We start from the raw sequence: 144,179 nt of genomic DNA, 5'->3' as shown, positions 1-144,179 counted from the left end.
TTGATTAGTTATAGGCAATTTAGGCTTACATTTAAATTTACACAACACATTGACTGATAGGTTAGAGTCAGACAGAGAGTATACATATAGTGACACATTAATAGATACATAGATATAAATATATATAGACAGCTAGATTAATAGATAGATACATATAGATAGATTACAGATAGCCTACATTTATAAATACATATAAAGATAGATACATATAGGCTATAGATAGATTATAGATACATATATAAATACATATATTATAGATAGATACATATCTAGATACATAGATTATAGATACATATCTAGATACATAGATAGATTTGGATAGATAGATAAAATGGAGGCTCCCCAGAAGAGATGCCACATCAACACCAGTAGAAACACAGGACAGTTTATGGGAACTTTTTGATACTTGCATCCATCAAACCAAGATGATACACAATGCTACAGCTGATGCCACAGTGGAAGTGAAAAAATACATCAACGATGCGTATTTCCCCAGAACTCATGATCCACTAACTTACTGAAAAGAGAGAGCAGTAGGCTAATCTTTCCTCATTTGTATGTCCTTGCTAAAAAATATCTTTGTATGCCAGCAACAAGTGTCCCTTGTGAGAGGATTTTTTCAAAGGCTGGAGAAATTATCTGTATAAAAAGAAGTAGGCTAAGTCCTTCCACAGCAGAGAAATTAATATTTTTGAATAAAAATCTCTAAAAAAAGTGAGACACTGTGGCTTGATTTCTTTTATTAATATTAATTTTCATGACCAAAATAACATTATGCACAGTGAGGAGCCTATAGGTTAGAAGCTTCACATATTAGAAAATTATAATAATAAAAAAACAACACATTTCTTTAATGGCTCATCAAGGTTGTTTCAGATCAACACCTGGTGACCACTAGGTGTCACCGTTGAGACGGGTGTCGGATTGATTCGAAGCCTCGAAACAATATGGCACATTTGGTTCAACTGTTTCATTGCTTCACGAGGCCTCGATTTTGCCATCACTATCTCATCACTCCTGCGAACAGGAAGGGGGCCAGAGCAAATTACAGGGTTACAACCCAACCCCCAACTGAAAGGTGAAAGACAGATACTTAAATACACAAAAGATAATGACTAATAACAGGTGATGGAAATCAAGATGAAAGACTAATTAACAACACACAGGTGATAGAACTGAACTAATAACGATGATGCCTGAATGATGGGTCAAAGGACATGCAAACAGAGGCAACAGGATCTGCAGTTGTTGTTCCTAGTTAAGTGGAAATTAGTAAAAGAACATCTGATTGTCTGAGTGTGTTTGCAGTTGAACTGTTTGCCATATTGATGGCTTTGGAATGGACAGAACATATTAATGAGAAGGAGATATTAATATGTAGTGACTCTGTAGCAGCTCTTATAAGTATAAAGACGGGAACAACTAGAAGTCATCAAGATCTACTGTATGAAGTGTTATTTGCAAACTCAAGAATGGTTAGGCAGGGGAAAAATGTAGTATATCTGTGGGTACCTGCACATATGTGAATTCAGGGAAATGAGAAGGCGGATAAGGTGGCAAAAGAAGCAGTTAAAAAAGGAGATGTTGAAGTCAACATTAAATTATCAAAATCAGAGGGGAAAGGCATAGTGTGGAGAAGTATAAATCAACAATGGCAACAGAGCTGGGATAATGAAACAAAAGGGAGACATTTACACGAAATTCAAAGCAAAGTAGGTATATCAAGAAGTAGGGGAACAAAGAGGAAAGAGCAGGTAATAATGAGCAGGCTGAGAATTGGGCATAGTAATCTTAAAGGTGTATTATTTTATGTCTGTTAATGTATGACGTGTTTGAATAGCATTCAGTGATTGGTGCTATCTTTCTGTATCATTTCAGTTTTACAAAGATTCCTTCTTGAGAATTACGACAACAGTAAAGAGCCTTGAACTTTACTCCAGCCTCTGACTTTCTCTTGAAGCCTTTTAGCTATCTGTCGATTTGTGTACAGTCACACACACTGAGGACAGAATAGATATCCTCGCGATTTTTTTCATCTTGATCATCTAAATACAGTATAATGTATTTTTCGACTGTAGGAGATTGTTGATATATATAGTAAAGCTACATTTTTATAACCCTAAAACTAACCCTACTCTGGAAACTGGAAGAACTTCAAGTATGGACACTGATTTGTACGCTTAGTAACAAGTTCAATGACGCGTCTCTCCAGGGAATGATCTCATCTACACTGATGAGATCCATTCAAACCAATACTACAAAAACTAATACGGTAATACGCAAGCAATGTTGGTTGTGGTTCTCTCCTTCAAAAACCTTTTCACATGATGAACATCTTTTGGATCATGAGGTCACCAAAGTCATCATGTGCTTACAAGATTTCATGACAATCTGCCCAATTAGACAATATCAAATTTAACATTCTGGTCTAATGGTTGTGCTACAGGGAATGTCATGAGATCAAGAAAAATGACATGATTCATTGCTCAGCAAAATACAGAAATCGGTTCATAACATTTGTTGTATGCAAGTCAAAAGTTTGGCCTGATGTTGGTGCAAGAGGAAAGTGAACCAAGTGAACACAACAAAAGGACACACAAAACAATTAATAGGAGACTTACCTTCACATGTCTTGTGGAAAGTGCCTGATGTAAAGAGAGATTTTTTTTCTCGTTCCACCCCATTGCATGCGATGTAAGCATGTCCACCCGTGCTGTTGAAAGCAAATAATGAGATTATGATGATTAATCTAAAAAAAGTATACAAGAATACTGCAAACACTCTGATCACCTGCTTTGGACATATATTTGGTCGTCAGGGCACAACGTGAGAGGTAGCTATTCACTTGCTCCACCTCCTCACCAGCGGTTGTCCTTCCAGGTCAATGTCACTCCATTTAATCTGTTAGGAAATTCAATTCAATTTTATTTTTATAGCCCAATATCACAAACCACAATTTGCATCAAAGGGCATTACAATCTGTGCAAGAAATGGTTATGCAAAAAGACAAGATAATATAGTGTAGCTTAACTTCAATTTCATATTATTAATGTGCTTGTAAATATTACAAATGTACATATGATGGCAAAATATTATACACACCTCACACTTAGTAGCATGGGCTCGAGCAGGAAGAACACTAGCAGCTTTCGTCCAATGCGAATGACGAAGAATTGAGCCTTGGCTGGCATGAGCTCCTTCTGAAGATACAGAGGGTAGGCAAATATCTCCCCCCTGTACATGTTAAGGGCTTTCAGAAGGAATCCATGGCGACACACAACAACCTCCATCCCCTCTTCATCCAATTTTGAAGCCCTCCTTGAAGTCTCCCTCGCTGCTGTCCACTGGGAGTCCCCACATGTGCCTCTTCCCTGTGTCTATGACACACAAAACAACCACAACAAATCAAATAAAAGCAATGGTGTCATTCAATATATGGCATTTATTCTCTCAATTTGATTTTGTAGTTGGTAGGCAGAAGTAGTTGAATTGGGGGTTATGGTCAATATTGTAACAACTATTTTGTCAACTTGCATTTATCACTGCTTTCTGTATGGTGTCGACAAATCCAGACACCGCACTGTCTTCAGCCACAAAGAGCCTCTCAAAAAAGCCAGGATCATCAGAGCTGAGGAAGAAAGAAAAATAGAAAATCCATCCATGAAATATATAAAGTAAGAAAATAAATCAATAAAAAGACTGGAAGAAAGATCACCTTCCGTTTCGGCAAAAGCGATATAGCTTTCTGTTTCCATCTGCTGACACAGCCAACATTTCCGGCGTGCAGGCTGGGCAGGTGAAAGGAGCACTACAGCAGAGCTGGGCTTCCTCAAATGATGCATATGAAAGCTCTAAGAAGCTGCGCTGCAGTGCATAGCCATTGATATGTCCGGACTGGAATATATATAGAATGAAATAGTATTTGTGATATTGTCTGCTTATGGAAAAAAAATGCATAATATGGTAATAACATTTACACTTACTCTTCCTCCACTCTTAGTGCGATGCTCTAGCAGCTTTGCGAAGGCTTGTCTGGAGAATCCCGGAGAGAAGATCTTGAGTTCCTGAAAGGAGCTCAGGAGGTCCAGTGTATAAAGTGTGGAATACCTCACACCTCACAGCAAGAAGGTCCTAGATTTACTTTTCTCATTAATGTGTTTTTCATCTGAGTATTGTTGTGAGATCTGATATTATCTTATCTCCTGATTAGCTTCATTGTAACCTAAGTTATCTAGAATAGCCTTGTGCTGTCAGGTCAGATTTCTAGGATTCGTTTCCCTCGGCTTGTCTAACATATATCAGCATATCTAGGAATATTTTACCCCCATTGTGTAACAATACATGTATACAAGTTCAAACCTTTGGAACTAAGGTTATGCTTACCTTCCAGCGGAATCTGGTCCAAAGGTGTTCTTTGAAGAATAAAAGTATTATGCCCTTTTCATATAATGCTCGGTTATAAGGTTTATAGAACTGCCTGGTGATGAGCTGAGCTATAAATAAACAGTACTTGTCTTTATAAAGTAAAATTTATTTATACAAAAGATTAAAACACTGGTTATACAATAAAAAGATTTGTAGCAAATCAACAAAATGTTACAGGTTATAATACTTTCAGCTCTATCCTATTCCAGGGCAGTCCTGGGAACGGATTCACAAAGGCTAATTACATTATATGCAGTTCAGTAAATATGATTAACTTGTTCTCCTCCGAGTTTATCAAGTTATGCAATTCAACAGAGCAATATCAATCAAAAAGAAAAAATACAACTGAAGATGGGCTATATTCTCTTCAGGGCTGCAACGATATCAAAATCAAAAAGCCTCGACTCTTACAAAAACACTCATATATATAGGCACGTTTGGTTACATCAGTTCCTGTGCCTACGCTGGGGTTTTTCCCAGAAGAAGTAAAACCATGTGACAAATAAATCAATGACAATGTAAAAACATGTGACATACATAAATCATGAAACAATGTGACTTTTAGTATTTCTTTGTATTAGCTCCAGGGCCCGGTTTTTCAAAAGGTTTAATCCGGATAAAATTCATCCGGATTTAGTAATCCTTTTTTTTTTGCGATCCGTGATCACGTAATCAGCTTACTTTTGAGCCAGTTTTTCAAAGCAACATCGGATTGGATCAATCTGATCCGGATAGGAACTTTTCAGGATCACCAAATCTGGATAACCAGTGCTCAAACAGGATAGGAAATCACAATGTAGAACTATAGATATGTAAAGAGCAACAAGTAGAATAGCCAGTGTGGGGTCAATATAAGTTTATTTTTATTTGAAATGAAAACACACACATTTTAAAAAAAACAAAAACTAAAAACAAGAAAAACTCCACCCCATCCTCTTCCAGCAGTCCGCTCATCTGAGACCTACAACACAAACACTGTACATTGAGGATATTTATAACAAGTTTCAAATATAGATGTATTGAATTAAAAAAAAGACAATGTCAAATACTCCACAATAATTTCAGACTTCCTCATCTGATGTGGAGAGACCAGCTTGTCTGAGCGTAGCCTTTAGGAGGTGGATCTCAAGTCTGGCCTTGGTTTGCTGCAGTTTGGTCAGAGTCAGTTGTTCCTCTGCCAGACGAAGCTGTGCTTCTGCCCTTTCAGTCTCTTTTTGCAGAAGTGCCTTGTAATCATCATCTTTGTTTGATGAAGGGCGCTTCAAGCCTTTCCTCTGAGATCCTGTGGCAACTACCACTGGCTCAACCAATGAGGATCCAGCTTCTTCCTCAGGAACAGAGCTGAGATTCAATATAAATACGCTCTCTGGATCAGCCTCAGGAGGAACTGGCAGATTCTCCTCCTCCTCCTCAATCCAAGGCTCGCCATCCCCTACAACACCTTGAATACAATGGAGAGCTTGCGACTTCTCACCTCCAATGATGTCGAGGACCACATCTGTGTAATCTCCCCTCTTAAATGGCTTGTTGCCTGTTTGTGGGTTTTTGGCTTCAGCATGGTCCTTTGTTGCCCTGGCCTTAAGATTCTTCCACCGCAATTTGATTTGGTCTGTGGTCCTCCTCTGGCCAGACCCTATGGCATTCACATTTTCTGTGATTAAAATCCAAACATCATTTTTCTTTTTGTTGGTATCCTTAGCAGAATTAAAACTTCCCACTATTGTTCCATAATGGCACCGAACACCCTCTAGTAGAGCATTGGTTTCTGCAGCAGTGAAGTTACAGCTTCTTGAGTCCATGGTTCCGTTGCTTTACTATAGTGAACATTGTTCATCAATTATAGGCCTTGGGTCCAATTGCCTCAATTGAACACAAGCCAAAACTAATCAGTTGTAATAGGTGTATTTGAAAAGACCAACTACACAGCCATATAAATCAGCCTTTCTCAGAGGATTCACAGAGAGACAGTGAAATGGCAGGTGTTGTCCACCGCCACCACCACTTTGCCAGGAGAGGATACCGTCAAAGGGTGTATGTTGAACGTACCAAGCCACTGGAGCAATACACCACTGAGGAGCTGTATGTCTGGTTTCGCTTTGGGAAGGCTGATATAGAGTACCTTGTGAACCTTCTCAGGCCAAAACTTCAACACAGAACCCAAAGGAGTCACGGTCTGTCTCTGGAAGACCAGATCCTCATTGCTCTCCGATTTTATGCATGTGGGACTTTCTATCAAGTTGTTGGTGACTATATGGGAGTGGTGAAATCAGCTGTGTGTGATGTGGTGAGAGATGTGTCAATCGCACTGGCCAGCCTGGTCAATGAATTTGTTTCTTTTCCAAAGGACAACCAGATTGCCCAGGCCAAGCGCAGCTTTTTTCTTTTGGGGAATATGCCCAATACTATTGGAGCAATCGACTGCACACATGTGCATATACAAGCACCTCGTGAGAATGAATGGGAGTTTATAAACAGAAAGGGGAGGCACAGCATCAATGTCCAACTTGTGTGTGATGCTGACCTCATCATCACCAACTGCGTTGTCAAGTGGCCTGGGTCTGTCCATGATGCACGCATCCTGAGGGAGAGCGCTCTATATAGAGACCTCCAAACCAACTGACCGGATGGCATAATATTAGGAGACAGTGCCTACCCACTCCTACCATGGCTGATGACTCCTTTTCTTAAGAGGCGCTTTGCATGCCTTAACTACCTGAGAGTGGAACCACAGAAAGCATGCAACATAACCCTTGCCTGTATTGTCCTGCACAACATCGCTACTAAGCGCAATGTCCCACTCTGTGCTGACAATGATGCACCTGAGCCCCTTGGAGACCCTAACCAACCTCCTGCATTCTGCCAGAACGAGCAAACAGGACGTGTAACAAGGGACGCAATAGTTAGACACCATTTCTGATTTGGATTTGTTTTGGATTTAAAAAATCAGTGATTGCCATTCTTTGCATTTTTTTGGTTATTATGTAATCATTGCATGCATCACTAATAAATATTCTAAAAACAAAAATATTTTCGATTGTGATGAATATATATATCAATTAGTGACGGAATAAAATGTATTGTTTTTGGTCAATTTTGACAGCTGTTTGGGGGATTATTTTATGAGGCCAAACTCTTTCTACTTTGCTGTAGGCCTATACTGATAGGCTGAATACGTTAAAGCCTACCTAATCACTGTAGCCTGACTGATGAACAAATAAAATGAAAACCTTATGAATAAATAGGATATCTTGTAAGATACTGCATGATCCAAATATAGTATTATTTGATACATTTTTAAAGTTTTCATTACATTTTGGGCATGAAATCCACACTGAATCCACCCTTCTGATGGGATCAGTTTAATCCAGATTTTTTGGATCAAAGTAATCCAAATCCTACAAAAAAGTTCTGAAAAACCCAAACTAAAGGTTTTATCCGGATCAAAACCAAGATTGGATTGCGTGATCTAATCCGATTATGTAATCCGTTTTTTCTTTTGAAAAACCCATTTTCAAAATTTGATCCAATCCGTTATCCAAAATCCTAGTGGATTACTTTTGAAAAACTGGGCCCTGGGAATGTGTTCAATTTATGTTTCCCCAAATGTGCATTCATTTCAGTAAAAAAAAAAAAAAAAGAGTCATTTTAGGTGGTATGGTCTTGCTTCTTTCCAGCGCTCTGAGGCTTTCTGCTGCCGAAAGACCATGATGATGCAGAGCTTCTTTGAGGCTCAGCAGAAGGACATGACGCCAAAATATCAGCCTCTCCATATTTTTTTCTGTAAAGAAAATACGAAATAAAGCGGTAAGGGATAATTTAGATTTAGAAGTCACCTGATCAGTATTAGAATGAACACATTTAAAAAAAAAATGTATTATACATGCATAAATTCATCATCTGTGAATTACCAAATTCCTCTTGAGGATTTAGTTTAGTTGAGGTTGCAGTAAGTGGAACCTCCACACTGGATGACAGACTCAACCGAGGGGTATGTGGCTGTAAAACAGCACAGAGAAGAATAAGAACAAGTTAGGCTATCACACTGCATTCATGTTCTTCTTTTCAACCTATATACTGAACAATTTATGAAATCAGACATATTTCTGTTAAGTACTTGGAAACGTCTTCTACAATAGTGTCACTAAAAGGTTTATCTACTTTTTAATGTCTTTTTAGATATTTGAATATTTTAAAATATCAATAAACAATTACAGTGTTCTAATTTGAGTTGGTCCAACATTGACATAGTAAATTCCTACAAATGTCAAATAATTCAGATATAACGTGTGGCGGAGGCTTGGTGTCGCCCTCCTCGCCTCCCCCTCGGCTTACCACGTCCCACAGAGTCCCTTTTAGAGGTGTGTGGAGGGTCTCGTACATGTTTACTCTCATCCGCTGCTCTCTGTGTATTGGAGTGAATATTTCTTGTAAGACTGATATTGTTAAAAGTACTGTAACCAAAAGGCAGGTAACTAGTGAAAGGAAAACACATCATAGTGTGTTAGTGGGGTGTTGAACAGCTTAAATGAGCCTGGAATAGATTCTCCAAGTCTCTGTAACTCGGAGGGATGGAACTCCATTCTTCCAAAATATAATGGAGATGGTGGGGATTGGGTGATTGTCCCTGTAAATGCACTGTAAGTCGCTTTGGATAAAAGCGTCTGCCAAATGCATATATTATTATTATTATATTATATTCCCTCATTAACACATGCCACAGAGCATGGTAGGATGCATCATGCAATATACCTGTATAAAATCTTCAGCACTCATCCTTCTTACACATTCCTCATCACGTTTTACTTTAATTTGTTATGTTCAAGTATAAAATGATTGAGGTGTATAAAAACTCTAACCCTGGCTTCAGCTAGAATGTGTTCATGTTTCAGCTCCAGAGTCAAGTCAAGTCAAGTCATCCTCATTTATATAGCGCTTTTAACAATGTAGATTGTTTCAAAGCAGCTTTACATAGATAAACGTATAATTTAAGGTAACAGATTGTTTGGGTTTTATAGCGGTTCTTTAATAAAGTTAAATTCCAGCTAAAGTTAGTTTTGATTGATTCGCTTCTGTCGCAACGATCATTTGTTATTAAATTAGGGGCCGCTAAGACAACACCATTCTCTCTACACAGACTTTAAACGCGAACCTGTGAGAAACGCTGATGCCGTTCACATGCGCATTTAGAACTGGTTCTATAGTTATGTGCGTTTGAATATATGTGTGCAGGTTTGTAATTCCCTACAAACCAATCCTAAACAAAGTACTGGTGTTTCCTTATAATTTTTGATACAGAATTTAATTTAATTTTATCAATTCGGGGTAGATACGCGAATTGAGTTTCCCGACAACGCTTTATCTGTAGAGTAGTAAAGGGATCCTCCATAGGGAGAGGCTAGTTGGCACTTCAGCACTGCGTTGTCATCGGGTCCAGGCGAAGGTCCTTCATCAGATCTGGATACGGCCTGGATCCGGCAGGCTGCGGGAAAACCTCGCGATAAACAAAGACACTAAAATTAGCGTAGATGCCATTCTTCTTATGATGTAACGAGTACATCAGGATTTATGGGAAGTGTTCCCGGTTCCGGCTGACCTAATCTATGCAGCCTTACATTGAATTATAGAAGTCTATAATGTATTATGTGAATGCTAGGTCAAAGAGATGTGTCTTTAATCTGGCTTTGAACTGACAGAGTGTGTCTGCTTCCCGGACAATGTTAGGAAGTTTTGGTGCTAAATAGGAGAAGGATCTCCCGCCAGCAGTCGACTTTGATATTCTAGGTATTATCAACTGGCCGGAATTTTGAGATCGCAATAGACGTGAAGGACTATAATGCGTTAAGAGCTCGCTCAAGTACTGCGGAGCTAAACCATTTAGTGCTTTGTAAGTGATCAGCAATATTTTAAAATTGATGCGATGTTTAATAGGGAGCCAGTGCAGTGTATCTATTGTTCGTTATCAGAGCCATGCGTCTCCCTTCTTGGTAGTGGGGATCCTGTGAATCAAGTTTATGCTTGGTGGCCATTGCAATGCAGTCAGATACAGGCAGACAGACTGACAAAGATGGATAAGACAGACAAGTAGACAAAGACAGACAGAGAGAAAAGAACGAGCAATAGATAAAGACTGTGAGATAGATAAAGATATAGATTGGAGATTTGAGAACAGAGAGGATGTGAGATACAGAAAATAAAGAAGAGATAGAGGTTGGCTCTTAAAAGTGCCTTTGGGTTTTGAAATCAGGTGTGGTTATAGGTTCGGACAGGTGATGTGTTTGACAGGATCTGCAGGAAGAACAACAGCAAATGTTAATTATGTAGTGTTATGTTGATATAAGACTTAAAAAGTGTACCCTAATAGTGAGTGATTCCCATTTTCTTTATAAATACTTAGGATAAATAAATACAGATTCACGTTGTTCCTATTTCCTGTGCGACCGTTAAAAAGCGTGTAACAATTTTTTTTTTTAAAGGCACGTAACGTGTGTCTGGGGTTCGTCATCCCAGATTTAAAGGCAGCGTTATGTGCAGTATAACGTTAGACCAAGTGATAATATTGTTATTACTGACACATTACAGTGACGTTGTGGGTGACCCACGATGATCGAGAGAAAATGACATCATCTAGATAACTAGAGTTAGCTTATGTTGAAGTTGGCTAACTTAGCCATTTAGCAAACCTAATTTCACAGATTTTTTTCTGATAATGAGGAAACCTTGGACGGGCTTTAATTTGTTGCCCTAACGTGTAAATCATGTGAATTTAAAGGCAAAGAAAGTCATCAATTGTTTAAAGCATTTAAGCAAAACGTGATCGTTTCGTACGACTCTATGAGCCTCGCAACTTACCTGGAAAGTGGTTTGAGCGCAATGAGAAATCACTGAAGATATCACCCAATTGCAAAGCGGGCTGGCTCCGTCTCCATAGCAACGGAAGCTGATGATCATGGGTAATACTGGAAACAAATAAAACTGATGGCCATAACATAGTATTGTTGAATTATCAAGCACACTTTCGCGTTTGTGTTGAAAAAAGATGAGGATATCATTAAAAGAGAATCGGCAGCGGGTCCTCAGTTTTATCTATCATCACCATAGTAACAGTCGATAAGGCTCGTGGGAAATGTAGTTACTGTTAGATTTGACACACCAAACCGATGGAAAACCGGTATTTCTCAGAAAAGAAACAGGAACATTTAGAAGCGATAGCCGTAACTCAACTCTGCAGTCGCGTTCAGGAATAATATATTTACTATATATTTTGACTGTTAGGAAGCACTGACGATGGTTTACAATGTTGAGTAGCCTACCGATTATAAAGCAATAAAACAAGGATTAAAATCTCCTGATTAAATGTTGAGTAATGTAGCCCTTAAAGTTTGCAAAATGAATAACAAATGAGAAAAAAAACAATAGTGTGCTCTGGAATGAAAGACGTGGTGCATGCACGAAAAATACGTCCCATTGAAATACAGTAGATTGAAAGTCGTGCTGAGTGACACGAAAAAAAAAACTGGGTTGTGACACGGTGCGCAATGGCAGTTGGGTGATTTTCCTCTACGTTTACCTCTCTATCGATGTTCCATTATTCCCTATGCCGTCCGCAGTGCCCTTCGAACTGAACATGCTCACTCCCCTCGGATTCAAATCTCACTTAAGAAGGCGGAATGCCCTCTGTTACGTCCACTACCGTCGACTGGAGCGCACCTCGAATCACTCTGGCGACTCATTACCCCAGTAAAAGATTCGTTCAAAATGAAAGACCCATCACTAGAGTAGATTGTATGTTTTTACATTTAGATATATCATCATTTGTTATATATAGCTGAATTTATGTAATTATTGTATTAATACCACGACAGTTGCAAAGTGCGGAGAACCGTCAATAATGCGATCACTTCCTTACTGTATCACCAGAAAATGAGGTTCTTACAATACACAAAACAAAACACCTCAGAATTACAGACAATTGTAAAATCTCACAAACTTAAAGCTAATGGTAAAACAAATGATTTCAATGTCAACGGAAAGTTTTTTTCTCCATAGAATACAGCTTCGCCTAACAAAGTGTACACAAAGAGGGGGAAAAATACTTATTTTAACTGTGAGAAACTGGGTAAGAAATTGCATCGTTATTGTTAGAAATGTCTTAAATAACGCTACTCAACCAACTTTAGCAGGATCCGTCTAAAGTTCTCGCATGGCGGCAAAAGAAGTTCCTCGAACACAGTCACAGCTCTCAGTGACATGCGCAGTAGACATGCGGGGTCAGGCCACAAACTTACATTTCAGTCATTAATCCAAGTTAATTCACTCTCATTATATGTACAACCTAGGGAATTTACATTTCTTCAAAAACAAAACAAAAATACATCTGCTTATAAATGTATAATATTTGAATTGATCTAAAATGAGTGATTTTTTGAGCACTTTTTTGAGTGTAGCAGTAGTGAAAAGGAAGCACTGAAATGTCCCTTCACACCAAAAACATTTCCTGCTGCAGACGAGCAAAAACGAATTGAGGGAAACAGAAATGAGGGAAATATCAAGTGAGAACAATCTTGACAATAGAATGGACAAAATTCAGAGAGAAACAGACTTGAACCAAAATTTTTGTCCTCTACAGCATCAGTACATACAGTTTGTGGCAATTCCCCTTTTATTACTCACATGTACTCAACTGATCGACTCCAACTACTAAGAGACTTGCAGAAGAAAAATACACTTCTCCTGTACCTTGATGCAACGGGTACTGTTGTGGCCAAACCTAATGCCTGCAAACGTGTACTATATTATGCTCTTTATCTGTCCTGTTACAGCAACAACAGGAACAACAGTTGTTGCAGTGTCAGAGATACTCTCATCTGATCAGAGCACACCTTCCATCCAGCACGGGCTAACCTGTTTTACGCGTGATTTCTTCAAAATGTTTAAACAGCACCTCCAGCCACAAGAAGTTGACAGATTTCAGCTGGGCAATTATTCATGCGTGTGTTCTTGCTGTCTGCCAGAATGATGTGCACATGCACTTGCACATTTGTGCTGCACACATGATTCAAATACTGTTCTGCAATACATCAAAAGTGAAGTGTGTGAAGGCAACAAAAGACTTATTTCTCTATTCAATGGCCCTGCTGCAGAATGCCACAACACTGGATGAGATTCAAGCTCTGCTAACAGACATGTGTGCAGTTTTTACAGAGGAAACAATTCCAGACTGCCAGGAGAAACCAGTCAGGTCTTGCAGACGTGGAAACTGCAAGAACACCAATGGAAGAAGCAGAATTATTCATCGACACATAACCAAAGACGGTCAGACATGACTCTCCATTTGTGAAACTCTCTGAAGGTATATTCACAGATAACAAGAGAAAGATTCTGAAAAAGAAGGGGTTGAGCGCTCCCTCAAATCTTTACTACTGCCCGTGTTTGATTGACATAGTCAGTACCTACATGCCAACTCTGCCACTCTGGACTGGGATTATGTGAAAGCACCTAAGCCAAACAAGAGACACAAACTCCAAAGCAGAGAATTGGTTCCACACCACCAAAACAATAGTCCTTAAAAACAAACTCCACAGACGGCCTGGAGATTTCATTCAAACAATGCACAAATTCATATCTGGTCGAATGCGTGGTGTCAGGATTACAGAAATTCGGCAAAAAGTCATGAAGGAGAAGGAATTGGAAGACATTGACCAACCATTAAGTCAGGAGGAGCAATGGAGGAAAAAAAAAACAGAAGAGAAAAAAAAATCAAAAACTACAATCCCTCAAAGGCTAAGAAAGCCAAGGAAGTCTCTTTCACATCTCCTCCATGCTCTGGTTATGGAAAGCTGGGACAGCAGTCTATAACAATGACTAACACATGCACAACTGACAATCTACTGTACATTATGTACTTAGCCATGAAAAAATGAAGGATAATTGGATGAACGTATTATTGATGGAGGTCTATCAGCACCTCTCGGTTGGACAGTGGCCTCAGGGAAAGATTTCCTGGTTGAAAAACATGGATCGTTTTAAAGGAAAAGATCAGTGGGATGCATTTGGGACTGAAGATGATTTTGTGGTTTGCCATCTAGACTACATCCATTACACTGAAAGAATGTCTGTATGTGATGCTCACAAATGTCCTTTATTATCACAGATTCCCAAAAGAATTAAGCAGGATACTAAGGATACTCCACTTTAAAATGAAAATTCTGTCATCATTTACTCACCCTCATGTTGTTTCAAACCTGTATGAATTTCTGTCTTCTGCTGAACAGAAAGTAAGATATTTAGAAGAATGTCAGTAACTAGACAGTTTTTGGTACCATTGACTTTCATAGTAGGAAAAAATATATACTATGGAAGTCAATGGTACCAAAAAGAGACTGGTTACTGACATTCTTCTAAATATCTTCCTTTCTGTTCAGCAGAAGACAGAAATTCATACAGGTTTGAAACAACATGAGGGTGAGTATATGATGACAGAATTTTCATTTTAGAGTGGAGTATCCCTTTAAGTCATTTATTTTTTGAAGGTAAGACTTTTATTAAAAAGGTGTAAACATAACCTAACAATCCTGAAAATATTTTGTTATGTATTACATTAACTGGGACACAAGTACAACATTTAATTTTTTATAACAACCAAAAGTTGTTGTTTTTTAGAGCTAGCTTTTGCTATTTCTAGTCACTTGTCATGAGCATGTATTTGCCGTCTATCACAGTGATTCATTATTAGCACGTCACTACAACTTACCATCGCCAGTGTACACGTGGCGAGCAGGACAAGGCCGAGGGCCATGAGAGAGCGGCGCGAGGCCGGTGGCGTGATTACTGATGAGCGACTCCTGCGCGACGCACCGGTCTCGAATCTCTCACGGAGGAGCGGAAGCAGAAAGGAGGAGCGATGACAGTGAAGAGCGAGAGAGGAACAAGCCTGAACTTGTGTTGTGTTTTATTGTGACAGCAGTCGTCCATGAGGGGGTCTTTACTTTTCGTTTTGTATTGGTATTAAAGTTCTTGAATGTTCGCCGCTTCCCGCCTCCTTCTTCCCATAACATCTGAACTGCGTTACAGTACAGTACATCTGAGTATAAAAAATGTGGATAACAAATATATTACATCAGCATAAAAAACACTAATTATATTCATGTCTTCAGTAGGTGAAGAATAAAGATATACAGGAGAGACTGGAATTGTCTTCTGTTCCTACAACACAGGAATTACAAACACAAAGGAATATACAGCAATCATCATGAGTAGATAATATACTGTTCATGTACCTTTTAAATGTTTTTACTACATAGTGAATGTTGAATATCCACTGATAATATGGTTTTAAACAGTTTACAGAAACTGGTCTCAAATGAGACATACTAAGTGTTAGACAGAGAAAAAGTCCAATTAATATTATAACTCAATCAATCAGTCAATTAATCAATAAATGTTTTTTTTTCATTGTGATATTGTGAGGTGCTTCCAGTGTTTCATTATGTGTGCATGTGTTGTAGTGTTGCATGATGATCTGAGCTGATTATTACATTTACTTAAAAATATGACTGGCCATATGTTTGTATATTTATATAAAACCTATATTTTTGACATCTCCTGTTTCAGAGTGATAACATCTAATAACAAAATTTCGTAACGTTTTCATATAGGATAAGATAACCACAAAAAGTTTAGTAAATGATGAAAATAAATGAATTACTGTTTAATGTTGGATTTTCAGTTCTTCAAATCCAATTGTTATAGTTTTTTAGCACCGTGGACAGCGACAGAAACACATTTATACTTCAAGTTCATGGGTGCATAAATTCAAAATGCTGTAGTAAAAATGTCTGAAATTGTGCATGGCTACAGTCAAGCACACTGGGTATAAGGCCACAGTGCAACATTTAACGCACCCTAAAAGGCAGCTGAGATATATCGCCCTCAAATGGGCCAACAATGCAAATTCTCCTTTAACGGTAGTCTCACATTTGTTAAATTCATGGGTCCTTAATGTAAAAATGCTACAGTACAAATGTCTGAATTTGAGCATGGTGACAGTCAAGCAGATTGGGTATAAAGGTCCAGTGCATTCATTAACACACCCTCGAAGGCAGCTGAGATATAGCGCCTCCAAATGGGCCAACAATGCAATGGCTATTCTAACTGTATTGTCGTGTCTGACAAATTCATGGGTCCATAATTTCAAAATGCTAAAGTAAAACTGTCTGAAATTGCGCATGATGACAGTCAAGCACACTGGGTATAAGAAATCAGTGCGACTTTTAAAAAAAAACGAAACGGCAAAGAAAGAAAAGGCACTGCGGAATGGGCAGAAAATGAAATTGCAACTAAATGCGGAGCGCGAGATGCAGTTCATGCACGCCCAATTCATTTGCTCGTTTTAACAATACTCATAGATGACAGGCTCCATAAGCGTGATCCCAATCATAATCCGTCAACACGTCGACTACGGTGAACGTGAGCGACTGAAAGGGAACTCCCATCTGCTTTTGGCAGGACCTTTAAACGGATGCCTGGTGGGATTCTCCTTTGTGACCGCTCGGGTCCCTATCACATGGTGGTTTTCATTTTTTTTTGTTTTGTAATTGTAATGCTGAAAAAATAGAAGCTAAATTATCTAAATTTCATAAGCAGGTCCTTCTCGTCTGGTCTCTGCTATATAAGCACAACTTTTCTCCTCATAAATATTTTATATGGAATAACCGAGATATTCTGTATAAAAACTAACCTCTTTTCTTCCAGTGCTGGTTTGAGGCTGCTATTTTCTCATAAGTCAGTTGTTTAATGCAAATAGCCATTTAATAAACTATGAAGAATTTCTTAATCGTTTTAGCATTCCCATTACCCCTAAAGAATTTGCTATTGTTTTTGATGCCATACCATCTAGAGTTATTAGACTGTTTCAACATATACTACCCCTCTACTCTACCTCCTTTCCAGCGGGTGAAACATTTGGCCATGAGGGTTCGAGCATTTGTTTCAAAATTATCTAAAATATCCAGGGTTGGATATAGTTTGCAATTTGGATTATTTTTATAAGATCCCATGAGTCCTGATAAATGCAATTTCAACTATTTCTGAAGTGCTTCATTGATAAAGAACACAGCTTTCTCTCATAACGCAGTGAAGCGTTGAATAATTCTCGAGCCATCGATATCAACAGATTCAGCAGCACCGCCACAGTGTCACAGTGTCTGGTTTGTGTATTCCTGGTCTCCACTAGAGGTCCTCTTCCCCACGGTGTCATCCACATATTGAACTGCATTCCCCACAATTCCTTGTCTGCACTCATCACTATTAATTGTGCCCAGCTGTTCCCCATCATGATTGTTAGTTCTGTGTGTATTTATACCCTGTCTGTCTCAGTATTTGTTACGGAGTCCTTGTTGAATGTCACTGCACTTTTGAAGTCTGTTTTCCTTGGCCTGTTCTTGTATTATTTCTCGTGTTTGGATTGGATTAGATTACATGGATTTTGACCCCCTGCTTGGATGACTACGAGATTGGATTACATTTAATAAACTACTGCTATTGGATCTACCTTTTTCCGTGTGTGTTTCGTGACAGAAGGACTCCGTCACACCTAGATCCAGCGGTATGTGTTCCAACTTCTCCTCCCCAGCCCCCGAGCGGGAGAGGAGAGATATGTTTGAAGGAACCCGCCTAGTCATCTTTCGTGGGACCCGGGGAGGTCGCAGAGGAGGTGGGCGAGTGGAAGTCCAACACCACTCTTCACCATGGCCCCCCTTCGATCCTGAGCAGGTGAGAGGCAGATCTGAGCCACCATCTCGCCGTCACGGACGGAGAAGGGGGAAGAAACACACGTCTGCCGATCCAGAGACTATTCACGGCACGTCTGCCGATCCAGAGACTGTTCACGTCACGTCTGCCGAGCCTGTGTCTCCGGACAAGATGGCCGCAGCCGAACCTGTTCAGATCACGTCGGCCCAGCCAGAGACTGTTCACATCACGTCTGCCCAGCCAGAGACAGCTCACGTCACGTCTGCCCAGCCAGAGACTGTTCACGAGCCTATGTCTTCGGACAAGATGGCCGCCGCCGAGCCTGTTCACGTCACGCCTGCCGAGCCTGTGTCTTCGGACAAGATGGCCGCCGCCGAGCCTGTTCACGTCACGCCTGCCGAGCCTGTGTCTTCGGACAAGATGGCCGTCGCCGAGCCTGTTCACGTCACACCTGCCGAGCCTGTGTCTTCGGACAAGATGGCCACCACCGAGCCTGTTCACGTCACGCCTGCTGAGCCTGTGTCTTCGGACAAGAGGGCCGCCGCCGAGAGTGTTCAGGTCACGTTTGCCGAGCCTGTGTCCCCTGACAAGATGGCCGCTGTCGAGCCGGTGTCTGTTCCTGAGCCGGTGGTGTCTGTTCCTGAGCCGGTGGTGTCTGTTCCTGAGCCGGTGGTGTCTGTTCCTGTTCCTGAGCCGGAGCCAGTGGTGTCTGTTCCTGAGCCGGAGCCAGTGTTGTCTGTTCCTGAGCCGGAGCCAGTGTCTGTTCCTGAGCCGGAGCCAGTGTCTGTTCCTGAGCCGGAGCCAGTGTCTGTTCCTGAGCCGGAGCCAGTGTCTGTTCCTGAGCCGGAGCCAGTGTCTGTTCCTGAGCCGGAGCCAGTGTCTGTTCCTGAGCCGGAGCCAGTGTCTGTTCCTGAGCCGGAGCCAGTGTCTGTTCCTGAGCCGGAGCCAGTGTCTGTTCCTGAGCCGGAGCCAGTGTCTGTTCCTGAGCCGGAGCCAGTGTCTGTTCCTGAGCCGGAGCCAGTGTCTGTTCCTGAGCCGGAGCCAGTGTCTGTTCCTGAGCCGGAGCCAGTGTCTGTTCCTGAGCCGGAGCCAGTGTCTGTTCCTGAGCCGGAGCCAGTGTCTGTTCCTGAGCCGGAGCCAGTGTCTGTTCCTGAGCCGGAGCCAGTGTCTGTTCCTGAGCCGGAGCCAGTGTCTGTTCCTGAGCCGGAGCCAGTGTCTGTTCCTGAGCTGGTGTCTGTTCCTGAGCTGGTGTCTGTTCCTGAGCTGGTGTCTGTTCCTGAGCTGGTGTCTGTTCCTGAGCTGGTGTCTGTTCCTGAGCTGGTGTCTGTTCCTGAGCTGGTGTCTGTTCCTGAGCCGGAGCCTGTTCCTGAGCTGGAGCCAGTGATTGTTCCTGTGTCTGTTCCTGAGCCTGTGTCTGTTCCTGTGTCTGTTCCTGAGCCTGTGTCTGTTCCTGAGCCTGTGTCCGTTCCTGAGCCTGAGCCTGTGTCTGTGTCTGTGTCTGTGTCTGTGTCTGTGTCTTGGTCTGTGTCTGTGTCTTGGTCTGTGTCTTGGTCTGTGTCTGTGCCTGAGCCTGTTCCTGAGCCTGTTCCTGAGCCTGTGTCTGTGTCTGTGTCTGTGTTTGTGTCTGTGTCTGAACCTGAGCCGGTGGTGCCAGTTCCAGTGCCTGAGCCGGTGGTGCCAGTTCCAGTGCCTGAGCCGGTGGTGCCAGTTCCAGTGCCTGAGCCGGTGGTGCCAGTTCCAGTAGTTCCAGTGCCTGAGCCGGTGGTGCCAGTTCCAGTAGTTCCAGTGCCTGAGCCGGTGGTGCCAGTTCCAGTAGTTCCAGTGCCTGAGCCGGTGGTGCCAGTTCCAGTAGTTCCAGTGCCTGAGCCGGTGGTGCCAGTTCCAGTAGTTCCAGTGCCTGAGCCGGTGGTGCCAGTTCCAGTGCCAGTTCCAGTGCCTGAGCCGTTGGTGCCAGTTCCAGTGCCAGTTCCAGTGCCTGAGCCGTTGGTGCCAGTTCCAGTTCCTGAGCCATTGGTGTCTGTTCCAGTTCCTGCGCCGTGGCCGACCGAGGGGTCTTCACCAACCTGGCCGCCCGAGGGGTCTTCACCGCCGTGGCCGCCCGAGGGAGAGTCTCCGCCCTGGCCGCCCGAGGGAGAGTCTCCGCCCTGGCCGCCCGAGGGAGAGTCTCCGCCCTGGCCGCCCGAGGGACAGTCTCCGCCCTGGCCGCCCGAGGGACAGTCTCCGCCCTGGCCGCCCGAGGGACAGTCTCCGCCCTGGCCGCCCGAGGGAGAGTCTCCGCCCTGGCCGCCCGAGGGGTCTTCACCGCCGTGGCCGCCCGAGGGACAGTCTCCGCCCTGGCCGCCCGAGGGACAGTCTCCGCCCTGGCCGCCCGAGGGAGAGTCTCCGCCCTGGCCGCCCGAGGCAAAGTCTTCGCCCTGGCCGCCAGATGAACTGTCGTCTTCGCCCTGGCCGCCAGATGAACTGTCGTCTTCGCCCTGGCCGCCAGATGAACTGTCACTCCCTGTTCCCGTTTCCCTCCATGGACCTGGCCCCCCATCCCTCCCCCTGATCCTCCACCGGTCCACCTCCCGCCTGGACTCTTGTTTTATTTTATTTTTTTTGTCTTGGAGCGTCTGGTAGCCGCTCCGTAGAGTGGGGGTTATGTCACAGTGTCTGGTTTGTGTATTCCTGGTCTCCACTAGAGGTCCTCTTCCCCACGGTGTCATCCACATATTGAACTGCATTCCCCACAATTCCTTGTCTGCACTCATCACTATTAATTGTGCCCAGCTGTTCCCCATCATGATTGTTAGTTCTGTGTGTATTTATACCCTGTCTGTCTCAGTATTTGTTACGGAGTCCTTGTTGAATGTCACTGCACTTTTGAAGTCTGTTTTCCTTGGCCTGTTCTTGTATTATTTCTCGTGTTTGGATTGGATTAGATTACATGGATTTTGACCCCCTGCTTGGATGACTACGAGATTGGATTACATTTAATAAACTACTGCTATTGGATCTACCTTTTTCCGTGTGTGTTTCGTGACACACAGACAGCCCCTGGTAACGGCACACGCAAGAAGGCATATCTCAAAGGGCCCCTATTACGGATGTTTGAAAATGACCTTTCATGTAGTGTGTAACAGCTCTAAGTGAATGAAAACATCCTGCAAAGAAATGGTACATGACTTTAATTTTTACTCTCCTAATATGTAAAAAACACGCATTCTTGCTGTGAAAATAGATTTGTTTTAGTAAAATTAATGGGAAAATACCATAACTTAAAAAGCAAGAAATAACCCTAATATCAAAGGTTTTATTCAGTGTAAATTACACATTTTGTTGATGTATGCAATAAAATTTACAATAGAACCTTTCAAAATTCAACGAACACATACCCTAAAGTAATTAGAAGTTAAACAAATGCTATGTGTTTGTTAAATAAGTCAATTTTAAGGTAAAACATGATTAAATAGACTATAATTTACTTTACTTTGTGTAATATTCTTTTAATGTTCTTTTGAGAAAGATGTGCAACAACCAGGGGCGCCTGGCAACAAAAGGCAAAAAAAAAAAAAAAAAGGCCTATCATGTCTCTTGCACGTTAATTGTGAAAATTTGTGTGGTTAATTATTAATAATAGTGTGCTAGTAAGCAGCATTGAGACCATGGCTGCGTTCGAAACCGCATACTCAACGAGTAGGTACTTCTTTTCAATAAGTACTTAACGAGAGCTAAAAGAGTAGGTTCTTAATAGCCAAATCTCGTTGAGTATGAATGCGGTTCGGATGTCATCTGCCATGTTGACGTTATCATGTGACCTATGACGTTATCACAAGCGCAACAATTTAAAAGTTATGAGCGACAGGTGTGCACCACCGACATCTGATTGCATCAGTACCACCTAACTGGTCCAGAACGGTTCAGCGTCTGAAATGGTTGGCATGTCATCAATAGTTAGAAGAATAATTTGTGCACAAAGGAGACATCGGGAAGCTGCTCGAAGATCTCGCCTTTGGAGAAGGTTGATGATTTTATATATTTAAACAAGGCAAGTATTACAAATTAAAAAATTAAGACTAGCCCACCCCAACACTTATGCACAATACTAAAACGAAATAATTTCCAAAACTATGCCATTCGTTTGTGCTGATTTGTGCCGCAAAAACGAACGTTTGTGCTGGTTTGGTGTTTGAGATATTGAACATTGTTAGAGCCAAAATGCTGCTTTGTATTTGGGTTGTAATTGCGTTGTTTAACACTGGGTGGCGTATGTCTGTAATTTAGCCTTAGGTATAAAGGCAGCAGATACAATGTTGTTTACAGGTGTTTGACCCGGAAGGGCAAAGGGTTTTTGACCGCTTGCGCGCGGCGCTTTGTATTGTTATACTGATGGAAACTATGGACAATGCTGTATTAAAATAAATGGACCACTTTGGATTTCAACTTTCGTCTTTATACATTTGGTTTAGCACAGGGCAATCAAGTGAGCGTAGTAATAGCGTGTCAACCACGCCTTCCCCGGGTTCAAACAACTAAGTAGTTCGGCATTAAAACGAACTCCTTAACATTAGTCAAAAACCCCGCATCAGCTCGGACCTTGTTTACAAACGTCGGAGTCTTCGGCATGCATGCATGGAATTGAGAGCAGCCGAAGAGCCGTCGGTTTCTTTGTGGATTATCGTTTGGATATAACGTGAGCTTTCTGGTGATAAGGAGTTGGTTGGATACCGAAATCAGACCACGGAGTACAAGGGACCATCTGATGACTGCACGGCGCCCAACGAAAGAGGTATTTGTAGCGCTACAATCTTTAATGGCCATTTAAATTGTGTGCACACATACCCGGGTATAAAAAACAAAAACAAACACACGTGTTAAACACCGGCAGATTGACTGGAGACTTTTTATGACTTTGCGAACTTTGTGTTAGACCTACGGACTTAAAAGCGAATCGTTTGATCTTGTTTATCATGGATAAACAATCTCCCGCGATTGAACAGACTGCAATGCAAGCTGGTAGTAAACCCAGCAGTGTTAATGTTGGTGATCACAAGGTTTCTAAACGTGCAGAATTGCTTGTTGATAAACTAACTACGTTGCAAGCAGATAGAAAGTCTAAACTGGACAACGCCAGCATAATTAGAAAATCAATGCAAGGATTAAAAAATCAAAAATCACAGTTACAAAATGCTCTGAAGGAACTAATAGAAACATGTAACGATGCAAAACGTATTCATGAGTCTTTGTTGAGTTTATTGCCTATTGATGAAAAGGAAAAACATGAAACTTGGTTTAAAGCAAAGATGATAGCTAACAATGATGTTATTTCTGAAACTAAGGGCTTTGTTGCAAAGTGTTCGGAAAATGGTAATTTTGCTTTGTCAACTGTGTCACCTGAAATGTTTGACGCTGGTTTAAATGTAAATGCTCATGTAAGGCCTAAAGAAAATGTGGGTTTTAAAGCTGTACATGAAAAAGGCAACGGTGGGGATGGTGTCAATCAAAATGACAGTGTGTCTAATATCAGTAGCAAACGATCACATAAAAGTGTTAGCAGTGGAAGATCCAGTACTTCCTCAGCTAGGATAAAGGCTGAGGCTGAAAGAGCTGCACTTGTGGCTAGAGCTGCAGCTTTGAAAGAAAGACACGCACTTGAGGAACAGGAACAGCAACTGAGGAGGAGAAGGGAGCAGCTTGATGTAGATGCAGAGTTGGCTGCATCTGCTGCTAGGTTGTCTGTGCTACAGGCTGCCGATCAGAAATGTTGTTCAGTAGCATCTTCAAATGGCATGAATTCCTATGTGGAAAAAAGGAAAATGCAATCAAGAAGTGTCTTAAACCCTACAACAAAGGAATTTCAACCTCGATTATCAAAGCTAACACGACATGTCTCTGTCAAAGGACCGCTACCACCTAACAACCCGTTGTCACCAGACGTGCTTAAAAGGCAAACTGAGCTGTGGTGTAGGGATGCCTCTAAACATCAGTACGATCCACGTGAGTTACAGCAAGGAACATTGGAACCAGCCGAGTATCAGCAGCAGATGACAACCGTGAAACAACATGAACCGCAAAGGCTTTACACAGACCAGTCAGCCAATGGAACTCATTCCCCAGATCTACTGGCCATTATGCAAAGACAAAATGACATCACCGCTACCCTGGTTCGTCAACATCATGCATCATCTCTGCCATTAAGAGAGATTCCTGTGTTTGATGGGGACCCTCTCCAGTTCAGATCGTTCACAAGAGCCTTTGAACAAGGTGTGGAAAGCAAAGCTGGAAGTGCAGACTGTCTTTATTATCTAGAGCAGTTCACCAGAGGTCAGCCACAAGAGTTGGTGCGTAGCTGTCAGCATATGGCGCCTGATCATGGCTACAAAGTGGCAAAAGGTCTGCTGCAGGAACACTTTGGCAATCCATACAAGGTCGCCACAGCTTATATGAAAAAGGCATTGGCCTGGCAAGTGGTTAAGGCGGAGGATTTAAGAGCACTACAAGACTATTCATTGTTTTTACGTGGCTGTTGCAATATAATGGGGGAGCTTCATTATGTGCAGGAATTGGACATGCCTGTCAATATGAGGACCATTATCTCCAAGCTGCCATATAGGATGAGAGAGCAATGGAGAACTACAGCTCATGACATCATGGAAAGGTCTCATGACCGAGCCCACATTAATGACTTGGTCCAGTTTATTGAACGCCGTGTCAAAATCCTTTCCGACCCTCTGTTTGGCGACATACAGGATCCACATACTTCCTCGGCACCAAGGCTTCCTTCAAGGTTTAATTCACAGCCCAGGAGCTATGTAAGGGGTAACATTGTTGCTGCTGCTGTGACTGAAGAGTTGTTTGAGGATGTAAAGGAGCAACCGTTGGGTACAGAGCACATGGAGGAAGCTAAGTGCCTTTGGTGTGATCGTCGCCACCTTGTGGAGGAGTGCAAGCAGTTTAAAGGTAAAATGCACAAGGAGAAGATTCTCTTCCTGAGACAAAAGGGAGTTTGTTTTGCATGCCTACGCGCCGGCCACATGAGCAGGGACTGTGAGGGTCGCTTGGCATGTAAAATCTGTGGACAATCTCACCCTACTGTGTTACACATTAAAAGACAAGTGACTCAGGAACAGTTAACAGCTTCACCTGGCCAGCAACAGTCTTCTCCTCAAACATGTGGACATACAGGGGCCGGTAAGGACCAGAGTGTGTTATCCATCCTTCCTGTCAAGGTGAAGTCGGCAAAGGGAAGCCAGGTAATTACAACATATGCTTTTCTAGATCCGGGAAGTTCCGCCACATTCTGCTCTGAACACCTGATGCGGAAGTTGAACATCACAGGTAAAGCAATAAGCTTCATGTTGCACACAATGGGGCAAGAAAGGGTCGTTTCATCATTTTCTTTGTCAGGTTTGGAGGTGTCTAATTTGGACGGAAATGATTATTATACCCTCCCTGAGGTATTTACACAGAAAGAAATGCCAGTCACTGTGGATAATATGATACGGTCGGAGGATCTGGCTAAGTGGCCTCATCTATCAAGTGTGCGCATCCCAAGTGTGAAGGCAGATGTTGACCTCTTAATCGGAACTAACGCACCCAAGGTATTAGAACCCTGGGAGGTCATTAATAGCAGCCAGGATGGCCCGTTCGCTATTAGGACAGTGTTGGGATGGGTGGTTAATGGCCCACTGAGTGGAAACAGTGATGCATCATTATCCTCAGCCACAGTGAACCATATCTCTCTGCAAAGGCTTGAAGATATGCTTGTCAGTCAATACAACCATGACTTCAGTGAGAAGGCTGCAGAGGAAAGGGAAATGTCTCGAGACGACATCAGATTTATGGAGATCATGGAGGATTCAGCAGTGCTGCAAGATGGAAGGTACTGTTTAAAGTTACCCTTCAAGAAAAAGGATGTTTCTCTGCCTAATAACTTGGTTGTGGTGAAGCAAAGGATGCAGGGCTTAAGAAGAAGGTTCTTGAGTAATGACAGCTTGCACCAGGAGTATGCACAGTATGTGAACGGTCTTATCGCTAACACCTATGCAGAGCCTGTGCCCCAGCAGAAGCTTCAGGGTGAGCCTGGAAGAGTGTGGTACATTCCCCACCATGCGGTCCACCACCCAAGGAAAGGAACACTTCGGGTTGTGTTTGATTGTGGAGCCACTTTTCAAGGAGCATCCTTGAATAAGGAGCTGCTTCAGGGCCCTAACCTCACTAGCTCGCTGCTTGGGGTCTTGTTTCGTTTCAGAGAGGAACCTGTAGCATTCATGGGCGATATACGAGCCATGTTCCACCAGGTAAAGGTTGCAGAAGAAGATCGGGACTTCCTCCGTTTTCTCTGGTGGCCAAATGGAGATGTTACCCAGGACTTGGTGGAGCATAGGATGACCGTTCACTTGTTTGGTGCTGTGTCCTCTCCTAGCTGTGCAAGCTATGCACTGAGGAAAAGCGCTGATGATCATCAGTCTGAGTTTGCGGTCAATGTATGTCAAGCCGTCAAGAAAAACTTTTACGTGGACGACACTTTGAAGAGCTCCTCCACCGAAGGGGAGGCTATCCAGATGATCCAAGACTTAACTTTACTGTGCCAGAAAGGAGGTTTTGTCTTGGAGAAGTGGATTAGCAACAGCCGCACCGTCTTGCATGCCATCGCTACAGAGCGAAGGGCTAAGGATTTAAAGGAGTTGGATCTGGATCGGGATAAGCTGCCAGTGGAGAGAGCTCTGGGTCTATTGTGGTCTGTAGAAACCGACTCCTTCAAATTTAAGATTGAAGTGAGGCAACAGGCACTTACCAGACGTGGTATGCTGTCAACCATCTGCTCAGTGTATGACCCCCTAGGCTTCCTGGCACCAGTGACACTGCCTGCAAAGGTGATGCAGCAGGAACTATGCCGAAGAGGATGTGCATGGGATGATGCCTTGCCATCTGACATCTTAAACCAATGGAAAGTATGGTTGGAAGACCTGGACCAGCTCAATACTTTTGAGGCACCAAGATGTGTCAAGCCAGTGGACTTCGGTGAGGTAGCCGAAGCCCAGCTGCATCACTTCGCTGACGCCAGTGAAGCTGGTTATGGGACTGTTACATACTTGAGGATGCTGAGCCAGCAACGTCACATCCGAGTCTCCTTTCTGCTCGGCAAGGCTAGGGTGACACCATTGAAGACCATCACTATTCCACGACTGGAGTTAACAGCAGCAGTTCTTGCTGTACGTGTAGACTCAATGCTAAAGTTGGAATTAAACTTCAGGTTGGAAGATTCGGTATTTTGGACAGACAGTACTTCCGTTATAAAGTACATCAAGAATGAGGATAGACGGTTTCACACATTTGTGGCTAATAGAATTTCAACCATCCGAGAGGTATCAGAACCCTGGCAATGGAGGCATGTCTGCTCCAAGGACAATCCGGCTGACGACGCATCGAGGGGTTTGACGGCTGCAGACTTTCTACAGACCACCAGGTGGTGGGAAGGTCCTACATTTCTGTGGGAGCAGGAGGAGGACTGGCCTAACACTGCCCTGGATGCTTCATTGAATCCTGATGACCAAGAGGTGAGAAGAGAGGCCACCACAAATGTGATAAATGTGTGTGACTTAGTCAAGCCCACTGACCAGCTTGTTAGCTACTTTTCTGAATGGAGGAAGCTCAAGAGGACAGTCGCTTGGTTTCTCCGTTTAAAGGCAGTGTTGTTGGAAAAGGCTCGCTGGAGAAAACGGCTAAAGGAGCCTTTGGTAATTCAGTCAGAGGAAACTAGTCAATCCAGTTCAAGGCAGACTGATGGGAAAGGGTTCATTGTGATTCCTAGGAGTAAAACCTTGACTGTAGAGGACTTGTCAGAAGCCGAGGCTGCAGTGATTAAATATTGCCAGCAGAAACGATTTGAGGAGGAGATTGCTTCATTGTCCTCTAAGAAGGCAGCGGTGAGTCGTCAGAGTCCAATATATAGGCTGGACCCTGTCCTAGTTGATGGTTTATTGAGGGTTGGAGGGAGGCTGAGTAGGGGAGCGATGCCTGAGGAAGTTAAACATCCCATTATCCTCTCCAAAGAGCAGCATGTAGCAACGCTCATCCTCAAATATGTTCATCAGAGTCTGGGCCATGCTGGACGTGCTCACACGTTGTCATCAGTAAGGAAAAAATTCTGGATTACTAAGGCGAATGCGGCCATCCGAAAGGTTATTACTGAATGCAGCTTCTGTAGGCGCTACAATGGACGTCTTCTGGAACAAAAGATGGCTGATTTACCAGAAATGAGAATTCAGCCAGACCTACCCCCTTTTACCAACACGGGAGTGGACTTTTTTGGTCCCTTGGAAGTGAGGAAAGGAAGAGGAATTTGTAAGCGGTATGGAGTTATACTTACCTGTTTAGCCAGCAGAGCTGTCCATCTAGAAGTTGCGGTGTCTTTGGAAACTGACGCCTGTATCAATGCTCTGCGGCGCTTTATAAGCAGAAGAGGGCAAGTAACTCACCTGGTGTCTGACAACGGTACAAACTTTGTTGGGGCGAACCGAGAACTGAAGGAAGCTCTTGTTGCACTTAACCATCAGCAGATTGAAGGAGTCCTTTCCCAAGTTGGAATTCGCTGGAGTTTTAACCCACCAGCCGGGTCCCATCATGGCGGTGTGTGGGAGAGGATGATCCGCATCGTAAGAAAAGTCCTTAGCTCTGTCCTACGTCAGCAGACGCTAGATGATGATGGTTTGCATACAGTGTTCTGTGAAGCAGAAGCCATCTTGAACGACCGGCCACTTACCAAACTGTCAGATGATCCAAATGATTTGGAATCACTTACACCTAACCATCTACTTTTGCTTAAGGGGAAGCCAGCCTTACCACCTGGATTGTTCAAGCCTCATGACCTCTACGTAAGAAGAAGGTGGAGACAGGTGCAATATCTCTCAGACTTGTTTTGGAAGAGATGGGTGAGGGAGTACCTACCTCTACTTCAAGAGAGGCAAAGGTGGAACGACAAGAAGAGGAGTTTGAAGATTGGAGATATTGTGGTCGTCATGGATGCTTCGGCCCCTCGTGGTTCTTGGCCACTCGCCAGAGTACTTGAAGTTTTTCCTGATAAGCAGGGCTTGGTACGCTCTGTGAAGTTGCAGACAAAATCTAATATCATTGAGAGACCCGTGACCAAACTTTGTTTGGTGTATGGGGTTTAAATGTGAAGATATCATTTTGATTTTCATGGTATTTACTTGGTTCCTTTAGTTTCATTTGTTTTAATTGTTGTGTCTGCCGGTCATCAACAATTAGGGGCCGGTGTGTTAGAGCCAAAATGCTGCTTTGTATTTGGGTTGTAATTGCGTTGTTTAACACTGGGTGGCGTATGTCTGTAATTTAGCCTTAGGTATAAAGGCAGCAGATACAATGTTGTTCACAGGTGTTTGACCCGGAAGGGCAAAGGGTTTTTGACCGCTTGCGCGCGGCGCTTTGTATTGTTATACTGATGGAAACTATGGACAATGCTGTATTAAAATAAATGGACCACTTTGGATTTCAACTTTCGTCTTTATACATTTGGTTTAGCACAGGGCAATCAAGTGAGCGTAGTAATAGCGTGTCAACCACGCCTTCCCCGGGTTCAAACAACTAAGTAGTTCGGCATTAAAACGAACTCCTTAACAAACATTATTTTTTGGGTTGTGTTACGTCACTCTCCACCCCATGTCCTTCAAATCGCTCCAAACCGGTGTCGTTCGTTTGTGCTCCAGGGTGTCCGCGGATCCTTAAAAAGTCTTAAAAAGTCTTAAATTAGATTTTTAAAATTTAAGGCCTTTAAAAGTCTTAAAAAGTCTTATTTTTACTTATGAAAGGTCTTAAATTTTAGATGGCAATTTGACTTAAACATATCTAAATGTTTTCTAAATTAGAACCATCTAATTAGCGTACTTTTTTTTATTTATTATTCATTCTTTGTGGATTTGCTTGTTCACGTGACATTTCGCGTCATTCGCGGCAGCGTTACGTCCGTCTCCTGCACGCGCGAAACAGGAGGAGAGAAGGAGAAGTGAGTTGGTAAATGTCAGTTCAGTTCTAAGTTCAGTCTTTATGTGCGTAGTGGTGTGCGATGTGTATTGTCTATTATGATATTGTAATCATTGTTTTAACGATGTACGAGGCACTGCGAGCTGACATCGCTTTTGTCTCTCGTGCTTTCACTGCGTGATGTGTGCAGTTATAACGTTAGGTAGGCTATGTTCCCAATGTCCCATATTTATATCATATTATGTTGTTATCATAGACCTACAATATCACATCAGCAAGACTTCCGTTTTCCCGTGCACAATTGCAAATGTGATTATTTATTTATATAACAGTAATTAACAATAAATTAACATTGTGAGTTAAATTTTATAAACAGTATTGTCAATATTGTTTGTTTCCCCTTTATTTCGCTGACGAGAATTTCAAATTGAAGCCATAGCAGAGCCTCAATGCAACAGACAGCGATGAGTTTTTGACTGGAATCCGCGTTTTGAACGAATCAATTTAATGATTCAATGAACAATCACTTGCTTCCCGAATGAATCAGCCGTTTGAACGAATTGGTTGAATGAATGACTCCCTCAACTCATTTATTAAAACAGTGACTTGTGTTATGGAAATTTTACATTTAGATGTATTCTTTTTACTTAGATGTGTTTTTTTACTTCTAGTATCACTTGTATTAACATTAAATTCTTATTTTTACTCATAAGCATTTAAAGGAATATAACCATATAAGCTAAAGTGCATTATTAAATATATGTAACCAAGTTTTAGAAATGCATAAGTTAAGATAAGCATGCAGGAACAAAATGTTCTGGGTTATAGGAGACTTAGTAGACTATGTGTACTCAAAGTGACCTATTGTGTACTTCAAGTGTGAAAAGTATGTGCGCAGCTTTGATAGAAATAGATATAAGCAAAATGTGTGAATAAGAGCAGCAGCTAAAAACAGGAAACTTTTGCAGACGTGATATTGTTCTGTCTAGATAGAATTTATGTTAGACAGAGATCTCGAACAAAGACGTGTTGCCTTTTAAGGTAAACCAAGGCGATCTTTTGAGACAGACCAGGATGTGTTAAGGGTATAAAAGCTGGGCAAAAAGGAGAAGTCAGCGCCCTTCTCATATCAGACTCTGACTGATGTGTGAACTGCCAATTTCTTGCAAGAAATAAAGATCTTTATAACTTTTGAAATCTCCAGCTGTCTTCCAATTATTATTTAAAGTTGTGAAAGTAATTTCCACGACAAATGGCGACGAGGAATGGGAATCGCAAAGCTGATGACCTCCGTGGACGAAGCAATTGATTGAACATCCCAAAGACAAGAAGTCTCTGGCTCCGATACCCCAACGCTAAAAATGCAAGGGACGGGAGAATTGTGGACACCACGGCAGGCCTAGGTGGACGCGATCCCGAATAAAAGAACCAAGCTGCAAAAGCACGGTGAGGGAAAATTATTTACGTGAGTAAATAAGAAAATTATTTGCGTATTGAATATTTTTCCTAAAAGGGTCAGGAGTTTGGAATAAGCCTGAAAGTAATTTCCAAACAGGGTTTGAGAATAAGCCTGATAGTAATTTCTCAAATGCCATGTGTTAATTGTTTTCCCAGAAGGGCCAGAGTTTGAGAATAAGCCTGATAGTAATTTCTCAAACGTCCAGACAAGGTGCTGTTTGAAATAAGCCTGATAGTAATTTTCGAACATTTAAGAAGGCACTTGTTTGGGAAAAAGACCTAGCATCGACGGATGTGGGCATTTTTGAAAGTCCTAAATTGACGGATTTAGGCAGGCGTGGTGGCCACGCTGGGGGAAAGAATTAACACAGTAAATATAGTGCGTGGTGACCACGCAGTGGAAAAATTTAAATACGCAAATACAAATACTGTTGAGTAAAATTAGTGCAAAAATGGGTAATGTTAATGATAAAGAGTTGGAGACAGTGGATTTCTCAAAAGGGAATTATTGTTCCATGACCAAGAAAAATGGAACAGGGTGGCATCATAGGATACCACAGTTCATTAAATTGTACGGATTTAATGTGTGTTTAATGTCTGAGTGTAAGCCATCTGCAAAAGACAAAGGAAAATTGGACAAAAACAAGTCCAAAACATATACAGAAAAAGATAATTATGACTTTGATGGTCGAATTATAGATGTATGGTTAAATGAGGCAATTACCAGACAAAGAAGACATATAAACGCAGCATTAGCACCATTAGAGAGTGCAAATAGTAGAGAGACAAAGGCAGAGGAAGCCAGAAAAACTTTACTAAACTCTGTTTCTAATTCTTCCGAGGAAATGAGATGCATGAAAACCCGCCTGGCTGAGGACGACCGCTGTCCGGCTCCCTACTCCCCCTACCAACCACCACCAGCAGTGGCCCTCCATGAACCACAAAGACAACCAGGAGCAATGGGAGGTCAAGATCCTGAGGAAGGCAAAGAAGAAGAGGGAACGAGTCTGCAAGCAAGACCACCAAAACACCCATATCGAAGCCTGCTAGGTTCGATCACCCTGCCCTCTGCTCCTCCAGACTACACTCCTCCATCTGCAAAAAATTCGTAAATGTTCAACCCAAAGAGAAGCACAGGCCAGACAATCAAAGATAAGTACGTATGAAGAAGACACTAAAACTGTTTTTCTGGATGGTCTGGACCCTGAAATAGGGTAAAAGGTCAAAACGTCTTGTGTGGGGTACCACCAAGCGCGGCTGGAAGAAATCCGACGACACGCAACACATCAACAAAGGCTGCTGAGAGACCAAGCCAAGAACAAACAGAAAAAGACTGACAAAGACACTCAACTGGCTCTGCTGAAGATGGGGTGGAAGAGGACGTGGAATGGGTGACCAACCCGCAATGGACCCTGAAGTTTGTTAAATTGTGGGCGAAAAGGACACTGGAGAAATGACTGTCCGGATCCTCCAAAGAAGAGAGGATTCCAACAGCCACCAAAGCCACAAGGAGATTGAAAGAAGGAGGGGGAGGGGAGCGACGGTGAAGGGTCTGACTCCCAGGTGGTAAATATGTCTAATCTTATCTCTTTTTCTGCTCCTTGCAATGAAGAAAATGTGCTTGCTGTTTCTTGCAATGAAGAAAATTCGCTTGCTGACACTGAACGAATGTATAAAGCATTTGCAAAATTACCAATGATTGACATTAGTGTCGAGGGAAAGAAAATTAAGTTCTAAATTGACAGTGGAGTGACGAACTCAGTAATTAAAAATGAACAATTGCCTGATTTAACTGTATTATCTGGAAAATGGGCAACCTCCAGAAGTGCCACAGGGCATCTGGTAAAGGAACCATATACAGCAGATTTGTCTTGTCAGATTGGTGATCGCTCATTTTATGATGCTTTTCTTGTGACTAATACCTGTCCTTGTAATCTTCTGGGAAGAGATTTGATGCGTAAACTAAAGCTGAACTTGTATTGTGGTGACAGTGGCCTCACTGCTGATATGAGTATGGTGCGAATGCCAACTGAAACATTATATGTTTTTGAATGGAGCACTCCTCAGTGTGGTCTGCAAAACAAAGCCACAAATAGGATGCCTCCTGACCATGATTTCATGGAAGAAAGTGATTTGCATTGCACATGTCATGTTAGCAGTGAGCCAGATGAAATTTTTGCTGAAAAATGGTCTGAACTAGAGATTGAGGAACTAAAAACCTCAGAGTTAATTTGGTCAGATAAATGGTGTGCTGTGAAGGTTGAATTGACTGATAGCCAAGCATCACTGTATGATGTGGAGGGGGCCGTCCCTCACATCTTTTTAGCTAAACCACAGACTGCAGAGTGGAGAGAATGGGGCTTTTTGTGAAACAGTGTGACTAAAAGATTGGTGGCTGACAAAATGTGTGGCCATCTGAGAGCACAGGGTTTACAAACAGTCACTATAAGAGAAAATATTAAGGGAATCAGAACTGTTAAAGTGATGAATAAATAGTACTAAATGAATTGAACGTGTTTAAATATTATACTTTTTATATGAAGGCGTCTAGAATTTGTATCCCGTTATCCCTGGGAGACAGTGTGGAAAAATGGTTTTGATCTATGAGATTCTAAGAGTCAATGGTTTACTGTATGTTTAACTAAGATACTTTTTTGTGCATTGTGCATATGAGAATGAGATTGGGTGACCAACTTTAAATATAAATTGTGGGTTGACAAAAATATTGGTCACTCCATTTCATTTAAAAGGTCATTTTCTTGATTCAATAGAAACAATGTTTTCTAATTATAAACATTTGAAATCACATGCTGTCATCATCAGCGAGATAGAAATGTTTTTTATTTTTGTCCATGGATCAAAGATTGTGTGAAGATTTCTAAATCTTCTTTTAAATAGCTTATGAACAACAACAAAAAGTTTGAAAAATTTAAATTGTGCAAAGAATGACAAATTGCATTTGAGAAATTGAAACGGATTCTCTCAACTGCAATTGTAGGTCTATACAATTATTTTAAAGTGTTTCATCTATTTGATTTTGAAAAGTTAGGTTTACGTTCACTGTGTAAACTTAAACATATGATGACTGCATCGGACAATAGAAAATTGATATCCTAACGTTCAGACACTGTCGCAAGGGGAATGCCACAGTGTGTCTACGTTCAGTAGTTTCTGTCGTCGTCGAACTTTGTTACCGTTCATATTTGGTGGTATTCCACTCCTAATATATGTTCCCCATTCAGTTCATAAACTGCTAAGGCAGACATGAATGAATGAATGAATGAATGAATCTCTGGCCAGAGAAGGGTGTGTGGAGTGTGTGAAAGTGAGTGTGTGAATTATGGTGTTCAGAGACATAAATGATGTCAATCAAAACAGCTGTATCTAAACAGGTTAAAATATGACCCAACAGGGAAGAAAATAATTCCCAATAAAATAACAACCATGGATGAATTTGGCTAACTATCCTGAGCTGGGTTATTGTTGTGGCAGAAATAAACAATGCCACCTGCGCAGCGTATAACTTTGGGAAGGCAGAGAGCAAGCAAGCTTGCCCTGTCCACCCCATACTTAACTTTTTCCTTTTACAGGATGTCATGATGGATCTCATCGAACAGAACTGATTCTGTTCCAAATGTATAAAGTATTGTCCTGTTACTGTTTAACATGAAATTTTACAGGTCTCATCAAGAAAGGACGACCGGCCAGACAAGTAGATGAGTCTGGCGACATGATACATGTTGTCACTAACAAAAATACTTAAGGTCTCCATTCACAGGTGAAAGCAGCCAGGAAATGGTTCACTCCACAAACAAGGTCCAGTGGACTGTGGTTGTGTTCTGAGGAAAAATCTTGCAACTATCAGCAAGGTTGCAGTGTGTGACACCTCCGTCCAAGCATATCGACTTAAACTACACCAACCAGCCTCAACAACCCCAAACGCCAACGCCTGACAACGCAAAGCATCAAGTGGGGGATACAGGAAGTGCTAGTAACTTTCCTCCCTTGCCAACGTGGGAAAGCCCATTGCGACGATTCGCAAAGAATCACCCTGGTGAAGATGGAACGTCCATGGGGCAACGAGATGATCAACACATCTGGAGGAAGATGTGGACCAACTAATGGTTTAAGCTTAGTGTAATAATTAATTGTGTGTGATGATAATTGATGTTTTATTCAGTTCAATCAAATTGTGCGACTGAGAATTGATATAGATCTCATGATTTGAACAATTACTAATTAATAGGTACATTCAGGTACTCGTAAATTAAGAAGAGGAAAATTTCTTAATTCTGTAGAGTATAGGGACTCTAAATAGGTACATTACTGTAAAGATAAAAATAATCTAGGGACTATTTTTGAGGAGAAACTTGAGGGGTTTAGAACCCTAATTCAGATATCATAGATGCTAAAAAAAAAAAAAAAAAAAAAAATTAATAGTGCTAATAATTGTTCTCTAATAAGAGAGGATAAGTAACTTTGCTGGACTAGGTCCAAATAGATAATTGGGTAGACTTCTATAGCGATGAATGAATGACTAAATTAAATATTTTTTAGGTGTTTCCATTTGTTAAAATAGCAAAAGAAAAACTTTCAAAAGGAGATTGATTTTGGGAAACATATTTTATTTCTGGATTATTATTAGTTAAAGAAGTTACCAGTGTGATTATTGAAATGTTCCTTTCATGTATTGTCTAATTTCTGTATTTGATATCTGAGAGGTGACTGCAGGTCTAGTCTATCTAGGAATACAGTAACAGTGCTTGCTTAGTTAGCCCGGCTTCCAGAAATGAAATATGGACTTGTTTTGTTGAGAAAAAATTATGTAGGGGGCACAAAGTTAAAACCTAGACCAAGAACAATGTAACACTTTTGTATTTGAATTTATCACAGTGGAAATGTTCGATTTAAAAACTAAAATGAATTTAAACAGTTAAGACATTTCAGTGAAATAGAATATTTGCTCAAAGCAAAATTCTAAAAAGCTTTTTTAATTCAGAATGAAGTTACAGATTTAATGATCTGGATCAATGGATCCATTATGAATTATACCGCATTGCCAACAAATAGAGGCAGGACATGTTATGTCCATCAGTTAATTCTGGGAAAATAGGACTGTAGGAAGATAGGTAATTAAAGATTCTCATGGCAACAGCTGGGTGAGAGAATTAAAAAAAAAAAAAAATAATGACATTGTTTGAAACAAGATAATACAACTATTGATATTTGTGTTAAGGATAAAAATGAAAATTATGGAACTTTGTTGGTTAGATTTTATTACACATATCCTTAAATAGATCTGACTAAGTAAAACAATCACCTACTTGAAATAAAAGCTAGCAAAATAAGGTTAAGAACAATGGTTAATCAGCAGTATCAGCCTGTTAAAGGCCTAATAGATCAATGTGATTCAAAATTTAGCTTGATTCAAAGTTAAAAGGCAATGTACTATGGTATGATTAGTTTTTTTTGAAAATAGAATTAGATTGCTAGAATTAGAATGTTGGGAAGAAGATGAAGTTGAGGTTACAGTGCCTGAAGATGAGGTATACGAGAACGAGAGCGAACATGAGTTTGACTAAGAAATTAAATGACCATGGGAAAATTTACCTGTTGTAAATTACTATGATTATAGGAGAAGTAAATGTCAAAATTTGTGTGTATGTTCTTTGAATGAACATGGGGTGGAGTGTTATGGAAATTTTACATTTAGATGTATTCTTTTTACTTAGATGTGTTTTTTTACTTCTAGTATCACTTGTATTAACATTAAATTCTTATTTTTACTCATAAGCATTTAAAGGAATATAACCATATAAGCTAAAGTGCATTATTAAATATATGTAACCAAGTTTTAGAAATGCATAAGTTAAGATAAGCATGCAGGAACAAAATGTTCTGGGTTATAGGAGACTTAGTAGACTATGTGTACTCAAAGTGACCTATTGTGTACTTCAAGTGTGAAAAGTATGTGCGCAGCTTTGATAGAAATAGATATAAGCAAAATGTGTGAATAAGAGCAGCAGCTAAAAACAGGAAACTTTTGCAGACGTGATATTGTTCTGTCTAGATAGAATTTATGTTAGACAGAGATCTCGAACAAAGACGTGTTGCCTTTTAAGGTAAACCAAGGCGATCTTTTGAGACAGACCAGGATGTGTTAAGGGTATAAAAGCTGGGCAAAAAGGAGAAGTCAGCGCCCTTCTCATATCAGACTCTGACTGATGTGTGAACTGCCAATTTCTTGCAAGAAATAAAGATCTTTATAACTTTTGAAATCTCCAGCTGTCTTCCAATTATTATTTAAAGTTGTGAAAGTAATTTCCACGACACTTGCCGCCACCTACTGGCAGCTTTAGATTCACATTTAGAGTACTTTTTAATTAGAGTGTTAAAATTAGAAATCAGTTCATATTTAACAATCTCATAGCTTTATTTATGCAATTGTAAATGCAGTGTAAATATATTAATGCCAGATCTGATGCCACCACTGTGTCACCTCTGCACTGCAAAGATGGATTTTGATTTAATGATTTAATTTGACTGGTAACAGTGGTATTGTGTAATTATTCTAATAGAATTTAATTTGAATGTTAGAATTTGACATAAAAGGTGATGCATACATCTACAAATGTCAATATATAGGTGAAAATGCCACTGGAAATCAATTTAAGATGGCAAATATTACCCCTTAATAAAAAAAAATAATTTCTGTCACTGCTGTGAACTGACCACTGCATAGAATATGAAAAATATGAATATCTTCGTCAGTCAGCTGTCAACAACAGGCCTAAACATGCCATGGCACCAAGCACAAAAACACAATCAGTAAAATATTATCTAATTATTACCCACAAAACTTTGAAAATATCGATCGGGACATATTTTGTCAATATTGCACACCCCCTAATGCATGGTATTAATTTTGATTTCTTCGGGTCTTAAAAAGGTCTTAAAAAGTCTTAAATTTGACTTTAAAAAATGTGCAGAAACCCTGTGCTCGGTTTGTGCCGTTAAGACAAACACTGTATCTGTTTTCCTTTCGCAGATATAACAAATTTAATTCGGGAGCTGTGACGTCACTCTCCACCCCACCTCATCTAAATCGCACCAAACCGGTGTCATTCGTTTGTGCTCGGTTTGTGCTGGTTTGTGCCGTTGAAAGAAACATTGCAACTACGATCCTCTCTTAAACATAAAAAATAAACTTTTTAAGAACAGTTACATAACTGTGCCGCTCGTTTGTGCTCGATTTGTGCTGTTTTGTGCCGTATAAATAACCATCATAAATGATTTCATTCTTTAGACATCACAAAATCTTTGGAGGAGTAGTGACGTCACGCAAGCAAGGCGCGCTCTCCATCCATCTCGTCTACAAACCTGTCCGGTTTGTTTGTGCTTGCGCAGGGCCGCAGCTGTCAGTGTTCTTTTCTTTAGATAAGGGATTTTTTTATTGCCAGTGAATATTTTAGAGCAATTTTTTTATTGCATCAAGCTCCAGATAAAAAAAAAAAATGTATGTGATTGATTGACACGTAGCCTTGTTTAAAAATTCACGTTGTGTGTCACAGCTTTTTGAAAACTTTGTAGCATGTCGGCGATGCACGCGCGTCACTTGTTTGTGTTCTTGTCGATCTCCTTTGTTATTATGTTTTTTATTCAAATTGAGCTTAATTTATCAAATGAAAGTTTAGTTTGTTTTAAATGTGTAGGCTATTGCATTATCTAGGCCTATATTGCAGATGATAATCTGAGCATTTTATCTTTCTCTGAAGAAGAAAGTGAACCAAGAACAGGTGAGCAGTGTTTCTGTTTGTTTAAAACATTTTTAAAGCAACTAATTGAGGACTGTAACTTGTTAGTTTGCTGTTCTTAGCTTGGTCTTCCCACTTTTGACCAGTTTAGGATTCTGTCATTTCGTACTTGTCCAAACAAATAAAGTTATAAAGATTTTATTAATTGTTGGGTGAAGTATTCCTTTCTTTCTCTCGGTCTCTCTCAGCTGAACAGACAACATGTCCCAAACTTGTTTCCTTTTAATTGCAAAGATAAATATAACAATAACAAAGCAATTTATGTGGAGAATTTAAAAAAAAAATTTAAAGAACCACAAAAAAATGTTGACTTCATGTAATAGAAGTGTTAAAATGAATAGATCTGGGTACAAAGACAGAACAATTACAAAAGAAACAGAACCTGCTCAAAAAATCATGGAACTGTTAAAACAGAAATAAAGTGAATAATGTATTTTAACTACAATAGAACAACAATATACTGTTCTCTTATTGATTATGAAAATTAACTAATTTCTGCAGAGACCAGTCCAAGAAATTCATTAATCAAAGGTTTTAGTCCTCCTTTGTGAACAACATGACATGGTGTTGTATTTTGTTTAGCCATTGCAGAGGAATTTCATTGATGGATCATCCTTAATTTTCCAGTTATCTGGTCACTCTTGGGGTGATTTCAGTGGCTTCAGACACTTGGACCTGTTGAGGTGTAGCCCATCTTCCAGTGCTGCTTGGAGGCTTTTCAGTCCACCAGTTGGTAGAATATCTACGTTGACTGGTAGGAGATAGATGGTCCTTGAAGATTTAGTATTTCGGCTGCAGTATGGAGAAGAGCACTCAACTGTAAGTGTTGCACTTGGCATTTGTTTCATTGTTGATGTGATAATGTTAGCAACATTGTAATCCGCATTGACCTGCCTCACACCTGATTTTAGGTGAACACACACTGAAATGTATCCAACAGCATTTTTGCCCTCTTTGCATAAGCATCTTTTACAACTCCTTTTGTGACTATGGTCTTCAAACATTTCAGTTTTTGTGTGCTCTTTGTTGAGATAATGACAGAATGATCCACTGTCACAGAATGCAGAGCAAAGGCACTGGCAAAAGGAATCAAAGGCACAGGTATTACTTACACTTACAAGCATTTTGTCAACCGCAATGGGCTTTTTAGCCTGGTAGTTGCCATTTTTCAAGACATTAATTTTTGTCTTTTTTCTTTTCAGGTTTATGTCTGCATGCAACCACTCAGAGCAAGGGGTAAGGTAGGACAGTCGTTTTTTTGGAGGAACACCGAGGCCTTTCCAGTTTTCAACAGGGTCTTCCTCCTCTGATTGTTGCTTAACCTCTGTGTCCTGCTCACTATGGGCAGTTTGTGTCTTCTGATTCTTTGTCTCAATTTGCTCTGTTATCTTCACCGGTGCAAAGGAAAGCCTCATGTTTCCCTCAAGAAACTCAAGGTGGCGTGTGACAAAACGGTCAATTCGGATGGGAAGGCTTTCATGTTTGAAAAGACTGTGTTTTATGTTTTTAAATTCAGCCTCAACATTTGCAGAGCTTGCTGTGTTGTGTGCGCTTTTAAAGTGTGGAACCATCACAGCTGTCCAAAGAGGTAGGTAGCATGCCATTCTTATTATATTTGGGACAAGCTCTGGAAGGAAATGAAGATTGTCTCTGTCACCATGATGTGCTGCAATCATCTTACTTTCTTCACAGATTTCTGTAACCCATGTTTTAAGATCTGAGTGGAGTGTCTCCTCGACTCCGGTCACCTCTGTTAATTGGTCATCTTCAGTGACACATGGCAAAACCCCCTCTGCAAATCGTCTCTTCAATTGTGCTTTGCATGTTTCCGAGACAACAGGTAAACCTTTGTCATCGTTTCCTTCTGATTCACTGAAGGCAACAACTGCAATTGAATGAATGAGCTCCTTTGCATCTTCCAGTGGATCAGACTGTAAAAGTTTTGCCATGGCTCGTAGATAGAATTCTCTTACTCTGTTTCCTTTTTGTCTAAGGCATTCCCACCGGCTAATGAGCTTGATGCAGTGTGCAACATCTACTCTGATGAAGCAAGGTGGGAGCTTTGAGTCTTCGGGCTTCCTTGTCAGCACTCCAAAGCACTGATTGAAGTACGTTTTCAAGTCTGGGAAAGGAGTGAAGGCCTTAACCAGTGCTCCAAGCAAAGCCAAGGAGAAATCACAGACCGCCTCTTTGGGCACAGCAGCACCTGCTCGTTGCCATTCATTGAGCCAGTTGGCAATAGAATTGATGGTGTGGCTCTCTGATAGCATTTGCACTACTGGAATATGATCTCCCTGTGAACACAAAACACCTTGATACAGGAAGACATGTCCAGAATTGCCACAGGGTCTTCTTAGTCTTTTCACATTTGTACCTGTTGCATCAAAGCTCACAAATGAGCCAGAGTACTTGGATTTCATTTGATACACTTGCAGCTGAGATGGGGTCCAGTAATAGAATAGAATAGAATAGAATGAGGCATTTATATAGCGCTTTCATATGTACTACTGTACACCCAAAGCGCTTTACAATCATATCAGGGGTCTCTCCTCAACCACCACCAGTGTGTAGCATCCACTTGGATGATGCGACGGCAGCCACAGAACAACGGCGCCAGTGCGCTCACCACACACCAGCTATAGGTGGAGAGAGGAGAGAGAGTGATAGAGCCAATTCAATGTAAGGGGATTATTAGGAGGCCATGATTGGCCTCACTAACACTGAGACACTTGCAGAGTAATGGCAAAAAAACTTATCAAGGCCTATGTCGTGAATACTTCCATTGTGGGGTACACTGTATTTTAGTAGATGCAATGACATGATTGGGTCTTTGTCTCCAAGCTCTTTGTCACCCATCTCTTGTTTGGCTTTTCTTAATGTTGCCAGATTTGGCGGGTGGCTAGGCTCTGGGTCACCAACATCCATCATTTTGTAAGCCTCAGCTGCTCGCCATACATGTGCTGGTTTTCGGCCTTCCCAGAGTTCTTTAGACACACGTGTTCTCAGATCCCCTGATAACTTCCGTTTTGCTTTGGCCTTTATCCACCTGCAGGCAAGTGCATCCTCGGAGATGGAGGCTATCCTTGCCTGAGTGCACCCATCTGCCTCATCACCCCGTACAGAGAGCCGGTGCAGAACCCTGTGCAGGCTCGCTTCAACAGCAAGCACTCCCGTGCCCGCAACATCGTGGAGAGAGCTTTTGGGATGCTGAAGACACGCTGGCGCTGTATCTTCTTCAAGGCCTTGGAGGTGACCCCTGCCTTCGTGCCTGAGGTTGTTGCGTGCTGCGCTGTTCTTCACAATCTCGCTCTAGTCAATGGAGATATTGTTGAGCCAGAGGATGAGGATGACCTTGATGACGGCCCCCCTGATCCCCGCAACCTTGCAGCAAGAGTGGGAGAACATGTGCGGGACAATCTGGCTGCTGTGGTGTCTGCTCCAAACATCCCTGTGCCTGCTCTCCATAAGCATGACTACCTTTAATATATTTAGGAAGATTCATTTTTTATTTTTTTTAATTCATGTTGTCAGCATTCCGTTTCTTGTCAAATGTCATTTTATATGTTAACAATTACATGCAAATATTTGTTAGAGCTTTACTACCTTTGTGGTGTAGTGGGCTAAACCACTGAAATGGTTAGCAGAAGATTGCTGGTCGATCAGCAAGGCTCTTTACTCCAGGTTTGTCCAGGGTCATTGTCCCTGTAATAAATGCATTTAGTCACTTTGGATAAAAACATCTGCCAAATGCATAAATGTGATGGATCTTTGTAAAGAAACAGTCTCGGGCATAAACGCTCAAAGCTGCTTATTTCTTCAAGGTATTACTACAAAATACATACATTTACTACAATTTCTACTTAGTGGGAAAAAGGGTTAGTTCACCTCAACATATAAATACAGCCATTATTTGCTTGCTTTCATGCCGTTACATTACTCTGGTTTTTTTTTTTTTTTTTTTTTTTTTTTTTAAATACAAAAGGGGATTTTTGTCAAGTTTGTTCTGCTGGTTTAACACAATATCAGTCAATGGAGGCCAACTATCAGAAGCTTCTTGACATTATTTGATAATGTTTTTGAATCTTCTGAAAGTCCATTGACTGATGTTGTATTAAACCAACAGAACAAACCTGACCAAAATCACCTTTTGTGTTCAGGAAAACAAAACAAAAAACAAAGGGATCAAACAACATGAAGGTGAGTAAATAATGACTCAATTATTTGCTTGGGTTCACAAACCCTTTAGTCACTATTTTAACAGTGTGTAGTTAATGCAAAACTTAAGGTAGTTTGTGTAAACCGTCTCAAGTTCAGAGTTTTCAACCCTAATTATACACACCTGAATCAATTTAAACCAATTAATAACAAACACAGGTGTGTTGGAACTGAACCCTCCATGACCTGCCTTGAAAATCTCTGCATGAGCTCTGAATGCATTTAGAAGTCATTTAATAAATTCCAATAAAACTGTTGTTTTAAAGTGTGGTTTTTTTTACATTACGCCACACATTCACATTCAATGATTCATCACTTCATAAATATTTAATTTATGAATTTTATCAAACTAAAAGTATGACTAAATTTATAGAAGTCCTATAATGCACTGTGACTGCCTAGAAATAGTTTGTTTTACATAACATTGTACAAAAGTCTTAGGCCACCATTTGTTGTTGTCGTTGCACAGTACTGTGTATATATATATATAAATTGTATTCACATTAACCCAAATGTGTAAATGACCATAAGATGTTTTTTTTTCCACATAATTTATTTCTTAGCAAGGATTTCAAGGACAGATAAAAATCGTTCATCCCTTTCTGTAACTTCTCGTTCTCTCCTTTCCTCCTTCTCAATTGCCTCCCGGTGCCATCTCTCCTCTCTTTCTCTTACTTCTCTTTCTTGTCTTTCTTCTCTCTCTCTTATCTCTTGTTCTCGTCGTTCCTCCTTCTCCTCCATTTCCCTCCAAATCCTCTCCTCCCTCTCAGCAGCTTTCTGCTCTCTCTCCTCTTCTCTCTCCTCCATCTCCCGAAATAATGCCATCACGTCATTAGGCCTTTTCCGGGCTCTTGCTGGCTCTGGGCTCACTGAGGACGAAGATGCCACTGCAACATCCTGCCCACATGAGGCAACGAGGGCAGGAGGAGTGATGGAGGGTCTGCCCCCAATTGCCTCATCCATGGCAGTGTACCACTTCCCAGATGCTGCTGTGGTCTCTCCATCCTCAGTGCCCCTTCCTGTCTGCGGACATTTCAGATCCTGCAAAAATGCACAAGCATGATACAAAAGCATTCATTTTAACATCACAATATTTAAATTCTGTATTAGAAGTGACAAAATGATCTTACTTTGTATTTCTGTTTAAGGTTTTCCCATTTTTTTTTTACAAATGCCGCTGTCACCTTTCCATGTAGGCCCTGCTCCACCACAAAGGATCTGCAGATAATGCAGAAAAATCAAGGTTTAAAATAGTGCTGCAATATCTCTGTTTGAAAATTCAATAACTGAAATATACTACAAATGAACAATTAAATAGATTTTTAATAATTTCTGTATACTCACTCAAAGCCTTTGATGGCAGCATTACGCTTTCCAGTGAAGAGTGCTTCATGAGCCACTCTCCACCGGATAAGTTTGCGTTTGTGTTCATCTGTCCCTGTAACATCCAGACAAGATTCACGTTACCTCTGTGATTTATGAGCTCAATACTACATTTACATGTTGAGGTTGTTGCTGATAAGTAACCTAGCTTTTTATCCATCATAAACGTTCCACAATTGTTCAACAGTAGGCTACTAATGGACAAATGAAATAGATTACTTATGTTTAGTTACTTAATCTAAATGTATTAAACATTCGTCTAATGAAAAAAAAAATTCTCCTAAACAATAGTACACATACATCACTCAGATGTCTATTTCATATCTATTAGATGTAGTAGTAATCTGCAATTCTTATAGAATATTTTCTTGCCAGATATTTAATAGACATTTAGTAATTTAGATGTATACAGTTTAAAATGTATGCAAATCCACTTTGGAGACGTATGTGTCCTTACTAGAGCTTCTCTGTTAGCTAATATAACTATAGACAATAAAATGTAATTTACAACAAAATCACAAATGAACCATATTATATAGCGTCTTTACACCTTCAACAATTCAACAGTTTACTGTACAGTATTCAACACATGCGATTTGGTTTGAAGGCTAATACTCACATTTGAAAGACCTCTCCATTTGTTCAGCCATATTTGAGTATGACGTATCTTTTTCTTCTTCTTCTTCTTTTATGACGTATCCTCTCGCATGGCCTCCTGGGATAGAAAAGTATCCTTGGTTGAGCACTCAAAAATCCGGGCGGAAGTAGTAAGCCATCCGGGAACTTCTTGCCTACTCTTTTATGAATACTGATATGTTTCGAATGTACTACTTCCTTCACGTACTGTTTTTGCCTACTATATAGTAGGAAAGTAGGCATATTCTAACGCACTATAAGTATACGTACGTCCGAATCTCGCGATAATTAGTACATCACCCAAGTAATTCTCGCCTACTCTTTTATGAACACAGAGGACTCGTACATACTTTTTCGCTCGCCTACTCTTTTTACCATACTATATAGTAGGGAAGTATGCGGTTTCGAACGCAGCCCATCTACTGGCGAAGCGCCAAACACACATGAAGAGGAGCACCTCCCGCTTCTGAGGTCACGTGAACTGCGTAGCCTCAGCTTGATCTGCATGCAAGAGTAGCACTACAAATGTACTCTTCTTTAAAAGAATGAGAATACAGGGTAACTTTCAAATTGTGAATGTGAGGAGAAAGATAATCATTCACTTCTAACACAGAGTACTTCTGATGCCTTGTGATCTTTATCCCTTTTATGCTCATTCTCAAGAGTGCATGGTAATTTATGTTACTAATTTAGGAGGAGGGAGGATTTGCTCCCACTGCTAACACAAAGTGTAATTTTGATGCCATTTTAACTTGCATCTAGCCCGTTTTTATGATTATTTTAAAATGTCTTAAGAGTACATGATAACTCATATCATGTATGTAGAATGTGGAATGTGCTGGAAAATATAAGTGATAACACTGTATATAAGTGTGTATGTTATAAGTTATAACGCAAGGTGTATTTCAATCTGCTTTGAACCCATTTCTAGGCTGAATAACGTACAAAGCAACTCACTTATTTAGAAAGAGGGAGCAATAAGACTCGTGTACTGCTCAAGGAACGTTAACTGTCGATGTCGTTTTATGTTTCAGTGCCATTTTAGCAGGCATATAATCCGTGGGAATACATGGTGGCACAACATGACTTCTGGGGACTCAACGTTAGAGTCCTGCACGGGTGAAAAATATCCAACTTTGTCGGATACGGGTGCGGGTCGGACAAGGGGGAAACATTGTTAAAACAATCACATGCAAACGTAAAAATATATGCATATTTTTAGGAACACAAAAATATTCCTGTATTTCAAGTTGATAAAATAATTTAAAATCCACATCAGTTTATTTGTGTGGTAACAAAGCAGTTCTATCGAACGGTATTTTTCATATTTAACTGTACAGTAACTTATGTGTGGTGTGCAGGGCGTGTTTGAACCATAGATTGTAAAAAATAGGTTTGAACCCAAAATTGTCAGATGTAGGCTAGACGAAATTGCGTGGCAGATATAGTGTTGTAGCCGCGTCTGTTAGCCTACTCAGTTTTGTGGTAACGTTAGCCATGTTCTTCATGTACCGGCCTTTTTACAGCTTCGGCTGAAGTTGTTGTCCTTGTGTTAATTGTTGTTATAACTTCTCTATGACCTGGCAATAAACATTTTTGTAATTGTGTCTATAATATGATTGGCTAAACTGATTTTATTTCGGGTGCGGGTCGGGTGTCGCTTCTATTTTAAGCGGGTCAGGTCGGGTGCGGATTTTAATTAGTGCTGCTGACGGATAACGGGTCGGATGCGGTTTGAAGCACTGCGGGTACGGGCGGGTGCGGATTTACAAAATCGGACCCGTGCAGGACTCTGCTCAACGTTTCTTTTTGAGGTAAGCCTGACAACATTAATCCAGACTAAAAATTGTATTTTAGGCCTACTCACGTTGTAGTTATGTTACCAAGATTGGCGGTTTAGTTGCAGTTTCTGTGGCAAGTCAGTTAAATCATTAAGGGGTTGTCTACTTCATTGCAAACTTCATCAAAATGAACCACATTGTTTATTTAAGTGCATTGCAGCCGACTGCAAACAAACTTTCTGTATATGCATCCTTCAAGGCTCATTTTTTCACTAAACATAATGTAAATGAGCCTGTTAATGTTACTGCGTTGTTAAAAGTGCTGTGGCCATGTTTGAACGTCAGTGTCAATATGCTAAAGCTCTAATATCACATTTGAAAGACCACATTGTGGAAGGACGTGGCGAGAGTAGTCCAGTGAGAGGATGCACAGATGTTTTTAAGGTCAAATCTTAATTTACCTCCCACATGTCACGGAAACACAGAGATTTTACAGAAAGCAGAATCAGTGACTTGTATAGAGACTCATCTCATGGATCATCTGCTCCAACTGAAATACATGACTCTGGCCCTGAATGTGTTGCAGCAGGTAAAGATGAAGGTGGTATGGACACATAAGATGATGATCTTTTTCTTCGAAATGTTTGTTTATTTTACTTAAAACTGCAGGGGCAATTCTTACTACACACAGAACATTGTTGAGAAGATTCAAAATATCTATTCAAAAAATATATTCAAAATATAAGATATTCAAAATGAGTTGGGTCAGACATATACTTTAAGTAAGCTTACTTCACTGCTAAAAAATGAAACATCTTTATCAGATGATGACATCTCCAAAGTTTGTCAGTCTGTCAGGGAATCTGATCTGTTCACTGATCTGAGCTCAGTGTTTCAAAAAGATTTTCAACTATTTGGACTGTGGAGCCTAAGAAAGTGTTTTTAGGAAGAGATGAGAACATAATAGATAGGTTTGCCTATTATGTGCCTGTCAAAGAGACTTTAAAATGCTTATTACAATCTGATATGTGGCAGAAATGTGTGTCAGAGGAGCACTCTGTAGAGCCTCCATCAGATGTTTTAACTGCTCTTACTGATGGTCAGATTTTCAAATCCAATGACTTTTTTGTCAGGTTTGAAGCTAGTACTATACCAGGATGCCTTTGAAGTCATTAACCCTTTAGGCTCTGCAAAGACGAGACATAAAGTGTTAGCCGTTTATTTATCTGTTGCTAATTTGCCACTTCATGTACGGTCTGACACAAACCACGTCACTTGTTTTATTGTGCCGAGAGAAAGATTTCAAAGCATTTGGGCATGCTAAGTTGTTCTCGGATTTACTAGCAGACTTAAAGGAATTGGAGGAGAATGGGATTGCGGTATCAGATGAAACAGTAGTCAAAGGAACCTTGCATTGCATTGCTGGAGATAATCTAGGTTCGCATTGCATTGGTGTCTTCTAGGGCTGTAGCTATCGAATATTTTAGTAATCGAGTATTCTACCGAAAATTCCATCGATTAATCGAGTAATCGGATAAAATGTAATTTTGCTTAATTAATGAGCAATAGTAAATATACAAAAGAAAATAAGACAGGTCTCTTAAAATGAACAACTAATAGGTTTCGTTTTATAGAAAAATCAAGTTTTATTTTTTAAATGCATAGTATGTATGCATACAACAATATTTGAGTTATTACCCATTGTTTCTCTGTCTGTACTTGTATTGTGAACAGTGACAAAGTTGAGTTTAATTGAATGCATTTAGGTGCCATACATTCTGGGTTTTAAAGAAAGCATTTTCTGAGATGCAAAAACAAATAAAAAGAAATTACTTTCAAATTACTTTTTTTTTTTTATCAAAACTAAAGCATACATTACAATAAATAATAATAATACAAAAACACTGCCTTTAAGTCGTGCAACTTAACTTTCAGAAAAAAAAAGTTTCAAAATGTACAGCTCAGGCATAACATAAGCCTTTACGGTCTTCTTCTTGGGATGCTTTGTGGCATTCAGAAGGCAAAAACGCGTGGAAAGGAACAAGAGTCCATGCATGCATAGTTTCACAAATTTTTTTTGAGTGCTTTAAGCTAATACATTCATGAGAATAGGCTAAACCTCTTTAAATCTCTCTCTATGATTGTTTGTGAAAGTCTTTAAAGGAGCACGTGATTGCAATGAAGAAAGGTAAGCATGTCAACATGCTCAGAACTGAGGCTTGCCCTGCGCTTTGAAGCAATGTTTCCTGCTGCTGAAAACAGACGCTCTGATGGCGTGGATGTGGCCGGAATACACAGCAAGGTCTTTGCCAGCTTTGCCAGTGTTGGATAGCGTGCTGCATTCATTTTCCACCATGACAGTGGATTCTCCTTCTTAGACAGGGGATGTTCTCCGAAATACATCAAGATCTGTGGAATAGTTGTGACAATGAAATAATTAAAAATGCTTTTTTTGTTGTTGTTTTTTTTTCTTTTGCCAAACAGTCATTTTCTGTTTCTGTATTACATTTTTTCTATTATGTTTAAAGTGTTATTGTGGAAATTTTTAAAGAGGACAAAAAAAAAAAAAAAAACATTGCCTACCTCCCTCTGCACAGCTTGGTTTAGCTGCTGCTCCTCATCTTCTTCTTCTTCACTGGTGCTGGAGTCTGATCCCAGTATGTCAAGGAACGATGTGACCCTCTTGACATGCGCTTCTGGGGAGTTGTGTGCTGTGCTGGATGCTCTATCTTCACTTGCAGTGGGCTGCCTCGCTTCCTTTTTGGCAGCAACAGCAAGTGCCATGGTTTGTACTGTGCTTTGGACCTTGAATACTTGGTCAGCAGGCAAGAACTTTAGTTTTCGAAATCTGGGATCCAGAGCAGCAGCAAGCAGGGTGATGTTTGTAGATTCAGGTGTAAACTCCGTCAGTCCTTGCCATCTTGCTGTGATCTGTTCTGTCGCATGAGCCTGGAATGACCTCCCTGGTGCAGTCTCAAGATCTGGACTCTGTATGTTGTTCTTAAGTTTGTGCACTAGCTGTGGAAGTGCAGAGAGTGTAACATATTGCTGTCCACTCAGAAACACTGTAGCTGCTTCAAAGGGCTCAAGGACCTGGCTCAGCTCCTCAATCAGGATCCACTGTTCAGGCTTGAGATCAAGGTAGTGTTTCCCTCTCTGTGTCACTGCTGGGTCAGAGAGTGTAGCAGTCACCGGCCATCTTTGTTCTAGCAGCCTGGACAACATCTGATAGGTGCTGTTCCAGCGTGTACATACATCTTGCACCAACATGTTTGTCTCGGTGCCCATTTGCTTCTGCTTCTCCTTCAACTTGGTGCATGCCAGTTCACTCTTCTTGAAATGTTCAACAAGGCATCTCACAGCAGCCACACACTTGGAGATAGCTTGGTGGATCTTAAGAGAACTTTGTACAACCAAGTTGAGGGTGTGCCCTGCACAACGAACTGATGCCCATCCATGCCTTTCTCGCAAAATCTTTGCTGCTGCTACGACATTAGCACCGTTGTCATGAACAACAGCATTTATTTTCTCTGGTGGAATGTCAAATTTGGCAATTACATCCTCAATCCACTCTGCAATATTTGCCGCGGTGTGTCTCTCTTCAAGGGGCATCGTTGTCAGGCAGTGGGACAACATTTCCCAATCCTCCCCAAGATAGTGACACGTCACCCCTAGATAAGCCTCTGTTGCAACACTCGTCCAAATATCAGTTGTGAGTGCAATGCTGTCAGTCTCCTGCAGGGCTTTCTTCAACTTGCCTTTGATGCCTTCATACTTTTTCTCCATCTTTTTCATGAAGAAGGGTCTTGAAGGAAGCTCGTACTTGGGATTGAAAGTGGAAATCATCGCTTTAAAGCCTTCATCCTCCACCATGGACAGTGGGCGCATGTCTGTGACAATCATGTTTAAAATGCTGTCTGAAAACTCAGCTGCTTGCTCAGTGGAACATGATGTAGCTGTCCGCACATATCTGTCCATACGAAGTTGTGATGATTTACTAAGAGGTAAAAAAAAATTATTGATGATATTATTACTAAGGCAAAATATCATTAACATGTATATATTAGCCTAAGTTCATGGCTGTGCATTTATAAATCCTATTCATTGCAATCAAACTACAATTAACACACCTGCTTTGTTGGAGCACATAAGGCTCCAACATAGGAATATGATTACAATAATGTAAGTTATTCAACATTCAGTATTCAAACGAAAGCATCAACCGTATTCATCCAAGCCGCCATGGTATAAAGTATCTAGTTTCATCGTAAAAGCCATTCACAACTTTTTTTGACAGTAAATTAATTACTTTAGTAAGTAGACGTTTTATAAGCTGTAAAATAATGTACATTAAAGGAGAAGTTCACTTTTAAAATGAAAATTCTGTCATCATATACTCACCCTCATGTTGTTTCAAACCTGTATGAATTTCTTTCTTCTGCTGAACAGAAAGGAAGATATTTAGAAGAATGTCAGTAACCAGACAGTTTTTGGGTCCCATTGACTTCCATAGTAGGAAAAAAATATACTATGGAAGTCATTGGGACCCAAAAACTGTCTGGTTACTGATAATCTTCTAAATATCTTCCTTTCTGTTCAGCAGAAGAAAGAAATTCATACAGGTTTGAAACAACATGAGGCGGGTGAGTATATGATGACAGAATTTTCATTTTAAAAGTGAACTTCTCCTTTAATTATGTAAGGGATAAACCACGACAGGCCAGTGCAATTCTATGAAAAATGTACCGCACCTCCGCTGCGCATCAGGACCGCGTCACACGTCGTGCTGTAACGTTAACGTTATATTTTCATTGAAATGCACTGGCCGTCGTGGTTTATCACTTTCAAAATGAACGTACATTATTTAACAGCCTTCCTCTCGACTAGCAATCACATTGATTTAACGCAACATTGAATTTACCTCGTTTCGGGTGACGGTCCTCCGGTCTCTGAGTAGAGTGGATGTTTTCTGTTGAGATGCTGCAGCATGGACGACGTGCTGTTGTGGTATGCTAGCTCGATCTTGCAATGGACACACACCACGGCGTTCTCTTTACTTTTCAATTTGAAATGATCCCAAACCTTGGACATTTTCTGTCGTTTTCTCTTGTTTGTTTCTTCTCTTTGCTCATTGCCATCGTTACCGCTCCCTTCTTCCATTTTGCAGCTCGCATGCGCCCGCGCCTTCAAATCAAAACACAGCTAACTTTTTTTTTTTTTTTCACAGCTAACTCCTTGCGTCTCCTTCCGATTAGTGGGTGACGTAAGCGCGTTGTCACACTAAAAATAATAGAGAAATAACGTGACGTGAACTTTAAAATTATTTAAAAGAGGCTTCGAGGCAGAGGAATTTGCCTCGAAAAATTTTCGTAATCGAGTTACTCGAGTTATTCGAGGAATCGTTTCAGCCCTAGTGTCTTCACTGAAAATTTGACGAGAGCGTTGCTCTCCTTGGCTGTGAATCGCCCCTTGTGCGCGCCTGGCAAATCCGCCGTTAGAATACGAATCCGCTTTAGAACAAGGGCGCCTGCTCTTATATGGAGCTATTCTTGTGCCAATAAAAATGAACGTAGCTTTTCAAGAAACTAATAAAAATATAAATTGAAACTAAATAAATTATCTCTAAAACTGAAAAAGAATAAATCGCAGGCAAATTTTTTGACTTCGTTTTTAATACACTGCATGTTTTGCTAACTATTTCTCATATTTCAATCGCTGATCTGAACTTACAAATGCGCTTCCAGAGTTTTCATTTACGCTTCTAAAGTTTTCGTTTACACTCCCAGAGTTTTCGTTCGCCGTTCTGACACATTTCTCTCGTGGGGGCGGGGCTAGTAGCAGTGTGTTCTCATTGGTTACTGAGCTTTTGATTGATAGCTTCGTGACCTGGAAGTGAAGACGTCAGTGGTGTGTTTATGTGTGGATGTGAGCGTCTGTAATCGCAGCTTTCTATTTCATTTTAGTTATAAGTTATGTTTGTTTTTTAATTTTATCTGTATTTACCTGCTGCTACTACTTAGTTACTACTACTCACAAGAGATCTATTCAGTCTATTCAGGTGTAATTGCACATTAAAGTACTGTCTGTATATAATACTTAAAATATTGTAGTGTCCAATGTTTTCGGAGAATATTTGTTTATTCCTGATGATTATTTTGCATGTTAGGCTCTGATTAGGTTCAGCTGTTACAATTTAAAGAGAATATTAGCAAACGTGTGTGATATATTCAGCCGTCAAGAAAGTCAAACTTCAACCAGATAATCAAGGTTGGCAGCCATGGCCATCACACTACTCATTGTTAGCATGATATACTTTTACACCATCAAAATTAATGATCACTTAAATTAGAGGAATTTAAACTATATGAAAATTACAATCGTGGCCTGCTGTCAGATACAGACCTCAAAGGGCATTTCATTACATAGGCTATGTCACACAAAGAATGTTTTTATTGCCATTTTTTTTAATTGATAATTATATTTAGTTATTTCATTTAATTAACATTTTCATTTAATTTAAATATATTTTAACAATCATCAACCGTTTCAATCGTGACTTATACAACCAGTTAAATGAATGTATTTGAAAATATGAATTCAAATAAATGTACATTCTTTATTGTCACTAAAGCATATAAGTATCAGAGTGAAGGTCTTGGATGCAATTATGTTGTGACAGGAAAGACCAGAATCCACAAAACATTAACTGCATAATATACATGTAATGCACAGTATTCTCATCATATACATTACTATACAAAATGCACAATTACAAATACAGAATACATTTTAAAAATTCATATACATTTTAAATGTTGCAATGATTCTTTAAACAGTTCCTGTTTCAGTACAAGTAACAAAGCAGTGACCGGATACAAGCAGTGCAAGTACAGTCCAGCCAAACAATGAAAATTTACTCTCATTCATGCCATCCCAGATGTATATGACTTTCTTCTTCACATAAACATAGACAAAGATATTTAAGGAAATAATCCATCTCTGTGAGTCCATAATACAAGTGGATTGTAACCCATGTACGTAAGATTTTTAATAGTTAAAACAGTTTACATTATTATTATTTTATCTAGAGTATTGTTGGACTTCAGAAGGCATTGATTCATCCACTGAGGTCGCATGGATTACCGTCACGCTCACTGTGTGTGGTTTTTAAAGCATCTTTAGGACTCGCAGAGATGGATTACTTTCCTTACAATCTTAATTCGTGTTTATCTGTAGAAAGAAAGTAAAATGCATCTGGGACAGCATGAGGGTGAGTAAAATAAGAGAGAATTGTATTTCTGGGTGAACTATCCCCTTAACATTCATATGCTGTTGGTATGCTAATCCAAGACTAATAATTTAATTATATAGTTTAATAAGAATAAAGTGAAACCTCTTGTGTACTTGTGAACTAGGTTTGTTTTAATCTAGAGGAAATTGAAATATTTGCTATATTAAAATAAATCAGGTGTCTGAAGATCAAGATCCCAGTCATTCAAAGGTGATGTGTCTGAACAAAGTAAGATTATTGTCTGATAGGGACAGTGGATCAGAGAGAAGAAATGTATTATAATCTAACAATACAAACTACTTTGAACTCCCCATACAGTAACAATTTGCAGACTTAAAATATTTATTATATACAGTATATTTAAGGGATTTTACAGTACTAAATATTTACCTCGGAGTAAAGCAGCATTTATCATCTGTAATACTGTTGTGTAACCAGTAGATGGCTGTATAGCCCTATATATAAACATATATCCATGGCTGTGTATTCCCTAGTTGCTGGATGTTTTCAGTCATAATTACTTGCATGTATTAAGTTTTTAATGTGGACATATATATTATTAAAGACTATTAAAGATTTAACATTTGTCAAAGAAATGTTCATTTGAAGTGCACTTTTTTTCATTATTATTAGTCAAATATGGACACAGAAAAAGCAATTTGTTACTCATACTAGATACATATAATAGCTTTGTCAGTCATCTTTATCACACAAAAGTAATCAGAATAAATACTGCAACCAGGGCGATACTTCAAAATAATTGAGTGTTTACATATTACGAACAGAGACGTGTCCTGTGGTCAAGTCGTGTCTCTCCTCTTTCAAAAACTCTGCATCGCAAATTAATCAGAAATTGAGGAATTTAGGTTTAAATAGCTTTATTGGCATGGTAAAAAAGGCTTTACATTGCCAAAGTTGAATCAGGCAGTGATTGACAGCACTCTGGTCCAATGGCGTCAGTCATTGACTGATACAGTACAGATACTGTACAGTACTCTAGCTCAATGTTGTTTGGGGTGGCTGGGGGGAAATATAATCTAATCAAAGCAAATATGATCTAATTGAAGACTGTAACCGAATGTAGATAAACAAGTCATGTAATGTTTAATGATTGGGCTAACAGTTAAATCAAGACAACACAGCTCATCTGTATAATGTTATGGACTCTCACTGAGCTCTAAAATGCCTCTCCACCTGAAAAAAGCTAGTACTGTATTATAAATAGTATTAGTATAGTATAAAACAAAAACAAAAATCAGACTTACCACGAGTAGGCTTATCCAGTAACGTTATCCTCCTGATATAGCGACGATGACTAATGATAAATATAATTCGTCTGTACTATTCCTTCTATAAGAGATCATCTCAACAATACAGTGTAGCAGCAAATAAATACAGATATAAACTTAATATCACTAAAATGAAATAGAAAGCTGCGATTACAGATGCTCACATCCACACATAAACACACCACTGACGTCTTCACTTCCAGGTCACGAAGCTATCAATCAAAAGCTCAGTAACCAATGAGAACACACTGCTACTAGCCCCGCCCCCACGAGAGAAATGTGTCAGAACGGCGAACGAAAACTCTGGGAGTGTAAACGAAAACTTTAGAAGCGTAAATGAAAACTCTGGAAGCGCATTTGTAAGTTCAGATCAGCGATTGAAATATGAGAAATAGTTAGCAAAACATGCAGTGTATTAAAAACGAAGTCAAAAAATTTGCCTGCGATTTATTCTTTTTCAGTTTTAGAGATAATTTATTTAGTTTCAATCTATATTTTTATTAGTTTCTTGAAAAGCTACGTTCATTTTTATTGGCACAAGAATAGCTCCATACTCTTAAAGGGAATGTGAGATGACGCTCTGATTGGTTTATTTCACGTTACGCCCAAACCACACCTATGAATAATGAAGCTACTTCAGACCAACCCATTTTAGATTTGCGCCGGGCGCAAGTGTCATTTATCCCGCCGGGAAAATAGCAACAGCGCCAAGACCCGCCCACAAAGTTACTTGCGCTTTGCGCTTTGACAATTGCGTTTCAGATCGTTAAAATAGGGCCCCAGATGTTGCAGGCTTATCTTTCAGCAGGCTCAGTGGATCAGGCTGTCTTGCAAGTTAACCCTCTGGGGCCTGAGCTGTTTTCTGGCCCTGGAGGTGTTCTGGCATGCGCTGACATTTCTGCTTATTTCGGTTACCTGTGAGATTTTCATGGCTAAAGTCTGATTACACTGTATTCAACACAAACTCTGCTACAATAATATGTCAGCAGCATGTATGTAAAGGTTTGTAGTTTTGAGATAATGACATTAATGCGACAAACAATTGTCACTGAAATAAGGTCATGAAACCCATAGCCTACTGATTATTTCTTCACAAGACTTTTGAAAATTGTATCACGTAGCCTAGAATATTTTCTTCAAAACTATTTGAAAATCATCCTGACAACTCATTCAGATAAGACAATTACATTTTACAATAACACAATTACATATTATCGATTTTAAATTTGTAAGACATGTTTTGTGTGAGAAAGCTGTATGCAAGGAGGCGTGAACACATCATTAATATTTATGGATTTTACACCAGAGAAAGACAAAGACACTCCCTAATGGCCCTATTAGGAGCTATCAGGCCCTATCATTCTGAGCAACCTTGCACAAAGAATGAGGAGATTTAAAAAAGAATGGCTTTTTGATTGTTTGGATTTATTTACAACACAACATAATTGTCACGGTTACCGTTGGTTTCTGCACTACATTACCCAAGATTCCCTCTAGCACACCTGCACTCACTCTCAGGATCATTAATCACCCGCACCTATTCCCAATCATTAACCTCATCAGTCAACGCATAAAACATTCCCTGTGACTTCAGTCTTGAGCCGCTTTCCGACCAAGTAGCTCTAGGAACTTAGTTCTAGGAACTGTCCACTTCTAAACAGTTCTAAGAACTACTTTCCCCCAAACTCGGTTTTGCTGTTTGCGTTCGCACTGGCCAAGTGGCCATAGGAACTGGTAGGAGGGGTAAGGGAATGACGCAAGCACGGTGACTTTTATTTTGACGGCGCAACGGACCTTTATTTTGGCGGCGCTGAGAACGCCAGAGCAAACAATGCTCGCATTCTCTGTGTTTATTAGTTAGCGATCTGTCTAACAGTTCTGTTTAATATCATATTAGATAGAACTGTTATAGAAAGTATACAATATATGAAAAAAGGTTATAGCCTATGCCGTGTGGTTGATGTCCAGTGTTGCTAGCTGAGCAGAAATACATAATCATGTTTGCCTTGGTCCCCTCAAAGTTGCGTTGGATTTTCTCTTCAGCATAAAGGTTTAGAGACCCATCTATCACTGTTTTCCATGTTTGTATAGTTAGCTTATGGAGTAAATATAGGCTATAATCTGTGTGTTTACATTCTAGCTGTTTTAAAAATGGCGGGTGCTGGTGTTCCGCGTGCGTTCGGTCAATCAGCGTATACTAACGTCACGGGTAGTTCCTATAGTGCTGGTTTAGACCCTACTCTGAAGTAGGACCTAAATTAGTTCCTACAAATGGAGTTCCTAGAACTAAAAGCGTTCCTAGTTCCTGCGGTGCGAACACGCCGTCATCCGGGTACTTTAGCCAATAGTTCTAGGAACTGTGAAAAGGTTCCTCCGGTCGGAAAGCGGCTTTGGTCAAGCCTCCAACAGGAACAGACCATAATCCATTGTCTCCGTTTCCTCTGATACATCAAGACTTCAAGCTGTAATGTATACTTACCTGAAACACTCACCTTTATGTCATTGTTGTGCTGTCTTCAGAAATCCTGTCTGAGCCCATGCTGCCTGAGATCCTGTGTTCCTTTGAGTTTCCAGTGTTTCAACTGAGATTGTTTGATTGCCGATCCGCATCTGAAAGAGAAGAGACAAAGATTACTAAACTGAGATTGCTTGATGTCAACTTATCCAAAGTGAAAGTGCTTACCTGCTTTTCACCCCACATCGAGTTTCCTTCACGACTTCTGCACTTAAATTGAGTGAATACTCACCTCGCACTCTGATCATCTGTAAATAAAGCTGTGTTTGATTCACTTACCTCTGTCTCCTGGTCTGTATCCTGACAGAAGGCTTGACCTCACACCGTTATGGATCCTACACAGCCCGCAGACCGTGTTTCTGTGAACCCCGAGGAATTCACTATTTTCAACCAGAACAGTAGGACTCTGGAGGAATTTGCTAAAGTTTTCCTTTGCCTTTATCAGGATGGGAGCTGGGATGAGGACGCCGAGTCCAGTTCCGAGTCCAGTTCCGAGTCCAGTCCTCGAGCAAGAGCCAGAGCCAGTCCTCGGGCAAGAGCCAGAGCCAGTCCTCGGGCAAGAGCCAGAGCCAGTCCTCGGGCAAGAGCCAGAGCCAGTCCTCGGCCCAGATGAGCCGAGTCCAGTTCCGGAGCAAGAGCCAGTCTTCAAGCAAGAGCCAGAGCCAGTGCTAGTCTTCCCAAAAGCTCTTCCTTCGCCGCTGGTCTCACCCAGCTTAAAGCCCTCTTCGCCACTGATCCTGCACACCCCAGAGCTGCCTTCGTCGCTGGTCCTATCCAGCTGCTTTCTCCCCCTGCCTCATCTAGCCATGTATCAAAACCTGACAAGTTCTCCATTAAAATTTTGGGGGGCCGCAGTATACCTGATAGGGGGACCGCGGAGATCTTTACGACAAGGTTCCCAGTGTCACCATGGCAACCTGAAAAAATATCTCCACCATGGCCACCTGAAGAAATATCTCCACCATGGCCACCTGAAGAAATATCTCCACCATGGCCGCCCGAAGGGTCTTCACCACCATGGCCACCCGAAGGGTCCTCACCACCATGGCCACCCGAAGGGTCCTCACCACCATGGCCACCCGAAGGGTCATCACCACCATGGCCGCCCGAGGGTCCGACAGATCCGCCCTGGCCAAGGACACAGCCTGTTCCGCCCTGGTCCCCTGACCAGCCAGCTCCGCCTGGACCGTCCTGGAATCTAGGATGCCCACCCGCCCACCCTCCCACCCCTTTGGATGTTATACGGCGCGAGGACGCGCCTTTGGAGAGGGGGGGTACTGTCACGGTTAATAATCCAAAGATACACAACAAATGACAAAAAAAGCACATTATTTAACACACTGAACTAAAGACAGAGACTTAACCAGTCACGCACCCTTGTGCCATTCCTGAAACATAGTACATTAGGGTGAACAAACGTCCTGTTTTCCCAGGACATGTCCTGTTTTCACGTCCTGTCCTGGCCGTCCTGCCTGTTTTTTTTTTGTGATGAAAATGTCCTGGTTTTAATTATTTTTCATTGGGCCATTACGCGTGTACTTTAAATTGACTGGCGCTTGCCTTTGCAGTTTGCACACAAAACATATGAAACTGGCTTCGGCTTCGCCCCGTCTTGTTATAATCAGCGCGTTCCTCAATCCGCAGCGGCAAGCAGAGAGCACGTCAGATACAGTGGCCTGTGTGTGTGTGTTCATCTCAACCTCATTGGTCTGTCAATGTCAGAATATTTGAAATGACCAATCAAATCAAAGTAGGCGGACTTTACGTTCACAGAATTTTAGCAGTGACGCTTCAGTTTACGGTCAAGTGCGAGATAAGATGTAAGTAGCTAACAGCGTAAAAAAAAAAAAAAAGCCCAGATGTAAATTCACAGATGATTTACAGAGAAAATTCCTGTGTTTTCATTTCGGTCGGGATCCGTGTAAAGCAGAATGCATGAACTGCAAAGCTGGCACGCACGTGTCAGTGTCAAATAAAGGTGCTAGCGACATTATGGCCCACATAAAGAAAGTATAGGCTACAAGAGAACATCAGGAGGATTGAAATTGTTTTTGTTTTTTTACTGAAATAGTGTAGTAGATCTTTTATTTTAGTAGTAGATTTTTAACCTATGCTATGGCCATGAAAAGAAATAGTGTCATGTAAAATGTGTTAAAAGCTAAACTTAAAAAAAACGTTGCGGGCCAAACATTGAATGGAAAGGATGTATAACTTTATGTATTAAAGTACAATAACAGAGGTTGTGAATGCATTTGTCAAGTATTTTTTTATGCATTCACCCCAACCACGCCCCCGCCCATCAACCACGCCCCCGTCCTGTTTTCTGAAAACTAAAATATGGTCACCCTATAGTACATACCTTTCATTTCCAAGGTGTTTGATTTTTCACTTTACCATGTTCATGTACAGAGACTCATGTGAATGTTGAAGTCAGCAGGACTCATCAGTGCAGCATCTGGTCCCTGTAAAAACAACAACAACAACAACAAACAGCTGTGAACATGCTGATATCAAGAGAAACTATAGGGCTGCACGATTTCTGATTTACGTTGAGTTTGGAAGACGCACCGTGAGCTTACATTGGATTTACCTCAGAAGAAGAAGAACGCGATTTGAAGACAAGAAAGATGTATGGTAAGAAATTCTTAATTATTAGTTTGTTATTGTTGCATAAACTTCACATTGCAGTTGAACTGTTGCTAGATATATGCTGAATGTTATAATTTTAGACCCGTGTTCACTGTTAACCCCCTGAGGTCGGCTATCGCGCCGGCGCGATAGGCTCGTTTTTTTCCGTATGAGTGCAAAAAAAAAAAAAAAAAAAAAAATTAATTTTTATCTTTTATGCTTGTTTTGTACATCAATCGATTCTGTTAAATGTGTATTATTTTTGTGTATACTCACAATAAAAACAAAGTGTTGTGCTTTTTGCCAAATAAAGAAAAATAAACGTGATGCGAGTTCTGCCTTCTATCTGCCAGTGTCGTCCATTCTGAAACGCGTCCGAAAATGAACAATAACTCAGCGAATACTCAGTCAAACAGGCAAACAGACATACAGGCATGAAGCTTGAATTCTCTTCTCTTAAATGAAGTAATTTATATAAAAAACAAATATTCTCATGTTGTGAAATCTGTATTAAAAGAGAGCGATTCCAGTCGACCTCATTAGAGCTAATTCAAATGTAATGTGACTCCGCCTACGGAGAGCGCGCACTATTCAAACGCAAATGAATGAGGCAATCCAAGCAAACCTGTGAACGCCCACATATCAGTTTATTCAGATCATTACTTTAACACCGTCTCGCAGCGCTGTGAGCAATAACAATAATGAAAAAAGTACCTCAAGTGCGGGTATATCGAGGAGCGAGCTGAGGAATACTGTAAGTTTTTTTTTCTTCTCACGTGAATCGGGTTTCTGTTTTTGATGAATGAACGGCAGAGATGCGCGCTGTTTACCACAGCTCGCAAAAAGACAGTTTAAATTTAAATCGCGTGTGTGAATGAATGAGGATGTTTTAGCAAACTGTATTACTATGAGTAAAAATCGACTGAAATATGTTGAAATAAAATGTAGGCTATTTGTATAAGCAATACGTATTAAACTGCAATTTTTTTTTGCCTAATATTTCATAAAAACAACGTTACAGTCAGGCGAAATATGAAAGACAACATTTTGTTGACTAGATTTGAGTACAGTTTTTACTGTAGAATATACTGCCACATCAAATAAGCTTTTGATGAAAAAAGTACCTCAGAAGTGCGGGTATATCGAGGAGCGAGCTGAGGAATACTGTACGTTTTTTTTCTTCTCACGTGAATCGGGTTTCTGTTTTTGATGAATGAACGGCAGAGATGCGCTGTTTACCACAGCTCGCAAAAAGACAGTTTAAATTTAAATCGGGTGTGTGAATGAATGATGATGTTTTAGCAAACTGTATTACTATACTGAGATGAGTAAAAATCGACTGAAATATGTTGAAATAAAATGTAGGCTATTTGTATAAGCAATACGTATTAAACTGCAAATTAACATTTATATGCCCTAATATTTCATAAAAACAACGTTACAGTCAGGCGAAATATGAAAGACAACATTTTGTTGACTAGATTTGAGTACAGTTTTTACTGTAGAATATACTGAATATATATATCTGTTATGATTTGGCAGAAATGAAGCGGAGAGAGAATCCATATGCGAGCATACTTTAATTAAACAAACAGGTAATCCAGGCAGAAAACAGAACACGAAACTCAGGACAGGAACAAGGTAACAGCTACAACGACCCACAAACCACAACTGAAACACAGAGGTATAAATACACAGACAGACAAGCTAAACAAGATAACAAGGGGGTGTGGTTAATCAGAGACACCTGGGAAGACTAATCAACATAACAGGAGACAGCTAAACATAAGACAGGGGAACACATGACAGACAAGAACAAGACAAAACCCACACCGTGACATAGCCCCCCCTCTATGGGCGGCTCCCGACGCCCATCAAAACAACAAAAATAAACAATAGTTCAGGAGGGTGGTGGAGCGGAGGCGGACCCGGGGGCGGGATGGAGGGCCAGGCCCGTGGAACGGCAGAGGGCCTGGAGACTGCGGCAGTACGGGAGGCCAGGGCAGATCAGGCTGTGCAGGCGACCAGGGCGGAGCAGGCTGTGCAGGCGACCGGGGCGGAGCAGGCTGTGCAGGCGACCAGGGCGGAGCAGGCTGTGCAGGCGACCAGGGCGGAGCAGGCTGTGCAGGCGACCAGGGCGGAGCAGGCTGTGCAGGCGACCAGGGCGGAGCAGGCAGTGCAGGCGACCAGGGCGGAGCAGGCTGTGCAGGCGACCAGGGCGGAGCAGGCTGTGCAGGCGACCAGGGCGGAGCAGGCTGTGCAGGCGACCAGGGCGGAGCAGGCAGTGCAGGCGACCAGGGCGGAGCAGGCAGTGCAGGCGACCAGGGCGGAGCAGGCTGTGCAGGCGACCGGGGCGGAGCAGGCTGTGCAGGCGACCAGGGCGGAGCAGGCTGTGCAGGCGACCAGGGCGGAGCAGGCTGTGCAGGCGACCAGGGCGGAGCAGGCTGTGCAGGCGACCAGGGCGGAGCAGGCTGTGCAGGCGACCAGGGCGGAGCAGGCAGTGCAGGCGACCAGGGCGGAGCAGGCTGTGCAGGCGACCAGGGCGGAGCAGGCAGTGCAGGCGACCAGGGCGGAGCAGGCTGTGCAGGCGACCAGGGCGGAGCAGGCTGTGCAGGCGACCAGGGCGGAGCAGGCTGTGCAGGCGGCGACCCCTCAGGCGGCCAGGGCGGAGACGAACCTTCAGGCGGCCAGGGCGGAGACGACCCCTCAGGCGGCCAGGGCGGAGACGAACCCTCAGGCGGCCAGGGCGGAGACGAACCTTCAGGCGGCCAGGGCGGAGGCGACCCCTCAGGCGGCCAGGGCGGAGACGAACCTTCGGGTGGCCACGGTGGAGACGACCCCTCAGGCGGCCAGGGCGGAGACGAACCTTCAGGCGGCCAGGGCAGAGACGAACCTTCGGGCGGCCACGGTGGAGACGACCCCTCGGGCGGCCAGGGCGGAACAGGAGACCACCCCTCTAGCGGTCCTGGCGGATCGCGCTGGTCCGGAGGTGTATTGCCCCCTCCCAAAATTTTCTTGGGGAGGCTCCCCGGTAAAGAGTCCTGGACCAGCGATGAAGAGGGCTTAGAGCTGGGCAGGACCAGCGATGAAGAGGGCTTTGAGCTGGGCAGGACCAGCGGCGAAGAGGGCTCTGAGCTGGGCAGGACCAGCGGCGAAGAGGGCTCTGAGCTGGGCAGGACCAGCGGCGAAGAGGGCTCTGAGCTGGGCAAGACCAGCGGCGAAGAGAGCTCTGAACTGGGCAGGACCAGCGGCGAAGAGGGCTTTGAGCTGGGCAGGACCAGCGGCGAAGAGGGCTCTGAGCTGGCGTGAACAGTCTCTGGATCGGCAGAAGTGACGTGAACAGTCTCTGGATCAGCAGAAGCGACGTGAACAGTCTCTGGATCAGCAGAAGCGACGTGAACAGTCTCTGGATCAGCAGAAGCGACGTGAACAGTCTCTGGATCAGCAGAAGCGACGTGAACAGTCTCTGGATCAGCAGAAGCGACGTGAACAGTCTCTGGATCAGCAGAAGCGACGTGAACAGTCTCTGGATCAGCAGAAGCGACGTGAACAGTCTCTGGATCAGCAGAAGCGACGTGAACAGTCTCTGGATCAGCAGAAGCGACGTGAACAGTCTCTGGATCAGCAGAAGCGACGTGAACAGTCTCTGGATCAGCAGAAGCGACGTAAACAGTCTCTGGATCAGCAGAAGCGACGTAAACAGTCTCTGGATCAGCAGAAGCGACGTGGAGAAGCTCAGGCTCAGCAGATGCCAAACTCACATAAAAGGGTGAAAACAGTTGCAGTGCCAAGACAATATACTGTTTCAGAGTCCAGCTAGGGTCATGCAATGGCATAAGGTTGTCAAGCGGTTCAGAAAGTCCTCCTCGAAAAAATATCATCAAGCATACCTCTTCCATGCAAGTCTGGGGGGCAAGCTCCAAAAAGTCAACCACGTACTCCTCTATGGTTCGATCTCCTTGACGGAGAAGCATAATTTGTGCTGCTGGATTCATCTTTGGTGGGTCGTTCTGTTATGATTTGGCAGAAATGAAGCGGAGAGAGAATCCATATGCGAGCATACTTTAATTAAACAAACAGGTAATCCAGGCAGAAAACAGAACACGAAACTCAGGACAGGAACAAGGTAACAGCTACAACGACCCACAAACCACAACTGAAACACAGAGGTATAAATACACAGACAGACAAGCTAAACAAGATAACAAGGGGGTGTGGTTAATCAGAGACACCTGGGAAGACTAATCAACATAACAGGAGACAGCTAAACATAAGACAGGGGAACACATGACAGACAAGAACAAGACAAAACCCACACCGTGACAATATCAAATAAGCTTTTGTTTAGCAATTTTTATATATATATAAAATAAAGTCATCAACTAAGATGTTAGCTGTTCCAATTTTGGCTATATTCAAACTAATGAATACATAGATAGGCCTAAAATGTAGGCCTATAATCTTTTTTTTTTTACAAAGAAAGAGTTGGCCTACACTTGAAATATTGTTACAATTTTAATTATTGTTGTAATTGTAACCTTTTTAATAAAATAGCAAAACATATTTACAAGATAGATGTAAGCAAAATCTTAAATGGTCAATATAAGTCTTCTTCTAATTTTTTGTCCTTGCATTGTGGCTCAGTCAGTCAGAGTCACACCTGAATGAATGGCTAATTATGCATAATGGGTGGGACATTTTGTATTCCAAGGTGTAAACCACTCCTCGTTCACGCCCACTCGCATAATGGCTTTCCAAGCAAAACCTGTTTTACATCAATTTAAATCAATGTATTGTTTTATCTGAACGATAAAGCAAGACTATTTTCACATAATTTTGAAGCCAGAACTCGAAGGAAGAACATCCATTTGTCAAAAGTCTTATTCATGCATATTTATTATGAGTTTTGAGGTCTTCTTTCAGCAACTTTCATTTTTAATTTTTTCAATAACCACGCATAAGCATTATTCTCTTAAAAATAAAAAAATATACATGCATGGTGATCACATATTTTGGTAGCCCTGTTTGTGCTATATAGAGTGAATTTACACCTTTGCCATTAACATGTTTATAAATAACTGAAAAAAGCACAAATGTCAGAGCATGGCAGAACACCTCCAGGGCCCAGAAAACACCTCAGACTCCAGAGGGTTAAATACTGTGTTTGTGGATATCTGCTCAAACGTAGATATGTATATGGTAACAATAATGTTTCATAGTTTGGAGCGGCTCGATCACTTCAGTAAATGAGTCATTCCACGAAACCGGTATGATTTGAGTCCTTCTGACCTTTTTAAGTGTATTTTACCTATTGGGTCACCAAAATCTTTTTTTAAAAGCTTTTTGTATCAATTGAAATGTCTCCTTCAATAAAGTTAAAAAATTATGACATACATATTATCTTTATATTGATCAGTTGACACCACCTATTTTGTCACGTCCCTCATGGCCTTCTATGAAAGTGTACTTGGGATATGAATAATAAAATTAGAAAAAAAGTCCATACATTTTGCCATTCCCATGAATATATATATGTGCTTTTTTGCTGGTAATGTTTTTGTTCCAAGTAAATTCATGATTATACATTAAAATCACATTATTTAGTTCCGTCCCTCAGTAATCCCTCAACCCTGTTACACAAATCATTCTACCCCATAATAATAATGAACAGATCCTTATGTGACATTAATAACAGGAAGTAACATCATAAAGGTCTTATAAATAACATTGTGTGTAGACACAGGCAAGTTACCACCTTCTTTTATAACTAGAATTGTGATATTGTGGTTGTCAAGCTCAACGACTCAACCTTGTTACATCAAATAAAGATAGAATTCTATTACTTTGTTATTTCAACAATATGCATGATTTCTTAATACCATGCATGCCATGTGCTCTCCTGTTATTTACTACATTGTAGAGCAGTGGTCATTTTCAAGCAAAAAATCACAACCCCGTCACACTCAACCCCGTTACTTTTTTGCCACGAAGCGAATTCACATGCAAAAAAACACATAAACACATGCTCGCACACACACACACACACACACACACACACACACACACACACACACACACACACACGCACACATACTGGTTTCCATGCTGAATGGGGACCAACTTTATGATCATCACTTGTGGGGACCACCCTTTCTAAAGGTTCTAGAGGTACGAAAAAAATTAGGGATACTTACCATAGCTTTGATAACTTATACACGCCTTCAGATATCTGAATTGATGAAGTAATGATTTGACCATGCGTTATGGGGACTTTTGAAAAATCGAGTTGACATGTCTTATAGGGACCAACTTTGCATAATATTTGCATAATTCACACAACCTCCCATTAGATTTGTGGGGACCTAATTTGCATAATTCACACAACCTCCTATTTGATTTGTGGGGACTTAATTTGCATAATTCACACAACTTCCCCTTTTGATTTGTGGGGACCTAGATAGAACAAGAAATATATTACTAATGACAAATAATAGGCATTTATACGAAGTAATTCCTCAGATTGCATTTGTCCATTTGCCCTTAAAAAAATGGGTTCAATCTACAACCAAGCTTCACTCTTGCATAGAACACCTATGGCCAGTTTCACAGACCAGCCTTAAGATAGTCTCAGACTAAAGTGTGTGTTTAAGCCGTTTTAACTGAAAGCACATCTTAAATTAAGTCCTTTGTGTCCAAGTGCCATTGTTTTGTCTCAAGATGCACACCAGTAATGCTTATTTCTAAGACACGTTTATAAAAGCTACTTAAATGTCCTAACTGAACTAAAGGCCTAATCCTGGTTTAATCTAAATCCTGTCTGTGAAACCAGGCCCTAGTGTTGTGCTTGTAATCATCTCCTCAACATGCAGAATATTTGTTTGGATCGATTGATTGTTCTTACAATTGATTGGAATATTAGTGTGATTGAAGTGGATTATATGTGAATGGAGAACTTTTTCACTGCAACAAAGGACTGCATGCAAGTAATGAATTATTGTCTGGATATTTTCCAACCCATTTCATACCCACAGGTCAAACATTTAAACCTTTCCACTTCAAACTATTCTTTCTATAATTGTAATTTTTTCGGCCAACCTCCCAGCATCAGCTGCTACTCATTCACCTGATACTTATAAAAAATAAAACAAAATCTACTACTAATTGAGCTTCAACACATTTATTCACTACTAATAAATGTAAAACTTTACGGTCTTCAAATCGCGGTTCTTCAGTGCTTCTGGTTCAGCTTTTAAACATTTGTCACAGTCGCTCTTTGCTTGTACAATGAACGATGTGATGAATGTGATGAATCGCTTCATGTGCCTTTCCACCGCCTGCACCTCTGTCTGCTGCCAGGGTGTCTTCTGGGTACTTTTACCTAAAAGTGGACAGAAAAAACAATTGAAATGATAAAGTGTGTGCTGGAATTCCAATCCGAAGTTCTGAATCCTATTATCAGTATTTATTAGGTCTGGTTATTACAGTTTTTCTCAGTCGCTTTGGTGCATTTCTCACATCACTATTTACATTTGCACAACAGTTAAAGCAGTTCTCAGAACAATTAGTACAAACTGCAAAACCTAGTTGATAACCTGCAAAAGCGTATCACTTGCTCAAAATGGATAGCTCATTCCTCAAAAGCAAGTATTCATGTCAATGAAAGTGTCAGTGTCATCAAGATGAAAAGTCCTGACACCATTGTTTATGAACAAGATAGTCAAATGGCTTGGTTATGTTTTCATTATGACAGTTTATTCTGTAAATGTTTTCCATTGCAAAAAAGTCAGATCTTGGTAACACTACCTGTACATGCTCAAGATAGCACTATATACTATTTGAACAGCCATTTGAAAAATACAGTAAAGTTACACATTACTGTATTTAGTGAGGTAACAGAGTACAAGACACTGAATATGTATGTTTCACATTTTTACTGCATATGCTCTTTGCAATTCTAATTTGTTCACAGCATTGTGCAAATGAAATAAATACAGCTATGCATAGAGCTATGCACAACTGTAAACAATATTGCAGTACATATTGGAACTGAACATACAACATACAGTACATAGTACTGTAATCATTCATGCACATCCAGATGTTCCTCATCAGTGAAAGCTGAGATTCACCTGAGAGAAATTATTCAATTTAGGAGGCATTTTCAGAAAAATAATAATAATAATAATAATAATAATAATTTAAAAAAAAAGTGTAAAATTTGCTTGACAGATTTTGATAACTAGTTCAACATTTTTGTATGTAATGACTCAAGCAATGAAATGAGGACTATTAGTTTTATATGGAATGACTATTCAGCATTCACAAGTATAGTTAATTTTGACTGACATGACATAAGCAAATGATAATGTTATATAACAGCAGAGAGTTGTATGAAAGCAATAGATGCATGTCCAAAAGCATTTGCAGTTTGTTGGAAGGAATGAGAAACTGCTACTATGATGTGCACAAATGACTAAATGTTGTGGAGGTTGAACTAACTGTTGTGCAAATGTAAATAGTGATGTGAGAAATGCACCAAAACGACTATTATTATTATTATTATTTATTAGGTCTTTTATTATTATTATTATTTATTAGGTCTTTTATTAGTCGGTTAGTCGCAGGACATACAGGCGCCGGCGCGATCATTTAACTTTCAATACTCTTATCTGTATGAATAAAAGGACAGAGTAATGCAAACTGTAAAGGTTCAACTCTTATTTCTGTAAACTCACAATAACTACAAAATGTTGTGCTTTGTAAAATAATGAAAACAATCAGGATGTGCTTTCTGCTGTCTCAGTGAACTTGAGCATCACAGAAATGAGCCGAAACTCAGCGTATACTCGCCTCACACCAGGGTGGGAATTATACCGCGGCCACGGCCGCCGTTGCCCTACACTTTGGCCTTCATGCCCCGTGAAAAAAAAATCATCGTACGGCCACAGTGGCCTGTGTGCCCTGGCCCTGTCCAAGTTCCATGTATAAAGCAGAGCATGTGAGCGGAGTGGAGCGGGAGCGAGCGGGGAGCGCGAGCGGGCGGATCTTGGACAGAGCGCAGAGCGGCAATTTCAAAAGGACAGAGCGTCGCCCTATTTCCCGCTCCAGTTTCGCTCCGCTCACACCACGAGTCTGAAGCATGCTTAGTCAAGCCTGACCCTGAATCCATCTGTCTTGCACAGTCATCAACAGTAGACTATTTTCAGTCAAAACTCAGCTCAATAATGGAGTTCAAAAACTCCAAACCATTATGTAGCCTACTATTAATAAGTCGCTCCGGAGTATAAATCGCAACAGTCAAAAAATGCGCCATGAAGAAGAAAAAACACATACAGTATAGGCCTAGCCTAAGTCGCACTGGACTATAAGTCGCATTTATTTAGAAATTTATTTCACAAAAAAAAAAAAAACACAATGTTACAGACAAGTATAGCCTACTTGCCTCACAGACCTGAGACATATATATAAAGCTTGAAATGTCTACTTTTAAACAGAACAATTCAAAACGAAAGAAAACAGACTTCTCTCTTATGTAATCCGTATGAAATGTGCAATTCTCTCTGGCGCGTTCACTACTGCGAAGATCGCGAGTCAGCATCTTTCCAGCCGACACAGACATAAAAAAAATAAAAAACTGGTTTATTAGTAAACAATTAAAATGTCTCCTGCTATATTTTACATATTCATAATCATTAATTTTGCCGGTTCGTTGTGACAGCTTTTAGGTGCTTTATTGGCAGCAGCGCCACCCTTACATCGCATCAGCACCGAAAACATAGAGATTCTTTTCTTTTGGGGGCATTTTGTTTGTGTTCAGACTTTCTCAGTTGTTTTTAGGCGCGATGTTAGAGGATGCTGCTAATAAAGTTGCTAGTAGGCCCACACATTGGATTCACGTTTATTATTATAGGCTAAAAAAAATACCCCAGGTTTTATGCCGTTCGTATCATTTTATTTTGTTGTATTTATCCGCCACACCTTTAAGGCCGGTCCGTGAAAATATTGTCTGATATTAAACCGATCTGTGGCGCAAAAAAGCTTGGGGACCGCTACAAGTGATATACATGTAGATTTTTTTCCTTTTTTGGAGCGAGCGGGGGGCGATTTGAGTGGAGCGCGAAGCAAACTGCGTTGAGCGCTGAGCAATAATGATTGTGAGGGTGTATACCTTCTGGATGGAATGGTTCTCTCTCTCACACTCACATGATATAGAGGACTGAATGAATATTTTGAATGCTTTTATTGGCATTTGTGTTGTTTCTGAATGCTTTTATTGGCATTTATGTTGTTTCTATTGTTGTGTGAGGGTGTATACCTTCTGGATGTAATGGCGCTCTCTCTCTCTCTCTCATTAAAAAATGTTTTTTTTTATTAAAAAAGTCATAATCCATGTCTTATTCCAAATTAGGATGTTATGGTATCAATCTGAATGGGAAAACCATCGAATTGTACTCAATGGCCTTTGTGCCCTGTCATATGGCCTTGGTGCCCCTAAAAAAAAAAGAAAAGGTGGAGGCCAAATGGCCTTGCCCCTAAAATTACATAATTCCCACCCTGCCTCACACACACACACACGTGAGAAATATATCTATAGAAAGCTTGAAATGTCTGCTTTTAAACGAATCAATTCAAGTGGAAAATAAATACTCAGATTATGTAATCCGTATGAAATGCGAGTCACTGCGGAGATGACGAGTCTGTATCATCGACTTAATCTCTGCAGCCGAGAATATCAATAAATTATTACAATGTTTGTTTAGACAGTCTCCTTCTGACACAAGACACACTCAATCATTATTTTTGCCGGTGCGCTGCGGAACTTTAAGTGTGCGCTTGATCGCTAATTAGGCTATGTATTATATAGGCAATTAAAGGCTCATTATTATGAGTTATGGCTTATTAATATAAAAATGCGATTAGTTGACTAATAGCTTAATGAACGACTACTAGTCGACTAGAAAAAAAAAAAACTTTAGTCGAGGGCAGCCCTAGTATTTATGTCAGCATCTATATTGCAAGAGAAATTAATTTGCACTCTACCTATAAATAGAATTACACTGTCAATCAAACAGTGATTTTTACATTCAGTCACTTGGCCTGAAATGATCATTGGAGAAAAGGAAAATATATTAGGATCAATGTCTTGGCTGCAAGTTATTTTTATGCATCCATCCACTCAAACTGCTCCAGGGGTTAGGCTAGTTATTACTGATTCGGTGTTTTCATTTTTAGAACAGCTACAGTTCCTACTAGTGCCACAAAACACCTAGTAGATTCTAGCATCAACCAAGTAACCCTCTAAACAACTACAGATGGGTTCCTGAGCAACATGACTGTCAATCTCCCTCGGACTGGGGCTCCATGCAAGATCTCACCTCGTGGGGTCTCAATGATCCTAAGAAAGGTGAGAAATCAGCCCAGAACTACACGGGAGGAGCTGGTCAATGACCTAAAAAGAGCTGTGACCACCGTTTCCAAGGTTACTGTTGGTAATACACTAAGACGTCATGGTTTGAAATCATGCATGGCACGGAAGGTTCCCCTGCTTAAACCAGCACATGTCAAGGCCCGTCTTAAGTTTGCCAATGACCATTTGGATGATCCAGAGGAGTCATGGGAGAAAGTCATGTGATCAGATGAGACCAAAATAGAACTTTTTGGTCATAATTCCACTAAACGTGTTTGGAGGAAGAAGAATGATGAGTACCATCCCAAGAACACCATCCCTACTGTGAAGCATGGGGGTGGTAGCATCATGCTTTGGGGGTGTTTTTCTGCACATGGGACAGGGCGACTGCACTGTATTAAGGAGAGGATGACTGGGGCCATGTATTGCGAGATTTTGGGGAACAACCTCCTTCCCTCAGTTATGTAGTCAAATGATATGTAGATGAGGATCTGCATAGTAAAACTAGGCGTCGTAAGCTCCACATATGGTTATTTCGGGTGGAGATGCATGTACGCACAATCTTCCGCTGACTGGGATTTATAAAGTGAATTCTGCGCAGGTTCTGGCGTACGCACGGTTTTATAAGTCTGAATATTTTTTTGCGTACGCCATTTTTGGCTTTCGGGCGCACGTACACTTTTAGTAAGGTTCCTACGCACAGTTTTATAAATGAGGCCCCTGGTCTGAGATCTGGGTGTTAAAGTGCTCCTAAAGGGTCTAATTTAGTCTAAGAAATGTGTAAAGAGTTCACCTTTGGAAGAAGGCCTCACAGCACTGGCTCCTGTAGGCATCTCTTCATCTGATGGTGGTCTGGGTCTCTTGGGTGGTGGCGGCATGTCATTCCTCTTGGTAGGAGGAAGTGCCACCTCTGCTGATGGTTCTATGGAAAATAATCAAAGTTCAACATTTTCAGAAAGATACAATTTAAATGTACTATAGAATGCTGACAATACACTGTTATTTGTCACACTTATGCACTAATTATTTAAAATCATTAAAGTACAATAAACCCTAAACCTGTGCAATTGTTCATTATTGCAAGTATAATTGAACTACATCTTTCCAGCAGACATTTAATCAAATATAAGTGCAAGTAAATTGAGTATAACCATTTTATTTCATGTCTTAATCATCTGACATGATTCGTTTTGTGCCATGACACAACCAACACGAGAAGAGAGCAGATCAGCTAGTGTTTTATGAAAAATGAAAAATGTACAAGTTTCTCCTATGAAATATATTTTTTATGGTAGTAAACTCACAAAAAAATATTCACTCCAGAATGAATGTTTAGTGTAATTTAGTTGAAGAATAGCTTGGAGGCATTTGATTCATTACACAATGAGCCGTTTCGTCAAAAAAAACAACATTTGTTCAGCATACTGAAGCATCTTCTTTAATGTTGGCTATGATGTTAGAACAATATTTTTGTCTGTCAGGTCTTCACAAGTTACGTGACTGAAAATTATGAATAACTGCAAAATGTAGTAGTGTATTTTGACAGTAATACAAACCGTCAACAGTAGATGAACAGTGTCCCTCTTGTATGCTCCCGTCTTCCTCATCACAGTCAATAACGTTTCTGTGGAAGTTCAAAGTACAGCTTAACAATGGTATATAATGGATCATAAACACCTGGTATACGAATAGATGGTAGGGGTGTAACGGTTCACAAAATTTACGTTTCAGTTCAATACGATACACTTGTGTCACGGTTCGGTACGTTTTTGATACAGCAAAAAGAAAAAAAATGCCAGAGTAATTTCCTTGATTTAATTTTTTTATTCTTTTTTTTATTAAAACTAACATCATAAAGTATGATTTTTTTTTACTTTGAGCAATTCTGGAGCTATAATTGACTCTTCTTAGGAGCATATAAAACAAAACGCTCCTTGGAAAAAGTGAAATGTAATATTGTAGTAGTTATAAACAAAGGTTTATTTTAGTTCAGATTAACATTTGAGGGCAGCAATTGTATTTACAATGTCAAGTCAAGTCATCTTCATTTATATAGCGCTTTTAACAATGTAGATTGTCTCAAAGCAGCTTTACAGAGATAAGCTTATAATTTAAGGTAACAGAGATTGTTTCGGCTTTACAGCAGAGTTAAGTTATTTCCATCTAAAGTTAGTTTTGATTGATTTGCTTCCGTCGCAACGATCAAGCAATGTAGCCGCTAAGACGACACCATTCCCTCTACACAGACTTTAAACGCGAACCTGTGAGAAACGCTGATGGCGTTCACATGCGCATTTAGAATGGGTTCTATAGTTATGTGCGTTTGAATATACGCAGGTTAGGAATTCCCTACAAGCCAAGCCTAAACAAAGTACTTGTCTTTCCTTATAAATTTTGATAAAGAATTTTATTTTATTTTGTTGCTTTGGGGTAGGAACGCGAAACGAACAACGCCTTTCCCGACAACGCCTTATCTGTAGAGTGGTAGTGGGATCCTCCATAGGGAGAGACTAGTTGGCACTTCAGCACTGCGTTGTCATCGGTCCAGGCGAAAGTCATTCGTCAGATCTGGATACGGCCTGGATCCGGCAGGCTGCAGGAAAACCTCGGGATAAACACAGACACTAAAATTAGCGTAGATGCCATTCTTCTCATGATGTAACGAGTACATCAGGATTTTTGGGAAGTGTTCCCGAAAGCTAGGTCAAAGAGATGTGTCTTTAGTCTAGCTTTGAACTGACAGAGTGTGTCTGCTTCCCGGACAATGGTAGGAAGACTGTTCCAGAGTTTTGGTGCTAAATAGGAAAAGGATCTACCGCCAGCAGTCGATTTTGATATTCTAGGTATTAGTAACTGGCCGGAATTTTGAGATCGCAATAGACGTGACGGACTATAATGCGTTAAGAGCTCGCTCAAGTACTGCGGAGCTAAACCATTTAGTGCTTTGTAAGTGATCAGCAATATTTTAAAATTTATGCGATGTTTAATAGGGAGCCAATGCAGTTTTGACAGAACCGGGCTAATATGGTCATACTTCCTGGTTCTAGTAAGAACTCGAGCTGCTGCGTTTTGGACCAGCTGTAGTTTGTTTATTAAGCGTGCAGGACAACCACCCAGTAGAGCATTACAATAATCTAGCCTTGAGGTCATGAACGCATGAACTAATTGTTCCGCATTTGTCAATGAGAGCATATGGTGTAATTTAGATATATTTTTAAATGGAAAAATGCAGTTTTACAGATACTAGACACGTGACTTTCAAATGAAAGATTGGTATCAAAGAGCACACCCAGGTTCCTAACCGACGACGAAGACTTAACAGAGCAGCCATCAAGTGTTAGACAGTATTCTAGGTTATTACGTGAGGAAGTTTTTTGTCCAATAATTAGAAACTCTGTTTTTTCAGAATTTAGAAGTAGGAAATTACGAGTCATCCAATTTTTTTATATCCGCTATGCATTCCGTTCATTTTGTGAATTGATAAGTTTCGTTAGGTTTTGAAGAAATATAGAGCTGAGTATCATCGGCATAACAGTGAAAGCTAATGCCATGTTTCCTAATGATTTCTCCTAATGGTAGCATGTACAGAGTGAACAGCAGCGGTCCTAGTACTGAGCCTTGTGGTACGCCATACTGAACTTGTGATCGATGAGACATCTCATCATTTACTGCTACAAACTGATAACGGTCAGATAAGTATGATTTAAACCATGCTAGTGCATTTCCACTAATGCCAACATAATGTTCTAATCTATTTAAAAGAACGTTGTGGTCAATGGTGTCAAATGCAGCACTAAGATCGAGTAACACTAATAGAGAGATACAACCACGATCGGATGATAAGAGCAAATCATTTGTGACTCTAACGAGAGCTGTCTCGGTACTATGGTACGGTCTAAATCCTGAATGGAAATCCTCGCAGAGATCATTTCTTTCAAGAAAGGAACACAGTTGTGAGGATACTGCCTTTTCTAATATCTTTGACAGAAAAGGTAGATTCGAGATCGGCCTATAATTGACTAATTCTGTAGGATCAAGTTGCGTTTTTTTAACAAGCGGTTTAATCATAGCCAGCTTAAAGGTTTTTGGTACGTATCCTAGAGACAAAGACGAATTAATGATATTAAGAAGAGGATCTATGACCTCTGGAAGTATTTCTTTCAGTAGCTTAGTTGGTATAGGGTCTAACATACATGTTGTAGATTTAGATGATTTAATGAGTTTAGTAAATTCTTCCTCTCCTATATCAACGAATTAATCCAATTTTTCCTCAGGGAGACTACAATGCACTGCCTGATGCGATACTGTAGTAGACGGTTGCATAGTTATAATTTTGTCCCTGATATTATCAATCTTATAAGTGAAGTTCATAAAATCATTACTGCTGTGTTGCTTGGAAACTTCGGTGCTTGAAGCTTTATTTTTCGTTAGTTTAGCCACCGTTTCAAATAAATACCTAGGATTATGTTTATTTTCTTCTAATAGGGTTGAAAAATAAGCAGATCTAGCAGCTTTTAAAGCCTCTCTGTAAGTAATTGAGCTCTCCTTCCATGAAATGCGAAATACCTCTAGTTTTGTTTTCTTCCAGTTGCGCTCCATTTTTCTGGCTGCTCTCTTAAGGGCCTGAGTGTGCTCGTTGTACCACGGCGTTGGACTATTTTCTTTAATCTTCTTTAAGCGCAACGGAGCAACTGTGTCTAAAGTGCTGGAAAAGAGAGAGTTAAACATTTCTGTTGTAATATCGAGTTTATTTTAATGTCAAAATAAAACCAACGTAATGTTACTTGAAGGCATTATAGCCTACTATTCCTGCCAAACTTCCATGGTTGCAGTTAGTGTTACTACAGTAAATCCATGGTAAATCCATCTGTGGACACCGGATAGTTCATTTATGGCACAATGTTTCTCCTGGTTTCCACGTCAGAGCTGTTTGAACCGTTAATAACGGAGAAATGTGAATGTTTCTCACAAGATCTCTCAGCGATGTTATTACTTCTGTGGCGAATTCAAATGATTTCTTTACTGGATCTCTTATTAGCGCTGTGTAGTAACAGTGTCGTATGATCATGATCAGCTTGCGCTGCACTGGTCCAAACTGATAAACGGTCCGTCAACCACACAATAACGAGCAGTTTCGTTCCGCTTGCATTACGTTTGCCATTTGACGTTGGACAATGTTGTGGTCGCGCCGGCGTCTCTTACATAACGAGAGCGCTTGCCACACGCGACCCGCCTACATTTGAAATAACGAAATTTTGGTCGGCAGGAAAAATGGTCCAACGAACCGTTCGGTTTGAAAATGCGTACCGAACACAGAACCGAAAGCATCGTACCAAACAGTTCAATACGAATACGTGTATCGTTACACCCCTAATAGATGGTAAACAGAAAATCAAACAGAAAATCAAACAAAAGTCAAATAAAATACCACACCATCAGGATCTATCCCAATTTCATCCAAGTTCTTGCCATGGAACTCAGCTAATCTTCCTTGCTCAAGAGCCATTAGAACTTTGCTGATCTTGGCAAGTTGCAGGGTCTTCTCAGGGAGTCGATAGAACTCATGATGGATTCTTATGTCGTGTCCAAGAAAGTTTGCCAGCTGGTCCATCTCGGTGTCAGTCATATTCAGCACTGTTGAAAGGGTTGCGGCATGCTTTCGCAGTCTTGTAGATGTCAGTGACTTGGGACACTTTGCGTCACACACCTTTGCAAAGCCACGGAGGCAGTCTGACCCTCGAAAATATGTCATGGCTTCTGGTCTTGCAAACATATAGGAATTGTCTTTCAGAACCCCACAAGCCTCTCTCTGCTTAACAAGGAGTTCTAAGGCACATAGCATTTTTGAAGTCAGAAGAATTGGAACTGGTCGACCACGCTTCCCCCTTGCGATAACCCTTGTGAAGTGTCTGCAGAGATTGTTTTCCACTTCAGAGAGTGCCCAGTCCACATCCTCATGTGGATCAGAAGTGTCTCTTGATAGAAATGCAGACAAAGGCATGCTCGAAACCACTCCTTCCCTGCGCCGGTTAAAGAGAATCATCTGGGCTAGACACACCTTTGCCAGAAAAAAAAACAATTATTCCTGTCCAGCAAACCTTGCTCACACACACATCTTGATTAAAACCAGCTTCATGAGGACCTTTCACACACAACGTTATATTTCCTTATGGGGACTAGTTTCATCATATTCAACACACAAGTTTGAACTCAAACACTGACTGAAAGTGTGTTGTGGGGACGTCGTGAGTGTCCATTTTAAAGCAACAATTAACCTAGAAAATAAATCCCTGTGAAGGATAAAACTGGCCCTAAATACTCCACTAGCACTAAACTACAGGACACATGTCGTTACATGGTTTAATGTACTAATTTACACCAGATACGCATCAAAATATGCCTAAAAATCACTAAACCATGACAAAGAGAGACAGTAGACCTAAATCTTTAGTGATGAATGTGAACGTACCTGTTGAGGAGAGTTGATCTGAGCAGATTCATCATCCATCTGAGTCTCTGACTGGAGAGAAGGATCAGAAGCACTCGCTGCGCTGGTTTTAATGGCAACGCTGGTTATCTGTAAGAGACAACATTCATAATGACAAGATATTAGAACATGGAAACACAAGAGAGAAATCTGAAGCAGATACCACATGATTTCAGAGAAATAGACAAATCAACTTCATCTAAAACATTTATTCCTGTCCAGTCAACCCCTGTCTGCGCTCACACACATCTGGATAAAACCCGGCTTCATGGGGACCTTTCACACACCTTCATGGGGACCTTTCACACACAATGTTATAGTTCCTTATGGGGACTAGTTTCATCAAATTCAACACATGAGTTTGAACTCAAACACTGACTGAAAGTGTGTTGTGGGGACGTCGTGAGTGTCCATTTTAAAGCAACAATTAACCTAGAAAATAATTCCCTGTGAAGGATAAAACTGGCCCTAAATACTCCACTAGCACTAAACTACAGGACACATGTCGTTACACGGTTTAATGTACTAATTTACACCAGATACGCATCAAAATATGCCTAAAAATCACTAAACCATGACAAAGAGAGACAGTAGACCTAAATCTTTAGTGATGAATGTGAACGTACCTGTTGAGGAGAGTTGATCTGAGCAGATTCATCATCCATCTGAGTCTCTGACTGGAGAGAAGGATCAGAAGCACTCGCTGCGCTGGTTTTAATGGCAACGCTGGTTATCTGTAAGAGACAACATTCATAATGACAAGATATTAGAACATGGAAACACAAGAGAAAAATTTGAAGCAGATACCACATGATTTTATAAAAAGAGACAAATCAACTTCATCTAAAACATTTATTCCTGTCCAGTCAACCCCTGTCTGCGCTCACACACATCTGGATAAAACCCGGCTTCATGGGGACCTTTCACACACCTTCATGGGGACCTTTCACACACAATGTCATAGTTCCTTATGGGGACTAGTTTCATCAAATTCAACACATGAGTTTGAACTCAAACACTGACTGAAAGTGTGTTGTGGGGACGTCGTGAGTGTCCATTTTAAAGCAATAATTAACCTAGAAAATAATTCCCTGTGAAGGATAAAACTGGCCCTAAATACTCCACTAGCACTAAACTACAGGACACATGTCGTTACACGGTTTAATGTACTAATTTACACCAGATACGCATCAAAATATGCCTAAAAATCACTAAACCATGACAAAGAGAGACAGTAGACCTAAATCTTTAGTGATGAATGTGAACGTACCTGTTGAGGAGAGTTGATCTGAGCAGATTCATCATCCATCTGAGTCTCTGACTGGAGAGAAGGATCAGAAGCACTCGCTGCGCTGGTTTTAATGGCAACGCTGGTTATCTGTAAGAGACAACATTCATAATGACAAGATATTAGAACATGGAAACACAAGAGAAAAATTTGAAGCAGATACCACATGATTTTATAAAAAGAGACAAATCAACTTCATCTAAAACATTTATTCCTGTCCAGTCAACCCCTGTCTGCACTCACACACATCTGGATAAAACCCGGCTTCATGGGGACCTTTCACACACCTTCATGGGGACCTTTCACACACAATGTCATAGTTCCTTATGGGGACTAGTTTCATCAAATTCAACACATGAGTTTGAACTCAAACACTGACTGAAAGTGTGTTGTGGGGACGTCGTGAGTGTCCATTTTAAAGCAACAATTAACCTAGAAAATAATTCCCTGTGAAGGATAAAACTGGCCCTAAATACTCCACTAGCACTAAACTACAGGACACATGTCGTTACACGGTTTAATGTACTAATTTACACCAGATACGCATCAAATATGCCTAAAAATCACTAAACCATGACAAAGAGAGACAGTAGACCTAAATCTTTAGTGATGAATGTGAACGTACCTGTTGAGGAGAGTTGATCTGAGCAGATTCATCATCCATCTGAGTCTCTGACTGGAGAGAAGGATCAGAAGCACTCGCTGCGCTGGTTTTAATGGCAACGCTGGTTATCTGTAAGAGACAACATTCATAATGACAAGATATTAGAACATGGAAACACAAGAGAGAAATATGAAGCAGATACCACATGATTTCAGAGAAATAGACAAATCAACTTCATCTAAAACATTTATTCCTGTCTAGTCAACCCCTGTCTGCGCTCACACACATCTGGATAAAACCCGGCTTCATGGGGACCTTTCACACACCTTCATGGGGACCTTTCACACACAATGTTATAGTTCCTTATGGGGACTAGTTTCATCAAATTCAACACATGAGTTTGAACTCAAACACTGACTGAAAGTGTGTTGTGGGGACGTCGTGAGTGTCCATTTTAAAGCAACAATTAACCTAGAAAATAAATCCTTATGAAGGATAAAACTGGCCCTAAATACTCCACTAGCACTAAACTACAGGACACATGTCGTTACACGGTTTAATGTACTAATTTACACCAGATACGCATCAAAATATGCCTAAAAATCACTAAACCATGACAAAGAGAGACAGTAGACCTAAATCTTTAGTGATGAATGTGAACGTACCTGTTGAGGAGAGTTGATCTGAGCAGATTCATCATCCATCTGAGTCTCTGACTGGAGAGAAGGATCAGAAGCACTCGCTGCGCTGGTTTTAATGGCAACGCTGGTTATCTGTAAGAGACAACATTCATAATGACAAGATATTAGAACATGGAAACACAAGAGAGAAATTTGAAGCAGATACCACATGATTTTATAGAAAGAGACAAATCAACTTCATCTAAAACATTTATTCCTGTCCAGTCAACCCCTGTCTGCGCTCACACACATCTGGATAAAACCCGGCTTCATGGGGACCTGTCACACACCTTCATGGGGACCTTTCACACACAACGTTATAGTTCCTTATGGGGACTAGTTTCACCAAATTCAACACATGAGTTTGAACTCAAACACTGACTGAAAGTGTGTTGTGGGGACTTCGTGAGTGTCCATTTTAAAGCAACAATTAACCTAGAAAATAATTCCCTGTGAAGGATAAAACTGGCCCTAAATACTCCACTAGCACTAAACTACAGGACACATGTCGTTACACGGTTTAATGTACTAATTTACACCAGATACGCATCAAAATATGCCTAAAAATCACTAAACCATGACAAAGAGAGACAGTAGACCTAAATCTTTAGTGATGAATGTGAACGTACCTGTTGAGGAGAGTTGATCTGAGCAGATTCATCATCCATCTGAGTCTCTGACTGGAGAGAAGGATCAGAAGCACTCGCTGCACTGGTTTTAATGGCAACGCTGGTTATCTGTAAGAGACAACATTCATAATGACAAGATATTAGAACATGGAAACACAAGAGAGAAATCTGAAGCAGATACCACAGGATTTCAGAGAAATAGACAAATCAACTTCATCTAAAACATTTATTCCTGTCCAGTCAACCCCTGTCTGCGCTCACACACATCTGGATAAAACCCGGCTTCATGGGGACCTTTCACACACCTTCATGGGGACCTTTCACACACCACGTTATAGTTCCTTATGGGGACTAGTTTCATCAAATTCAACACACAAGTTTTAAGTCAAACACTGACTGAAAGTGTGTTGTGGGGACGTCGTGACTGTCCATTTTAAAGCAACAATTAATCCAGAAAAAAATCCCTGTGAAGGATAAAACTGGCCCTAAATACTCCACTAGCACTAACCTACTGGACACATGTCGTTACACGGTTTAATTTACTAATTTACACCAGATACGCATCAAAATATGCTTAAAAATCACTAAACCATGACAAAGAGAGACAGTAGACCTAAATCTTTAGTGATGAATGTAGGGATGCACCGATCCGATACTCAGTATCGGAATCGGCTCCGATACTGCCATTTTTGGCGGATCGGGTATCGGTCAGACAAGGCCGATCCAAATCCGATATTGTGCGTATACTATTCAGTGTTATTGTTAAGCCCCACAAACATTATAAAGCACCATAAGTTTTCGTGCACAATATTTTAAGTGTTCTGAAGCCATTATACAGTATAATGTGAGATATAAATTAATATTTAAGTGTTAAATTCAAGATCACGTAAACGTTTCCCTCAGCTGCGGCTGTCAATCATTCTTCATTCAGCACTCAAACAGCGCGTCGCGTCCGGTTATGACAGAACACACGATGAAACTCTCTCCAAGATGATTCAATGTTACTATTATTATACTTGATCTGTAGATAAAGGTCTATGGTTTCACATAAAACAACTTTATCTTGCTGGACTTTATTGCTGTACCTTAATCATGTTACTTTCCACCGGGTGTCTGTTAGATCACAACAGTAGAGTAAAGTCAGGTACTATTTGTTCTTCACGCGCACAGTAACTGAAATTTAAAAGAAAATGCTGAATAGACTATTGCATAGATAGATACTGTATAATACACTATGCATCATATGTATTTTCTTTGTGCTTTAAACTTTTCAATGCGGACTCGACGCGCTGCGCGCTGTGACTCATGTTGCTTCAAGAGCATCATTCTGCGCTCGGGATGCGCATAAGCGCTGTGGGCCGCACTGTATTGGAGCCTTTCATATCGTAATACAGGGACGCAATGAAAGATTATTAATAGCCGTTCTTGTCCTGTCCTATCTATTATGTTGCTACCTTATTAAACAGCTGTGCTATACATTTAAAAAATGTCTCAATTTTATAGTAGGATATAAAATAATTGCTATTTTTATCTTGTTTTTCATGAATGTATTTTACAACAATACAAAGAGCAATGTGTAAAGTTTTACCAGATTTAGTGTTACACTTATTGTCTCTAATTTGTTCTCCACTAAACATTTTTTTCACAAAATGTTCAGATTTTATACAATTAATTGTGCACTCGTGATTTTTCTAGACTAAATTTTATTGCTGAATTATCCACTAATCTAGTTTATAATAGCATTTATGTCAGATTATGATCATATATTTTTTGTTGGTGTTTTTCTTTTTTTTCAGTTCTTATCAGTTTAACACAGAGTAATAGAAATTCTACTTGATTAAAAAAAAACTGCGCTGGTATCGGTACGGATCGGTATCGGCCGATACTCAGAATTTTTGGTATCGGATCGGTTCTGAAAAAATGGTATCGTTGCATCCCTAGATGAATGTGAACGTACCTGTTGAGGAGAGTTGATCTGAGCAGATTCATCATCCATCGGAGTCTCTGACTGGAGAGAAGGATCAGAAGCACTCGCTGCACTGGTTTTAATGGCAACGCTGGTTATCTGTAAGAGACAACATTCATAATGACAAGATATTAGAACATGGAAACACAAGAGATAAATCTGAAGCAGATACCACATGATTTCAGAATTAAAAAAAAAGAAAAAAAAATACAAAAACATTTACAATTAAAACATGTCTTCATTTTACATAGTTAATCTTTAGTTTATTTTTGTGATTACATTTCACCCATAAGTTGCAATAAGGCCATTGCATGCCACACATAACTTGCAGAAAGAAAAGTGGCCTAAGACTGTACCACCTCACTCTTTAAATGTATAAATTTTAGGGGTGGGGTAGAAACACTGACCTAAAACGTAACTTAACTTATCATTTATAGACATGATTAGATTCATAGATTTCTAATAGATTCAAATTATAATCTATTCAACCAACAACTTGCTTAACATGTTGCAACAATGATATATTCTGTACACAGTGTGCTTTGCAACATACTTGTGTTCTCCAAGGGTAGTCTTCTCCTCCATAATCATAGGCAATTTCTTCTCCTTCTTTAATGTCATCCAGGGCAAACAGACAAAGGTGAGGCTTTCCATTGACGTCAGTTTTCTTCATCTTACAATTTGGATATTTGTGGTCATCAATAACGATCCGCCGAAACGATCCATCTTCTCTTGAGGCATCAATACTTAAATATGAAAGCATGAGAAAAGGATGAATACAAGTATTACAATATACCACCCCAAATCAGTGTCTTTTTTTACTATAGTTTAGCACAGGGTTTCTCAAACTCAGTCCTGGAGGGCCACTGTCCTGCACAGTTTAGCTCCAAAACTGATCAAACACACCTAGCTGTGAGTTTCTAGTGATCCTGAAGACATTGATTAGTTTGCTCAGGTGTGTTTGATCAGGGTTGGAGCTAAACTGTGCAGGACAGTGGCCCTGCAGGACTGAGTTTGAGAGACCCTGGTTTAGCATAAGGAATATGGTGCAACTTGACTTCTTACCACCATGTTTTCCCTCGCCAAATGAAATCAAACATAAATGCAGCACAGGATGCGTGGTAACATGTTCTTCTTCTCTGCAGCTCTGCATCATTTATCATATCTCCCCTGTACTCAAAATCACCTTTGCAAAAGGCACCCTTTGCGAATAGACCACGTCCTGCAAAATACAGAATTTTTTTTTTTTCACCAAAAATAAAATCTTATAGATAAAGGATGCCAAATACACAAAAAGACATCAATAGTTGGCAGCAGTATGGTTAGGACATGCATATGATGGTAAATATTAAATGATAAATCACACCACCTTACCTTTCACTGGATTGATATACTTCACATCTAATTTGAATGTTTTGTCAGTCTTCGAAACAACATGATGCATGGCATCCTTAAGGGGGCTGATTCGTGGTGGCATTTCAAACTGAGAGAAAAAAAATTGTAATAAATAATAGTGTGAAAATGGGGAGACATGCAGAATTAAACTAGCATGTTCAATAAGTAGATAAGAATGTTATTGTAATGTAACACTGCATTACAATGATATCGTATGTATCAATGTAAGACAAGAAATCAGAACTCAAGGATATCACATTTATTGACTAACTTACTAGCCTTGAGGGCATAAACTCAACATTTTCACTTAGGCTCTAATCTCTCACAAAACCAACATCTATATAATCCCAGGTAGCCTTGACAATTAACTACTTATTTGGCTCTTAACATAACTACTCTTTTGAACGATCTCGCCATACAAACCCCAGTTTATTTTAAGTTACTGTCATAATTAAAACAAAGTTTATTCATTTAAAGCTACTTACCATTTCAGTGTTTTTATTTTTGCCTAACGTTACTTAATTGCTCTGTTAACGATATCAATACTAAAAGTCAAACACAAGTGTGATATTCCTCCCCCTCACCCTGTCCTGACAAGTAATAAAACATAACATTACCTTTAATTTAAAGTAGAAAATAATCTACTGTCCAGCACGCGAACTAGACAGAAACAGACTTAATAACCCAATTCCTTCATTAGCAATCAATCAGACTAAACACCTGACGACACTTTTCAGTTGAAATGAAGTACTTAACATTACATTGTATGATTTTGTGATCGCTTATTGGAAAAACACAAAAACACGTCAGGCCACACTTAGCCTCAACAATTAGCACTAACTAGCTAGCAGCTAACGTTAGCCCGCTGCCTAATCTAATTAACCTAACTGGTTTCATACATATGTGCTTAACGTACCTTGAGCTTCACTTTTATCCTCTGCAGAAGTTTAGATCCTTAGTTGGCATCTCCAGTAAATAATCTTCTTCTTTGTCTTCCGTGTACAGTATCAATTTAATACTTATATTTTCAAGTTGTTGTTGAATTCCTTCCTTATGAGGACCCGGAAGTGGGCGGTACTCAACCATAATTGGAAAATGTGTGTGTGGAGAAGTGAGTGCATTACCAGCCAAAAATGTTTGGGGGCGCAGCTGAGCACACACTTCACACACTCACACTACCTCATAATCGTGTGTTATGGGCCAATGCTGAAACTCCGCCCAGCACCTTCAGAATAGTTCCTCTATTCAATTCAATGGGTCATCCTTATGGGGACCTGATTTTTGGTCCCCACAACGCAAGAGGTCCCCATTACGTGACTGTGTAAACAGATTCTTGTCCCCACAACGTGATAAATACCAACTCACACACACACACACACACACACACACACACACACAGACATCAAAAAAGCACATAAGTAATATGTTTTATTTCGATGACGTATTTATAATGTTCTAATGTATACTAAGTTATTGTTGTTTTTCCTGCAGTCAGGTAAATAAAACTGAGTTGCAATTGCAATTTATATCTGTTGTTTTTCTTGGTTACACAATGAAATACAGTGCTCATAGAAAACCTTACAGTGAATTTCAGTAAAAAAACAACTATGTATATGTTAAGCTGTATTTGTCTCTTCAGCCCCATTACCATCTTCAACCCTGTTAACTTAGTCTCAACCCCGTCACACCTACATTTTTATTAATTATTTTTGTAAGTTTATGAATAAGTAATTTAATGTCTGTTGAACTTAGTCTGAAATGTTCAGATGTCTGGGATTGTGATGTATTCTTTGGTTTTCTCCGATCATTGTTTTGGTGGTCCAATCAGCGAACAGAGGGAGTGGCTGAGAACGATGACGTTGAGGTTGTGCGCTAGTTTGAGCTGTAGGGTTACATCACGACCAAAGGTTAGCGATTGGTTATGGCAGATCCAGAGTGGCTCTGGGCAGATCCAATAGTTTTAAACTTCAACAGAGTACCCGCCTACAAGGAAGTTAATGCTTGTCAATGGAGCGAGGGCAGACTCTCTGTAGCCTACAAATGAAATGTATGAGAGTCTGGTAGAACCAGGCTACTTTAGTATAGCATAAGTGTAAAAGAATTACTAACTGAATTAGTGTGAGGGACATCTGATTAATAGGAAAATGTTGATTTCATTTCAAATATATTTTATAATCATATTCAGAGAGCTCCCATAGTGTCCATAAGGGGGTTGAAGACTAATAGTGACCATATCTTAAAGGTGGTTGTCCATTTTACTCAGCACTATACAGTAAAGCCATTCAAGATGTAGTGAGACAATTTGGCTTCACTGAGACCAACACAAAGGTCAAGAAAGGACAGTTCCTTGTCACAGGGAAGACTGATTTGGTGGAGAAATTTTAGTTTTAGAAATTAACTAATACAATTTTATTACATACTGAATTGGTCGATGATTATTTATTAAGAAGTTTCTTTCTCTTAAGAAAGCCAGCATATATTTAAACATTATTATTATTATTTATTATTATTATTATTATAGAAATTGACTCCGCCTAGAACTTTAATGCTTCACCAAACTCAGCTCAGACCTTCAGACTGGTCTGACTCGCTTATATCTTTTCTAACTGGTCAGACTTACTTTCCCAAAAAATCCATTGACTTGCGTTCTCTGAGCAATGAAGGCCGTAATACTTAATGCTGTCCACGAGAGGGGGCGACAGGGTAATAAGTGTTTTCTACTCTCTTTTCCTGTTTCCATCAGTTTAAATGACAAATAAATGCATGAATTTCATTCAGAAATAGGCCATATCTGTGTACCCACTCTCTAGTTTATTTTAAGATATTGTTATTCACACTGGTCTTTGCATTTAATGTTTGTCCATCTGGAACTTTTATTTGTCATGAGCTCTATATTTTAAGATGTAGCCTACAAGAAAACAACACAAACTCTGTTTTTACTTGGCAAATTTGTTTTCCTTTCAAGTAGGCCATAGCCTACAAGTTATCCTGCTTTTTGCCATGGCTTGGTGCAAAGGTTCCAGTTCTGTTTAGGCTATTGTAGTTTGTAATACTTGTTATGTTCCTAAATTTATAGGCCTAACACATTTAAACTTCTATCGATCTATCTGTCTATCTATCTGTCTATCTGTCTGTAGTATTTATCGACTGAAACCAACATCAGTCGGGTTCTGACGTCAATACGACTTCCATTTCCAACCAAAATGCAACCCCTGCAACCAAAATCATCCCCTGACTGACATTACTAGTTTCTACCGAGGACCTTGACAGAATTATAGTGGAGTAAAAAGATATTTTTCTTTCAAATGTCGTGAAGTTAAAGTAAAAAGTTTCCAGAAAAAATAATACTCAATTAAGTACAGATACTCAAAAAGTATAGCCTACTTAAGTACAGTACTCAAGTAAATGTACTTTGTCACTGTCCACCTCTGTATGTTTTACACAACAAGGATATATTCCCATTGGGTTGTTGGGTTTTCATGTTTAATGGGAACTTTCGACATTGCAAAGTTGCAGCAACACGAATTACGTGACCAGCAACATATTTCTGCTTCAAATATTGTGTGATATCACGTTAACAGTGAGTGGTGGTTTCAGACATTATTTTATTAAAGTGCATTTGTCAGTGCCGCACTCTTACTGACTCTTATTCTGCCTGACAGAAAGAAAAGCTCGTACTGAAGGCGGAGCGTTTTGACCAATCAGATGAAAGGGGCGTTTCAGTGCCACCCACATGTGCAAATGAAATATCAAACCCATAAACCGATTTGTAAACCACAAAAGAAAAAGAAAAATCGAGACAAAATCTAACCCCCAATTTCCACCAGATGCGCAACGGCTGCGGAACGGCTCCGCTGCGTGACAGCTCCGTGTTCCGTCGTCCTTCAATACCCACCAGGTCCGTATTTGTTGCGGAACGGCTGCGGCCATGACTGACAGCTGAAAGCACGAGGACCCACGAGATCTCGCGAATTCACGTAAGATCGCGCGATATAAGTGCTGAATTGCTGCGGAGCTCTCCGGCATCCGGCAAAAATAGAAGCTCTGCGTATCTGCTCCGGAGGGCTGCGGATCGCCGGAGTCGGAACGCAGCTGTACCGCATTCAGTGGAAATACACTCATTGACTTTAATGGAAACCTATTGACTCCGCCGCCGTGCCGGAGCCGTAACGCAGCCGTTACGCATCTGGTGGAAATTGGGGGTAATGTTTCGTTCTTTAAACTAGACTAAAAAACGAATAAACGAGCTGGTTTTCATTTCTCGCTATTCCATTCCAAACAGGAAATGAAATTATCAAAAGTACACGGACCACCCTGGTCTCATCTGATGATCTGTAACAAATATGATGATTGTCGGATTGCTTAAGTGGAGGCAACTGTGTATTTAGGCTGCATTTGACAGATGTGAAACAAATGCTTGTGATAGGCGCTGAGATTTCTTTCAAGCTTTTGCCCTGATACTCTATTGATTATCAGAGTGGCGTTAATTGGAATTCAGTTCAACAAAACACTTGTCTCTTTGTAGCCATAATGCTCCAGAAAAATGGAGCGCAACTGGAAGAAAACAAAACTAGAGGTCTTTTGGATTTCATGGAAAGAGAGCTCTATTACGTACAGAGAGGCTTTAAAAGCTGCTAGATCTGCCTATTTTTCAACTCTATTAGAAGAAAATAAATATAGTCCTAGGTATTTATTTGAAACAGTCCAGAAATTTCCAAGCAGCACAGCAGTAATGACTTTATGAACTTCTTCACTTATAAGATTAACAGTATCAGGAACAAAATTTTAACTATGCAACCGTCTACTACAGTATCGCATCAGGCAGTGCATTGTAGTCTCCCGGAGGAAAAATTCGATTCATTCATTGCTATAGGAGAGGAAGAATTTACTAAACTCGTTAAATCATCTAAATCTACAACATGCATGTTAGACCCTATACCGACTAAGCTACTGAAAGAGATGCTTCCAGAGGTCATAGATCCTCTTCTTAATATCATTAATTCATCTTTGTCATTAGGATACGTACCAAAAACCTTTAAGCTGGCTATGATTAAACCGCTTGTTAAAAAAACGCTTGATCCTACAGAATTAGTCAATTACAGGCCGATCTCGAATCTACCTTTTCTGTCAAAGATACTAGAAAAAGCAGTATCTTCACAACTGTGTTCCTTTCTTGAAAGAAATTATATCTGTGAGGATTTCCAGTCCGGATTTAGACCGTACCATAGTACTGAGACAGCCCTCATTAGAGTCACAAATTATTTGCTCTTATCATCTGATCGTGGTTGTGTCTTTCTATTAGTGTTACTCGATCTTAGTGCTGCATTTGACACCATTGACCACAACGTTCTTTTAAATAGATTAGAACATTATGTTGGCATTAGTGGAATTGCACTAGCATGGTTTAAATCATACTTATCTGACCGTTATCAGTTTGTAGCAGTAAATGAAGAGATGTCTCATCGATCAGAAGTTCAGTATGGCGTACCACAAGGCTCAGTACTAGGACCGCTGCTGTTCACTCTGTACATGCTACCATTAGGAGATATCATTAGGAAGCATGGCATTAGCTTTCACTGTTATGCTGACGATACTCAGCTGTATATTTCTTCAAAACCTAACGAAACTTATCAATTCACAAAATTAACGGAATGCATAGCTGATATAAAAAATTGGATGACTAGTAATTTCCTACTACTCAATTCTGAAAAAACAGAGATTCTAATTATTGGACAAAAAACTTCCTCACGTAATAACCTAGAATACTGTCTTAACACTTGATGGCTGCTCTGTTAAGTCTTCGTCGTCGGTTAGGAACCTGGGTGTGCTCTTTGATACCGATCTTTCTTTTGAAAGTCACGTGTCTATTATCTGTAAAACTGCATTTTTCCATCTTAAAAATATCTCTAAATTACGCCATATGCTCTCATTGACAAATGCTGAACAATTAGTTCATGCGTTCATGACCTCAAGGCTAGATTATTGTAGTGCTCTACTGGGTGGTTGCCCTGCACGCTTAATAAACAAACTACAGCTGGTCCAAAACGCAGCAGCTCGAGTTCTTACCAGAACCAGGAAGTATGACCATATTAGCCCGGTTCTGTCAAAACTGCACTGGCTCCCTATTAAACATCGCATCAATTTTAAAATATTGCTGATCACTTACAAAGCACTAAATGGTTTAGCTCCGCAGTGCTTGAGCGAGCTCTTAACGCATTATAGTCCTTCACGTCTATTGCGATCTCAAAATTCCGGCCAGTTACTAATACCTAGAATATCAAAGTTGACTGCTGGCGGTAGATCCTTCTCCTATTTAGCACCAAAACTTTGGAACAGTCTTCCTACCATTGTCCGGGAAGCAGACACACTCTGTCAGTTCAAAGCAAGATTAACCCCCTGAGGTCGGTGGTATCGCCGGCGATACCAGCTCGCTTTTTTTTATCAGTGTAAAAGAAACTCATAAATACTCTGTTGACTTTGATTTTCCATAGGAGTTTCATACATCAATCGATTCTGTTAAATGTGGATTATTTTTGTGTATACTCACAATAAAAACAAAGTGTTGTGCTTTTTGCCAAATGAAGAAAAATAAACACGAAGCGAGTTCTGCCTTCTCTCTGTCAGTGTAGTCCATTGTGAAACGCGTCCGAAAATGAACAATAACTCAGCGAATACTCAGTCAAACAGACATACAGACACACAGGCATGAAGCTTGAATTCTCTTCTTTTAAATAAAGTAATTTATATAAAAAACAAATATTCTCATCTTGTGAAATCTGTATTAAAAGAGAGCGATTCCAGTCGAGCTCATTACAGCTGATTCAGATGTAATGTGACTCCGCCCACGGAGAGCGAGCGCTATTCAAACGCAAATTACTGAGGCAATCCACGCAAACCTGTGAACGCCCACATATCAGCTCGAGAAAACACAAGTTTATTCAGATCATTACTTGTTTACACCGTCTCGCAGCGCTGTGAGGAATAATAATAATGGAAAATACCTCAGAAGTGCGTGTATTTCGAGGAGCAAGGATCAGACTGAGCTGAGGAATACAGTAGTAAGTTTTTTTTTCCTTCTCACGTGAATCGGGTTTCTGTTTATGAATGAATGAACGGCAGAGATGCGCGCTGTTTACCACAGCTCGCAAAAAAAACAGTTTAAATTTGAATCGAATGATGATGTTTTAGCAAACTGTAGCTGTGTCCCAAAGTGAAGGCTGCGTCCTTCGAAGGACTCAGCCTACCCAGCCTTCCCAGCCGTCGAAGGACGCTCCGAGTCTAGCCTTCGTAGGATTGTAATTGCCACCAGGTGTTCCCCATTATGCTGTCGCCTAGCAACGCTGCGATAGGAGAGCTGCCATCCTACGCGGCATCAATTCAAAATAAAAATGGAGCAAGACTGCATAATTTTATTTTATTTATAATTTTAGGCTAAGTTACCTTAGATGCGATTTTTATGTTTCTTATTCTCTTGATCATGGTGATCTTATTCAGGCATGTTTCCAGCGTGCTTTGTTTTAACGCAGTCGAAGCATAAAACACAAAACAATAAATAAACACAGTGAAATATACTTCTAAATACAGTGAAATATACCTCTTTAATATATATATAGGTAAGCTACTCCCTCTCGCCTTCGGATGCAGCCTTTTATATGGCATGCATCTGTATAGCAACAATTTGTTAAAATTGTGCTCGTTTCATTTTCAAAATAACCTGTGGTTGACTGTAGGCTAAGCAAGTACATTCGTTAAGTATTCACATACAAATGTGAAGTAATGAGGTTTTTTTTCTCTTTCACAGGACAGCAACACTACAAAACCATGGTATTTTACAATATGATAACTTGTTCTATAGTAAACTATTCAACAGTAAATTAAAATATAACTACCTTCAACATATTCAGAATTAAAATGCAACATACACATAGCCAAGCAGTAATATGAATGCAACAAAATATATAAAAACCCTGACAAACAGTTTTTTATGCAGAATACTTAACTGTACATTTACTCTTCATATTGTCACGGGGTGAAGAACCACTCGACAAGGCAGGCTTAGTGAAAAGGCCCCGGAGGGTGGATTTATTTACAGTGATGAAAATAAAAGGTGAAGGTCGACGGTGATCCGGTGTGTGATGGCTGGTGCTCCAAGTGCTCTGCAGTGTTCAATCCAAAGTGAAAGTGGGTGTCCAAACGTGCTCCAAACGTGATGGGCTGTCGGTCACTCGCTGCTTTCTGAAGGGAACAGAGAGAAAGGTTAGTCCAGCAATACATTCAGCTCGAGACCAGAGTCTGTCTGTCTGCTCAGCGCGTGCTGCTTTTGTAGCAGTCTGTTGATGAGGTGCAGCTGTGACCGATCAGCCCGCTGTGAGGACGTGCAGGTGTTGTGTGTCTGTTGCCAGGGCGACGCTGATTCCTTTGAGGACGCTCGTCACAATATCTTAAGTAAATTAAATACAAGTATGCAAGATAACACTTGTACATAAGTAAGGTTTTAAATATAACTACTAAAATTTCCCCAATGTGCCATTAATACTTACTAAACGTAGTGTAAGTATCATTATATCTTCCAACAATTACTTTGTCACAACTTTAAACAATATCTCTTTGTTTGTTTCTCTAAATCAGACCAGAACCCTGTACTGCAGGAAAAACCTGACTGTCCCAGTGCTGGACAGGTTTTTTAATGAGATGGACACATGACCTGATTTTCGGCTGAGCAGGGAGGCCCTGAGAGTACTGCTGGACCTGTTGAGAAGTGACCGGCAACACGGATGGGGTTCCACAATAGAGACCCTGGTATTTCTTTTCTGGCTGGCGTGTGGTACATCCTACAGGGTCGTCTCCAGAGCATTTGATATGCCTCGTTCCACTGTCCACCGCATTGTCCACCGGGTCGCTGAGGAGGTGGTGGCCATCCGCCACCAGGTCATTCGGTTCCCCAACACCCCAGAAGACCTGGAGGCAGTTTGCCGTGGGTTTGCAGGGCTGGCCAGACACAGAGCTTTCTTGAAAGCTGCTGGAGCAATCGACGGCTGCCATGTCCGCATCAAGCCTCCAAGCGGCCCTGATGGTCAATGCTACAGGAACAGGAAACTGTTCCCTTCCATCATCCTGCAGGCTGTTTGTGACCATCAGGGCCGCTTCATTGACACCTACGTGGGCTGGCCGGGGTCAGTGCATGACGCACGGGTGCTCCGGTACAGCCCACTGTACAGGAGGTCAGTGTACCCTCCTCCAGGGCACTTCATCCTCGCAGACGGAGGGTACCCATGTCTCCAACACCCACTCCCCCTCATCACTCCCTACAAGAGGCCAGTACGAGGTGTGGGAGCCCAGCGCTTTAATCTTCATCATTCCAGGGCACGCTCCATTATAGAGCGTGCTTTTGGGATGATGAAGACCAGGTTCCGATCCATCTTCCTGAAAGCGCTGGAGGTGCACCACACCTTTGTACCTCATGTAAGTTAAATGAAAAATACATTTGCTAAAAACATAATTAACCTCTTTCTTCCAGACCATATAATTTTTCATTTTTTTTTTCATTTCAGGTCATCACAGCCTGTGCCATCCTCCACAATATCTGCCTTGGGGTTGGTGACATCATGGCCCTGGAGGATGAGCATGAGGAGGATGATGCGGAGGATGAGGGGGAGCATGTTTTGGAGACGGTCAGTGGGGCTCCCTGGCGTGACCAGCTGTCTGCAGAGGTGTCTGCCCTGGAGGAGGTTCCCATTGACCATGATTACTTGTAACAGGCAAGTCAGAGAACTTTAAAGCTATAATGGCCAAAACCATGTCCATAGAATGGGCTTACATGTTGACATTTTTTGATGCTTTGATTTGAGGATGAGAATTTATTTTATTCTTCCCTCTTTTTGAAATTATCTCAGTGAGATGGCAGCCGTCGATTGAGTCAGCCCTGCAAACCTGTTGTTAGACAATGCAGTGGACAGTGGAAATTATGCAGTCAAACACTCTGGAGACCATCCTAGATGATGTCCCACCCACCGGCAGAGAGGCCTTACCAGCGTCTCTATTGTGGAGCCCACCCGGGTCCAGCAGCTCCACCAGGGTCTCCCTGCTCAGCTGAAATCTTGTTTTATGTACTGTTCATTTACATTATGTTGTCAGATGATATTTAAGTTATGTTGTACATGGTTATTTATTATTTATAAAAAACGTTATAAAAAATCTATATAATTATTTATTTTTTCCAAATGTTATTATTGTATAAAATATTGCCTGTCAAATCTTTCATTAAAAAAAATAAGCAATGTCAAGAACTGTTCCTTTTTATTTCATATCCCAACACATCAAGTTACTTAAAAGATAAACAATGCACAGAAATGGAACAAAAGTAATGTTTATTATTCATTTTAAATAAATTGTACACAAGTTTGGAAAAAAATACATCATTTAATATAACTTAGATTACAAAAATAAACTGTACAAAACTTAAGTTTCCTCTTTCCATTTAATTGAAATAAAAAATCCTCTTTTATATATACATAAAAAAAATTAAACTATTTCTCCACCATGCGCTCAAGAAGCGCAAACAGCCTGTCCATCCTCTCCCTGCTCTCTCGAGCTCTCCTCTCCTCTGCCTCCCTTTGCAGAGCCATGTCCTCTCTCATGAGGTCCAGCATCTCCTCCTCATAGTCCCGCTTTCTCCGTGCTCGTGGTGGTGGTGGTGCGGGTGCTACTGCTGCGGGTGCTGGTGCAGGTGCTTCTGCTGCTGCTACGGGTGCTGGTGCTGGCTCCTCCTCACTGTGGCCACCCACTGCTGAACTTGGCCCTGGTGTGTCCTCACGGATTGAGGCGATGAGGACAGGGGGATTGACAGAATGCCTCTGCCCCAACACCTCATCCATGAGGACAAACCAGGGCCACGTTTCAGCAGTGGGTTTCCCACCCACTCCCTCTCCTGTCCCAGGACACTTGCAATCCTAAGGCAGGGCAAATTAACCATAGCTTGTTAACAACAACAGCACAATACATTTCAGCAAAGATGTGTGTATTAACTTTCTTACTTTGTATTTTGTTTTTAAGTTGTCCCTTTTTTTTTTTTTTGCCTGCATGGGGGTTACCTTCCCCAGCAGGCCCATTTTCTCCAGAATTGCTCTAAAAAAGCATAAAAGGGTACTTATGAAAAATTATAACACATGGGTGCAAATTAAATATTAACATTAATGCATTGTTAACCCTCTGGGGTCTAAGGTGTTTTTGGGGTCCTTGAGATGTTCTGACATGCCCTGACATTTGTGCTTTTTTCAGTTGCTTATAAACATATTAATGGCAAAGGTATAAATTCACTCTATATAGCACAAACAGGGCTACCATCATATGTGAGCACCATGCATGTACATGTTTGTATTTTTGAGAGAATAATGTTTATGCATGGTTATTGAAAAAACTAAAAACTAAAGTTTCTGAAATAAGGCCATAAAACACATTCTAAATATGTGTCAATAAGACTTTTGACTAATGGATGTAATTTTTTCTTCAAAATGATGTGAAAATTATCCTGCCTAATCATTCACATAACACAATACATTGATTTAAATTTTGCAAAACACTTTCTGTCTGGAAAGGCAATATGCGGAGTGGGCGTCAACAATCATGCACATTTAGTAATTCACACCTGGAGACAATGGGGCCCACATACTTAATGAGCCATTCATTCAGGTGTGTCACAATAAAGAATGCAAGCATCAAGCATGGGAAGCATCTCATGTTTTTTTTGTTTTTTTTTTTCACAAATTGTGCTTGCAAATTGGTAGTGATGTGCGGATCGATACTAAAATATCGATATCTCCGATACCAGCTTTGTATGTTCTAGAATCGATTATCTTATCAAAATATCGATATTTCAGTAATTTGGAGCAAATATGTAGTTTATTGGAAATAGAAATACAGCGGAAAGTAACCACAATAACCCTCGTTTATCTGAATAATGCCAACTTAGTCGGAACTACTTGTTCTTCCACCTACCAAGTCATGAGCGTAATATGGCACTATACAACTGCAGAGCAGCACGCACGCTAGCCACTCAGTCCAGACATCATTTTGACCACTTAATTAAGTTTTGTTTTGCAGAAAACGATTTTTTTTAAGTGAATTTCGTTTTGTATAAATTGTATCTTAATTTTAATTTTTTTTATCAACCAATTTATCAATAAAATACCAAATATAGCAGACAACACAATCATAGAGGCTCCCGCGCGGTCACTTGCACTGCTCGTAAACAGGAGCGCATCTCATCCTAACTTAACAAAACTCAGCATATGCCTCACAGACATGAAATATATCTTAAGAAAGCTTGAAATTGTCTTTTTAACAATTTAAAACTAAAAGAAATAGGCTACTCTCTGGTTGTGTAATGATGTGCATTTCTCTCTATGTGCGTTCACGGAGATGGCGATCGTCAACTTCATCTTTACAGCTGTTGTTGCTGTTAATAATCTAAAAATAATAGGCTTATAATTTTATTAAACAATAAATTAAATTAAATTTTAATTGTATTAAAAAAGCAACAAAAAAAATCCTGTTTATCAATATTGTGTGTATGTGTGTGTGTGTGTGTGTGTCGAAAGAATTTGTCCGCAGCTGCTCAAAACAAAACAAAAAAAAAAACAGTCAAAAACCCCACTGTCAGTGTTTTGTATAAGGAACAGGCAAATATGTTCAATATAGCAGGAGACATTTTAATTGTTAACTAATAAAACAGTTATTTTTTATGTCAGTGTCGGCTAGACAGATGAAGTTGACGACTCGCGATCTTCGCAGCGCCAGAGAGAAATGCACATTTCATTTTCATACGAATTACATAAGCAGCGCAGTCTGTTTTCTTTTGTTTTGAAGAATTGTTCTGCTTAAAAGTAGACATTTCAAGCTATCTATATGTCTCAGGTCTGTGAGGCAATAGGCTACCTTATAGGCCTACGCTGAGTTTCGGTTCATTATGAGACGAGCTCCAGGTTCGCCAGCGCCTCCGTGTCCTGATTAACTATTTTCTAATAGCCTATATTTACAACTTATTTATTAAAATCCAGATAATTTGTTGATGAAACATCGATTAAAATTAAGATACAATTAATACTTATGTTCTGACTGAACATCCAGGTACCATGCAATAATTCACCTTTTCGAAAGAAATACAAACGAGGAGTAATGCACTAATGAGTTCACCAACTAACTAGACATTTTGTGTGAATGTGAAATGAATTTCAAGCTCTGGTAGTAGCTAGCCTTGTAGACGGAAGAGGGATTTCTCTTCTAGGCAGATATGCGCTTTCTGGATTAGTGGGAGTGGCTTGCGGAGCTGTGCAATGTGGTGCATTGTGGGAGTTGTTGTCTTTCATACAAATGCGTCCTGAAGTTATTTTTTGTCTTTCCTTGGTCACAAAGGCACAAAATAAAAAATTTATTTTACATTTCGACTACATATATGACCCACTTTAAATTAAAAACAATGTCCAAATGGGTGAAATGCCCCTTTAAATTTGGAGCACAAACATGGTTTTAATCTCATAGATTGTCATGTATTGATGGTGTGCTAAGCTAACATGCTAGCTAGCTCTAGGTACTTCTATCTTGAAAAAAATTTAACTAAATACAGAGTTTTAGACTTATCATCTTCATATTTTAAATATAATATGGTCAGACATGTGGCTTTAGCTGCAGTGCATTTCTAGATTGCTACAGTGTCAACTTCAATTTTAGGTTCATGAAGATGTTTCATAAAAATAAATTTCTAATAACTTTACAAAAATCTATACCCGCATAGATATATACACTAGATGTCGCTTGGCTACGGTTTCGTTCCAATGAACTGCAGTAGCCAAGGCGACATCTAAGTATACATCTATAGCCGCCCGCGCCCTCAGATCATTTGGACGTGTGCTGTTATCAAGATATAACAACGATATAAATACTGTTCGTTTTCTCACACAAACCGCTCGTTTCGTGTCTTAGGCCAGTGGTTCCCAACAGGGGGGTCGCGACCCACAAGGGGGTCTCAGCGACCTCTGTGGGGGGTCGCGTCATATTTTGAAAAGTTTTGAGCAATGAGCATTAAATAATAGTCCTTAACTTTTTTTCTGTTCAAAATGTATATAATGAGCGAGTTCATTATAATGAATCATGAATCCATTTTCCAATCCGTGTTTTTGTCTTATCCTGAAACACTATGGTACACCTATAATAAGTGTTTACATTGGGACTATTTCACACTGGTTCGGATCGCTGCCACTGCGGAGTAGCCCAGTACCTGCGTGACTCGTCATAGACGTACACAGAGAGAAGTAGTTCCGGCTACAATGTTCTTCCGAAAGACGCATTATTCTGTTAATAAACGCAAGTTTATTATTGCTCGCTATAGCGCCAAAAGCGTCAAAAATAAAGCCTCACATTGATAAAGCCTGACAAATAACATGCAAGTATTGAGGTCCCAGACAGCAGTCATTTAGTAATAGCCTATATTCTTGTTTTTTTACCTACACACCTGAAGCGCGAAAATCAGCATTTTAAATCCCAACCACCTGTTGGGCTCATTGTCTCGTTCTGCATCGAGCAAGGATAAGTGAGTATTGCGTTTAATTTAGCCTACCTCAGCTATCAAACACAACCTACAACTTTAATTTCTAATGTGATTAATGTAGCCTCGCTTTCACTGTTTAGTTTTTCATTAGATTTTTCCGCTATTTAGTCTCATTCGTTTCTTTGCTCCTCTCGTCCGGCTTTCGGCTACTGTCTGCCATAGCCTACAGACCCGGTTTTGTTCATTAAATGTTCTGATATGCCTTTGCTTTTTATGTTTCATTTATTATACTTAAAATAAATTTGTATATTCGTTTATTTATTTTTTCTTTTTTTCACAAATGTATTACTTTTGAAAGTGCAATTTGATTACCATATGCAATTTTAATAAAGTTGAATTAACAAAACCTTATGTAATTTTTACTCTTCAAAGTGTACACTTGCAGGTGTTGATAGCCCAATTAAATAATAATATAGATAAACAAACGATAAAAGTATATAATTATCTAACAAAATGCTAAATGGGGGATATAGCAGCATATAAAAATATTGTCAGAACGTCGGCTCTCAGTTGCTGAATGTCGCGCAACAACGTTGCTACAGCCCTGTCGCGTCTTACAATTCTATGTTGTTACAATGTTGCGAGCACGTAGACAGCGACGTTGCCATAGAAGAAATGCAACGTGCCACAGACGTTGCCACAACGTAAATGTGTTTGCTGGGAAGAGCGATAATATCATTAAATTTGAAGGGGGGCCCTAAAATATTTTATTGGGAAAAAGGGGGTCTCAGACGAAAAAAGGTTGGGAACCACTGTCTTAGGCCATCAATGTGTACTTATGATGGGGAATTGTTTCATTTGGACGATGGGGAATTGTTTTAATTTGGACTTTGAGACAGTGACCGTAGACCTGCATTATATGACTGACAGACAAGAACGGTTTGACCTAAAAATATCAAAATTGAAACTACTGCGGAAACAAAGACACCTACATCTTGGATGCCCTTGAGGTAAGCTAAAACATATCAAAAATTAATTTCAAAGTGAACTATCCCTTTAACAGGTTAATACGTTGCTTATACAAATACATTTTATTTCAACATATTTCAGTGTTGTTCAGTGTTTATTTCAATAAAAGTTCAGACTTTTATAGCTATACAGTTTGCTAAAAGCGAAACATTCATTCACACACAGAAACGCCTGACTGTAACATTGTTTTATGAAATATTAGGGCATATAAATGTTAATTTGCAGTTTAAAATGTTGCATATTCAAATAGCCTACATTTTATTTCAACATATTTCAGTCGATTTTTACTCATCTCAGTATAGCAATACAGTTTGCTCAAACATCATCCTTCATTCACGCACAGAAACTCGATTCAAATTTAAACTGTCTTTTTGCGAGCTGTGGTAAACAGCGCATCTCTGTCGTTCATTCATTCATAAACAGAAACCCGATTCATGTGAGAAGGAAAAAAAACTTACTATTCCTCAGCTCGCTCCATATACCCGCACTTCTGAGGTACATTTTACATTATTATTATTCCTCACAGTGCTGCGAGACGGTGTAAACAAGTAATGATCTGAATAAACTTGTTTTCTCGAGCTGATGGGGGTAATTTATTCATGTGATCAAAGCTGAATTTTCGGCATCATTACTCCAGTCATGATGATAATTCATTTTAATATGCTGATTTGCTGCTCAGGAAACATTTCTTTCTTTCTTTATTATCAATGTTGAAAACAGTTTCATATTTTTGTGGAAACCATGATACATTTTATGCAGAATTATGAAGTTTTTGTTCCGTTTTTGTATCCTTCCCTTCACGGGGAAAGAAGGGTGCATTTGGCGTCGCTTTTAGCCTTTGTCGCGGCGCGATGACGCAACCGTCCTTCGAATACGGCCTTCGAAGGATGCATAACTGAATTGGGACAGCCTTCATCGAGCCGCGGTGACGCAATCGGCCTTCAAAAGCGACCTTCTAAGGATGCAGCCTTTGAATTGGGTCATCCTTCGTCGCGCCGCAGTGACGCAATCGGCCTTTAAATACGGCCATCCGGCCTTCAAATACGGCCTTCGAAGCACGCAGCCTTCACTTTGGGACACAGCTTGTATTGCTATACTGAGATGAGTAAAAATTGACTGAAATATGTTGAAATAAAATGTAGGCTATTTGTATAAGCAACGTATTGTAAGGAATATGACTTAGCTCAAATGATTATAGGGAATCAAAATTATGAATCGGGTTGATTCATCTATATTCTTACAATATTAATAAATTATTGAAACTGAAATTTAGACCCATTCGTATACATCAATGTTCAATTACAATGAATTATAATTTAATCATTAATATACCAAAAGGTCCCTCTTTCAGATCAATTAATCAGAATAATTTTTAAGGGAAATTAATGTATTAATTAAACAGTTGTTTGTCCCGCAAACTGGTCGTAAAATTAATTCCATCAACTTCTCAACAAAATTATCTCTTTCTTATAATTCGAAGAAAGCTGTATTTTCTGGCCATGAAAATTACTTTCTTGTTCTTATAAGGTTACTTAACAGTTGCGCATTTGTAAAACGTAGCTTGATTGTCGTTTCATTGACTTGTAAAATGAACACTTATACAGAGACAATCTAGGATATAATGGGTTTTTAATAATTGGACTAATACTACATCGAACTAAGGAATACAAGTTCTACAATTTACATGAGTATGCATATAACAATACAAACAGTAAAGACAAATACAAGACTAAACGGATGACAGATGAGAGAGGGAGAGGATGAAAGGGAGAAAGTGAAACCAAAGTTCAGGATGAGAGAGATCACCGAGATGATCTCAGCATGGCAAAATCACAGGCAATGTAACCTTGAGAGACAACAAGAAATCAGATTCATCAAATCACAAATCAAAATACTTGCGTATGGTTCTCTTTGTATTTGCTGAAGAAGAGCTCCTTTAATAGCTGGGCGTGTTTCCTCATGTCTTTGGGGCGAGCAGACTCGCGCGAAGTTTAAAGGTTCACCGAAACGTGAAGTTGCCAGAAACATGATTCAAGGTTCATTTCCCTTTGTGGAGGGAGAAACGAATATGAAAATAAAACTTAGTAAAGAAAATAAAACGGAGATGAGGACTCCCTAAGGCAGGGGTTCCCAAACTTTTCCATGCCAAGGCCCCCCAAATACCACTAGGTTCTGGCCAAGGCCCCCCTTACGGCACATGTAGAAATAAATAAATAAAACATCTAGGTGAACATCAGATTATGTGATGGTGTTTGATACCAGCTAATCAGAAAGATTATAGAGATGCACCGATTACAATTTTCAAGGCAGATTCCGATTTTTCATTTAGTTTGACCTGCCAATACAGATTTTAGCCGATTCTGATTTCATTTTTTCTAACCACTTTACAGCACACACAAATATTTATTTTATATATATATATATATAGAAAATAAATGTTTTATATATATATACACAGTACCAGTCAAAAGTTTGGAAACATTACTATTTTTAATGTTTTTGAAAGAAGTCTCTTATGCTCATCAAGCCTGCAGTTATAAAAAACAAAAAACAGTAATATTATGAAATATTATTATAATTTAAAATAATGGTTCTTTTTTCTAATATACTTTAAAATGTAATTTATTTTTGTGATGCAAAGCTGAATTTTCATCAGCAAGTACTCCAGTCTTTGGTGTCTTATGATCCTTCAGAAATCATTCTAATATGCTGATTTATGATCAATGTTGGAAACAGTTGTGCTGCTTAATATTTTTTTTATAACCTGAGATACTTTTTTCAGGATTGTTTGATGAATAAACAGTTAAAAAGAACTGTATTTATTTAGAATAGAAATCTTTTGTAACAATATACACTACCGTTCAAAAGTTTGGGAACAATAACTTCTTTTTTTTAAAGAAATTAGTGCTTTAATTCAACAAGGATGCGTTAAATTGATAAAAGGTGATGGTAACGATTTATATTGTTAGAAATGTTTTTATTTTGAATAAATGCTGTTTTTATGAATAAATGCTGTTAACGTTTTACTCATCAATGAATCCTGAAAAAAGTATTCCAAAAAAATATATTAAGCAGCACAACTGTTTCCATCATTGATAATAACTGAGTATCAAATCATCATATTAGAATGATTTCTGAAGGATCATATAAAGACTGCAGTACTTGCTGATGAAAATTCAGCTTTGCATCACAAAAATTAATTACATTTTAAAATATATTAAAAAATAGAACCATTATTTTAAATTGTAATACTATTTCATAATATTAGCTACTGTTTTTGTTTTTTGTTTTTGTTTTTAACTGCAGGCTTGATGAGCATAAGAGACTTCTTTCAAAAACATTAAAAATAGTAATGTTTCCAAACTTTTGACTTGTACTGTATATATATATATAACACCAAAAACAAGTTTAAATTGGTAAATTTTATATAAATATTTTTGTCTTCATTTTCTTTTCTGACATAGCCTACTCCAGTGCTTGTTAAAACACACTATACATGCATATTATGCGCATATTTAGGTACTTTTTGTGTGAGATCATATTTATTTTGTCCATCAAAGTGTGCTTTCACTTTAATTGAGAGTAAGCAGCGCAGCAAAAATAGACTCGGCGCCGAAACCCTCCGCTTCACTGCTGCTCCTGCTTGACGCTCACGCGCTGCTCCTGCTCGCGGTGTGAATGCACTCACTGAACATGCACGCCAGAAAAAATTCGTGCTGCTCACGCGCCGCTCGCGGTCTGAAACGACTGTAATTCACAAGGTTTCCTACATGTGCGTTCTGTGTGCATGTGTGATGCTGATGTCCCGCGATGTTATTCATGCGGCGCCAGAGCGCATTTGAATCGGCATATGTCAGACTGAAAATCACGTGAAAATCGGCCAATTCTGGTCACTAGCCGATCAATCAGTTAATCTCTAAAAGATTAGCATTAAAAGTATAATGTTCAGATAGACTATGCAACAAATTATTATAATGTTATTTCTTAACAATACTCATATTAACAAATATTTATTTTTGTAACGTTTTTTTACTTTTTGTTTTCGCTTTTTTTTCCAACTTGCTGCGGCCCCCCTGGCGCCCCCTGGCGGCCCCCACTTTGAAAACCCCTGCCCTAAGGAGCCAGGAATTCTCTCAGACGCATGCTCGTGCACATCCTTAAGGAAGAGGAGCGCGTGCCGTGGGATTTTCAAAAGAGTCTTTTCCTTTGAGTTGAAGTTGTCGGCTGAAGTTCAAAGACGAAACAAAACTAAAAGACTTAAAGAAAATAAAAGAGAAAACGGAGAATGCTCCCTAAAAGGGAGCCATATGGATCTTCTCGCTGACGAAGAGGGTTCGTAAAAGTGCACCCTGAAGATTTTCTGAGTTGGTCTTTTATGGAAAGACTTAATGTACGCCTACTTTGCGGACAACGCTCACTCGAATGAGTAATGAGGGATATCAAATTTGAGACGATTTACTCAAGACATATGCAATGTGTAAAACAATGTACATTACTGCATTCTGCTATCGAAATTCGACTGTTAGATTGCGAGGATTACAGAGATATGAAACTTGTCATAGGAAGCTTGTAGGAACCAAGTTACATAAGGTATGCATAATTACAAACATTTTAAAGTTTTGATTAATACACGATAACATTGCAGATACACAAATTTGATATGGGAAAATCAAATCCTTGTTTATACATTTCTTAAGTGGTTATACATAAATGTAGGATTTACACTTTATTCCTACTCCTCTTCTGGAATCTCAGTTTGCTTGACATTCCGGCAATAAAAACAAAGTGGGGGGAAGGCAATTGCCAGAGAATGTTAGTGAACATTCTCTAATTAAAACACTATTGATTAAAGAATACATTTCGAAACCACACCTCTATTATAAAGCAAACTAATCACACATACATATCGGAAGGTATACATTCAAGAGCCATATTTCTATATGAAGTTGGACCCAAAGGATGTTTTGTGTGTGTGTGTGTGTGTGTGTGTGTGTGTGTGTGTGTGTGTGTGTGTGTGTGTGTCACACATAGAAAGCTTCGTTATCTCTCTGTGGTCCAGAGAGGGGGAGGGGGTTTGGAATGCAGAACTTTGCAAAGTTAAGGGAATGTGTTGCCTGGTTATCCTCCAAGGTGCAATAAAATGTCGTAAAAGTCCATTTGCTCCAGTCTCTCTAGAGCCTGGCGTATGATTTGTAATTTCGAAGTTAGGAGGTTACAAGCTCTGGTAAGCTTAGCAAAGAACGTTTTGGGCAGGAATGTGCTTAGAAAACACAGAGAGTCCGAATTTGTTAATTCAGAATCAAACAAACGAATGATTCAAATAGCCCAGTCGCTACAGTATTAAACTGCAAATTAACATTTATATGCCTTAATATTTCATAAAAACAACGTTACAGTCAGACGAAATATGAAAGACAACATTTTGTTGACGATTTGGGTACAGTTTTTACTGTATAATATACTGTAAGATTACACTTGAATTGTTGTTGTAATTGTAACCTTTTTAATAAAAAAATATATTTACAAGGTAGATGTAAACAAACTATTAAAAGGTAAAAAATTTTTTTCTTTTATTAATTTGTATTGTGTTTTATTAGTAACAAATTTGGGGAGAGGATAAATATTCCAAAACTGAAAATACAGTATGAGAATTAACTGCACAATTACTAGACATGTTTACCTTGGATATTATGCAATTTGCAAGCACAATTTGTGAAAAAAAAAAAGTATATAAAAAAATATAAACTAGATGTACCGCATGGCGGTACAAAATATGACCCGGGGACCAAACAAAATTTTTCCGTAAAAGTCTAGTGGGGCTACATGCCCACCAAATTTCATGTTCCCCGGTGTTTCGGTGTCCCTGGTATCGTTGACGAAAAATTCAGTAGATGACGAAAAAAAAAAAAAAAACTTTGACAATCCCTATATGACCGCTTTTGCTAGCTACGCTAGTGGCGGTCATAATAAAATTTATATATGTGTGTGTGTATGCATATATATGTGTGTGTGTGTGTGTGTGTGTGTGTGTGTGTGTGTGTATATGAAGAGTTCAGATGCAAAAGCCTCTAAATGCCATCTGAAATTTTCTTCTAGAATGATCAGTTTTATGAAGCTTGTATATTTAAGTTAGCTATAGGTGACTCACCTGAATGAATGGCTCATTAAGTATGCAGGGGCATTGTCTCATCAGGTGTGAACCACTAAATATGCATGGTCGTTTACGCCCCATCCACATATTGCCTTTCCAAACTAAAAGTGTTTCACAAAACTTAAATCAATGTATCGTTTTATGTGAATGATTAGGCAGGATGATTTTCACATCATTTTGAAGAAAAAACTTTAGGCTTATTGACATATATTTAGTATGTGTTTTGTGGCCTTATTTCAGAAACTTTCATTTTTAGTTTTTTCAATAACCATGCATAAACATTCTCTCAAAAATGAAAACATGTACATACATGTGGCTCACATATCATGGTAGTCCTGTTTGTGCTAAATAGAGTGTATTTTTTTTTTTGCCATTGATATGTTTATAAGCAACTGAAAAAAGCACAAATGTCAGGGCATGTCAGAACATCTCAAGGACACCAAAAACACCCCAGACCTCAGAGGGTTAAAGACACATCTCTTTGACCTAGCATTCACGTAACACATTATAGACTTCTATAATTCAATGTTAGGCTGCATAGATTATGTCAGCTGGAACCGGCAACACTTCCCATAAATCCTGATGTACTCGTTACATCATGAGAAGAATGGCATCTACGCTAATTTTAGTGTCTTTGTTTATCGCGAGGTTTTCCCGCAGCCTGCCGTATCCAGGCCGTATCCAGATCTGATGAAGGACCTGCGCCTGGACCGATGACAACGCAGTGCTGAAGTGCCAACTAGTCTCTCCCTATGGAGGATCCCTTTACCACTCCAGATGAAGCATTTTCGGGAAATTCGTTTCGCGTACCTACCCCGAATTGATACAGAATTTTTTTTATTTTATCAAAAATTATAAGGAAACACCAGTACTTTGTTTAGGCTTGGTCTGTAGGGAATTCCAAACCTGCGCACATATATTCAAACGCACATAACTATAGAACCGATTCTTAATGCGCATCAGCGTTTCTTACAGGTTCACGTTTAAAGTCTGTGTAGAGAGAATGGTGTCGTCTTAGCGGCCCCTAATTTAATAACAAATGATTGTTGCGACGGAAGCGAATCAATCAAAACTAACTTTAGCTGGAAAATAACTTTATTAAAGAACCGCTATAAAGCCCAAACAATCTCTGTTACCATAAATTATACGTTTATCTCTGTAAAGCTGCTTTAAAACAATCTACATTGTTAAAAGTGCTATATAAAAGATGATGACTTGACTTGACTTGATCTGTATCTAACTAACTTCTCTTTGTGTCAGTTTCCTGCAGAGAGATTATGCCAGTCCACAGTGACTACGTGCGAGTCCTCGGTCAGGGTATATTCTGGCAAACCGTTTGCCAATCACGACTAGCAATCAGCAAAGCAAACTGTGGTACACGCCATTTACCAACAAGCGATGGGTAACTCGCAAAGCACAATGTTCCTTCCCGTTTTCCCAGCACGATACCATAGAACGGCATAAAGTAAGAGGGTTGAGAACAGGGCTTGACATTAACACCCGCCAACCCGCCAAATGTGGGTGGATTTTGCTCGTGGCGGGTAATATAGTCACTCCAACTAGCCACTTTGGCGGGTTGAATAATTGTAGTCTTTTCAAAAGGCATCTGAAATAAGTGTGACACTACGACACTACAACTCCCATGAGTATTAGGGCTGTCAACGAATATTCTAAATTCGAATATATATTTATGTTTTAAAAAACTGAATTTCGAAGGTGAAAATTAATATTCGAATGTGGAAAAACGCCCGTGGTAGCAGAGGCGCGGCTGTCTGCTTTGCGAGTGGGCGCGCTGCCTGAGGAGTCAGGGACAGGTAACAGGAAGAAGCGTTAACGATAACAGAAACATTACTAAAGTGTAGGCTACTTCACTGAATGAATAGATATTGCATGAATAAGGTAGGCATCAGTTTCATGCACTGCAGGCTTCCACTGGTTTGATTATTTACCGTTTCATGTCAAGGAAATGTTTATCATCAGCACAGCTCGCTCGGAGCGTTCAATGTCGGTTCTATATACTGTAAAACTTCAATTAATGTTAAAGGTGCCATAGAATGTGAAATTGAATTTATCTTGGCATAGTTAAATAACAAGAGTTCAGTACATGGACATGACATACAGTGAGTCTCAAACACCATAGTTGTCTCTTTCTTATTTAAATCTCGTTTTTGAAAAACACCCCTGAAAAACAGGCGAATCTCCACATAACACCGACTGTGACGCAACAGTTGGGATCATTAATATGTACGCCTCTAAAAATTTGCATATGCCAGCCCATGCTCAGTGCCAGGCGGAACTGCACAGCCGAACCATCAGAAGTTCTGCAGGTGAACAAACAAGCAGGAGGAGGATCATAGGGAAAATGGCAGATCTATCTATAATCTATCTATCTATCTATAATCGGATACCGCTACAGTTTAATTCGAAGTTGTTAGTTGCTCTGCCCATTTCACCACGGACTGTTACAACAATATCAAGCAGCCAGGCTTCTCTCGGCGTCTCAAACGGACGAAGGGGGCAATTTCAACTAACGTTATATTCCCGCAAGCAGTAAGTAACGATAATTTACACTGTGTTATCTAGATCCAGCGTGATATTGTTTTTTCCTCGAGAGACATCATGGCTTGCAAACGAGCGAATGAAGCATGGCAGTTGCTCAGTGTTTGGTTGTACAAATGAACACAAAAATATTTTTTAGCTCCTTCATCCGAGCCTCTGGAGAACCAGTGGGTTATGTGAATTTCTGATGTGTAATTGTTCAAATTCAGACAGATAATCTTTCTTTCAAAGTCGTTCAACACTGTTTATGGATCAGTAAATCGCGTTGCAGTGATAAGATCTTCATTCACGCGATCAACAGGCTGTCATCTGCTCAGTGCTCATCACTGAAACCTTTTATGTGATGGGAATTGATCTAAATACTTAAAAAAAACTTCTCATGATTCGTTAATCCCGATAGCTGTAATAGTAAAAACATATAAAAGCTGTAATAGTAAAAGTTTTCCAGATAGCTCTACATGTAATGCCATATATTTCATATGCAAGCATGTCAGCCAATCACAGCAGTGGGCGTTTACACTGAAGTCTCACAGCAGCCAATCACAGCAGTGGGCAACAGCACTGAAGTCTCACAGCAGACACGCCCCTTCAAACAGAGTGTTCAAATCAGGGTATGAAATCAGGCTAGGAAATATGCCTTTTATTTCTAAATTATAACAAATTTTGATCTAAAAAACATACTAACATTATAAGGGCACCCCAGGAAACATTATAAAATAATAAAATAATCCATTCTACGGCACCTTTAATAATATTTGTTTCAATCACTGAATGAAGCCTGCTATAAGAGTCGCGACCTTAAATTGCTTGCACAAAACTCTTAATCAGCACTCGCTTGTTGTTGTTCATTTGAACCGTATTGCGCAGAGAGCAGGACGCCTCATTCGCGCCGCAAGACCTCCAGACGCGCGTAAACGCGTCTTTACATTGACTTAACATTGAAATCACTCGTGCCAGACGTTCTATTCACGTTTGGTGTGAACGCAGCACGAGGGTGAGGGCGAGAGAGAGAAAGAGTGCCTGCGAGTGCGAGTGAGTGAGCAAGCGAGAGTGAGGTCTGTGGTCTTGGTCATTAGTCGATTTACTTGTTTTTGTGTAGGTAGGTAATACGTTGTCAAATATGTTTAAACTTAAATAAACTACCTATACAAGTAGTTATGTCTCTTTGTATTAATTTGTCCTGTTATTGACGTAACGCCCATCATTGACAAAATGCACAACCAGATGTTCGAATAGTTCGAATATAGGCTATGTGTTTTTTTTAGAGGGAATATTCGAACGTCATTTTTGAGGAATTTTTGCAGCCCTAACGAGTATTACATGCACACAGTGTTGCCTTGCGCTTGCGTGCTAGTGACCGACAACACAGAAACGAAGAGACAGAGCTGCCCTGCTGGAGTTATGTCGTATGCCGGTGGAGCTATGTGGTGACATATAATACATTAAAGGAGCTTTACACACAACCTTATCAGAGCTAATGATAATGACCTGTATTGTTATATATTTATGTAGTCTTGATTTGGGTGTACACTGGTTTTACATTTAAAAGGGTTGTAAATCTAGTTCAAGTAAATTTTAGCACGCCATGGTCAACTTTTATCAGGTAATTTCACAACAACAAAAATGTGGCTAGTAAAAATGCTGTGTGGCTAGTAACTTTGGAAAACCACTAGCCACATTGGCTAGTGAGCAAAAAAGTTAATGTCAAGCCCTGGTTGAAAAGTAAGAGGCGGGGCATCAGTTAAAACATGTCAAAGTTAACATTCACGCAAACAGGTATTAAGAGACAAGTTTTAGTCAAATATGGATTGTTTATAGCTAAATCCAGTGTTAAAGTAGAACACAAATAATCTGCTGGTTATATTTGGAACAAAAGAACACCCGGTGCTGCGTCGGGAGCTGTTTATTTTTATTTTATAAGTTTATTTGTATAGGGACAGTACAAAAAAACATGATCCCAGTCAAAACTGGAAAATATGTATTGCACATAGAGAGTATAGCAAAAGCTAATTTGCATCTCAGGTCCCTAGAAAGGCTTTTCTAAACAAAACAAACAATAAAAAAAACAAAAAATAAAAAAACTACTCATAGAATAAAACTACCACAATATGTCACTTATAGACATTCAAATACCTACCTAAATTATACATATTATAATTGATTGATCTTTACCTGGAGCTGTGAAAACGACTGACAGAAGTTGAGTTTGCAGAAGCACTTCTAATCTGGGTAGACTTGAATTTCTTGTGTTAGCCTATATATGTTTCCTAAATTGCACACAAGCATGAAAACATATTAATGTACTTTAAATATTTGTATTATCTTAATGGGCCATGATGAAGCATGTGATAAACAAATATAATGTATAATATAACCTTGATTCTTTTCCAAGCAAGATGACTTGTGCCAATAAATTTCCCTGGACACCAGAAAAAAAAAAAACACTTTGATTTTTCACTTTATTTTGAACATGACAGTGTATTTAGTTTTAATAATACAGGTTTGTTGTAAATGTCATTTTATTATAAATGTTTTATTTGAATATTTGATTGAATGTGTCAGTTGCAGAGGCTGGTATCACTGGGATGAGCAGACCAAACATTTGAGAAGTGTGTTAATGAGTGTCTAAGTGGGCCTATTCTATTTATATATATATATATATATATATATATATATATATATATATATATATATATATATATATATATATGTGTGTGTGTGTAAATGTGATATGTAATTATGTATATTTCTGTTGAAATATATTTCATGAAACACATTGCTATATTTGTAAATGTTATATATATATATTAGGGCTGTCACTTTACGTTGCACAATCGATCGAACCAACCAACGCAAGTTTCGAAAACCAAAATAAGGAATCGGTTTTTAACCGTCTTCTCTCGGAGCGCGTCCAGCTCGTCACGATACGCCCGCAGCGAACGCGCATCACACAGCAACTGCAGGCTCTGACAAACACGCATAACAGCAAATTATACTTCTGCATAATGTTTCTCTTTTTACTACAAAACTGTGAATTCTGCCGGTATGCAGACAGTCTCATGCATACAGATACAGTTTCGGGCTACGGTCTTCAATTGCCTACGTAGGCGAAATTTGTTTGACATTTCTGATCGTAAACACAGCCATGTTGAAGACTGAGGTAATGTTTTTCATTTATGTTATGGTAGTCCATTCTGCTTATTGTTTTTCGAGAATGTTGCACTCCTGTTTGTCATTGTGCACGAAACTTCGCACCAATAAATCATCAGGAATATTTGCTGAATTGTGTGTGGCATGATTTCCTTGAGTTAAGTGGTTGGGCTGGGCAGTTTTAATCTCATCAATTGTGCGGGCTATAAAAGCCATTGTCGAGTGCACCTAGGTAGAGCGTCATTTCCCGGATGTGGTGTGGTTTTCGCTGTTGCGACTGAACGTGACTCGTGCCTGGTTCGGCTTGGTAAAGGAGAGCGGCTGTGTTTATGGTCACTTCCGTGTTCGCCGTTTTGCCACAGCTGCTCTAATCAGCTGATGGCTATGAGTTTGTATCTGTCCTGCTCCAGGTATGCATTCACTTATTACATCTGCTTATCCGCCGTGGAAGTGGTGCGAGTCGCAATTTGTCTTTATTTCAGTTGATGTTTGTGTACGGGTGACGACTGTTGCAAATAGGCTGAGTAATTAAACCTGCAGCTATATCCCGGTTCCCGCAGCTGTCACTTGGTAAGTTTATAGGGTTCTTTTTTTGTATTCTTTATAGATTATTGGATGTTAATTGTATGGTTCTTGCGCTGATTGCAGGGTGAATAACATTCTTACAGTGGCAGCACCGCTGTCTCGTCCTATGGTCGACTTTTATTGAGCCCGTGTGTGTTCTGGGTCGCGGTGGCGTTCGACCCGTGCCAACGAACTGTGTATGTGTGCACACGTGCTGTTCCAACAAGAGTTTTTGAGCGTCCTTATTCTGTGTGGTACTTAGTTTTGTTAAATTTGTTGGATTCCTTGTCTATTTGAATCAAATCAGGTATTTCAAATCAGGTATTTTGTATCTAGGTTATCAGTTATTTTGCTTTTTATTTTTGTTTGATCTTGGTTTTGTAAATCTTCAGTAGGTTATTGATTTCTTCTGGTGTATTGTGATTTAGTTTCCATATGAATGTGAAATTGGGTTATTTCAATTTAAGCTGATTTAATTTTTCCTTTGTTTTAATTTAAACTGAATTTACTGTTTTTGTTAATTGATTGATTTTGGTTGATAATATTGTGAAACATTTGTTTGTTTATTTGTGGTAGTTTATTTTGGAGTTAAAGTATTGTTTAAGTTTTTCTTTACAGTTGTGTAATTAGTACAATATATTGTATTAAACTGTGTGTGTGTGTGTGTGTGTGTGTGTGTGTTTGTGTATTGAGTTCTTTTTGTCTAGGAGCTGCAGGCCTTCTTGACCAGGGCGACCATTCCTCCATAGATGGTGGTGGTGTTTCTTCATTGTGTGCTGTGGTCTGTGGCGTGCACTGGGGTTCTTTAATGGTGTGAGTGTGCTGTGCAGATTGTGAGATCCCTTATTATTGGAACATCTTCCCTGTAGGTTGGCTGCAGCTCCATGACATTGGAAGTGACTTATGCAAGCCCGTATTAAAATTGATGTGTGAAATTGCTTAATTTGTGCTTTTATGTCATTATAATAAAACTTTTGTATTTGACTGATACCTGTGTCTCCACGTTGCTTGCCACTGGGTAGGGAACCTGTGTCAGCCTTTTGAGTAAGATTCTTTGGGTGAAATTCCCAAGGTGGCGTAGTCAGGCATTATTTCTTAATTTGCTTTCAAATCCATTTGCTAAATTTACCTGGGCCACACTGGGCCTCGGTTACATGTGCACGTCTAAAGCGGCGTCTTTACGTTCGTCCTAATGCCTGTTAGTTGTCCGTGGATTTGCCCATATTTGGCGTTTAAAATGGAAACGTCTTTAGACATGGAAAATAGATTTTACTGTCGATTCAATGAACACTTATGTCTCAAAAATCGAACAGCATTTTTTCACAAAAGTGACAGCCCTAACACATATATATATATATATATATGAGGAAGAGGGAGAAGCAGTTTCACCACCAGTGATAAAATTCAGACCAGCTCGAACACCTGGACCTCAAATTATTGAAATAGAGTCCTACAGTTGTTTCAACTTTTTTTTCATCCTCGGTTTGTCAGACCATCGTCCGGAATTCGAACAGCTATGCTGCTGAGCACCTGGAGACAGCAAGAAGGCCAAGGCAGGAAATCTCTCTGAAGGACTTTTTCTCATTCCTCTCAGTAGTAATATATATGGGTTTGGTGAAGCTGCCATTAGTTTCAGACTACTGGAATGGGTCCAGACTGTATGGCATTAGGTTTCCAGCATTAGTGATGTACTGCAGGAAATTTCAGGCCAAGTCCTCAGCCCTCCACCTCAGCGATCCTAAGGTAGATTCTGAGAATGCAAAAAATAAAGGAACCCCTGCGTTTGACCGTCTGTGCAAAGTCAAGCCAGTATATGAGCAGATTCGTCAAGGATGTAGAAGTTTTTATCCAACAATCTCGATGTGGCAAGAAGTAGAGAGCCACATAGACCAACGCTATTTTGCGTCATCGAAGGGCAACGCCCCTTTTTGGGGGAAAACAAACGGATTAACGGATTCCCCTGAGAACAGAACTCGCTCAACAGACATCTGAATTCTGTTTACTCCGGTAACTGAAGAACAAAAATAACATGCCCAAAAGTTGTTGCGTGGTGAGCTGCACCTCAAATGTTTGTAAAAACCCTGGTTTAAAATTTACACCTTTACCATGCCGAATAAAACAAGCGGAAAGAAGAATGTTATGGCTTCAGGCGATAAAGAGGGAAGCACCAGATGGAGGGTTATGGGACCCAAAGTCCCCTTACACATATGTATGTGGGAAACATTTCATAACAGGTAAGCCGATTATTTAATTCATCCCCTCAAAACTAACATGAAGTAGTGTAACTTACTTGCTAGTTAACGTTACTGGCTTTAATTTCGTTACCATATCAACTAGCTGCTAAGCCAGTTAGTGCTAGATAGCATCTAGTTATGGCTAGGCAGCTAGGATACCGCCTAGTTTTCATATGCATGTATTGAAACGGTATTTTACAATGTTGAACCAATTCCAGGAAGCCATGTTAAAGAATCCCTGCACCCGGATTTTGTGCCCACAATATTTCCTCACCGTACTGTGGCAGACCCAAACCAGAAATTAAATAGGTATAAACACGCCAGGAAACGTGAGCAGACGTCACCCCTTCTCAAACGCAAGGTGGCAAAAACGACTGCTGTGAGCCCAGATCTACCTACAAGTAAGTTTAATGACATGCACTCGTTGAGATTTTATTAAGATGGTCAGGCTAAAGCTGGATTGGGGTTAGATGTGCGGGCTAAAGCAACTTCTTCTCATTAGTTCTCGATGAAGGCCATTGCCCAGCTGACAACGATGATGATGATGCTGACGATGTCCCTGATGAAATGCGTGAGTCAAGGAACTGCCTGTCATCTTATTCTGTGGAGGGAAATGATGGAAAGTGCCGACAGATGACTGGACTCAGCTGGACGATGTTTTTGAGCCTATTTACATTTCTTAATCAGTTCGTGAAGAGACGAGGCTCCATCTCCCTTCCACCACGGGACCAGCTGTTTATTACACTGATAAAACTACGTCAAAACCCATCCTTTTTTTTCTTAAGTCACGTTCTGAAAATGCCTCAAACAACTGTCAGGCAAATTTTTATCCGATGGCTTGACCTGATGTATGGGAAAATTTCCTTTTTAGTTCACTGGCCTGATAGGGAATGTTTTACAATGATACCTCCAGAAATGAAGGCCCAGTTCCCACGACTCACAGCAATCATAGATTGTTTTGAAATCAGGACAGAGTACCCCAGCAACCTTAAAGCTAGGTGAGTGTCACAAGAAATGTCTTTACACACTCTCACATCCCATATTGAAATAAAAGGCTATGTCATTGCTATTATGTATCCTTTCTTAGAGCAAAATCATACTCTAACTACAAGAAATGGACAACAGTGAAATATTTAATAGCATGCAGTCCATCTGGCAGCATTACATTTTTGTCAAATGGATGGGGAGGAAGGGCCTCTGATGTGCATATTGTTCGACAGTCAGGATTCCTGTCCTCAGTGTACCATTCTCCAGGTGATCAGGTAAACTTGGAATTACGTGTATCTCAACTAACCACATGCATGTCATTTGATTAGGGTGTCATGTCACCACCCTCTGGTGAGAAAGCAGAACAAAGTAAATACAATGCAATATTATGGTGGATTTTTTTTTATCTCTAGATATTGGCAGACAGGGGGTTTACACTCCAGGATGACTTTGCCCTACTCGGTGTCGAGCTGATAACACCATCATTCACAAAAGGGAGGAAGCAGTTACCTGGGAGAGAGGTGGAAATGTCTCGTAGGAAGTCAAACATCCGGATTCATATTGGTAAGTAAATTATTATTTTATTATTGTAATGCCGTTTTATTTGAAAAGTCAATTTACAAAAGCGCTCCTTTTTTTGTTGTTGTCGTCCTTACAGAGCGGGTGATTGGTGTGCTGAAAGGTCGCTTTCACATCCTTGACGGTCCACTCCCTCGCTTTCTGGATTAAATAAGATTATTATTTTTCTCACCTCACTTTGTAGCACTGTTGTCATCAATCGTGGGTGGATGTGTTTTGCCCAAAATCTGCTGATCACGTCCACCATTCCGTGAATGAATTCATCATCTTTTAAGATTCTAAAGATGGTGGTCTGCTGTGGGGTCCAAGTAACAAAGTCTGCATACTGTGCTGCACACACAAACATTTGCAGCTGAACCTTTTGCAAGGAGGAAGAGGGAAAGGAAGTATTATTAAAATGTGCCTACAGTATTTGTTAAAGAATGTCACAATTCTGTTGACAGCTACTGATTTCTTTGTGTATAGCTTTGCCTTTGCAGAGTAAACTGTACCTGAGTGTAGTAAGCATGGTTGGGCTTCAAAGAAAACAATGTGGAAAGGTGCCCTTTCTCATCATCTGTCCAGCTAACTGACTGCTGACCTGCCCACTTATACGGACACTTTGCCTCCACCACTCCCTTGCCGCAACAATCACATGACACATAGGCGTCACATGATACACCAAAGTATGGTCTTTCATGGCTGATTCTAAAGCCTGATCTGTCCACTCTTAATCCTTCATGCACTTTGCATACATCTTCAGTTGTCAATATGTTGGTAGATAATTGGTCAGTGGCTGGGCCAATGCCCAGTGCATATTTGTAGGTCTCTAGGGCATGTTTTTCATTGTCTCTTCCCCACTTAAGGTAAGGACTATTTATGTTTTTAGCCTCTGACATGATTGTTCTGATTACAGTGTTTGAGGGTTTCTCTTGGTTAGTGTGAAGAACAGTGTGAGCAAATGAGCTGGTGATTCTTCCTACTCGGTGCCTGCGCCAGGCCTTACAGGCTGCCTGCATTACAGTCTCTGCCTCCACTCTGTCTGCCTCTTCCTTGGTAAAGGTTAGTGTTTCAAACCACGAGGAGTGGTGTGGTGTGGAGCCTGCATATTTACTGAAAGTACTCAGCACCACAGGACATTCACCTGTCTCGTCTAGCATTTGTAAAAATTGTGCCTGTTGGCTTGCTGAGGCTTTGGGGATGGGTCTTTTGACCTTGCCTATGACTTTCCTGCCACTGCCTCCAAAATCTATTGAGCGGATTTCTGATGGCTCAACCTTTTTTGTAGAAACAGCGTTCAATTGGCAGGCTATACTGGTACTTACAGTGGTGGTGATGCCCAGGCGGACTGAAGCTTCCAATTTATACAGAACTGCACCCACATGGGAACAGCTTTCCCCTAGTCTTGGGTAAAAAAACAAAAAAGACAGTGTCAATTCCACGAAAACATGAGCACAAGTCAACCACTTTTTTTTCCTACCCTACAAAACAAAAGGGCAGTAACTGTATTTTTGGTCAAAAATGAATTATTTTCATGACATTCAAGGCATCCTTTGTTATGTGACAAAACATCTTATCTCAAATGTGTGTCGTTTTGGAGAAAATGGTAATAGTTTTAGGAGAATCTGTAGTTACTGCCTTTTTCCTTGGTATGGTGCCACGTTTTTGGTAAGTAATACAAAGCAAGAATACAGTAACTGCAAAATAGGGGTAAAATATCAAATTAAATATGAGGATTGATATATACAAAGAATAAGCTAATATAAAGTAACAAAACAGCCACATGTCCAATAATCTACCTACAACTACTTAAGCTGGATGACAGGATAACTTTAAAGTAATTTTTCTCAGTTCTGCAATCTGCATAGTTACTGCCTTTTTGCTTTGTAGGGTATGGATCTCTTACCCTGCCATGCAGTCGCAGTGAGCTGCTCTAACTTTGCCACTATTTTCCACAGCTACCCAGGTGTTGTGGGGCTTGTTAGTCACCCTCCAAGAAGGTTTAACACTGCTTTTGAAAACAAAGCACTTGTCTGTTTTTATGTGTAAAACAGCCTGGACCCAACCACTGACGAAAAACTTATGGGCCTCCAGGGACCTTTTGTTTTTCATTGTTTCCGATGTGTACAGGCCTGTCAGACACAAACAGTTACATAGCCTACATTGTTTATCATTTCTGACTATAGTGGTGTCTGCTCTATCAAGATTAGCACTAGGCCTATATGACTTTTCGACGACCACTGCTCTGGGCTATATGTAACAACACGAACGGCAGTAGATCAAGCCTTCTAGGCTAGATAGTCTAGCTAGCGTAATGTCACAAAATCCAATTTGACAGCCCCATACATACATTGGTCCCATACTAGTTTGTCATACTGTGAGTGTGTTAATGACAGAAAAATAGGCTACTTACTTGGTGATTCCACGAGATAGTGGTAGACGTCTGAGTAGTCCACATTTGGCCACTGCGTGGGGTCATTAATCCAGTTTTCGACGACCATTTCAAAGGGACACATCTTTAACCCCGTATCCAGTAGCTTCTTTAAATACCGCTCGCGGTCCTCGGTCGGCAAAGTGTGTGTGTATGTTTGTGCCATGTTTGTGTGTGTATGTTTTTTGCTATCAAGAAACTTCAAACTTTGCAGATCTAGAGCGAGTTCTGTTCACAGGGGAATCCGTTTGTTTTCCCCCAAAAAGGGGCGTTGCCCTTCGATGACGCAAAAGTAGCGTTGGTCTATTACATGCAGATCAGATGGTCTTCTTGTGGCACGCTTTGCATTTCCTTCTAGAAGCACGCTTGGACTGTGCAATGTGCTTTGGTCTGTGGTGTCCAGAGTGATGGGAAGCAGGAGCAGCAGATGGAACAGGATCAGCAGGTGGAGCAGGAGCAGCAGATGGAGCAGGAGCGGCAGGTGGAGCAGGAGCAGCAGGTGGAGCAGGAGCAGCAGATGGAGCAGGAGTGGCAGATGGAGCAGGAGCGGCAGGTGGAGCAGGAGCAGCAGGTGGAGCAGGAGCAGCAGGTGGAGCAGCAGGTGGAGCAGGAGCAGCAGATGGAGCAGGAGCAGAAGGTGGAGCAGGAGCGGCAGGTGGAGCAGGAGCAGCAGATGGAGCAGGAGCGGCAGATGGAGCAGGAGCGGCAGGTGGAGCAGGAGCAGCAGGTGGAGCAGGAGCGGCAGATGGAGCAGGAGTGGCAGATGGAGCAGGAGCGGCAGATGGAGCAGGAGCGGCAGGTGGAGCAGGAGCAGCAGGTGGAGCAGGAGCGGCAGGTGGAGCAGAAGGTGGAGCAGGAGCGGCAGGTGGAGCAGGAGCGGCAGATGGAGCAGGAGTGGCAGATGGAGCAGGAGCAGCAGGTGGAGCAGGAGCGGCAGATGGAGCAGGAGTGGCAGATGGAGCAGGAGCAGCAGGTGGAGCAGGAGCGGCAGGTGGAGCAGCAGGTGGAGCAGGAGCGGCAGATGGAGCAGGAGCAGCAGGTGGAGCGGCAGGTGGAGCAGCAGGTGGAGCAGGAGCGGCAGATGGAGCAGGAGTGGCAGATGGAGCAGGAGCGGCAGGTGGAGCAGCAGGTGGAGCAGGAGCGGCAGGTGGAGCAGGAGCGGCAGATGGAGCAGGAGTGGCAGATGGAGCAGGAGCGGCAGGTGGAGCAGCAGGTGGAGCAGGAGCGGCAGATGGAGCAGGAGTGGCAGATGGAGCAGGAGCAGCAGGTGGAGCAGGAGCGGCAGGTGGAGCAGCAGGTGGAGCAGGAGCGGCAGGTGGAGCAGGAGCGGCAGATGGAGCAGGAGTGGCAGATGGAGCAGGAGCGGCAGGTGGAGCAGCAGGTGGAGCAGGAGCGGCAGATGGAGCAGGAGTGGCAGATGGAGCAGGAGCAGCAGGTGGAGCAGGAGCGGCAGGTGGAGCAGCAGGTGGAGCAGGAGCGGCAGGTGGAGCAGGAGCGGCAGGTGGAGCAGCAGGTGGAGCAGGAGCGGCAGATGGAGCAGGAGCGGCAGGTGGAGCAGGAGCAGCAGATGGAGCAGGAGCGGCAGATGGAGCAGGAGCGGCAGGTGGAGCAGGAGCGGCAGATGGAGCAGGAGCGGCAGGTGGAGCAGGAGTGGCAGATGGAGCAGGAGCAGCAGGTGGAGCAGGAGCGGCAGGTGGAGCAGCAGGTGGAGCAGGAGCGGCAGGTGGAGCAGGAGCGGCAGATGGAGCAGGAGCGGCAGGTGGAGCAGCAGGTGGAGCAGGAGCGGCAGATGGAGCAGGAGCGGCAGGTGGAGCAGGAGCAGCAGATGGAGCAGGTGGAGCAGGTGGTGGCATCCAGTCAGCAAGCTCACAAACTAGAGCTTCTCGAAATTCTCTTTGTTTTTTTGCCCTCTTGTTCTACAGTGCAGCCAGCTGCTGGTGGATTATGAACGAATTTACCACCGCAATGTCCAAAAAGTGGTAGAAAAAAGTGTGGTACCACTTTCTAGTTTTCCGCAGCACTGTGTAATACCCAGTGAGGGCATCGGATACATCAACTCCTCCCATGTTCCTGTGTGTAAAGCAAGCATAACTATAATCAATATATAAAATAGCTTTTAACATTTTTGCATTTCCAGCAAATCAGCACTTCCAGAAAAGACTTATTGTAGTCCAACACTGCAGCAGGAACGGGAACAGGTGTCTTTTCTGTCCATTTCCCATCTGGAGTTATGACTCTCCTTTGCACAGTCTGGTCTCCATTGGCTGAATGAAAAGAAGAACACATCAGGACTTCTCTTGTGTCCTTCCATTCCACAAAGAGAAGTTGGTGATCCCTGATTCACCTCATGCTCCCACAGGGTGCAGTTTTTGGCAGCTTGTTGAGGGTGGTTTTAGGGAAGCCCACCCTGTTGCATCTAATGGTTCCACAGGCCCAAAAGGTTTTTGTAAGGAGATCCCTAAAAAGCATTGGGCTAGTGTAGAAATTGTCTACGTATAGCTTATAGCCTGACCCCAACATTTTTTTATCTACTAAAGCCATCACTGAGTCGTTGCTCAGCCCTTTATTCTGTTGACTTTGAGCTATGGGGGATTTGCCTTCATAAATTAAAAAATCCCAGGTATAGGCATGGCTTGAGTCTGCAAGTACAAAGAGCTTGTACCCCCACTTTGTTGGCTTATCTTTATGGTACTGCTTTAGACAAATCCTCCTTGCCTTAGATGCCACCATTCTCTTGTCAATGCTGTGTGGATGAAAGTAGCTCTAGCATCCATCATGAAGCTGATCATTTAATGGCTTTAGTTTGTGTGGCAACACTCGAGTGGAGGGTAAAGTTATTCACTATTAAATTAATCCGACTACGCCAGATTGTGATGGAGAGGTACAGGTTTCAGACACATGGAATTTCGACTACGCCACCCTTGGGAATTTCACCCAGGTAATATGAATGACACCTAAAAGATTGTCATTAGGTCTCACAGGTACGACTCTCTTAAGAAGGTAGGCAGAAACGTGGGTATCATATAAAAAGTACAAAATTTTATTAATACAAAGTTAAATTTAAAGAAAGAAAAGAAAATCACATTAAAATAGCATCCGTTGTACAAGGCAGCGTCTGACGGTTTCATATTAACAAAAATAACAAAAGACACATACACAACACTTTACATAACTAATATTTGCACAACTCACAAAAACACAAAACTACACAAAGTTTTGATCACCAAGCTAGTTAGCCAAAAGCACACTTTCACACACACACACACACACACACACACACACACCACCGTGCACTCAGATCACACAACCAAACACACTTCAAAAGTGTCACACGGCAAACGTTGGAGAAGCACCACCACCACAAGAGACCCTTCACCCGTGGGACCCCAGCGCCTGAAAGGAAATCAAAAATAAATAAACAAACTTCAAAACATAATTACAATAAACCACAGTTTGACGGTATCACAGTATAGTCATGGAGCAGACAATAATAATAATAAGAAGAAGAAGAAGAATGAATAAGCAGTCACAAATCAAAATCACAAATGAAATATTCAAACGATACAAATTTACTCAATTCGAACAGCAGGGGAGACAGGCTCACACGAAGCAAACACGTAGTGTTGTGCTCCTGTTCCAAAAATCAGTGAGCGTAAACCCCAAAATAAAAGCAAACTATAAATCAATGAAACCTCTATTAGTCTGGTTCCATAAGTCAACCAAATGGAACCAGACTAATAGAGGAGCAACAATCCCCTCTATTAGTTGGAAAATACGGCGTTCTCCCAGTATGGCAGCAGAGACGCGACAGGGCTGTAACTATAGCGACAGCAGAGAAAACAATCGTCACAAACGAGAGGGAGAATCCTGAGCCAAATACAAACAAAGAAAAACAAAACAATTATTAAGATTTTATGTATCAACTGCTAAAATTCTCAGCTCTTAAACAATTCAAGACAGCCTCACAGATGTCCTCCCCCCGTGTTTGGCCTTTTAGTGGTATCAACTCAATAATTTCTTCCTGTGGCCCAGCAGAGTTTACATACCAGCAGAACAGCGCTATTTGTTCAATATCACCTTTGTCTTTAGATTCATCGCAGGCAGTTGAGTAGGCCACAGCTGAATTGATGTCTTTAATTTGCTGTCTGGTGATGTCTTCTGCCATTTTTATGGTTCTGTCTTTGACAATCTTTGCAGAGAGGGGCATATCCCTGATTTTCTGCACAATTTCATTCTTGTTTTTAACCCCCTGGGGTCGGCGGTGTCGCCGGCGATACCAGCTCACTTTTTTTCTTATCAGTACAAAAGAGAGTCTAAATAGTCTGTTGATTTTGATTTTACATGCAAGTGTTATACATCAATCAAAACACTTAAATGTCTTCTATTATTTGTGTTCACTCATAATAAAAAAAAAAAATTGTTTTTCGTAAAATAAAGAAAATAAACATGATGCGCGTTCTGCCGTCTCTCTCAATGTGAAACTTATTCTGAAACGCGACAGAAAATGACCTGTAACTCAGCAAATGTTTGCCACACAGACTTGAAACACATGTCTATACAACGCTTGGAGTCTCTATTTTTAAAGTATGTAAATTATATACAAAATAGTGGTGCAACGGATCATCATTGATCCGTGATCCTTTCGGATCAGTATCTTCGGTTTGGCACACACGTGATCCGCGGATTGATTTATGGGAAAAAAAAGCACTCAACATTTGCTTATATTTGTTGTTCATTTAACCCGTTATGAACTGCAGAGAGCGTCCCAGCAGACCAACATTGAATCTACATTGAATCAATGTTAATGTATTAACCAAAAGATCATTCTTGCTTTATGTACAGCAAGATTCTATGCTAGTTTATCATGCTTGTACTGTGCTTGAATTTTTAAATGACTCATTTCAGACAGAGACCATGTAGGCAGTGACGGACTGGCCATTGGGCAATGTGGGCAAATGCCACTGCGGCCGCCTGGTCTCATCACTTGTTGTGGCCGCATCACAAACAAATAAATAGGCTAAATAAAGCGAGGAAGCGGCCGCCTATTGGCGCAATGGCTGCAACTTGCAAGCGGCAGCACCACCTTGTGGCGCACAACCATAAAAAAAGGCTAAATAAATCAATAAAGCGGAGATGCGGCCGCCTTTTGGCGGATTGGCCGCCCGCAACCGGCAGCACAGCCAGCGGCTCGCTCGGCGCTCATCACAACCCTATAAAAAGGCTAAATAAATAAATATTCGCAAATCAGCGTCTGCCAAATGCATAAATGTAAATGTAAATATGAATAAAATAATAATAAATTAAGCGGAGCTGCAGGCGGCCACAAAAAAACAAGGAAAAAAGCAAACAAACAAACACCACGGCCAATCTCTGAAAAATAATAGCCCTATGAACTAAATAATAATAATGACTTTTTATTTATATTTTTCCTGTAAAGGACAAATAGCCTAAATGTATGTAATCTCACTATTTATAAGGTATTTTGAATGTTTTTAGTCAGTGGAATTTCTCGCGATCATTGACCTGATGAGATGATAGATAATGACAAGTGATTCACACGTGATTCGCGAGAAATCGCGAGAAATGAAATGACTTGAAGTGAATGATGGTAATGAGAGCATATCAACAACATGGATGGAGTGAAAGAAAATGGATCAAGGAATGAGAAAACGACGAGTAGAAAAGGGTGGAGCAGAAAAAAAGAGAGAGAAGAAGCGTAAGGCTTTATTGGCTGAAAGTGGGAAAAGTGCCAATATTGTGGAGTTATTTGCTAAAAAGCCTGTGCCCAGCAATGAGCCCGGTGGCGGGACTCCTAGCTGCTCTGCAGCTGTTGCCGCTAGCAGCATGAGTGAAGGTGACATGGTGCCAGACGAGAGTGGGAGCCGGTCTGAAGAGGAAAAGAAAGAGGAGGAATTAGTGGAGGAAGAACAGTTACCAGCAAACACTGTAGGCCAAGAAATGGATGCTGCAGTTACACCTGCACCTGCTATTGCAAGTACAAGCAGAGCAACAGCTGCTCCAGTGACAGAGGTGATCCAGGAGGATGAATATAATTATTTTGAACGCCCAAAATTCACCACACTTGAATTTTTTTTCAAGTTTCATCCAAAACAGCCTTCTGATGCACAGGAATCTGTCAAGAAATGCTACAGCCATAAAGATGGATCCCAAAGAAAATGGGTGAGTTATGATGCTGAAAACCCCTCATTATTTTGTGCAGTTTGTATGGCATTTTCTAAAAAGACAGACACAAATGCCTTTATTCAAGGATGTAAGGATTGGAGACACATACATCAGAGGCTCAACAGTCATGAAAACACACATATTCATCTAGAATGTGTGAATGCTTACCTTTCATGGTTAAATAAGGCAGACATTCCTAACCTGCTGGATTCAAATATGATGACAGCTCACCGAGAACAGGTGCGCAAGAGGCGACAAGTCCTAGAGCGTGTCATTGATGTGGTAAAACTGATAGGAAAACGCGCACTCAGTTACCGTGGAAGTAAAAATGAGGCAGCTCACTCATTAGCAGACATGTCTGTGGATCATGGGAACTTTCTTGAAATTGTTCTGCTTCTTAGCAAATATGACAGCTGTTTGCAGCAGCATGTTCAAGACTGCATCCAAAAAAGCCAATCAAGCAAAGGAAGAGGCTCACTAGTGACATTAATGTCCAAAACTACTGTATGTTCAGTTGTGGAGGCTATCCGGCAACTCATCAAGGAAAGAATTGCGACTGAAGTAATCCAGGCTGAAATGTACACTGTACAGATAGACACAACTCAAGATATAACCTCAAAAGGTCAGTGCAGTGTTGTAGTTCGCTACGTAACAGACAGCAGCATTCAGGAGAAGCTCCTTGCAGTTGTTGAATGCAAGTCATCAACAGGGGAGGATTTTCTTAAAGTGCTCAAGGAGACGTTGGCCACTTGCAAAATTGATGTGAAAAACTGCATTGGAAACTCGACAGATGGGGCTGCAAATATGCAGGGGCAATACAGGGGGTTCTCTGCCTGGCTGTCAAAAGAAGTCCCAACCCAAATGCACGTATGGTGTTATGCCCATGTTCTAAACCTGGTTATGTCTGAAACCACAGGGGTTGTGATAACAGCAGCATCATTATTTGGGTTGATTAATGAGATTGCAGTGTTTCTTCGTGACTCATATCAGAGAATGAATGTTTGGGAAGGTGTAAGTCAGGACCCCCAACACAGAAGAATTTCCCTGATTGGGGAAACAAGATGGTCTTCAAAGGATGCTGCATTAAAGAAGATCTTTGGATCCTTTGCCCAGCCAAAGAATGCTTTGTATGTGGACTTAGTTGAAACATTGTCCAAAATTCAGGACAATTCACAGTTTAAGCCAGCTGTACGTGTAAAAGCACATGCCTTCATTGAGTCACTTCTCAAATATGAGACAGTTCTCACTGCACAGTTGTTCCTGCGTGTTTTCACACTCACATCGCCTTTGTCAAAGTATCTCCAAACCAATGCCATGGATCTCTTGACTGCCCATCGCATGGTGACAGAAACACACCACAAACTTAAAGACTTTGTCAGAGACTTTGACACAGTGAAAGACGCAGCAGACGATTTTGTGAAATGGGCTAATGGTGGATTCCAAAATGTGGATTCTGAGATGGAAGTGCAGGCTTCACTGCCATCAAAACGGAAGAAAAAAAGAAAAACAATGCCAGGAGAGTCTACCGATGAAGAAAACACAACTGAAGACTCACTGACAGCTTACAGGATCAATGTTCACAACATCATTCTTGATACAGTCTCTGAATGTATGCACCGCCGCTTCCTGCAGCACGGGAAACTTTATGCTGACTTATCACTACTTGATCCGCTTCATTTTCCAGAAATAAATTCAAATGGACTCCCTCATAATGCACTTGAGGACATAAGTAAATGCCTCATTCCATTTGATGAAGATGCAACAGTTGAACATTTACAGTCTGAGTTGTGCAGTCTGGCCCTCCACTGGAACACTATTAAAAAGTCCCCTCTCAGTGAGTACACAACCAGAGAGTCACAGTCTCCTACCTCTGAGGAAGAAGACAATCAGGAGGACTTGGAGGAAATTGATCTAGTTAGCAAAAGATGCACAGCCTGCAGGAACTGTGCTGTGTGTTGCTACTTCCTCCTCCAGCAGCTGAAGTTTTTTTCACATGCATACCACAAAATACAGTTGGCCTACAAATTTTTGTTGACCTTGTCCTGCACACAAGTGGCATGTGAAAGAAGCTTCTCGACACTGAAGTTCATCAAGAGTCGTCTAAGGAGCAGAATGCGAGAGGAAAATTTGGAAGCCTTCATGTTGATGGCAACAGAGAAGGAGATCCTCATGAGACTGGATACAGATGATGTGATTGACAGAGTGGCAGAGAAAAGCAAATTATTGCGCAACCTGCTACTGTAACCACATGAAGGTAAAACATTTATTTTTCATGTCTTGGTTAAGCTATTATTGGAGTGTGTTGTTTGTGTAATGTTATGTTATGTTTCTTTGTTGGTTGCAGATGTCTTGAGAAGACAAATGTGGCCTCTCTGCTAAAATTGCCAGGGCCTCTTTTTGATGCCAGTCCGCCACTGCATGTAGGGTTGCAATTAAATATGTTTTTTAATCAAAATGTCATTCTAAGTAAACTACATCCTTCAATTTACAAGTAAATTTTATGCATACATTATTTATGCCCCCAAAACTGAACAGGAAATATCACATTCAGAAAAAATTTGCATTTCGTGGTGACAAAGACAAAAACAGCGCAGTACTACGGTAAGAAAGAATGAAACATTACTCTTTTAAATTTTTCAAATTCAATTTTATTTAGCACATTTAGAACAGACCAAAATGCTTTACAGAAGAACAACATTAAATGATATAGCATGCATTAAAAAATAAAACAAGATATAACATGCATTATAAAATAAAAAAAGATATAACATGCACTATAAAATAAAACAAAAACAAGAGCAACATAGCTGAGTAACCATAAAACAAAAGAACCAGAACAGAAATAGGAACTCAGATATAAATTAATAAAAAAATAAATAGCTTGATATTATTTGAATACAAAAAATATATTACCCATCGTACACGTCGTCTTACATTTGCGTGCCCAAAGAACTCCAGCTTCTTTGCACCTTTTTTAACTTCAGAGTTAGTTCACCCTAGAATGAAAATGAACAATTTACCCACGGCGTTTGGTAAAAGAAATTGAATTTCAATATATTATTAGGGAAAATCCCGGCCGTTGGTTTGTGTTCATGTTACTAATAGGCCTACCGTATTTTCCGCACTATAAGGCGCACCGGATTATAAGGCGCACCTTCAATGAATGGCTTATTTTAGAACTGTTTTCATATATAGGGCGCACCGGATTATAAGGCGCACAGAATAGAAGATACTGCAGTCAAACTTTTGACTAGGTTTGCGTTATGCAGTGATCACCAACCTTTTCAAGCCTAAGATCACATCCAAAGTCCAAATGTAAACCAAGATCTACCACTTGCAAAAAATAATGAAAAAACAAGTGGCTGAGCTGTAAAACCTTGTTTATACTCGACGCGTCCGCATGAGCGCGAAGGTAATAAAAAAACAAATATCCGTCTGCTCGGGCAGATTCGGCTCAAAGTCCGTGCATCTTCGGATGCGGACGCGGCGGCGCGCGCGGCAAAAATGACGTCATTGTTACAGCGCGCATCCGCATCCGAAGATGCAGGACTTTGAGCCGAATCTGCCCGAGCAGACGGATATCAGTACATCTCATCAGACCGGAAGTTTGCGAGTCTAAATCAGTTGTATGGTCTGGTGTTCAGTCTAAAACTAAACAGTTGCGTCAAGTATAAATGCCTCGTCTGTTTGGGGAGGTGCGCGTGCAGTCAGCAGAGGCTTGCGCTCCGGTGCCAGGCGAAAGTATAAACAAGGTTTAAATCAGCGGTTGATTTACAGACATTAATATAAGGCGCCAGATCCATATATAAGGCCCTCCGGATTATAAGGCGCACTGTCGTTTTTTGAAAAAATTAAAGGCTTTTAAGTGCGCCTTATAGTGCGGAAAATACGGTACATTTAACATAGCAGTTAATTCCGACTCACTCAGGAAAAGCAAACAAGTTGTAAGAAATATAGATAAATAAAATTGAGAAATAAAAGATTGGAGATTTAAGATTAACTTACCTCTAAAAATCACTTTGTCGTTGCCCGAATGCTTCGTCTGTCTGTCTGTTTCGCGCTTGAAATCTGTTATGCCGCGCTTGAATTCTGTTGACCGTTATGCAGCGCTTTGATCTGATTGGTTGGCAACCAATGTTAGGATTGTCTCTAGGCAACCAGTGGAGAAATTTAAGCTGACCAAAAATCAACATTGATTCAACGTTTGTCTTTTCAACACTGAAAAACATTGAATTATCAACATTGATTCAATATTATTTTAACACTGAATTTTCAACATTGTTCCAATATTATTTTAGCATTGATTTTTCAACATTGATCCAATATTATTTAGCATTGAATTTTCAACCTCAACCAAAATGATGATTCTGATGGAATTTCAACATTTAATCAGACGCCTCATTCGCGCCCCAAGATCTCCAAACTTAACATTGAAATCACTCGCGCCAGACGCTCTATTCGCGTTTGGTGTGAACGCAGCACGAGGGTGAGGGCGAGAGAGAGAAAGAGTGCCTGCGAGTGCGAGTGAGTGAGTGAGCGAGAGTGAGGTCTGCGGTCTTGGCCATTATTGTTTTTGTGTAGATAATACGTTGTCAAATACGTTTAAACTTAAATAAACTACCTAAGTAGTTATGTCTCTTTGTATTCATTTGTCCTGTTATTGACGTAATGCGTGTCATTGACAAAATGCGCAACCAGATGTTCGAATAGTTCGAATATATGTGTTTTTTTTAGAGGGAATATTCGATGTCATTTTTGAGCAATTTTGATAGCCCTATATGACAGTGGAAACACATCAAGCATTGGTCCATGTTTAAAGGAAGGAGATATGCCTTTTTTTGTTGCACTTTAAGTTGTTTTTCATTAATTATGTTAAAAAGAAGATATTATGCCTTGTGCACTTTAAGTTGATTTTATATATTTTAATTTAATAATTTAAAAGTGTTAGTAAACAAAAAAAAAAAGTTTTTTTGCTGATCCGAAAAATGATCCGATCCGTGACTCTGATCCGAGAAACGATCCGAACCGTGAGTTTTTTGATCCGTTGCACCCCTAATACAAAACAAATATTCTCTGTTTAAGTAATCTGTATGAAAGCAGTGGCATGTACAGTTTCTCAAAGGCTTCCTTATTAACTCTAATGTGACCACGCCCATGCGCGCACGAGCTATTGACATGCAAATGATCCACGTGGAGAAAAGCAGACCTGTAAACGCCCTCATCACCTCAAAACAAAGAATTAGAGACTTCGGTAACTTGCTCCTCTGCTTTTCATCGAGTTTGGAGACTGTGTTTGTGCTGTGCTGTGCTGTTTCACTTGGATTTACCTCAGAAGAATTAGAAGAACACGATTTGAAGATGAGAAGATTTTTAAGGTAAGACATGTTAAACTGGTGGTGCCAAATGTATGTTATGAAATGAGTTTGGAGTAAAAACATGAACTAAGCCTAATATCGTAGATGCATATGTATCTATAAATAGACAACATGTTGAAATGTGAACTAGACTGGTAGGCAATACATGTTTGACACAAGGATGTTTTTATATTCTATAATAAAACACAGCATGATAAAAGTAGGCTAGTATGAGTGTATACTATGGTGAATATTATAATGTTTAGACCCGTGTTTACTGTTAAATACTGTGTTTATGGATATCTGCTGAAACATAGATGTATAAAAATAATTAGTTTAATAGTTTTGAGCGGCTTTATCGCTTCAGTAAATGTTATCTGCACGCGTTTGGAAAGCAAAATGCGCCAAACAATCGCCATCATTTTTTTTTTACTCCATGTTTATTTTCGTTATGACATTATGAAATGAGATTGAAGTAACATATGATTATCAATATATGTTTCTCTAGTGCAGTGAAGTGTTGAAGTGTTCCTTTTTAATGATTTATAGGCTATTGTTATTATTATTTTATGCAGCACAGTACATAGCTTATGCCTACAAGGCACAATAAACCTGGTGTTCATTATATATATATATATATATATATATATATATATATATATATATATATATATATATATATACACTGCTCAAAAAAATAAAGGGAACACTTAGGCCCCGTTTACACGATGGGAAGACGCAGATATTTCCCTGCGTTTTGGCCTGTCATTTACACGAAAACGCCGTTTTTATCCCAGAAAACGATTATGTCTAAAAACTCCGGCCAAAGTGGAGATTTCTGAAAACGCCGGTTATGTGTTGCCGTGTCAACTGGGAGAAACGGGGTTTTAGGTTCTCAAACGTCACATTATGCGCCAGAAAACGATCTCGGTTACTTAACTGTAACCTTGTTCCCTGAGAAAGCGGAACGAGATGCTGCGCTGCTCAGCGCATTGGGAACTTCTTTAGTCGTGACCAGCTGTGAATTTTGTGTGTAACACGTCGATAGAATTGACCCGGAGGTAATATAGCCTCGGTCGATGACGTCATCGGCGCGCACCCGCAACACGAGGCTATAAGTAGATGAGCCACAGGTGCATCGTCAGGTCTTTTGTCTTCAAACCATTACTGTGCAGTGTGTGCGTCAAAACTCTCTCTCTACCTTCGTTCTGATACAGATCTGTTGCTAGGAGTTAGTTTACTACAGGCAGTGTGCAGAATTTTCATCCTCTCATTTCCAAAATCTTTTTCTCTCTCGCTACATCATAGAGTTTAAAAAGTAAAAAAAAAAGAAGTGAAATGAGTCAACAAAGCAAAGCGCTGTGTTCCTCCATGCCCCCGTCCCATGTCTGAGCTGGATACACACGATTATTGCTTTGTGTGTTTGGGGGAAGAGCACGCGGTTCTGGCTATAGAGAAGGGCGGGTGCGAGCATTGTGACCAGCTCACAGTTAAGATGCTTCGCTCCCGTCTTAACTATTTCCAGTCCGCACCCGCATTACCATCGTGGGGCTCTCGTATGGATCTGCATGACGAGCAAGAGACGGGTCCGTCCCTTTCGCTTGCTGCGTCACCAGATCCTGACATCCCTTCTCGTGATCTCGAAGCGCGCTCCGGTGCTTCTTTGGTTCACGAGGGGGATGATATATCTCTTGGTTCGTCAGATCATAACGAGCAGCCAGCCTCTGAGCATTCCACTCGTGAAAAGAAATCTGTCGAGGAATTGCTAGAGGTGGTGACTCGCGCGGTGGCCAGGTTACAGCTTGACTGGCCACGCGACCAAGAGACCCCCAAACCCAGTAAGCTTGAGGATAGGTTTCTGTCCGGTGGCAGAGAACATTACATCAGTCTCTCCCCTTTTTCCAGGACCTCCATGACGAGCTGTCTAAATCATGGAGTAAACCCTATACTTCCTGTGTTTTTGTGCCCTCAACGTCGACTTTTTCGACTATCGTGGGTGCGAAAGCGCGGGGGTATACGGAGATGCCTCGGGTTGAGGAGACGCTCGCGACTATCTGGTCATCCTTAATATTTCTCTAATTTACAGAAAGTCTCTATCTTTTATCACTTTTAAGATATAGCCTTTTGAAATTAAGATGTCAAAATTGAACATTTTAGGAAAAAACCTCTGTGTGTTTGGCATGTTTTTTAATAAAAAATTGCATACTTCACCACCAATTGTCATGGTAAGGACAACATTATTTTTTTTTAGTCTTGGAACCTATTTTATTGGACTCCTTGACCCCAAAAATGTACACGTTGATACCAAATTTGTCATTATAGCTATAACAGAAGCAAAGATATGGGCCTCTTAAGTATGGTCGGCGGCCATTTTTAAAAAATGTGCGTATAGACCATTTCAAGGATGTAAACAATAACATTCCGTTGGAATGCTACTGCGCATGTCTGGCCCTGAAGCATTTCCGGTGGCGGCGTTTTTAAATCTCAGGTCTGTGAAAACAAGCGCGTAACTTTTACATCTAGTGAAAAGGCAACAGTTAAAGTATTTCCAAAAACTGAAAATAAACGATGATTGGAATTACCGGACCCTTTAAATAAGACTTTGATGCGTATACTTTTTACACAGAACAACGTTTGCCTGAGTAACGTTAGTCCGATTGGGTGTTGCGGCTGCTTGCGTGTACACGAGAGATGCGATAAAAGTCTATCGCAGTCTGGAATCTGGACTTACAGAAAGGTTGGGAACATTCGTTTGTAAAATGTTGATGACATCTGTCTTGTGTTTGGTGAGGATGAAGCAAGTCAAACAGCGTCGAAAACGTACTTATCATGGTTTGTCTGAGGAGGTTACGAGTGGGCATTTCACTTGCATTTGCTAGCATATCTATGCAAATATTCATATTAATTTGTACAGCGCTATTCAAAATACATATCGTTTCAGAGCAGCTTTAGAAAACATGCATGTATATTACAACGCTAAATGTACGCTAGTAAACGGACTTCAGTAAAAATTGCTTTAAGTTATGCCAGTACTCATTTCATTCGTTTCCAAATGCGTGCGAGAGGATTTAAATGTCCTATCTGAGCCCCTCATGTGGTCACAAATAAACAGAAGGTGAAAGCAATGTAATGCTGGCTGTCTTTTTTTTTTTTTCTAATGCATAAACCTGTATTAGTCATTTAAGAGAAATGTATACGTGAAGATTAATAATTGTAAAATTAAGAATAAAACATACAGAATATTACACTTTTTAGGTCCTCCTTGAAGGGAAAATGTTATTTTATGGTATATGGTATACTATTTAGTATAGTCACATACAGATTTGCTAGCTGTGTGTGTTTATGTAGTCAAAATTTAAAGTGGATCAAAAAAGTTAATCAAAAGTTGTCCTAAGACAAGAACGGGTATTGTTCAAAATGAATGTTAAGCACGGGCAGAGGAGGTCCTCAGGAAAACCCCTGGACCAACCAGGTATGCGTGTACATGAGTGGAGGACATTAGGTCAGCATTTTAATTATTTTTTACAAAGTCCATTCAAAACATTATGCTGGAGATGACCAATTTAGAAGGGTGAAGAGTGTATGGAAATGAGTGGAATGATGTTGTGCTGGAAGAAATGCAAGCATTTTTTGGCCTTCTCATTCTTACTGGCGTTGGGCAAATCCAACAATGAGGCAACAAGGAGCTTGTGGGATAGTGAGATGGGAAGGGCAATTTTTCGGGCCACCATGTCATTGAAAATGCCTCACAGACAGGGTTCTTGCACCATTTTAACCTGTTAACCGTTGCCAGTGCGCCCGCGCACTGAAGCGTTTTTTTTTTTTTTATTTAGTTCAAAGTTACTATCAGATTTAATGTTATTCCTTGACAAACTATACATCATTAAAAAGATATAAGACTCAAGTTTCAGTATTTGACCACTATTGTATTCTGAGAAACTTATAGCGAAAGTTATTTCTTAATTTGTGTCAGGAGTTATGAAATGAAAAAATGAGTCGATACCTTTAATATGAATTATGCGCATCAGCTGCTTTCATTTATAAAAAAACTCTGTGCTGTCGTCATGACAGCGATTCACAAAACAACGTCCCTCAGGGCTTTTAGCTCAAAAATGTGCAGATTTGGAGAAATATTGATATATTCTCATAGGTTTACATCAGATTTTGACAGGAATAATATTTATTGAATTTATACCCAAATGCATCGATGTAATCTTTATGAGCGTTTGGCACTCTCATTTACTGTGTTTTCAATTCATACCAATAGCCTGAGGGCGCTATTATGCACAATAATAGTCCATATATGGAACATGAAGAAGAGCCATAATCATGTGACATTCCAGGACGTCACTGATACACACACAGCTAACAGAGAGATCGCTGTAACATGCAGATAAAGATGTTTTGAAGACAATAAACATGATTGCAATGATATTTGAGTTACCTGTGTTTTTCAAGCCATGCCAGGTATTTTCATAATAATAGATTATATTTATAATGTAATGCTAATCTATATAGACCATCATTGTGCAGAATATGATCAAATAGTATATTTTCTGTCTGATTTTTTTATCTGATGCCAAATTAGATCACAGAAGATTATTTAAAACACTTCACTTGCGTTTTAAAGTAAGTTTGGAGCACAAACATGGTTTTAATCTCATAAATTGTCATGTATTGTTGGTGTGCTAAGCTAACATGCTAGCTAGCTCTAGGTGCTTCTATCTTGAAAATTTTTCAACTAAATAGAGTTTTAGACTTATCATCTTCATATTTTAAATATAATATGGTCAGACATGTGGCTTTAGCTGCAGTGCATTTCTAGATTGCTACAGTGTCAACATCAATTTTATTTTCATGAAGATGTTTCATAAAAATACATTTCTAATAACTTTACAAAACTTTAAAGCTATTTATAACAATTTTTGTCATTATGACAATAATTAATTCTACATTTACAATAAACTGCCAGGTGTCAGCTTTCAAATGAGATCATACTTGTGCTTTTAGTACAAAGGGTTCATGAACTGTATCTGTTTCAGTTTGAGTATGTCATTTCTGGGGATTTTTCAAAAGTGGGGTTGCAGCTTAACAGGTTAAAAGTAAAATGTAATGCTTTTTAAGACCTCAACAAATATGAATGAATGAATGAATGAATGAAAACTTAATTGAACAACAATCACACGAAGTGTTCAAAAGGATAAAAACAAAAAAAAGGCCAAAGGCTTGTTTCCATTGTGGTCCTTATGATGGAAAATGAATAACAATACATGGACTTACAACATTGAGAACAATGAAGAAAGGGAACATAAAAATACAAATAAAATAAAACTAATAAAAACAAAAAATAACTAAATTCCCAATGTAGACAAACAGACACACAAACAGACAATACAGTATTCCTGCTTCAAGGACTTCTATTTATATTTCCTTTCTTTTTTCTTTATAAGTTTAATAACCAATTTTCCACTGAAGATTTAAAATTATAATATGAAGAGCTCAACAGTTTGAGGTTCAAAGGTAAACTATTCCACAAGACAGCTGCAGAGTATAGGAAAGAGTGCTTTCCCACACAGCTCCTAAAGCGGCAGGGCCTATAATCTGTGGAACTCCCCCTGGTACAGTAATTGTGCGTATCACTAATTTTTAAAAAGTAACCACATAAATACTTGGGTGCCAGATTATTTCTTATTTTATAAACTAAACACAGTATAAGGTGAGAAACCCTCTCCTCCACTCTAAGCCACCCAAGACTGGAGAAATGGTGAGAAAGAAGATGAGTTCTAGGATTTAATTTAAGAATCACTCTGATTAATTTATTTTGACAGATCTGTAGCTTGTCTTTAAGACCTTTAGTAATGCCTGTGTACCAAGATGTACAGGCATAGTCAAGATGACATTGAACAAGCGCATCAGCCAGGATTTTTAATGTTTTACTATCTAAGAGGCTGGATATTCTTGCTAGGAACTTAGTCCTTTGGCTTACCTTTGAAATAATTTTTCGGGCCATAAGCTCACCTGATAATTTGTTATCTATAATACAGCCCAAGTAAGTAACTGCTTCCTTGGCTGTAATTTCAACATTACCTACGACTACCCTAAACCCCATAGACTTTTTCAGTTTATGTCTGGACCCAAAAAGAATTGACTCTGTTTTGCCAAGGTGGAGAGACAGCTTGTTGTCTGTTACCCAAACACTGAGGTTGAGGAGTTCTGAACTAAGCAGCCTTTCCACCTCTGATTTGTCTTTATGAGAGACTAGAATGGCTGAGTCATCTGCAAATAAAAACAAATTACAATCTATAGCTGACGACATATCATTAACATATAATAAAAAAAAGAGAGGACCCAAAATACTCCCCTGGGGAACTCCACAAGTTAATTTAAGTGGTGAGGACAAGGTCCCTTCCACATCTACCACCTGTTCTCTGCCCAGCAGATATGACCTCACCCACTGAAGAGATGTTGGAGAAAATCCTAGGGCTTTTAGTTTATTCAAAAGGACATCATACTGAACCGTATCAAAGGTCTTTTGAAGGTCTATTAACACCATGCCACAATAATTCCCCTTTTCTACCTCTTTCCTAATAAAATCTGTAAGATAAAGCAGACAGGTATCAGTGGAATGGGCTTTTCTAAAACCTGATTGGAAGTCAAATAAAAGGTTATGTTCTGCTAAATAACTGTCTATTTGCTCATAAATGATCCTTTCCACAATTTTTGATATTGAACACAAGATAGATACAGGGCGAAAATTTCCAGGATCAGATTTGGGCCCCTTTTTAAATAAAGGTATCACTCTTGCCACCTTAAATTTACTGGGGAAATGTTTTTTTTTCAATAGATAAATTAATAAGATAAGTTATAACAGGAGTGATTATTTCAGCAGCATCCTTAAGAAATCTGGCAGAGATGTTATCAAAACCGGTAGCCTTAGAAGGATTTAGGCCTTTAAGTTTTTTTGGTACCAGCTCCTCTGTTACTTGCTTAAAATAAAAAGTGTTTGGCTGAACTCCCTTTTCTTCATAAAACTTATGCACCCTCTGTGGATCACTAAAAACACCTGACGCAGATGAAAGCTTCTGCACCAGATTTCTTCCAATAGTTGTGAAGAAACTATTGAAAGTATCTGCCACCACTTTTTTATTATACAATATGGACCCATTAATATCTAGGCCTATTTTGCCTTGTTTTTGCTTAGGGTTCTCTTTTGTTCCCAAAGGCCTAAGAGTTGCCCACAATTTCTTTGGATCCTTTTTATGCTCCTCAATTTTAGACATAAAAAAATCCTTTTTCGCCTCATCCACCATTCGCTGAACCTTATTTCTGAGTACTTTATATTCTTTAAAAAGAACAGGCAGTTTGGTTCTTTTAAACTCACTTAAAATTTTATCCCTCAAGTAAATGGTGTCCAAGATATCATTATTTATCCAAGGCTGTGATCTTTGTTTAATCCTGGTCTCTTTTAATGGGGCTATCTTGTCAAGTATTTCCAAGAAAATAGATTGAAAGCAATCCCATGCTGTATCAACATCACATATGTTGGTAATCTCCATCCAGTTGATATTATTAAGTATGTCCTGAAAATGTTTAACATTATACCCTTTTAAACTTCTGCTTTTCACAGATTTGTGACATTTAATCTGAGCCCTCTTAACTTTCCTGATACAGTAGGTTAAAAAATGGTCACTAATTCCATACACAATGACACCACTTTGTAGAATTTTGCTTGTGTCAGATACAATAATGTGGTCAATGGCAGTTTGGCTAAGCTCAGTTATTCTGGTTGGAACACTAATTAATTGGGTTAGACCTTGCATTTTCAGAAAGTCACAAAAGCCATTGTATAGTGGCCCTTCTGTATTCAAAACATCAATATTATTATCTGCCATTAAAATGACTTCCTGGTTTAAAAAATCATGACAGCCTGTACTAACGCATTCCAAGGTTTGGATGAAGTCATTTTGATTTGGAGGTCTGTAGACAACACCACACAAAATTGGTTTGCATTTTGGAAGCAAAATATCAATCCACACAGCTTCAAGGTTAACATTGTCCAGGTCCTGTCTTAAATTGAAATCAATATCAGACCTCACATATATACAAACTATATCTATTCCGGTCTTTGCGAACGATAACAAAGTTTTCAATTTCAACTTCGGAGTCAGTAATATAAGAATCTAACCATGTTTCTGAAAAACATAAAACACTTGCCTTGATTTTCCTGGCCAGCTCACGTACCTCCGTGATCTTTGGCAGTAAGCTGCGAATGTTTAAATGAAAGCAATGCAAACCCTTCGATGCAAGAACGGATATTTGTTCCTCAGTGAAGACCAAGTTTTTATTTCTCACGGTAGTGGTCTTCGGCATGGATCTTGTAGCCGACACCACAGGTGTCTCCAGACAAACAAAGTCCGTGTCCGCCTCCTCACCTCCCCCGGATAGCAGTCCCGTCAGTGTTTCATGTCCTCCAGTTGCCAGAGACTCCGCCAACCGCAGCCGTCCCGTCCTCGTCCCCTCCAGCGCCTGGTGTCTACTAGCGTTTGGCATTGCAGCCCCAGCAGCACACTGCAGCCGCACACTCGTCCGCCTCGGCACCCGGCATCCGCCGGCTCCCAAGTCCACCGCCGCGCTCGCACCAGGCATCTCCCGCTGCGTTTGCTGCAGCTGCCAGTGTCCGCTAGCCGCATCGCTACCCACATTGGATGGCACAACATCCCGCAGACCCAAAGACAGCCCGTTCACCAGGTCCACGCTCTCGACAGCAGCAAGTTGCAGGTGACTGATCGCTTCCTCTATTTGTGCCTGTGTTGGCAGATTTCCTCTGAGTGCAGTCTCTGGACCAGGGCATTGGTGTATATCGCCAGATAGCAATAAGTAGAGCGAGATTATCAAACCGTTGTTATTTTGGCGTTTGCTCACGGCCCAGGTTTTACGCTTTTGCCCAGTGTGCGGAGACTTTGCCCAAACGGAAGTATGAATTACACCTCTTCCAAAGCCGAAATGTTTGTAGCCTGTGCCCGTTGTTTTTGAACTTATACTGATATGGATTTCAACTCCTTGGCATTGGGAGGAAATATTTTCCTGTTCAAATTAACTCCAATGCTATCAGTTGGATTTCCATAAAGGCTTAATAATAAAGCATACAATAGAAGAGCTACAAGCACACCTGTCTCACCCACCGCCATTTTGGAATCTGTGATAATAAGCTTATATATATAATTTAAGACCTAAAAATGTCATAACAATTTCTTTGGAATACTCAATTTATTGCCTCCTACAATGAAAATCAAAACTTAAAGTTTTCCATTTGTTATCAATTATGTGCAATGTGTAAACTCAGCAAAAATACTTTTTCATGAGACCTTTTTTCAAATTAAGAGACAGTATAATTACTAACATTAACACTTCCAACACTGTTTGGCCAATATAGATGTAAACACAATCAAAGCTCACAGTTTCATTTTTTTCCATTTTGTTCCTTTGTGATGCAGAACAGAGCCAACATAACATACATAAGTTGGATTACACTAAACAACACAATGCATTGCATGAAGGAACAATATAGAATAATGCCAATAATAACACTTAAAGCTTACTCCATCATGGCTCAGTGGGACACAGAATAATAATAATACTTTCAACACTTAAAGCAGTCTCCATCATAAATAAGCTCAATAATGAAAGTCCTCAAAACAGCCTGTCCCAAGCCAAAAAGTTGACAAATAATGTACATAACTGTTTGAAAACACAAATGTTATCACATGACTCTTAACCCTCTGGGGACCAGAAACGCGCCGGCGCGTTTTGCTCGTTTTTTTTTTTTTGCAATGAAAATAAACACTAAATGCTCTGTTAATTTTGATCTTTCATTTTCGTGTAATACATCAATCGATCCTGTTCAGTTTCTATTTTTTTCTGTATACTCATAATAAAAATAAAGTGTTTTGCTTTTTGACAAATAAAGAAAAATTAACATGATGCGATTTCTGCCTTCTGTCTGTCAGAAAACTCCCATTTGAAACGCGTTCGAAAATGATCTATAACTCCGCAAAAATTCAGTCAAACAGGCAAACAGACCCACGGGCATAAAGCTTGAGATTGCATCTTTTAAATGAAGTCATTTATATAAAAAACAAATATTCTCAGCTCTGTAATCTGTATAAAAAGAGAGCGACTCCAGTCGAGCTCATTACGAGATAATTCACAGTAATGTGACCACTCCCCGGAGAACGCGAGTTATTCAAACGCAAATTCTGAGAACTATTTCAGACCTGTGAAACGCCCACATCAGCTGTAAACAAAGCGCATCGCGATCGAGTGAGGCATAATATAGCCTACCTTATGGAGAAAAGATGTTGCTGATATGAGGAGCAATCCTGATATGAGGAGCAGATTCCTGAGATAATGACTCGCCTTTCTGTGAGATGAATGAAGGGGACATATTTGTAAAGACTGTTTGGCCTAAATATGAATCGCGCGTCTGTGTGTGAAAGAATAAACTGCTTTGCTATAGCCTACTGAGATGAGTAAAAATCGACTGGATTATGTTGAAATAAAATGAAATAAAATGTATTTGTATAAGCAACATATTAAACTGCAAATTAGCATGTATATGCCCTAATATTTCATAAAAACAACGTTACAGTCAGTCACTTGTTGACTAGATTTGGGTACAGTTTTTAGGCTACTGTAGAATATACTGCCACATTAAATAAGCTTTTGTTTAGCAATTGTCTATATTCAAACTAATGAATACATATGATAAAATGTAGGCCTATAATCTTTTTTCTTTTTCTTTTTTACAAAGAAAGAGTACACTTGAAATATTGTTGAAATAGTAATTATGCTTGTAATTGTAACATTTTTAATAAAATAGCAAAACATATTTACAAGAGAGATGTAAGCGAAATCTTAAATGGTCAATATAAGTCTACTTCTAAATACATCTTTTGTCCTTGCATTGTGGCTCAGCCAGTGTCACACCTGAATGAATGGCTAATTATGCAGAGTCATTATGCAGAGTGGGTGTAAACTACTCCTCCCCCTCGCATATTGGTTTTCCAAGCAAAACCTGTTTTACACCATTTAAATCAATGTATTTTTTTTGTGAACGATAAAGCAAGACTATTTTAACATAATTTTGAAGCTAGAACTCAAAGGGACAACATCCATTAGTCAAAAGTCTTGTGGACACATATTTAATATGTGTTTTGTGGTCTTAATTCAGCAACTTTCATTTTAATTTTTTCCAATAACCACGCATAAACATTATTCTCTTAAAAATACAAACATCTACATACACGTTGCTCGCATATTATGGTAGCCCTGTTTGTACTATATAGAGTGAATTTACACCTTTGCCATTAACGTCTTTATAAATAACTGAAAAAAGCAAAAATGTCAAGGCATGTCAGAACATCTCAAGGACCCCAAAAACAGCCTGGTCCCCAGAGGGTTAATGAGAGAAACCAATGAATAGAGAGGTCCGTTGTTTTGTAACATCCCAAATTCTTCTCAAGACATGTGGCGTAGCTCTGCCGCTCTCTTCTCAATTTCACCGTCTAGGTCCACCAACTCCCCTCTCTTTTCCTTGCATCTTTTTCTCATGGAATTGGATTTAGTGATAAGTTCTGCCATCTTGGTCCCTGCTGTATTCTCAGCCTTCTCTGCAAGGCCATCTGCGTCCTTTTCTAGAGTTTCACACACAGTTGGGATTGTTCTTCTTTTCTTGCTTAGCTCTTCAAGCACATCTTCAACCCCCTTTCTCTTGTTCATCTGTTTTGTCCTTTCCTTTTTCTTCCTCTCATCTACCAAGAAGATCTTGTACTGGTTGCATGCAGATTCACACTCATTTAGCAGCTCTTTAGTTAGTGGCACTTTGACCACTCCACCACACATCCTCACATAGACGTAGATTAGTCACTATAGTGTCTTCGTTCATATTACACATCTCCACCTCCTTGTTTATGGAGAACCCACGCTCTGCAGTAGCTTGTCCATGGGACAGAAGCAGCAGCTTTTCCACAAAGCTCCACAGTTCTGCATGTCCATTCATGGCCTTATGAAGGAAGCTGTCAACTCACAATTTTCCATCCAATGCACTGAAGGCCATGAATTCCTCTCCTCTGGCCTCACTGAAGAGGAACTTCTGAAATTGTTGGGCAATCTTATCACCTGCATTTAGATAAAGACAAGCACACAAGTGTGTTATTGAATTAAAATCATGTTGGAACTTTATTCTTCAGTCCTCGTCTGTCTGCTTACAACAACCGTTCAAAAGTTTGGGGTCAGTTTTTTTCTTTTTGAAATAAATTAATACTTCTATTCAGCAAGGATGTGTTAACTTGATTTTTTTTTAAATGATAGTGAAGATTTATATAGTTAAAAAATATTAAATTTAACTCTTTAATCATCAATGAATCCTGAAAAAAAAAAGTATCACGGGTTCCAAAAACATATTAACCAGCACAACGGTTTCCAACATTAATAACCGAGTATAACATCAACATATACATATTACAATGATTTCATATCTTAAAATGTCAAAATAAAAAGCCATTGTTTTAAAGTGTAATAATATATAACAACATTAGTGTTTTTTTGTTTGTTTTTTTCCAAAAACAAACGAACAGTAGTGTATATTAAACAGTGGGTCCATTTAGTCCCAAGTAGTATTGAATTAGTGCACCTAGATGTATACATGATCTTATTATACTTACTACAGCAGTCTACTTAAAACCTACTTGAACCTACTTTCACTTTCTATTGCAGCTGGTCAACACGTGGCAACGCTGGAAGAAGTTGGTCAGATG

At 40.2% G+C, this 144,179-nt stretch overlaps 3 protein-coding genes, 5 long non-coding RNA genes and 1 pseudogene across 11 annotated transcripts; 4 read left to right on the top strand and 5 right to left on the bottom strand.

The window, feature by feature from the left end:
• Positions 1 to 6,397: 6,397 nt before the first annotated feature.
• On the top strand, positions 6,398 to 7,342 carry LOC307170494 (putative nuclease HARBI1; annotated as a pseudogene). The gene has a single exon. The product of its transcript is annotated as a putative nuclease HARBI1 (transcript).
• Positions 7,343 to 8,400: 1,058 nt separating this feature from the next.
• LOC307170237 lies at positions 8,401 to 9,325 on the bottom strand. The gene is made up of 3 exons (XR_013823319.1): positions 9,282 to 9,325; positions 8,710 to 8,827; positions 8,401 to 8,421 (listed from the first exon to the last, which is right to left on the bottom strand). It is a non-coding gene; the product is annotated as an uncharacterized lncRNA (long non-coding RNA).
• A 31,133-nt stretch (positions 9,326 to 40,458) lies between these two features.
• Positions 40,459 to 41,625, top strand: LOC307170236. Of its 2 annotated transcripts, XR_013823317.1 has the most exons (5): positions 40,459 to 40,529; positions 40,631 to 40,664; positions 40,945 to 41,016; positions 41,144 to 41,268; positions 41,423 to 41,625. It is a non-coding gene; the product is annotated as an uncharacterized lncRNA (long non-coding RNA). The 2 variants fall into 2 exon arrangements; XR_013823318.1 differs by lacking the exons at positions 40,459 to 40,529; positions 40,631 to 40,664 and having other exon boundaries at positions 40,691 to 41,016.
• An 884-nt stretch (positions 41,626 to 42,509) lies between these two features.
• LOC307170149 lies at positions 42,510 to 44,423 on the bottom strand. The gene is made up of 3 exons (XR_013823301.1): positions 44,319 to 44,423; positions 43,032 to 43,130; positions 42,510 to 42,905 (listed from the first exon to the last, which is right to left on the bottom strand). It is a non-coding gene; the product is annotated as an uncharacterized lncRNA (long non-coding RNA).
• A 23,904-nt stretch (positions 44,424 to 68,327) lies between these two features.
• Positions 68,328 to 87,021, bottom strand: LOC307170432 (uncharacterized protein). Of its 2 annotated transcripts, XM_079891519.1 has the most exons (15): positions 86,539 to 87,021; positions 85,602 to 85,710; positions 85,293 to 85,449; positions 84,781 to 84,973; positions 84,219 to 84,326; positions 82,262 to 82,369; positions 81,618 to 81,725; positions 80,974 to 81,081; positions 80,331 to 80,438; positions 79,687 to 79,794; positions 79,043 to 79,150; positions 78,007 to 78,631; positions 74,130 to 74,197; positions 73,367 to 73,495; positions 68,328 to 68,544 (listed from the first exon to the last, which is right to left on the bottom strand). In XM_079891519.1, the coding sequence occupies exons 2-14, from the start codon at positions 85,702 to 85,704 to the stop codon at positions 73,382 to 73,384; spliced, it is 2,016 nt and encodes a 671-aa protein (XP_079747645.1). In that variant the 5' UTR covers positions 85,705 to 85,710; positions 86,539 to 87,021; the 3' UTR covers positions 68,328 to 68,544; positions 73,367 to 73,381. The 2 variants fall into 2 exon arrangements, with proteins under 2 accessions (XP_079747645.1, XP_079747646.1); XM_079891520.1 differs by lacking the exon at positions 86,539 to 87,021 and having other exon boundaries at positions 85,602 to 85,973.
• Positions 87,022 to 94,308: 7,287 nt separating this feature from the next.
• On the top strand, positions 94,309 to 95,700 carry LOC307170118 (putative nuclease HARBI1). Its single transcript, XM_079891139.1, has 3 exons — positions 94,309 to 95,084; positions 95,174 to 95,380; positions 95,516 to 95,700. Exons 1-2 carry the CDS (start codon positions 94,482 to 94,484, stop codon positions 95,375 to 95,377), a joined length of 807 nt encoding a protein of 268 aa, XP_079747265.1. The 5' UTR covers positions 94,309 to 94,481; the 3' UTR covers positions 95,378 to 95,380; positions 95,516 to 95,700.
• A 448-nt stretch (positions 95,701 to 96,148) lies between these two features.
• Positions 96,149 to 96,674, bottom strand: LOC307170493 (uncharacterized protein; the record flags this gene model as incomplete). Its single annotated transcript, XM_079891616.1, has 2 exons — positions 96,656 to 96,674; positions 96,149 to 96,571 (listed from the first exon to the last, which is right to left on the bottom strand). Exon 2 carries the CDS (start codon positions 96,494 to 96,496, stop codon positions 96,149 to 96,151), a length of 348 nt encoding a protein of 115 aa, XP_079747742.1. The 5' UTR covers positions 96,497 to 96,571; positions 96,656 to 96,674.
• Positions 96,675 to 116,755: 20,081 nt separating this feature from the next.
• LOC307169169 lies at positions 116,756 to 117,551 on the top strand. Its single transcript, XR_013823056.1, has 4 exons — positions 116,756 to 116,849; positions 116,939 to 117,113; positions 117,252 to 117,402; positions 117,497 to 117,551. It is a non-coding gene; the product is annotated as an uncharacterized lncRNA (long non-coding RNA).
• Positions 117,552 to 117,611: 60 nt separating this feature from the next.
• LOC307170353 lies at positions 117,612 to 119,884 on the bottom strand. The gene is made up of 3 exons (XR_013823356.1): positions 119,810 to 119,884; positions 118,722 to 118,800; positions 117,612 to 117,775 (listed from the first exon to the last, which is right to left on the bottom strand). It is a non-coding gene; the product is annotated as an uncharacterized lncRNA (long non-coding RNA).
• Positions 119,885 to 144,179: the final 24,295 nt, after the last annotated feature.

This window comes from Squalius cephalus, assembly GCF_949319135.1.
Source record: "Squalius cephalus genome assembly, chromosome: 13".
Lineage (NCBI taxonomy): Eukaryota > Metazoa > Chordata > Actinopteri > Cypriniformes > Leuciscidae > Squalius > Squalius cephalus.
Note: the sequence above shows the minus strand (reverse complement) of the source record. Positions and strands in the feature narration are given on the sequence as shown.

Bases quoted from the DNA above. Each gene is read 5' to 3' on its own strand.
- LOC307170432 (XM_079891519.1), bottom strand. From the start codon at position 85,704: ATGCCACCACGAATCAGCCCCCTTAAGGATGCCATGCATCATGTTGTT. The intron at 84,327-84,780 runs GTATGTTGCAAA...TGTCTCTTACAG, and splicing joins ACTACCCTTGGAGAACACAA to ATAACCAGCGTTGCCATTAA. The intron at 79,151-79,686 runs GTACGTTCACAT...TGTCTCTTACAG, and splicing joins AGATCAACTCTCCTCAACAG to ATAACCAGCGTTGCCATTAA.
- LOC307170118 (XM_079891139.1), top strand. From the start codon at position 94,482: ATGCCTCGTTCCACTGTCCACCGCATTGTCCACCGGGTCGCTGAGGAG. The intron at 95,085-95,173 runs GTAAGTTAAATG...TTTTCATTTCAG, and splicing joins ACCACACCTTTGTACCTCAT to GTCATCACAGCCTGTGCCAT.